The sequence below is a fragment of the Falco cherrug genome (genome assembly GCF_023634085.1).
Source record: "Falco cherrug isolate bFalChe1 chromosome W unlocalized genomic scaffold, bFalChe1.pri SUPER_W_unloc_1, whole genome shotgun sequence".
NCBI classification, from domain to species: domain Eukaryota; kingdom Metazoa; phylum Chordata; class Aves; order Falconiformes; family Falconidae; genus Falco; species Falco cherrug.
In genome coordinates this window covers 3,969,443-4,111,910 of record NW_026599288.1, presented here as the reverse complement: position 1 = coordinate 4,111,910, position 142,468 = coordinate 3,969,443, and the positions used below count along the sequence as shown (strand labels likewise).

The following is a 142,468-nucleotide window of genomic DNA, read 5'->3' as shown; positions in this document are numbered from 1 at the left end:
TACAACTGTATGTTATATTCCCTTTTTGCTCTAACAATAGACAGCAGCAAAATGCATTTAAATAGCTTTGGCTTTCCATGCATGCTCAACATCATCTGAAGGGGTCCTTCAAAAACATCTTCCATACAAAGGAAAGTTCTTCCCTGATGGTGCATTTCAGATGGTGCTGATGTTCTGTCAAAAATGCATGATGGAAATGTGTTATTGAAAAATGAACTTTGCCACCATGTTAATTTGGAATATACAGGCACTGCAGTCTGTCATAATGGCGAGTTACCTGGGTAACAAGCACAGCCTAGCCATGACAGCACATAGCAAAGCATGAGCTAATCAACCTGTCTTCTCAGCAGAATAGGCTTGCCTGAGAAAGTAAGTCTCAAAGTTCCATTCTCAAATGTACTTGGAAACAGCTTAACCATCTCTGCATTGCACTAGATGGTGCATTATACAGACATTCATTTACTTTGTCTTTTTATCAGAAACCACTTCTTTCTGTGTGACTGCAGATTTTTATTTTTTTTTAGCAGCAGATTTAGTTATTTTCATTATCATATGTTATCCTAATCAATTGCCTTTTAAAAAAAATCTGATTTTCCTTTGCAGGATCAATTAGTGGAGACAATTTACATGGATGCAAGAGCATTCTTCTTAGTCATAAGGGAAGCTATGCAGTTCGCATGTAAATTTGTTTTCTAACTTACAAAGAATCACTTAACTGAATTTTTGGTTTGTTCAACAGAGAAGCAGGCATCAACTTGATGTGTTCTATGGATGGTGATAGTGTGTCCCATGATTGCTCCAAGTTTGTCTTCTATTTGGAAGTGTAAAGTTATGATTGGAGAAAACCTTGAAATTAAATGTAAAAGTGTCATGATAGTTGCCAGAGTTGGCAAATTCCAAAACAGATGAAAGGTGTTACTGTCCAATTTGTATCAGTGATATGTAAAGTGAAATGTTCATGGACCATATTTAAACATTAATATTACTGTTTTGTTGACCATCAAAGTAAGAGGAAAACCAGAATTGTATTGTGTGATTCTCCATTATCTAGTAGCTGGGATGTTTATTCTTGCTTAACGTTGGTGGATCTGTCAGAGTGCTAGAGTTATTTTGTTCCCTAGACAAGAAATGACTGAGAAAAAGAAACCTAGCAAAAATGAGAAAACTGAGAGAACATTGCTGTCCTAAAAAGGGAAAGGAAGGATGGCAGGACAGATGTCTCAGCACTATCAAAACTAGCCAGCTGCAACAAGGCTTTCACCATCACATACCAGGTTAACTCCAATAAGTAGTTCCCACACCTCGCCCTGGAACAGCCACCAAACCCCCACAAGGTTTCAAAAGCTCATCTACTGTCCGTGCTGTTTCTTCAGCCTCTTCAGGCCAGTCCTGAAGTAGAGAGCCTGGACGAGGGCCAAGATAAACCTGCCTCAGTCATCCAGGTGGCCCCTCCTTTTCCCTGTGAGCAGTCAGTTAGTGCTTGGTTTACTGATGCTTCTGCCAAAAGAGAAGGAAATGTGTGGAAATACCAAGCAGTAGCGCTCCATACCTCTTCCGATGAGCAAATTATAACAGAGGGAGAGGGTAGTGCACAAGTTGGTGAATTAATTGCAGTATGGAGCTTTTTTCAACATGAAGCACAAACTACTTCTCCTGTTTACATTTATACTGATTCTTATGCTGTGTTTAAGGGATGCACCGAATGGCTTCCTTTCTGGGAGCAAAATGAATGGCAGGTTAATAGGATTCCAGTGTGGCAAAAGGAAAAATGGCAAGACATCTTAAGTATTGCTAGCCGAGGGAACTTTGCTGTAGGTTGGGTAGCTTCCCATCAGATAGATGGGGGGTCAGCGGGAGAATGGAATAACTGGGCTGATGAGTTAGCAAGGCTAGCTCCTGTACGGGAGGGCCAGATTTCAGAAGACTGGGAACGCCTGTTAGAATGGTTGCATGTAAAATGAAAACACACAGGAGCTAAAGATCTGTACCATGAAGCCCTTGCCCGAGGCTGGCCCATCACCAGAGAAATGTGTAAAACCTGTATATCAGCCTGTGAACAATGTCGAGGACGACTTGAAAGGCACCCTTTAGAGGATGACCCTTTGCATTTGAGGGAGGGCAAAGGCTTGTGGGATGCCTGGCAGGTGGATTATATTGTCCCCTTTAAGAGATCGGGAGGAAAACATTTTGTGCTGGTGGGAGTGGAAATAACATCAGGACTTGTCCAAGCAGAAGCCTTTAACAGGGCTACGGGGGAGAACACTGTGAAAGCGCTGCATGAATGGTTTGGAACTTTTCCAAAGCCACGAGAAATACAATCTGATAATGGTTCCCACTTTACCGCCAGAATTGCACAGGATTGGGCATGAAGTGAAGGGATTAAATGGGTTTTTCAAACCCCATATTATCCGCAAGCTAATGGAATTGTAGAAAGGACCAATGGTCTCTTAAAACGACTTTTGAAACCTCATGAGGGAAATTGGGATGTCTGCTTGTGGGAAGCTGTTAAAGGTGTAAATGATAGATGGGGGGTAAACGGATGCCCCAAAATAACTGCTTTTTGCCCAACAGCTCCTTCCTTGACTCCCTCATTAAAGGGACCAAATGATTTAAAGAACCCAGCTCACTTCCCAGGACAACCCATTCTGGTGGCACTTCCTACTGTGGGAAACGTACCACTGGTACTGAAAACCCCACTGAATGCATGTGCTTGGGAAGCCTCTGATGCCCTGGGAAAGGAACATATGATAAATACCCGCTGGATAATCCCATCATTTTAACTCTTTTTGCCTCAGGGAGGCAAGCTCTGTTGTTTTATTTTTACAGGAGAACTCCGAGGGACACTGAGAACATGAGCTATAAATAGATGAAAATTCATAGCCCTAAATTTTTAAATGATAATAGTAAAATTGGACTGGTACTACTTTTTTGTATTTTCCCACTTACGCATAACCAAAAGGGTGCTGAATGGCCTTGGTCTAAAGCTATTGTCGGGTATACCAGTTTTACTGGGCAGTATCCCAAGAATCTCTTTCCAAATTTGGCCACTGTAGTACTGCATGATGATAAGGCCTATTCCCCACTTGAATGGGAGTGGGATAGGAAAGATTGGATCAGAACCTTGACTGGAATAATTGGAGAAAAGATTAAGGTAGGATGCAGAAAAGTGGAAGGACTTCTCTATGAAAAGGCCTCTTTAATTACCGTCTCTGGGAATCTTTTGGATCCAAATTTAACAACCAGAATTCACCCCAGTATTTCAGCAAAACTTTGTCATACTGCTGAGTGGGAATGTGATAAGCAAGAATCCCTTATTGTTACCGAAATCTCGGAATGAAGAACTTATCGACGCCAATGTGATGTAGATAAGCAGACACTTCTTTATTAACGGCCGGGTGCATGAGTGAGTCCTCTCACGATCAACGCACACCAAGTTTCAAAATCATACACCATATATAAAACTTATTCATGCATATTCATTAAGTATTCATGCATGATCATGCTATTTCCCCAAAATCATTAACATATTCTCCTCCCATATCCAATTCTGCACAGTAAAGGTTAGAAAGGTCTAGAAATGGGTCTGGGGTACGATTTGGGTAGGTGGTATATGAGTCGGTGATCGCGATCTCCCCCTGACGGAATTACCTTTTACTAAAGTTCACAATTTCTTGGCAGGTAACTACAAGCTGTTCCAGTCGACTCTTCCCAGTTCCCATTAATCCTATATTCTGACATTTCAATACACTTTCTACATACGGAAGACTAGTTAACTACAAAAAAACCTTTCAAACCCTAAATTTATTACCTAAGTTTTAACACTGATTCTAGCCCATTCTTCTGGCCTTGGTACGGGACTATACAAAGGATTTCATAACAGCTTTTACATATCATTTGTTTCAGCATATTTTGGTGGTGGACTATGTCTTGATGGAATAGTTGGTACTTCTCTCATACGATTGACTGAAATTCTATTGGTAAACTGTTTCTTCAAACATGCATATACTAGCATGATCATCAAAAAGACAATTAATAACAGAAACAAAGTTTTGATTATGGATTGTATCCAAGAGCTCAAATTCCATCCCAGTTTGTTAAAAATTTTCCCCAGCCAATCTTCTGACATATCTTCTTGAATTGATTCTGTATCTTTTCTCAATTTCACCTAATAGGTCCAGATCATGTTCCACATCTTGAGAGACATTTGGAATGTGAATGCAACTGTGGTCCATTCTATCCTTAAGATATCCACATACTCCATGTTCTTTAAGTAGGAGCATATCTAATGCCTTACTATTTTGTAAAGTCATCCTGGAAGTCGCCTGTAATGTATGTTCAATTCCTTAAACCTCTTTTTGGTGACATTTGTTATTTTTTTACTTGACCTGTTAACTGATAAAGCCATTCTCTATTTCTATATGATGCTATAGGATTCAAAAGTGATTCAAGTGCCCAGCCAATTTTCACTCCTGTTGAGGGTTCATTCCAAGTATCATCATTTGTCTCAGATCTCTTTGTTTCAATTTTAAATTCTCTAGGGATCCTCTAAATGGTGATTTCTTCCAAATTGGACACAATGTTGGCATGCCTAAAGTAATTTGTTTCACCTTACCATCTAATGGTAAATGTGTTGTCCAGGTTCCATTACTCAATGCCCAAATTAAATGTCATGGACTTTGAATAGTAGATTTTCTGCAACTAAACAGAATTCCTTTCCCGAGTGTAAAAGTACTGGTTAAATTGAGAGTATTCTTAAGACCTCGACAGAAGCAACCATATTTCAAAACAGCAGCCAAAAGAAGAATTCTTTGAATTATTAAGTCTGCATTGCTGCAGTCATACACTTTTTCACATTTCCACCATGGTACTATTTTATTTTCCTTTTCTCTCAATAAAGTTGTTTTATCGTTAACTAAGGGTAACACTGCAAAAACTTTTCCATCCCAGGTGAAACACCAAGGAGTTCTGGCCATGTACTGAAATTGGGAAAATATGGACGTAGACCATATAGAGTCCCATTGCTCTACTAATTGTGTACCTTGGCCAGTTTTGTTACACTTCCATTCCATGATATTTTTGCTTACATTGGTTTTAAGTTGTTCATCATAGGAACACCATCCCACAGTCTTAAATCTTCCTATTTTGGTAAAAACATAATTTAACAATTTTTCACAATCCGCCAGACGACCTGGAGATTTCCACTGTTTTCTAATGATTTTCACTTGTTCATACCATTGAGTCACTGGCCTTTGTTCACAATAGGTGGTTTCATTTTTATGTTCCAGATTGTTCAAATTCATAGTTAAAATTCCCCATGGAATAGGTTCACCTACTGCCCTCGGTATTGGCAAACAAACAGTGATCTGCATGACATTTTGTAAATTGGCAAATCCTTTAATCAATCCTACCATCAAATTTTCCTCAGCCATTTGTTTGGGAATGTCAATCACTTGTTCTGTTTCTACTTGTCTTTTGTTCCTGTCCACCAAGTCAGCCCATGATCCCACCAACACTACTGACCAAAATAAAATCCAATGTGAGAAATTAGACATGTTTCGGTGTCAATTTTAAAGTCTCTGGGTCACGATTGACAATCTTCCAAGGAGTAGGTGTTTTCTTCACTCGAGTATAATGTATCCAAACATCTGATTCTGCAATCTTGATAGCTATAAAAGTGGTTAACAGTATCTGGAAAGGTCTTCTCCAACGTTCCTATAAATGTTCGGAGGTCCAAGTCTTCACATAGACATAGTCTCCCAGTTGGAAATCATGCTCTGAATTCTCCCAGGGGTAAAGGTCTATTCCAAATTACTGCACTCCGAATTGCAGCCAAAGTTTTCCCTAGAGAAAGCAAATAGTTATACACATCTTGTTTTCCTTTTACATGTATGTTTAGATTTGGTTCTGGAGACTCATATGTTTTTCCATATAATAATTCATAAGGACTGGCTGAGGTTCTGCTCTTTGGCTGTACCCTGATTCATAATAATGCCAATGGAAGTGCCTGAGGCCACTTTAGACTGGTTTCTTGACAAATTTTACTTACTTGTCTTTTCAAAGTTTGATTCATCCTTTCCACTTTCCCACTAGACTGTGGTCTCCAAGAGGCATGTAAATCCCAATTAATACCCAATACTTTGCTAACACTTTGGACTACTTCAGCAACAAAGTGTGGACCTCTGTCAGAAGAAATTCCAATAGGTACTCCAAATCTCGGAATTATTTCTTCTAATAACCACTTCACTTCTTCTTTTGCTTGTGTGGTGCGACAGGGAAGGGCTTCTGGCCATCCTGTAAAAGTATCAACCCCTACCAGGATGTACTGATACCCATTTTGTCTAGGTAACTCTGAAAAATCTACTTGCTAATAATCTCCAGGTTCTGTACCAGATTTTAACCTACCCATTTGAACCTTTTCCTTAATTACTGGGTTATTTTTCAAACATACTTCACACTTTGCAGTTACCATTTTAGCTATTCCCAACATATTAACTGATATTACTTGTTTTTGTAAATAAGTTACTAAAGCTTCTGCTCCCCAGTGACATTCCTGATGTTTTGAATTATCTCTCTCACCAAAAGAGGTGGAATTACTACTTGTCCATTAGGAGTTATCCACCACCCAGCTAGGTTTTTCTTAGCATTTAATAACTGACCCAATTTGTCATCTTCTTCTGAATATTTGGTTTTTCCCCGGGAAGGGTTACTGTTTTAAAAAAGAATTATTGCCATCTGTAATGCTTGTTTCTTTGCTACCTTTCTTGCCATTTTATCAGCCAAATTATTTCCAGCTATTATTTTTGTATTCCCAATTTGATGTGCCTTACAGTGCATGATTGCTACTTGATCTGGCTTTTTAACTGCTTGCAATAATTGTATCACTGGATGTGACTTCTCCTATTTAACCCCAGTCACATCTCACCAGGTCTTGAAATCTAATTATACACTGATTCACAAATTGCAGCCTGTACCCATTGGGATGAATCTCACCTTGGTAAAACGGCTGTTACAGCATCAAGACTTGATCAAGATTCTGGAAAAGGTTAGAGAAAATGGACAGAAAACCTTGATAACTGTCCATCACAATGTGGAAGAAATACACCGTGTCTTGAGAAGAGTGAGAAAAGATGCAGAACGTGGATGGTGGCACACACTTTTCGGATGGTCACCGACTGCTACTGGCATCTTGAACAAGTTGTGTCACCCTATTGTTGTCCTTTTGATATTGGTCTTGATTGGTCTTGTTTTGTCAATGATATTGTATGTCTTAAATTGGAGAATGGTAAAGCAATTGACATATCTGACATCTGTAATCAATGCACATAACTTGCTGAATATCCCCTCCAATGTGGACATCCCTAAATCTACTGACACAAGGAAAATTGTATAAAACCTAAACAGATTTCTGTTTAGTCATTTTTATGAATACCATTTGATTATTGTAAATTGTTTGAGATAAAGATGATTATTTCCCCCTTCTTTTCCTGTCTGTCATTTTCCTTTCCCCTTTTACTTTCCCTATCCTCTTTTACCCCTCTTAGAGGATTATATCGCTGCCACGTGGTCCTGATAACAATGTTGAGCCACGGGGTGGTATGAGAGTTGGTCTAAAGAGAACAATATTGTCTCAACATTGCCAACAGAGACCTGGAGATGGAATGTGGTCCTCATGGACACCAAGACACAAAGACTCTGGGAAAGAGGACTGCACGGTACGAGGAGTACTATGCCGCTCCCTGCCACCTGGGATTGAAAGGAACAACTACAATAAGGCCGCATAACAGCTGTCCAGAAGATGGATCACAACCGTGGTCATAACAACGAACCATAAACAATACAAAACCATGCCTCCTGGTCTGAAGCTACCCGCCTCTAAGGCAAACCACGCCTCGGGCACTTTTCTTTGGACATGCATGATAACCTGGCTCGAGAAGGTGGAGACTGGCAACAATCCATGGACCAGAGGAGGATCAAGGTGTGTTGCTTGGCATAAAAAGATGTCTTCTTAGCAACTGAACTTTGGAGATCTTCCCCACCAAGGATCGCGACGATCGGAAGGACCGGCGGGACGCTGCCTGGACCTGGGACCATAGGGACGCCTTGGACCCGTGGTGGTAGCTATAATCCTCTTTCCTTTTCTTTTTACTTTACCTTTTATTCACTTTCTGTCTTTCTACCTATTGCACGCTGCTTTACGGGCAAACAATAAAATTGTGCTGTTTAATTGAAGCATAACCCCTTGGCGTGGTCGCCTTGATTTTTGCGCTTTGAGATCATAGTTAACAAACCATCACGAGTCCACTGAGTGGACCGTGACAATTGGTAGCTAGAAAGGTGGTGATAACACACCAGTGTTTTGGCTACTGCTGAACATCGCTCCCACAGCATCAAGGCTGTCTCTCCATCCTTCCCCCCACCTCACCAAGCAGGCTGGGGGTTGGCAAGACCTTGGGAGGGGACATAGCCAGGACAGCTGCCCCAAAGTGACCAATGGGATATTCCATACCATATGATGTCTTCTCAGCAATAAAAGCTAAGAGAAAGGAGGAGGAGGGGGTGCATTTGTCATTAAGACTTTTGTTTTCCAAAGTACTGAGGCCCTACTTCCCAGAAAGTGGCTGGACATCACCTGCTGATGGGAAGTAGAGAATAAATATTTTTTGTTTTCCTTTGTTTCCACGCATGCAACTTTTGCTATTGCTTCATTAAACTGCCTTTAGCTTGACCCACAAGGTTTTATTCATCTTATTTTCTCCCCTCCTATTCTGCTGAGAAGGGGAGTGATAGAGGAGCTTGGTGGGCACCTGGCATCCAGCCAAGGTCAATCCACCACAAAGCTAAAACAAACTAAATATACAACATTAAGGATATAGTTTCACTGTGCAGGTTGAAGGTCAGGAATGATAAAAGGTGGTATGTTAAATAAATGGACAGGGAAAAGGTGTGAAGCAGGCCATCAACATGTAAACCAAGACTGGTGGCAGTTGCAGACATAATAATAAACAATTTCATCATCTGTCCAGGTACTGGTTTTAACAGAAAATTTTTCATAAACCTTTCCCATCATTTTCATATTGTTCTTGGTTGGCCAGCCAAGTTTCAATAGAACACTGGATCCTGTTGGATTCCTGTTTCATAAAGCCACTGGTTGCCTACCAGCAAAAATTTATTATGCAGGAATGACAAAATTTACAAAAAGTAGGGTAGAGACACAAGGCTGAGACCCCTTCTGTCTTTACAGTGAGTGAAGGCAACAGCAGCAAAGGAGTTTTGAAAACTCCTCTTCTTGTTTTTCAGGAGCAGTGCTAGTGACTACATTAACCAGAGAAGCAACTGCTGAAGGTCTGTATGTAGGTTATCTCCCAGATAGCAGTGCGGGAGGAAATCAAAATAAAAGAAATACTGTGAGAAGTTAGAGACTGGGTGACTTGAGAAAGATAAAAAAATCCTGGTGAAGAAGAACTATAGAAAGAAAATGTACTAGAAAAAAAAGAGAAGGGTTATAAAAGAGAGAAAAAAACATAGTGGAGACATCAGGTAGATCCAAGATATAGAAGCTGTGGAACTGGGAATAAAAAGGACTCAGAGAAAAGAAAGAAAGAAAAGGAGGACTGTCAGTTTTCTCCTCTTCCTTTTAACTTTGTTCTTTCTTAGAATAAATTTTCTTTGTTGCTCCTTGGTTTCAATTATTATAAAATGCTATATCCTAAAGCACCAACTTCTTAATAGTGAGGTGTAAACCCAGGTGAGATGCAGAGCATACCTGGTGAAGCTGTCTTGGCCCTGAAGAAGCAGCCAGGGTGTCACTGTGCAGTGCTCCTGGGACTAGTGTGCTGGGGAGTCAGGTCAGAGCTGGCTGCAATGCTGATGCGGGGTCTTGCCTGCCTGGTGAGCCCGGTTGGGTGAGAGTCCTGCCAGCACCAGCACCAGCACCAGCACCAGCGCCAGCACCAGCACCAGCAGCACAGCTGTCAGGGCAAGGGAGAGGTGGTGACAGGTCTGGGAGGCTGAGCACAGTGATTTGTGGAATACCACTAATTTTTCAGAGTTTTTTAAGCTAAAAAGACTTTGGGAAAGGCTGCATAGAATTTTCAGAGGTTATTATTGGTTTGTGCGATAGCTGGAGGTCTCAAACACAAAGAATGCACTGTCTGTTGGGTCTGGAGTGATTACCAAGTCCTTTAAAAAGAGATCAGGAAGGGGGTCTGGATACAAAGGAGATCCAAGGACACACCTGTATGCGCCCCAGAATGTTCTGATAAAAATACACATTGCAGTATTCTGCCCACATTACAGAATTATTTTTCTTTCTCACAGCTCTGTTCAAAGAGATGACAATGCTCCTCATGTAGGGAATGAAAAAACACCAAATTCTATTTGTAATCAGGTTGGCTAGATTTATACTAATTTTGACACAGCTGTGATTTCTGTGTGCCCTCTTATACTCTATTGTTAAGAAGAAATACAATTACTGATGCATTAGCATACACGGTCCCAAAGTGCTCAGCCATGATGACATAAAAATAGAGAAACTGATTACTTACATTCCAGCAAGTCATATTTGTAAATAGCTCAATACTAAAAGCCGAAACGATGACATGACAAATGTAAATTGCACAAAGTATAACAACTATATTATGAAACATCTCAGTATTACAAATGAGATTAGGTTGCTTTTCTCCTGTTTTTAATCTTTTTGTTATGCTTACAGATTTAAAAAAAGTTGCATGTGTTTTACAATTACAGCTTAAAATATATAACAACATCCAAGTTATATTCAGGTCTAGATAGCCAGGAAAGATGTATAGTAAATATAAAGCTATGACATCATCCCTAACTAACTCTGGCGTCATCAAAAGCACTGGCAACATTCCCACATTTTATATGGTGCTAGGATTTCACTTATTGCCCAGTGGAGAGCAAAAGGCACCAACTTAATTAATAAGGGAATATCCAATTAGATATAATCATGAGCTCAAATATTTAGTAAAATGCTTATGCTTAACTTCAACAAATTATTCCAGAGGAACTCTAGGTGATTACAGTACTGCTGTGACAGCTACCTTTGAAAAATCTAATAGCTTCTCTTGAGCAAGGCATCATCAGTATAATTGAAAAAGCATCACACTTCTCTCCAATAAAAATGGCTATTGAACACAGCAAATTTGAAGCTGATTTCAAAACAGAAAATAGAATGATGAACATGTTAGGCATGAGAGAAAAAATATATTCTCTCTCCCCCCAAAAGAAAGAATGAGTAATTGGACTTGTGTTTACTTACATCAGGGGTCCTCAAACTTTTTAACCAAGGGGCCGGCGCACGAATGAAGTGGCTGGAAGTCATCTGCGGCTGCTTGGTTTCCCCCCCCAACCCCCGGCGGGGTGTGTGTGTGTGTGTTCTGTAAATACCAGGGGCTGGGTTGAGGACCCTGGGGGGCTGTATCTGGCCCGTGGGCCGTAGTTTGAGGACCCCTGACTTACATATTGCAAATTTATCAAAGGACAAATGCCCCTGGAAAGTGTTCCAGTACGGACTGTAAACATTTTTGGTATGGAAACATGTTTGTTTAGAAAGACATTAATTGACCTTTCCTGGACAAAATATCCCCCTGAACTTCTTTAAGAAGTGTAAATAGAGATAAGCTTGAAAAATCCTCACAGTTCAAAACTTAATTAATTTACAGCATTTGAGGCACTGAGTTTGGCTGAATTGCAGCAGAGCTCTTGCTTTGGCACATATTTCTTCATTATCCCCAGAGGCATTCTGACTGCTGGCCAGAATCATCCTGGAGATTTTTAAAGGCATTTATTGCACAACCTTTCTTACACTCTCTGTTGAAGTTTGAAAGCAATAATAATTTCACTGCTTGGGACCAAATTGTGTCTGATCTTATTGCAGATGTAAAAGGAGGAATGGAGACTACATGATGTCTTATTCCTTTTGTGTATCTTTGGGCGTGGAAAATTGTTAGTTCTCACCTCCATCTCAAAGGTGGAGGAGTGGGGAGGATGTGGTAGCTGTGGTCCTCTCCCTTCTATATCTGCAAGCCTGGGCATTGGGAAGGATACATCTAGAAAGGCACACAGAGGCTCTCAGAGAGGTACTTTGTGCTGCACCAGGCACACTTCCCTTGGAGATGTGGGAGCTGAGAAAAGGAATATGCCCCGTAAAGGATGGAAGTCAGTTGTTCATTTCTTTCAATTTTAACAGCACTGTCTTATTAGATAATGTTTTCAATCACAAAGAGAAAGTCTATACTCTGAATCTATTTCTGTACAATGCCTGTGGCGCTCTTTCATTGGCCTACAATAAAAAGCTCCCATCGTCTTCATCCAGTGCTATTTTCTAGTGTTGGTTGTTGAAAGGAAAAACAAACAGCCACAGTGGGCAGAATTTTATAGTTCTGGAACATATTTTTTTAATAAAAAAATAACACAAGCAAGAAAAGCTTAGACATGGAAATGTCTAGTTTCACTTCTTTCAAGGCTGTGAAACCCTATTTCTCTTCTCCAAGTTCTTAACAGATAGTCTACAGTCTCAAGAGGTTCTACATGGAGAAATTCTTCACGTCCCCCCATGCCCTGTCATATTCAGATTGTGTGTTAGTTTATATATTGAATATGACTTTGGAGCTTATTACTAATTTTGCAGACCTCAGAGTTTATATCAATTTCCTGGCATTACTGCAAACTCTTTTTCCCACAGCCTTTTGAATTAACAGACTTCTGCCAACACTCAAACTTTCTTGCAGCCTGTTTTGTACAGTTCAACATTAAATTTTTAAACACAACAGTTTGTTTTTTGATGTTTTACATTGCTCCCTATATGTCTATGACCAATTATCATGACCACATGGATCATCGGTGGTTTCAGTTTGGAAATCGTTTCCCTCAGCTAGTAGCAGAGCTTGAGAGCCAACATGCCTATTCTGTAAGAAATGTTGCTTATCAGTGAACATAGTTTTTTTCCAACTGTATTGGGTTTTGGTGGTGGTGGTGGCACAGCAGCTGGGAGAGAGGAGTGAGAATATGTGAGAGAAACAACTCTGCAGACACCAAGGTCGGGGAAGAAGGAGGGGGAGGAGGTGCTCCAGGTGCTGGAGCAGAGATTCCCCTGCAGGCCATGGTGAAGACCATGGTGAGGCAGGCTGTGCCCCTGCAGCCCATGGAGGTCCATGGTGGAGCAGATACCCACCTGCAGCCCAGGGAGGGCCCCACAGTGGAACAGGTGGATGTGCCCTGAAGGAAGCTGTGACCCTGTGGAGACCCCATGCCGGAGCAGGTTTGCTGGCAGAACTTGTGATCCTGTGGGGGACCCACACTGGAGCAGTCTGTTTCTGAGGGGCTGCACCCTGTGGAAGGGACCCATGCTGGAGCAGGGGAAGAGTGTGAGGAGGAAGGAGCAGCAGAGACAACATGTGATGAACTGACTGTAACCCCCATTCCCCGTCCCCCTGCGCCACTTGGGGGGAGGAGGGAGAGAATTCAGGAGTGAATTTGAGCCTGGGAAGAAGGGAGGGGTGGGGGGAAGGTGTTTTTAAGATTTATTCATATTTCTCATTATCCTACTGTGTTTTGACCATCAATAAATTAAATCAGTTTTCCCAAGCTGAGTCTGTTTTGCCCATGATGGTAATTGGTAAGTGATCTCCCTGTTCTTATCTCAAACCACAAGCTTTTTATTGTATGATCTTCCCCTCATCCTGTTGAGGAGGGAGAACGATAGAGCAGTTTGGTGGGAACCTGGCAGCCAGCCAAAGTCAACCTACCACACCAACTCTGCACAAAGAGAAGAGCATTCTTTCTGCCTGTCATCTTTAAATAACATTTATATTGATTAAAAATTTTCACTTCCCTTGCAATTAAAAAAGAAATAATTTTGGAAGTCTCTTCCTGCAAAAGAAAGTTACACATTACTTTCTGATTATTTTACTGCCCAATTGGAAAATAATTTCTTTTTGTTTCTTTAAGAGCTATGCTATTGATTTCTTTATAGATATAATTCTTCAAGATTGATTTACTATGTTTGTCACTGTGCTATATCCCTTCTGAAAAATTAAAAGAATGACATATAAATTAGAAAAAAAATATTTTATGAACCAGAAAATTTGTTTAGGTCAATTTAATATTTGTTTTGTTCATTCCTTTGGTATGCTGAATTTTAGAACCGATGGACAGATCATTTGCTATCAATGGAAGTTCTAGGTGAGAAAAGTAATTTCTGAATGCATAATAGAATATAATTCCATATAAACTTCAGAAATTGCTTTATTTCAACATGGAGATCTGTCATCATTTAATCCCAGCTGGCAACTAAGCACCACACAGCCACTCACTCCCTCTCCCCGTGTCAGGATGGGGGAGAGAATTGGAAAAGTGAGAAAAATTGTATGTTGAGATAAAGACAGTTTAATAGGGAAAGCAAAAGCTGCACATGCAAGCAAAGCAAACCAAGGAATTTATTCACTGCTGCCCATTGGCAGGCAGGTGTTCTGTTCAGCCATCTCCAGGAAAGCAGGACTCAACATGTGTAACAGTTACTGAAAAAGACAAATGCCATCACTCCAAATGTCCCTCTTTTCCTCCTTTTTCCCCAGGTTTGTATGCTGAGCATGACATTTTATGTATGGAATATCCTTTTGGCTAGTTTAGGTCACCTGTCCTGGCTGTGCCCCCTCCTAATTCCTTGTGCCCCTCCAGCCTTCCTGCTGGCAGGGCCTGAGAAACTGAAAACTCCTTGACTTAGTATAAACATTACTTAGCAACAACTAAAAACATCAGTGTGTTATCAATATTATTCTCATGCTAAATCCAAAACACAGCACTGTACCAGCTACTAGGAAGAAAATGAACTCTCTCTCAGCAGAAACCAGGACAAGATATTTTTTTTTTCAAATCATGCTATATGGCATACACATAATGGCTGGGGTTGGAAGGGACCTCTGGAGGTCATCTGGTCCAACTCCCCTGCTCAATCAGGACCACCTAGAGCTGGATGCCCAGGACCACGTCCAGACATCTTTTGAAGATCTCCAGGGATGGGGACTCCACCACCTCTCTGGGAAATCTGTTCCAGTGCTCAGTCACTCTCAATGTAAAAATAGTGTTTCCTGATGTTCAGGAGGATCCTCCTGCGTTTCAGTTTGTGCCCATTGCCTCTGGTCCTGTCACTGGGCACCACAGAAAAAAGCCTGGCTCGGTCTTCTTCGCACTCTCCCTTCATGTTTTTATATACATTAATGAGAACCCCCCGAGCCTTCTCTTCTCTAGGCTGAACAGTCTCAGCTCTCTCAGCCTTTCCTCATAGGTGAGATGCTCCAGTCTCTTCATCATCTTGGTGGCCCTTCTCTGGACTGTTTCTACTATGTCTATGTCTCTCTCATACTGGAGAGCACAGAACTGGCCACAGTACTCCAGATGTAGCCTCACCAGTGCTGGACAGAGGGGAAGGAACACCTCCCTTTACCTGTTGGCAGCACTCCTCCTAATGCAGCCCAGGATACCATTATCTTCTTTTGCTGAAAGGGCACATTGCTGGCTCTACATGACCAATTGCTTTCTTGCATTATTTTTATTATTGATCTGTTTGTAGAAAAATAACTTTTTTTCAACATTTAAGATATTCCTTTTGCTGTTCCTGTGATTTTTTTCAGTGACAATGTGATGGGAATAATTATTTTTTTTTAAAATAATTACCTTTCTAAAATCAACCATAACAGGATTTACTTCATTATTTAACCTGAAGTACATAATTTAATATAATTTCCAAATAATATTCCACCTCTAGTGCATCAGTTTTGTAGTTCAGCACAACTAGTAATTTCCCAGAATAGAATCCATAAATGAATGACCATTGACATGCACATTGTAATGTTGCCTTAATGCTCATACAGTGTTTTGGAAATCTGTGCCATGGTAAAACATGTTACGTCACCCATGTAAGGGGGTCAAAGAAAACAGAAATGGAACTCATGGAGTAGTATGCTCTTGGGTGTTCATATGGGTAGTGGATTTTTAAGGGCTCAGTCTTGAATATTCTCACTCCTGTGGGTGATTTTTACAAATGCAAGTTGTTCTTTTAGTTGCAATTCTATCAATTAGGACTGCCTGTGGCAGTCGGATTAGAAATTGGCACAGAAAGTGAAGAGATTGCATGACCATAGTAGACCAAGAGGAGCATCAGTTCTCTGTGCTTTTCATCCATCACCCTCTATGGTGAAGTTGCAAGAAGGGAGGAGTGCAGGAGTGAAATCATGGACTCAACAACATATCAATATGATCCTAGTTGAAGACACTTTACCTAAGTTTCTGCAAGCTTATATACAATTTTCATATTTGTACACACGTCACATCTTAATTCTATTGGTTACATACACTGTTCACACGCTGCTATACAGATACTAAAAAGGTTAAAAGCATACAAGTGGTTAGTCGCATCTTTAAAATTGTTGACATTCCTGCGGTCATCAGCTCCCAACTCAGCTCCTGTTTTTCTGCCTGCTTAACTACTAAAGATCCTGTTTTCTTTATTCTCGGTGTCTTTCTCACAACCTTGCGGCCTTGCTGAGCAGGCAAAGCTTTTAATCATATCAAGCTGCTAAAGCAAGAGCAACTTTTGATAGGCCACGTGTCCCTTTTCTTCCAAATACATTGCCACAGAGGAGAGGTTACAAAGGAAGGATGGCCACCAAAATCTGTCTGGGGTTTTAATAAATGTTTCTAAGGCAGGCAGGCAATATAAGGTGAGATGGTGCAGATCAAGTAGAATAATGCTACAGTAAGAGAAGATGAAGACGGTCCCAGTAATGTCTGATGACTCATGTTTGTTAACCTAAAGCTGCATTCATTTTGCAGGTGGGGAACCTCAAGTAATAGGGATTCTACTTGATGCCCATTTAATTGGACCTTTAATGCATTAGAGACTACCTGTTTTGGGAGCCTTATTTGAGTGGATTAGAGCAAGATATTCTGAGCTGCTGATCACTTCTATCTCCTGTTTGTTTCAAGCTTGTCTAAATGAAGAATTTTGAAAATAGATGCCTTGGTGACTTGGCAGCATCACTCAGGAAGTCTTTGGGAGAGCTACCAACCTCACTTAAATCTATCGGTTCTGAGCCCTGCACTTTATAACCACAAAATTTAGGACTTCTCATTCTTATCTGTCACCAGTGTTCAGCCTTTGTCTTTTCTTGTTCCAGTGCTGTCCATTATTTAATAAACACCTTGCAGATGCTATTTGTGTTTACATTTTTGTTCTTCCCTCTCATCACTGAGAGCAGTAAGAGCCATAACACTTGCATGCCATTATTCCTTCAATGAAGGCAGTTGATGTACATTCTTCCCCCACATAAAGAGCAGTTTAATGAGATTTGAGTGCTGTTTTTGGTAAGAGGCCAGTGGATGATTAGTGAACTAGCAGTATACTGACCTCTTCCTCTAACCTCCTTTTCACTACATGTTGACATGTGTAAAGCTTAGACCCAAATATTTAATGATGTTTCCATGGTTCTGCACCCAAATTTTCACTCACAAGTATCTTTATGCATACAGCAGGCTTACCAAATGTTATTTGATTTCCACAGTTCATCACTGAAACTGAATATGTAGACATAGATGCACAGCTGTGTACAGGTCCTATGCCTCACCTTGTAGAACAGGGCTCATCAAACTTTTTAAACAGGGGGCCGGTTCACTGTTCCTCAGACACTTTCGGGGCCGGATTATAGTTTGGAAAAAAATGAACGAATTCCTATGCACACTGCACATATCTTATTTGTAGTAGTGCACAAAAACCAGGAAAAAGAATGCAATATTTAAAATGAAGAACAATTGTAATCAACAAAAACAAATAATATTTCAATGTGAACTATGGGCCTGCTTTTGGCTAATGAGATGGTCATTGTTAGGTTCCATATTTGTCACTGCCAGTCGTAGCAAGTGATGCAAGTGTTCATCAGTTAGTCTGGATCTGATTGGAGATTTCAGATGTTTCATTTGGGAAAAAGTCTGCTCACAGACATAGGTGCTGCCAAAGATGGTTGCAATTTGGAGTGCATGGTTCCTGAGATTATGATATGTCTCTGAGGGGAGAGATGCATAGAAATTAGTAAGGCTGCTTGATTTGAATGCATCTTTCAGCGAGTCACAAGTCTTTAGTTCGGCCAATTCCATTTGGTAAATTGGATCAACAGTTTCAATGTCAACAGAAAATGGGTTCCGGAAAAAGCTGTATGTCCTGTTCATGGAGACAAAGCTCTTTAAATCTAATTTGAAACTCCTTTTGCAACATTTCTAGTACATCCATACATGTTTTGTTCGGGAATGCAACTGCTGGTTTTTCTGCAGACAGGTTTTGAGTTGTGGGGAGATGGCAGAAGTTTTCCTCCTTTACTTGATTAATGAGCAGGTCTAATTTGACTTGAAATGCTTTCACATGTGAATATGTATCACAGATGAGCTTCCCCTTTCCTTGAAACTGGACGTTGAAATTGTTGAGTAGCTCTGTTACATCTGTCAGAAACGCAATGTGCCATTTCCTTTCTGCATCTTTGAGCTCTGGTACTTCTTTGCTTTTAGAAAGCACAAAATCATAAACCTGTGGAAGTCAGTCGTAAAATCGTTTTAAAACTGTCCCTCGACTCAGCCAACGGACTTCTGTGTGGTACAGAATATCTTCATAGGCAACATTTAGCTCAGACAGAAATTCCTGACACTGTCTGTGGTTTAGTGCACGAGCTCTAATGAAGTTAACACAAGAAACCACAATTTTCATGACAGAGTCCAGCTTCAGTGATTTACAACACAGGGCTTGTTGGTGGATGATGCGGTGTATGGCTATTGGATGTGAATGGTTGTGTTTGTCCATCTCTTTGTTAATGTGTGCAACCACTCCTTTCACGGACCCCACCATGCTAGGAGCACCATCAGTTGTCACACTGAATAGTTTAACCCAGTCCATCTCCAAATCGTTCATAGTTTGGCAAACTTTCTCATAGATATCCTCTCCTGTAGTTGTTCCTTTGATGCTTTTCAGTGCAGCAAGCTCCTCTATGACTTCAAAAGAATCATTTGTCCACTAATGAAAATTAGAAGTTGTGCAGAATCACGAACATCATTGCTTTCGTTGAGTGCCAATGAGAAATAGCAAAGGGTTTTTTTTTCAGGAGTTTTGCAACTGCCGATTCAAATTTTCCCCCATTTCTTCAATCCTTCGTGTAATTGTAGGTCCTGAAAGGCTCACTGTACTAAATAAATCCGCTTTCTCTGGACACATCTCTTTGGCCGCAGAAAGAAGGCATTCTTTAACAAATTCTCCCTCTGTGAATGCTCTGCCAGTGCGCGCTATGAGCTTGGCAACTTGATAGCTTGCTCGAAGTGATGATATATTGAGCTGCTTTTGCTTCACAGAAGTATTTTGCTGAGTTGCCAATCCATGTTTCAGTCTTAATATTTTATCTTTTCTCACTTGTCCAACCAAAGAATCATATTTATGTTGAGTTTCGTAGTGTCGACACAAATTGTATTCCTTGAACACAGACACTGAATTCTGGCATATCAGACAAACAGCTCCTTCTTTGTACTCCATGAAAAAATAATCAGAAGTCCATTTTTCTTGGAATACCCCGCACTCGGAGTCAATTGTTCTTTTTTTTGACATGATGGTGCGTGCGCTTCCCACTGGTGCTGGCTTGCTTGTCCTGCCTGGGAGCTGGAGGGAGGGAGAGACCCCTCCACCGCCCCCCCCTCAGCCCTGCCGTGCAGTCCGGACAGGGTGGCCAGAAGGGATGCATGGATGAAGTGGCAGGCAGTCATCTGCGGCTGCTTGGTTTCCCCCACCAACCCCCAGCGGGGGGTGGGGGGGTGGGGGTTGGGGTGGCAGGGGGGTTCTGTAAATACCGGGGGCCGGATTGAGGACCTTGGGGGGGGGCATAGTTTGAGGACTCCTGAGTAAGATCTTAAATACAGAGTTATTCTGGTGGGTTTGTAATGCAGTGGCATTCAGGGTTTGCATTGAGCAAATACAGAAAGTTAATAAGGTACCTATTAATGCATCAGTATTAAAAATTATTCTGAGCTTCCAACTGGTTAGATAGGACTGAAATTGTTTACTTTTTGCATTTGCAGTTATCTTATTTTTAATAAAAGTGGATCTGGCTTCCTCAAACCTATTTTGCTAGTTATTAGGTCTTAATTGCATTTCTAATGCACAAAGTGTTTAAAAAAAGTGTTTGTATAGCCTCGTATTTGTTATTAACTACTTCAAACAGTTTATTGAACTGTTGTGATTAGACTTGTACTTGACTATATTTTAAAAAAACCCAAACATTTCCTACTATTTGGTGGTTTTATCCTTTTATTTTTCAAACATAAAAGCCATGCTCTGTAAATAGTCCTTTTAAAGTTTGCTGTATTTTGGTATATTCAACTTAGTTCTGCCCGTACTTTTTACAGACCTTCCTGTAATTGCACTTATGTTAAACTGATCTGCATTTTGATGAACTTTTTCAGGTTACAGCTTACTGCAGTCTTAGGAACAGTCATTTTATAGGTGTCTGACTTTTTGTTTGTTTGGGTTTTTTTTCCCTGATGCTTGGAAGAAGTAAAGCAAATCTTAGTGCACTTAATGCTTCACAGAAGTGGGCCTACTACTGTGGCTACTGTGAGGTTCCTCCATCCACCTGTGGCTTCTTCCACTTAAGTTGGCAGATCCCTGCCTGCTGTCTCCTCCTTGCTCCCATCTCTTTTGATGAGCAATACAGCTGTTCATGTACTCACAGTGATCTAGATTACTGATCTTTATTTTTATTTGCTAGCTTTATTTTTCAGTTGTGTAATTTCCCTGATTTGGTATGCCTTACAAACCTGTACAAACATTTTTGCAGAACAAAAAGGACAGAAATGGTTGGAGTGGTGTCTGACCAAATCCTCAGGCTTCTTTCACTGCAGATGTAGAGCTGCTGTTGTGAAAAGTCCAGGATTCTGCTTCCCACCCCTCTTTCCCTTCCAACATGAACATGCATGTGATTTTCCTGAGGGCGTGCTTCTGTGTCTTTAGTAGCGGCAGCGTTATGCATCTGAAGCTTTTGGAAGGCAGGAGAATGGATAGTTTGACAGGAAAACTCTTATTGTAGCAGTGAGTGTTGTTACACTATGCCTTGCCTCACCTTCCTTTCATTTATTGTTGCTTTTCTCCTGTTTGGTGGAAGTTCACCATGGTGCCACAGGTGATAAGCCTGCTGAGTTTATTAATCAGTTTTTAGGGCACTGTTTCAGTTTTAATGGTGAGATATACCTTACTGAAAAGGGTTGTTAAGCATTGGAACAGGCTGCCCAGGGGAGTGGTGGAGTCACCATCCCTGGAGGTATTTAAAAAAATGCATAGATTTGGTGCTTAGGGACATGGTTTAGTGGTGGGCTTGGCAGTCCTGAGTTAATGGTTGGACTTGTTCTCAAAGGTCTTTTCCAACCTAAATGATTCTATGATTCTAAGTTTTAAAACTAAAGAATAAACAAAGGGGAGTTAATGATTTATACAAATTTTACAAAAAACAGCTATCAATGAAGTATGAAGAACTGGGGAGGTGGAATATGCAGTGATCCCAAAGTATGAATTTTAGTTCATGGGAAATGAAGGAATGCAGTATGAAGCATGTGTAAAATGGGAAGTGAAAGAATACAAGACCTGTAGAAATCTAGAAAATAAATGGCTTTAAAAATATGTAATAGAAGAGTTGTCATTCAAAGGGTAATAGTGGCTGCTGAGGTGATTTTAGGTTTTGCATATAAGGGATTGAAGGGATCTAATAGCAACTGGTAAAAAGCTGAAGCATTAGAAATCATTCACTTAATGAAACTTGATCAGTTATTAAAATGCATAGGTTCTATACTTTGTTCTGTAATTGGTTTAGCATGTTGTTTCATAGTTCTTTATTATTAATCTCTAGAGGGAAAGGAACAACGGCTTTGATGTCCTCTATCACAACATGAAACATGGGCATTTGTCAACAAAAGACTTAACAGACTTTACAAGAGAAAGGTAAGTATTCATCCTTACTAATCCTGGCTCTTAAATGAAACCCAGAAATAGTATATTAAAGTTTGTGTTACAGTAAAATGCAAAATACATAAAAATCAACAAGCATTTTAAAATATACCTCATATTCTACAAGAACGTTTAGGCTCACCCCAATTACCTAGAACTGAATACTGACTCTTAAGCATTAATAACAAGATTCTAATTTTTAGGTTTGAATTAAAAAAACAAGAGTAAAAAGCTAGAAATGTCACATTAGATGTCTACCAGTTTATTTAAATTAATTTCAATTTTTTGTTATGTTTGGAAGAAAAGCAATAACTTAAGTAGCAAAAATTACCAGTTTTTCAAAGCTTTTGGCCATAGATGTAGATTTAGGGTATCAGCAAGTTCTAGTATGATCTTAAATTATACTTTTAGATTACAATGTTGAGAAACTAGGTTGGTTAAAGAAAAGGGAATTATAAGTATGGACAAGAAAATAATATGCAGAAAATAACCTGGGTTGTTGTTTATGGGATGGACGGTGTTGTCCCAGAACTGAAATCTACAAATGTGACAACTTCCTAAACAGGTGTTCCGAAGAGGGTCCCCCGTGGAGAGTCGACCAAGTCACGACAATCACACCAATATGGCTACATGCCGTGCTCCCTTTATTAAACAAACAGGTCATATTTATAACAAACCGACCGCTCACACGACTTTACACACAGGTGACTGGATAAAAGTTTCTGGTCACGTGGGCGTCCCTGTCGCTGATTGGTGAGCATGCTGCAGGCGCCTGATCAGAGTGTGCCGATGAGAGTGTTGATTTCGTGGTTCCCAGGACTTGCTCTGCACCTGGCTTCTTGTTTGGGCATAGCTTGTTTTCTTTCTCCCACTGCTTGTTCCCAGGACAATTTAAAGCTGCACTGCAGCTTCAACTAACAGGCCTGGGTTGTCCAACCCAGACAATGGTAACATATGTCCTCGGTCCTTTAAAAATCCCTCTACATATCCCCCTTTATCTTTTTGGACAACCCATGTGTGTTTCACAATAGATGTTAAACGTTTCTTCACACAAGAAAACAAACAGCTAAAACCTAAAAACATTACAACAATGAATATAACAAAGCATATTCCTTCCATCAATAACGTCTTTAACCAACCTGTTATCCCCAATCCTCTCAACCATTCATCAAAGGGATTATCATCAGCAAGAATATGCTTCATGTTTCCCTGCAGTTGTGACAACTTCTTGTGCATCGATATGGAATGATCGGAAAGGTTCATACAACACATCCCTTCAAAATCCTCACAACTGTGTCCATGTGCTAATAGAAAAAATCTATTGCAGCTCTCTTTTGTAACATAGCATGCCTAACACTATGTACATCAAGCAATAACAAACTTAAAATCTGTGATGTAAGATTAAATTATTTCTCTCCCCAGCCCGCTAACCTTCGTATATTCTTAGCATTTAATGCTGCCATTGCCCCGTGATAAATATGGAGGCTAGGACATTTGCTGTTACGGAATGTAGATTGACTCGGTCATTACATATTTCATCAAAGGTGCACAGTGCCCTCCGTGATCTGTGACACTGTTGAGTCATTTTCAATAAGTCTTTCATATGTGGAGCAAACAAAGTCAAACGCCCTAAATAACATGGTCCACCGACAGGGTACAAAGGAATCCCTGGCCACGCTCTGTCCCCACATATCAAAAAGACTCCCGGTGGACACTGATACATCTATATGGAAACCCCCGGTTTTCAATTCACCCCAAATAGGTGAACCGGTTAGATTTTGAAACCCTGTATAAAACCCCCATTCACCTTGATGTGTTAGCCATAACTGCCACGGGTCACCAAACCAAATTACTCCAATGCCATTCACAGCTTGAAGTGGTGATGACATGTGGGTACAGTCTGCCATACCAGTTGCAGTAACATTAACATATTCAACAGGTACAATGCTAGCCAATAGGTCTAACTCCTGCAAAGGTAAATGATGTGGCTGATTTAAATTCTCAATAACCGTCTTCTGCCACTCTGCATTACGCATAGAAGGCCAAACATATTGCCCATTGGGACTCATAAATGTACCATTCTGATTGGAAGTCAGACCCACTGTTTTAACATTCCAAAAACCATCAAAAATTGTTTCATTCTCTTGCAGGGGAATACCAATTAAACAAATTCTAAAAGGGGTTGTCTGCTTGTTGCAGACAAACAAAAGTCTGTTACTCCCGTGATATTTGCCCATGTCACCCATATGTTTGTCCTAGGCAAGATGTCAAAAATATTTTGGCCAATGGGAAAAAAATTCATCAAGACCGTAAACCAAGTCCACCACTCAAACATGTTTACTCTTGCAATTTCCACAATTTTTTCTCTCTCTCTTTTTTTTTTTTTTTTTTTTTTTACATTCCACCCCACAAATCTGTGCTTTCACAGATTCTGATGATGTATACTGTCTCCAATCAGCATGGTATTACACTAGTCGTATGCTTTCTCTTGCTTCATGCCCGGTTACTAATCAAACACATACACTCTTTACACCATTTACATTTAAGCTTTGGCTTACAGAACCGTTTTACCCCACATAGCATACATTGGCATAATACCCGCGGGTTACATCCCTTACAACATAGACAGTTTATTCTGTCTGCTCGCTCTGAGTCTTCTCTTCCGTCTTCTGATCTTGACATACAGGTCGCACAAACTTGCTAGGGACCCATATAGGTCCTTTATCTGTGGAGATACAAAAATAGCCTCTACCAATAAAGAACACCGGATTAGGTCCTTCCCATACACCTGAAGCCATATTTTTATACAGAACATTCAAACCAGGAACTGTAATTGTTTGGTTCCCTTGCGCTGTTTGGTGATGTATAACAACAGGTGGTCCCTCTCTATCCTCCGTAAGGGAAAGATAGTTTAAGGTAAACAACACCTTAGTCAACCCTTTAGTTACATCTATGTCCTGCGATACTTTCTGTCTCTGAAGATAATCCTTCAGGGTACGGTTTGCCCTTTCAACAACTGCTTGCCCCGTTGGGGAGTGAGGAATCCCTTTAACGTTTTTAATTCCCCAAGTTGTCATAGACCTAGCGACTCGTTGATTACTATACGCTGGACCATTGTCTGTTTTTATTTCTACAGGTACTCCCATGACAGCAAAACAAGACATTAAGTGTCTCTTCACATGTAATGCCTTTTCACCGGTTTGTGCAGTGGCCCATATAAAATGAGAATAGGTGTCAATTGTGACATGCACATACTTAAGCTTCCCAAAGTCAGGTACATGTGTTACATCCATTTGCCAAACCTGAAGTACCTTCAGACCTTTTGGGTTAGTGCCCACCCCTAAACCAGGTCCATGATGACTACATTGAGGACAGGAGCGGACAATACCCTTTGCATCTGCTATAGGTATTTGATACTGTTAATGTAAAGACTTTACATTCTGATGAAACGTCTCATGGCTGTTACGAGCTTCTTCAAACTTATTTGTTGGAGGAGTTATTGCCAGACAGCTGACTGCTTCACCAGCTCTAGCATTACCTTCGCCAAAACCAATGGTCCACTGATGACTTCTAATATGCAATAATACAAAATTCATGTTTTCTCTATCGAAGAGTACTATGCAGTCGTATAAACATTTCACCAAGATGTTGGTTCTTTGTCTCTCTCAACAAGGCATCTTCAATGTGCTGTACTACACCAACTACGTACAATGAGTCTGATACTATGTTTACAGGTGTATTGTTCCAGCTTCCCAATGCCCAACACACTGCTTTCAGTTCTAAGGTTTGAAGGTTGTCCCGTGGTTCACCGGTGATCACGTGTTTCTGCCACTGATTATCGGATTGCCAAACACACGCAGCCTTCTTTTTCTTTTGCCCTGCATCTGTAAACACCGTTGGCCCGTCAACTGGTCTTTTTGAGTATAACGGTCTCGCAATCCACTGATAATGTTCTAACATCTTCCAGAGAGGTCCTTTCGGCCAGTTGTTGTGTACAACACCTGTATAGCCCATCAAGGCTTCCTGTATGGCTGTTGAATGTCTCAGAAGACATTCATAATCATCACCACGGACTGGAATACTGATATCTGCCGGTTCAGTCCCATCAATTTCAACAGTCCTGTCTCTTCCTTTTCTCACCAAGGCCGCTATTGCTTCAGATCAACTTAAAATACGATGTCTGGGTTGCAATGGCAAAAACAACCACTCTAAAATGATTGCCGTATTTTCCCCCTTTTTCTTTTGCCGTTGCAAAATAAGGGCAAAAGGTGAAGTGGCAACATCACAAACCAAAAAAGATAACAGATGATTTGCCATTCGGCGACCACACCAGCCAGTCTGAATCTTGCGGGACACAACTTCCAGGGCAGCCCACTGTTCTGGTGAATAAGTTAGAGGACTGTTGGCTTCGGTGCCATGCAACCAGTATCGGAACGGTTGTAAATCATCATTAGTGAGGCTCTTTGTGTGTCATCAAGGTGTAAGGGAATCGTGAAAAAGACAGAACAGTCTTACAAGTCCATCACAACAATTTGACAAATCTGAAGGATCATCATAAAAGGTGGAAGAGCAGGTTGCAACACTCCCATCGCTAAAATCTGATCGTTAACCTTCCATAAATCATGTCCCAGTTATGTGCATCAAGATTATTAATCAGTACTGGACAAGCTAATGAGCTGGTCACCTGCCAATCACCCTCCAAAACAGCATCACGAATAACACCAGACCAACGCTGTAGAATTGGATCTTTTCTTGAGTTCAGCATTGGAGGGGTAGTTGGGCTAACTGGAGGAACTGCAGGTATTTAAGTAATAGGCAGGTTCATTTCAACTCACTTTTCCATTTTTCTTAATTTACCTATTACCTCCTGTAAGGATTTCTCTGTATTGTTATCACAAAGTTTCTCCCCACCTTCTTCCTTAAATTCATCCGATGATGTTTCAGGAAGAGGAGGATATGACATCAGACGTTGCTTTTGCCCCGCCCTGACGTGATCTACGAGCTGTAGCCACCCTCCGTTTTGGTTTTGCTCCACCCACAGCTCCGATTGGTGCAGCAGGACTCGCTGCCCCGCCCTCCTGGGGAGGCTCAGCCGCCTTTTCCGGGTTCGGGTCAGTTACCGCAGGCTCCCGAGGAGTAATTTCCGGTTTGTCCGCTGTCTTATCGAAAAGCTCCTGCGCTATTGAACACGCAGGGGCGGACATACCCTTCATAGGACGAGTATGCCCAACTCCGAAAAGTGTAGCCAAGAGAGAAGGCTTAGGTGAATCACCCTTCTGCTCTATTGGCTTTTCTACCACATTTCTCCCCAACGCTTCTATGGCCGCTGCCGCTACATTTTTTTTCGCCTTCATAGTTTCCAGAGTGTTAACTATTGACCGCCACGTAGCTCCTAACACTTTAGCTTCTTTTCCTTCTTTGCCTCCCTCGACCGTAGTATCCCAAAGGCAATTTCCCACTTCTCTCCATTCCGCAATACTAAACAATAACGCAGTCTTGGGGATCTTATTCCTTTTTTCATGCCCAGCAAACTAAGGCCTCCACTTCTGTCTCTTTAAGGCCCCCCCCCTCTTAAGGAGGATGCTAGTTAACAGTTTAATTGCCGCGTCTAATTCCATCGCGGTCTTCTCAGAGCTCTCCCCTCTCACACACAGAAAGGGTATCAGCGGAGAAGCCCCGCCGCACTCGTTGCAGCCTTCCGTAGTGCCCCCCCCCCCCCCCCCCGAGGAAATCAGCGGGGAGCCCCGCCGCGATTTACTCTCCGCGGTTTTACCACTGGCGGGGGTGCGATCTGCAGCTCTACACCGAACTCCGGACTCCGCTTTTCGCCTTCCAGGCTACCTCCAGCTCCGATCTCCAGCTCCCTAATCAGATAGCTTCCCTTCGGGTCCGATGCACGGGGACTTTAGCATTTAAGCGAACAGCATTTAAGCTAAACCGCGTTTAAGTGAAGAAATGGGTCCCTGTTTAGGTACCAGATGAGGAGGGTCCCCCTTGGAGAATCGGCCAAGTCACGACAATCACACCAATATGGCTACATGCCGTGCTCCCTTTATTAAACAAACAGGTCATATTTATAACTTAAACCGACCGCTCACACGACTTTACACACAGGTGATTGGATAAAAGTCTCTGGGCCACATGGGTGTCCCTGTCGCTGATTGGTGGGCATGCTGCAGGTGCCTGATCAGAGTGTGCCGATGAGAGTGTTGATTTCGTGGTTCCCAGGACTTGCTCTGCACCTGGCTTCTTGTTTGGGCATAGCTTGTTTTCTTTCTCCCACCGCTTGTTCCCAGGACAATTTAAAGCTGCACTGCAGCTTCAACTAACAGGCCTGGGTTGTCCAACCCAGACAATGGTAACATATGTCTTCGGTCCTTTAAAAATCCCTCTACAGTGTTCTTTATAAAAGAAGACTGCTGCTGCTACTTTGAACATAAGAATTTCCATTCTGGATGAACTTAGTGATATGTCTGCTTCAGAAATTTGTCTTATTTGATTACTGACGTCATATAATGTATCGGAAAGATACTTGTAAGAAGCTAATTGAGGACCTGTTTCAGGGAAAGTTTCTTGCAGTAAAAGCTGTCTAAAAAACCCAGCCTTTGTTTTTTGGAATTTTTTTTATCAGAATTTCAGGTTTGGCCTGAAATAGATCTCAACAACGAATTTTTTTAATAATTTACACAAATTTCATTATGGATCTGGCAGGTTCTCAGTAATACTGACATTTACAGAGTTTCAAAATGAGTTGAAGTGGAGAAAATGACACAAATCTTTCTAATAAGTGAAACAGGTGAATTCCAGAGCCCATGTGTGATGGGCAGTCTTCTGTTGGAAGGACTGCACAAAGCAATGAATGTTGTGTTTCAAGAATCCCTTATTCCAGAAGACATATTATGAAGTCAGACAGAGTTCCAGATTTAGTGGATGGATATCACACTGTTGATGTTTAGTATGAAATGTTTAGGGCTTCACAAGCTGCTAAAAAACTATTTTTTTAAAAATTTCAAAACTGCTTAACTGCTTTTAATATTGACTTATAAAAATTTGCATTCTTGTGAGTGCCTGGATCTTTCCTTTGAAACCTGCTTTAATTCTTAGAATCAGTCTTTTTTTTTATAGTAGTAAGTCATAGAATTAAGTGGTACTTCACCTGGACACACATTTAATTTTATTAGTTTTACATATGTTGTGTTTTGATTTATCGCCATACTTAGATAAGAAGCAGAGTGAGTGAGCAAGCTTCTGATCTTCTCTATGTTGTGTTCTTTGGGCATACTCCGTTTTATTCATACTGATGATCCTAAGGTGTGAATGGGTAAAAATAATTTGATGCTATATCTGTCTTGGATTCTTTTCTTTATTATGGTGACATAAATAAAACTTGACAGTTCATTCTACACAAAATTACTGGTAAAAATAATGTGGTGGTCTAGTTTTTTTCACTCTGTCAGCTCCCTCAAATGAGATTTTAAATGCGGTGTGCCTTTGCAATCAATAAATAAAATACTTGGACCTTTATCCACATTAAAAGTGTTTTAGCTGAAGTTTCTCCTAATTAATGTAGTGATTTGGCAAGGAGGCAGCAATAATTTTTTCCCCCAAGTAAACAAGCTTAAGTAATATTTAAGACTAAAGATTAATGACCATCTAGGAACACATGAGGATCCATGTGGGCACTTTATCCTCAATGAGAGATCAAGAAATGTAGTTTCTCTTCTTGTGAATAGACCAGGGCGTACCAAAGAGATGTGTAGCCATCTTATCTACAGCATTTTGGTAAATTATATGAAAAATTTCAGTTCTAGTTAACATACTGAGATTCACTAGAATCTTAGCACTGCATTTTAATTTATTTGACAAGGCTTCAGTATACTTCCTTGAGAACAACTTGCTCTGAGATTGGAAAATATCTGTCAGTGATGTAGACCAGCAGCAATAAGTTCAGTCTTTTCCAGTGATCTTTTCCCTGTCAGATATTAAACCTGGTATCCTATCTGTTCCATTGTGTTTTCTTTAGCTCTGCTTTATTGATCCATCTTGGTATGTCAGGCTGCCATTTAAAAAAAAAAAAAAAGTTGAATGCCAAATAGATGCTTCTTTTCAAGTCAAGGGTGCATCTCTAATCAATCAGTCTAAGCTAGTAGTAGTTTGTGGCATATAGTTTGTAATGTCAAAGACATAGATGGACTTTAAATATTTGGTGTCCTCACTTTAGTAAAAATGTTTGAGTGTGTCAGTCTATTTCCCATGAAATAAATACGGTTCAGTAGCACACATTTTTCTCATGTGAATCAAATTCTTGATCTCAAAAGAAATTGTATTGGGCAGTACTTCAACAGTATTTTACAACAGTCTGATTGTCTTGACCATATCCTATTTTGCATCTTTATTGCAAATAAATTAAGATGTTGCACACAATTATTTGTTCCCTTCCTGTAGTCTGAATATTATTTTGTAGTGCTCTTTTTTTTGCTAGAAATATGTAAATGGATGAGCAAGATTCATTGAGTCTCCTAGGTCTAGTGTTTTTATGCCCTATTTACACCTGATTTTCTCAGCAGTTTCCTATGAAAACTAAACTTACGTATATTTACAATTTCTTCACATCTGCTGTTCCATTCCTTCTGAATGTATTGGCCAGTTTTATTCAGATGTGGAGATATAGGAGAGTGAAAACTGAAAATTGCTGGCTAGGTAGAGGAGGCACATCTGAGTTGGTGATATTACTTACAAGAAGTTAGAGTACTTTACTGTCAAACAGTACATACAGTTGACAGCTAATCAGACAGTATTGCTGGAGTCTCCAGACTAGCCAGAATATTTGCTTTTTTATGGGAGTGGCATAAAAAGAGAAAAGATGGTTGAGTGTGGATGTACAGACTGCTTAGGGCACAAAGGACATGTCTGTATGAAGTCAGTCTCCATTAGTTGTGCTGTTCAGAATAGTGTTTTGGTCATGTACAGCTTTATCAGGGAAGAGTGTTGTTCCCTTTTCTCCAGCCTTAGAAACAGTAATAATTAAAAAAGAAAATTTGTCTAGGACATGGAAAAATGTTGGTTTTATTATAGTCAGCTTAAGCATTTTAATGAAAATCTTTCTTTCAAAATTTCTGTAAGAACCTTCTGAAATTTCAAAGTTTCCTCTGAAAAAATGAAACTGAATATCCCTAGAAGGAGCCAGAAGGTTTCCCCTTTGACTGTGTTCAATTAGTCAATACCAATTAAACTTTCAACTGTGGTGTTTCACTTTTTTATTTTTGAGTATTTGTTAATGGTCAAGTACTAAAAGAACTGAGGCTGTTGGATCTATGGTTCTTTATTGCCTTTTGTCCAGATATTCTGCTACTGTGAATGGGAAAGACTTGTTCAGTCAGTAGCTGTTACTTTCTGGGAGGTTCAGATAAATCTCCTGAAAGAGTGAATTTTGTGACAGGCAATCTGTTTGATATTAGTAAATCTTGGGTGTGAGACAGGATATCTATTTGCTGAAAGATAGGTATATTAGTTCTATTCTTGATAAAGCATGTAGAAGTTATGTTTTTTAATTATGGTTTTGTGTGTTTTGTCTTTAAATACTAGGAAGATTTTTTGTAGGTGAACTGTCTTGTGTTGGCGTGCATTTTAACACCTAAAATCTTTACATGTAAAACCACTGTGGTCAGCTAGGAACTGAATAGGTATTGTTGGCTTTTCTCCAGAAGTCTTTCAAACACTTTTCTGCACTGGTTGTCTGTAAGTGTCATAAAAAAGAAACTCCTTGATCAGAAGAAACTGGCAATGCACACATTACTGTTTCAGTTTAAATATTTAACAGATTCTAATCAAAGACAGATTTTTAAATCAGTGAAAATTAATTTACTCAGGTGTTCATAGTGTGCTACAGTACATCAGAATGCTCTGTGAAGTCAGTTGATAAAACAAATATAGATATACATGCACAACTGATCACCAACAGCATATTTCAGTTGTTGGTGTTCATAACTATTGTATGTTGATATGTAGTAACTTGGAGAATTCCAGTTTTGTGGAGATTGCTCATCTAAGTATTTTGTAAATTGCTGCAGGGAGAGGTGTGGGTTTTGGTCAGAAATCTTGTGTTTAAAAAAAAAAAAAAAGCATTGACCTCTCAAATCTAGAAAACTTTGATAAAAGCTACTGATAATTAATCAAAATACATTGTTCATCATGGTAATTAAAAAAAAAATAATCAGTGTCTCTTCTCTGTGTCTGTATGTATGTGCTTGTTGCTGGGCAGTGAGCAAGAATTCCAAACCTTGAGTCTTAAACTTTTTCAGATCATCAGGAATACTTGTATATGGGGAAGGAGGAGAAAATTTTGAATTTATTTATTTCATGATGAATAACTAGTTGCTTGTAGGTGAGATTTAAAATGTAATTGAATTACTGCATTTTACAACTTAATCCCCTTCTCCAAATGTATTGTCTGGATTGTTATTTTGAAGTTCAGTAGGTTTAAATACATGTTCCTCTGTCAAAGTTCCAGGTGACTGCTACTACTTTATTTCATATTTTCATAAGAAAATGCTTTTTGCTTGGAACGTGTTGCTGTAAAGGAGGAATAAAAACATCTGCCTCAGCAATAAGTGGTTATAGTAATAGTAACTTAAGAGAACAGTGAATTTGTTATCTCCCTTTTTCCCTCTTCTGCCCCTGAATAAAGGCATTACAAAGAAGAAAAGAAATTGCTTCAAGCTTTTGGATTTTCAAGAAAGATAATTACATTATTTTCTCAAATCCAGGATGTTTCTAAATCTAAGTTGATGCTACATATTGAGTATTGATTTAGGGTGGAAAATTAGTGTGTATCTTAACCTTAATAATAGGAGGGTGAGGAAGACTGATGAGGGAAGGACTTCCAGGGGAGTCACTGCCATGATATTTTGTGTGTGACTGCTGTTCCATGCCAATTGCCCCAGCATGGGTTCTAAGGAGGAAATCTGTGTGGACCCTTGGATTTTGATTCTCCAAAAGACAAATAAATATGTGGGTTTGAATGCAGGAAAACATAACAAAACTTTATGTAGGTAAGAATTTATCCAAAAGAAATCAGAATGTATTGAGGGAAACTTTTAAAAATATAATTACAAGCAGTAGAACACATTTCATTATACATGATTTAACTGTGTTTTCCAAACTCAAACATCACTATGCAAATGTTACCGAAATCTCGGAATAAAGAATTTATCAACACCAATGTGATGCAGATAAGCAGACACTTCTTTATTAACGGCCGGGTGTGCGAGTGAGTCCTCTCACGATCAACGCACACCAAGCTTCAAAATCATACACCATATATAGAACTTATTCATACATATTCATTAAGTATTCATGCATAAACATAGTATTTCCCGAAAATCATTAACATACTCTTCTCCCATATCCGATTCTGTGCAGTAAAGGTTAGAAAGGTCTAGAAATGGGTGTGGGGTACTATTTGGGTAGGTGGTACATTGGTCGGTGGTCGTGATACCCCCTGCCAGAATTACCTTTTACCTACATTCACTGTTTCTTGGCAGGTAACTATGATTTGCTTCATTCAACTCTCCCCAGTTCCCATTAATTCTACATTCTGACATCTCAATACATTCTCCTAGGCTACACGTAAACACTGTATCCAATCATGCATTCAATCGTGAAACTGTTATCTAAGTTCTAAACATTCCTACTAGGTGATTCTGACCCTTGGTATGGGCTGTACAGAGGATTTCATAGTAGCTGTCGGTTGCTATGCAAACACAAATTCCACTAAAATATTTCTTATAACTCTATATTCCTAATCAAATGTGGTTAATTAATTCTAACTAATAGCAGATATGTAACACAAAGAACTTTTTTTTTTTTAAAAAAAATATTACTAGACAGGACCCCACTTTAATGTGAACAAATGTGATTCCTCAGTAAGCAATCACTTTGGGTTTTTTTAATGTTTTAATTGCAAATATATTTGATCTCTGTTATTTAGACAGTTAGGTGTGTGATTGTGTCATTAAAGAATGTTAAAGGCAGAGGGGAACAGCAGAGAGTATAGGAAGGAATAGTCTTTTGCAAGTCTTGAGCCCTTATGTTTTATTTGTTTCTATTCCCTGCAACATTCTGTCACAGCATTATTAGATTGTTTTTTTAATATACTTCTGTGTTTTTGCATATAGTTTTTGAGGGGCCATTAAAACAGAGATATTTTCTGTTAAAGTAAAAAGTCCTGTGCTTTGTGCTTTTAGAATGCATATTCATTTGTCTTCAAATATCTTCAAAATTTTGATTACACTTTTGATTGCTTTCTTTGACAGGGCTATGATAGAAGAGACTTATTCAAGGTCAATGACAAAACTAGCCAAATCAGCTAGTAATTACACACAACTTGGGTAAGTGTGAATGAGAGAATTAACTGCATACATGTTAAGAATCAAGTTAGATTCTGAGTATTTTATTGATGATGTTGAAGGTAGCATAACTTTGCCACTTTATAAAAATGATTGATAGTTCTTCAGTTACCATGCAGCTATAACAAAAACAAGATAGTTGTCATGGTTTAACTCCAGCCAGCAACCAAGCACCACGCAGCTGCTGGCTTGCTCCCCCCACCCAGAGGGATGGGGAGGAGTATCAGAAAGGAATGTAAACCTCGAGGGTTGAGATAAGAACAGTTTAATAGGTAAAGCAAAAGCCATGCATGCAAGCAAAGCAAAGGAAAGGAAGGGATTCATTCACTACTTCCCATGGGCAGGCAGGTGTTCAGCCATCCCCAGGAAAACAGGGCTCCATCACGTGTAACGGTTACTCGGGAAGACAAACACCATAATGCCAAATATCCCCCCCTTCCTTCTTCTTCCCCCAGTTTATATACTCAGCATGACGTCATATGGTATGGAATACCTCTTTGGCTAGTTTGGGTCACCTGTCCTGGCTGTGTCCCCTCCCAATTTCCTGTGCTGCTCCAGCCCTCTCACTGGCAGGGCCCAAGGAACTGAAAAGTCCTTGACTTAGTATAAACATTACCCAGCAACAACTAAAACCATCAGTGCCTTATCAACATTGTTTTTACACCAAATCCAAAACACAGCAACTGCACCAGCTACTAATAAGAAAATTAACTCTATCTCAGCCGAAACCAGGACAATAGTACAGTTCTTTATTCACAGTTTTAAGAAAACACACCAACAAAGCATCCAACCCCCCCAAACCAACAGCAAAACCTCTGTGTTTAAGGTTGAGTTCTTTTCAGACACAATAAAGAATGTGACTTTATATTTTGTGCTCCCAAGCCTATGATAATTATTTTGAAGAGAGAGCATATGGCCTGCAAATGTGGCAGTGAATTTTTTATTTTTACTTTCTCAAGTGTTATCTCTGTCTTCTGACATGTTAAGAATGAGACTTCAATAGATTTATTCCATAGTTTATTTAAAACTTTATACATGGGATATATTTTAAAAAATTGAATTAGTAATGGATGGTGTTTTCATTAGAAACATTATGCCAACAACTCAGATTTCTTAGATGGGCTAAAGGTTATTTTTATTTGTAGTAATTACAGCTGGTAATATGGAGAGCTTTCATCAGCGGATAATTTGTTACCAGTTGCTGCTCTTCAAAGGTTATGTATCTGCATGTTAGTTTGAACATCAGTGTTCAAGGGGTATGCATGGTATTGATTTTTCAGCAGCATTGACCTGGAAACTGAGGTGGGAGTGTATTTTTAATATAGCTGGAGAAATCCTTTCAGTATAGAAATCTGAATCTGAGGAATGACTTGTCTCCCACTTTACCATATGGTTAATCTTGTGACTGTAATGATGTAAGACAACTGAAAACTTAACTAGCCAGGTAATTTATGGTTTCTTTTCACTATTCAAGTATGCACATAAAAATACTTGTACACATTAATTTTTTTTAACTGCTCTTGCATCATCTTTAGGAATATCTTTTGTCATTATTATGTGTTGATGATGGAGAAGAATAATTTTGCTGCATTTTACTCATTAGAGTCAATACAAGTAAAACATAAACCACAGAAAAGTTAGGTAGGATTCCAAGTATACTTGAAATGTTTAATAAGAACATAATTTATAGCAGTTGTTGAGGTTTTTGTTTGCTTCAGTTTTAGGAATGGAGCTGAAATTCTGTAAGCATGTCAGTTATACTTCAGCACTATTTAAAAAAAAATGTAGTCAACTGAAAGGAAAAACTACAGGTGAGCATTATTTTTTATTTTTATTTTCCCCTCAATCTAGGACATTTGCACCAGTTTGGGATGTTTTCAAAACCTTGACAGAAAAACTAGCAAACTGTCACTTGGATCTTGTGCAGAGATTACAAGAGCTAATAAAAGAAGTTCACAAGTATGGAGATGAACAAATCAAAACTTATAAAAAGGTTATTAACTTTTTTCTTATGTGAGACCAATGATTTGTTAATGTTAAAAGTAAAATGGTTTCGTTTTGACAACTATGTGATATTTGGCAGACTAAAGAAGATGTTTCAGGAACATTGGAAGCAGTGCAAAATATTCAAAGTATCACTCAGGCCTTACAGAAATCAAAGGAAAACTATAATGCAAAGTGTGCCGAACAAGAACGTCTGAAAAAGGAAGGAGCAAAACACAGAGAAGTTGATAAGGTAGTTCTATGACATCTTACAGATCAACAGCACAGTGCATTTAACACATTCGCCTTGCATTAGTAAGTGAAATGCTCAAAAAGGGCTGAAAGTATTGTGGCTATTTGATAACGTGCATGATACTTTGTCTAGTTATGTTTTGTTTATACCTCTTTATCTGGTCTAACTGCACAGCACTTCTAATTCTTTATTATGTAATTACCTGCATCATGATAATTTTGTTCAGTGGCTTTTACAGAAGTTGCATATAATCATTTCAGCTTCTATTATGGTTTTGGATGAATTTTCTTAAGTAAATATGCAAACACTCAAAGCCTTTGTAATTGAATTGAGGAGTAGGAAGTTTTGTATTGTCCCCTCAAGTGAGACAAAGTAGCTAATTATAGGAGTATTTGCAGTCTATTCCATTGAGATAAAAAGCAATTAACATTACTTTCAATGCTAATTCCAATAACATGGACCAAAATCCCAAGGAATGAGTAATTTGATGTTGCATTTAGTACTGTCCTTGGGTCATGGGGGAGTTTGATCCATTCACAGACTCTACAGATGGCACATTGGCAGGGACCTCTGGTCCTTGCTCAGGAAGGATCACCTAGAGCCAGTTGCCCTGGACTGTGACCAGATGGCTTTTGAAGATCTTCAGGGGTAGAGATTCCACAATCTCTCTGGACAGCCTGTTCTAGTGCTTGGTCACCCTCACAGTAAAAATGTTTCCTGATGTTCAGAGGGAACCTCCTGCGTCTGAGTCTGTTGCTTCTGGTTGTGTCACCAGGCACAACTGGAAAGAGCCTGGCTCAGTCTTCTTTGCAACATCCCTTCAGGTATTTACATGCATTGACAAGTGTTGCAGAATGGCTGTGTGATCATGGCCATGACTCCCTTAAAGATCTTTGTGAAACAAAGTTAGCGTAAGTTAGCTGAAGCAGGCCTTGCAGCTATGCTGAGGCATGCTGATAAGGAAGCTGAGAAAAACACTGACCTTGTGCCTAATGTTGTAAATAACTTAGAGGAATTCGCGTAGACAAGAGAGGAAAAAAAATATGTAGCTAGCTATCCGCAGAAACCGCAAGTAGGAGGACGTATGAAAATGTAACCCTTTAGAGCTTAGCCAATCAGCAGATGACTAGTAGGCATAATTAACTGGAACTGTATATAAGACATAATCGCGCCGTAATAAATCGAAGCTTGCTTTATCACTCACATTGAGTTGGCTGCTTGCTTTCCCTCGCTCGTCAAAGTGGCGCCCGAACAAGGGACCCCTAACCTTGTTCTTCACCGGACAGCGAGGACGGAGAAGCACTGGTAGCAGCGACCAGAGAGCAGAAGATCGGCTGATGCTGGCATCGTACCCGATCCGTGCTTGAGCCCAGGATAATTCAAGAAGGGGTTCGCCGTCCGTGAGCTGCTACCCAAGGGAAAAGGCTGCAACAAAGAGGACTTTAACGAGTGCACAATGGAAAAAGAGGTAGCGCTAGCACTTTTACAATGCTTTTTAGAAAAGCGGGGAGTAGGCCCTTTAAAAGATCTGTCCGGATTAATTACTATGGGTAAAGCAAAAGGATATTTTGCAGATCCTGAGCATATGTTTGAAGTAGAAGAATGGCGTAATTATGGGGATTGTTTATGGGATTTAGTAATAGATGATGATAAGGCAGCAAAAAAATTGATGAAATCATGGCATGAAGTAACTAATTGTATAAAAAGATATCAAGCAGAAAAGCGCCTTGCTGCAGCAGTAACAAGCCGACTTGCAAGCGCAGATCCTAATGCAGGAAAAATTATGCCATGTGAAAATTACATTCCAATACCCCCTTTATCACAAACAGTGCCCTCTGTACCACCTATAGAGCCCACTGCACCACCTCCAGACCCTTCGTGTCCTCTGCCACCCCCTCCGGCAAAGTAGCCTCGGGGGGGCCAGAGGGTGGGGACACATCTGATGAAAGTGCTGCTGAGGAAGAAAATAGCAGTGGGCAGTCAATACAAAATTCAAAAAAAAAAAAAAAAAAAAAAAGAACAAAAAATACAGTAAACAAACTGGTGTGTTCTACGTGCATTAATTGGCAAAAAATAGCACAAGAAGCAGCTGCTCAGGGAATATTTGATATTGCTGAGCAAGTCAACCCCCCACAAGCTTTCCCTGTAACGTATCAGATAAATGCCGCTAACCAAAGACAGGGAACCTGGGAGGCTTTGATTGGAAAATATTGTCAGTTACATAGTACAGTGAATGAGTCAGGCCTCCACAGTGAGCCCATCAGATATACCTAACTTTATGAAAGGGCCGTTATTGTGCCAGTGTATTCTGGAGAATAGTAACAGTTACACCAAAGGCATTTTAGTAACCCTGCCCTTAGATTCTTCTGTAGAAACAATGCTAGAGCGAATGAGTTGGGTGCCAGTAGGTCAGCAAGCCTTGCTAGTGGAAGCAATCCAAGCAGTAGGGAGAGATTTAGTGCAAGCCCAAAGTCAGGCTTTTGCAGCGCTTGCGCCTCTGCGCCCCCCTGGGGCTACCGCGCCCCCAAAGCCAGCGACCACCACACACCGAGACTTCCCCTGCTATCGATGCGGGAAGCCAGGACATACCCATGACCGATGTCGACAACGTCAAGTGTGGTGCCAAAATTGTCAGCGAGGGACCCACAGCACCAACGTCTGTCGGCAGACGGGAAACGAGAAACCGAGCGCGAGGAGCCGCAGTGCGTCGACCCCAATCGCGACTCCTGTCACCTTCACGACACCCCCTCCAGGAGACATGACCAACTCTTATCGGCAGACACCGTGTTACAACCCGCCACCCGAAGGAGCCTCGGCCTGGACCTGGCAACAGCAGTAGATACAACATTAATTGACAACCGACCACAAAAAATCGCAACTCGTGTCCGAGGACCTCTGATAATTAATGGACAAAGTTATGGTGCTCTATTATTAGGGCGGTCTTCTGGTAGTTTGAAAGGGCTGTTGTAAAGTGTGTTGCTTATAGTAATAATTGTTATCATTGCACTCGTATGTTTAAGCTGTGCTCTCTCTTGTATTCAAAAATTACTCGAGCATGTAACTGCACAAGTTTTGCTTGCGCAAAGAGAAAAAGGGGGAAATGTTGCAGAATGGCTGTGTGATCATGGCCATGACTCCCTTAAAGATCTTTGTGAAACAAAGTTAGCGTAAGTTAGCTGAAGCAGGCCTTGCAGCTATGCTGAGGCATGCTGATAAGGAAGCTGAGAAAAACACTGACCTTGTGCCTAATGTTGTAAATAACTTAGAGGAATTCGCGTAGACAAGAGAGGAAAAAAAATATGTAGCTAGCTATCCGCAGAAACCGCAAGTAGGAGGACGTATGAAAATGTAACCCTTTAGAGCTTAGCCAATCAGCAGATGACTAGTAGGCATAATTAACTGGAACTGTATATAAGACATAATCGCGCCGTAATAAATCGAAGCTTGCTTTATCACTCACATTGAGTTGGCTGCTTGCTTTCCCTCGCTCGTCGCAGACAAGATCTCCCCTAAGCCTTTAATTCAGGCTGAACAGTCCCAGCATTCTCAGCCTTTCCTCCTAGGATAGATGCTCCAGTCCCTTCGTCTTTGTGGCCTGTTGCTGGACACTCTCTAGTATGTTCGTACATTAATAGCAAGAGGAGGTCCAAGGAAAACATTGGACCAATACTTGTTGAAGATGGTCATCTGACTAATAGGGATGAAGAAAGAGCAGAGGCATTCAGTGGTTTTTTTGACTCTGTCTTTAATATTGATAGGGAGATAGGCAGCCCAAGGTACGAGTTGGAGGACCATGAGTGTGGGAACAGTGACTTTCCATTTGTGGACACTGAAATTGTAAAGGATTGGCTGTATCAGCTGAACGTTCACAAGTCCATGGGGCCTGATGGGAGTCAGGAGCTGAAGGATACTGAGGGAGCTAGCAGATGTTATAGTAAGACCCCTCTTGATCATCTACCAAAGGTCTTGGGAGTCTGAGGAGGTCCCCACTGACTGGAAGCCAGCCAACGTTATTCCAATCTACAAGAAGGGCGTGCAGGAAGACCCAGGAAACTACAGACCTGTTAGTCTAACCTCTGTACCTGGAGAAATTATGGAAAATGTTATAATGGGTGCTATTGAAAAGCATTTAAAGAACAATGCAATCATCAGGCACAGTCAACATGGGTTCACAAAGGGAAAGTCCTGTTTAGCTAATTTGATATCCTTCTACAATCAGGTCACCTGCCTGGTGGATGAGGTTTTGCTGGATTTAGTAAGGCTTTTGATACTGTCCCTCACAGCATCCTTCTGGACAAGTTGTCCAACTGTGGGATGAGCAGGTACATGCTGTGCTGGGTGGAAAACTGGCCAAACAGCAGGGCTCAAAGGGTTGTAGTGAATGGGGCTACACCTGGCTGGTGACAGGTTACCAGCAGAGTTCCTCAGGGCTCAATTCTAGGGCCAGTCCTGTTCAATATACTTCTCAATGATTTGGATGCAGGAGTTGAATGCACCTTTAGTAAATTTGCTGATGATACCAAACTGGGAGGTGCTATTGACTCATGGGATGAGAGGCCTTGCAGAGAGATCTAGATAGATTTGAGCATTGGGCAATCAATAATGGCATGAAATGTAACAAGAACAAATGCTGGATTCTGCACCTGTGACAGAGTAATGCTGGGCACAAGTCTAAATTGGGAGAGGAGTGGCTGGAGAGCAGCCCTGCACAAAGGGATCTGGGGTGCTGGTTGGCAGCAGGCTCAAAGTAGTAGAGAAAAGAGGTTATGTTTCCTTGTCTCTACTGATGTTGTCTCTTTTTAGATCTTGATAACTGAAATGGAAATAGGCAGAGATATCTGTGTAGGGTTCTTGTTAGAATGGCCTTAGTGCCTGTTGTACTGCTGGCTTGGTGGAGCAGATAAAAGTTGGTTATTATCTTGTCACTGATGACAAAAGTGATCCTGTTGACTGTGTTCTGATTGTTTTATCATTAATATAAATTTAGCTTTTTTCCTAGCTTCTGCCTGGACAGTCAGTGTTGGGTTCTAGACACGAATTGGAAATGTGTGGGATGGCAGATGTTTTCCTGCAAGTTTATTAAAAATACAGTTTTTCTGAATTCTTGTAAATAGATTGAAATTTTTCAGTACGAAAAGTTGACTTGATGGAAGGCTTGCTTTTAAGATGTAACTTTGCAGTCCCTTGTCTAGTTGGAAAGAAAAAAATGTTCAGTTTGACTAATGTTTAGATGGAGAAGGGAGAAAGAAAAATGGCCTTTAGCCTGTACTGCTTTACTGTTTTATGCATCTTTCCTAGGTAATTTTTGTTTGAACAATTAGGACATAGTTTAATGCTTAGCTAATGCTTCAAAAATGTTTCCAGTAGGAGCCGGCAACTGTGACTTGTCACATCTCTTCAGTCATGTTTTTATTCAAATTTACATTTGTAATTTCAGAAACATAGTGACAAATATTATGTTAATTTAATTTTCCTTTGGCAGAGAATAGGTTTATTACTTCTAGCATAACATGAAAAAGGTTTTTTTTATCAAAATCTGAATAGTTGCTTTATCAGAAAGCAGGGGATTTGCATCAATATGTTAAGAACCAAATATTTGGCGAAATACTTTATTGAAAAATTTGAGGAGGTATCTGAGAGCTTACAGCTTTCATTGCAGCTGAAAGTTAGTGTAATTTCCTGTGTTTCTCTGATATGTTAACTTCTCTATAATGACTTCACAAAAAACCCCTGTTGATTGATATTTATTCTTTCAGTTACTGTAAAACTTGCTAAATAGAGTTCTAACAATTACTGCACCTGAGAATAGACATATAGTGTTTTCAGAAGAGATTACTAGTTAATCATACAGTGTTAGTGTGCTTTATCATTTTGTCTTGCTCAGGAGTTTTTTGTAGATGTTTCAGCATGTAACAGTTCTGCTCATGGTTAAACATGATTACAAGAGACAACGTTTTGTTTGTGTCAAAATCCCATGTGTATGGGGTTTAATTACATAATGCTTTACAAAAAGACTCATTTTTTATGTCTTTTAACTTGGTGTTTCCTTCCTTTTCAATAATTGTTTGCTTTGCAATAAGATGATTCCAAACTTAATTCTTTTTAAACAATTCTTTTTAAAACCAGGTGTTAGTCGAGTACCTTTTACTTTTGGTAAATGGTGTTTGGGAATCAAGATAGGACTGTGTTTTTCTTGGGAACTCCCCTATGTGAATGTGCAAGAGTGAGAATAGTGAAGTGAAATTCAGAGCAAGTAGCTGATGGGTTTGATACATCCTGTCATGCCATCCTTAATGCCTGAAGGATCCATATTCTTAATACAGTGAAGTATTTTTCAGGCTCTGTTATGCTGGGTTTAGAGGACTACATGAGCAAGATCTGCTTAAGCTTTTTCTGTAACTGGAAAAATGGAACTATAGCTTTGGTTCTTCTTCCTTTGAAGTCCTGGTTGATGTTTCCCCCAGGTGGACAAGTGCTAACACTATACTGTTACTCATGATTTTCAGTTATTTTTCTCTTGGAAATCATAGAATATAACTATTTTTCCAGAGGGCATCTTTATATTAATTCATCTGAAAGTTGTAAAGCTGACCACTATCTATTAGTTGCTGCAAGTGAGAAATAGTTGCTGTTTTTACTGTGGGACAGATGACATTCTTTTGAAAGAGGGGAGGAAAGCTATTTGGAACTAGAAAAAATAGTAAATATACAACTGTCTTTACTGATGTCATTAATTCAGAAATCTCAATGGGATAAAGTAGGCAGGTTGAACACAAGCTAGAAAAAAGCTGAATTTCAAGGCAGGTCACTTATTTTAATTGTCTTTTAACTTGGAAATAGAATCAGTTTTGAAAAACTTAATCTCATGTTTGTCATGCTGTAAACTTTGAAAATAATTTTTTCATTACCAAAACAAATCGCCTAATTCAGTTTTTTTTTTGTCCATGTAATATTAGGATTATCCTTTATTTCTTTTTGTCTTTTAAGAATATTAAGCTCGCAAAGAATGTTTTGGTTTATTAGCAACAATTAATGAAACAAATCAATAAATTATAAAGCCAAAAAGGACTATTATAAACAACTGAGCTGCATTAATCTTGCCATCAGTATGTTCTGCATTAACTTCACTTTTAGATATCTCTTAATCTTAATTTCCATTGATGTGCCACCTCTAATTTTGAATGTCTTTTCCTTTATATTTCTTCCTTCACTTCTAACAGAACTGTGCCACCTTGTGGTTTTTACCATTAACTCTTTCAGAATTTCACTAACTCATCTTTGCTCTGTATTCTAACTCTGCTTTCTTCCTGCTTTCTCTTGCAGGTCTAAATATTTGACGTGAGCTAATTAGTAAACTTCAGCAATACAATTTTTGAAATATTTATTTCAAAACAAGTATAATTTAGTCATTGCTGATAAGGGGAAGGGATTTAAATGAGGTAATTGCTTTCTTACCTTTTTCTGTGGTCTATGTATAGCTTTAAATAGAAATATTTAATGGCTTGAATCAGAGTTGTTTGGTGGTGAAATTTTGTTATGACAATTCACTGTTTTGATAGGCCGCTGAATATTTTTATAGGTCATCCTAGGGTTTCTTTTATTAGTGACTTTAAAAGCCTTGGATCAGATTGGATGTGTGACATTTAACACTTTTTTTGTATTAATTATAGGCAGCAGTGAAATTGAAAAAAGCTACAGATACCTATAAACTATATGTGGAGAAATATGCTGTGGTTAAATCTGTTTTTGAACAGAAAATGACAGAAACTGCACAGGTAAGTGTTATATTAACAGTTAACTTTAAAATAAGTGAATATGTTCTATTTTACCTCTGTGAAGATATCTGAAATCAAAGCTTTTGAAAAATTGGTTCAAGATAGAATGATCTCCATTGAAAATTGATATGAATGGTAATGTCAGATGTAGTATGTTTGAAGGGCAAACGTTGGCTATGTATGTTGTGATGTCAGTGTCCTTGAATGACACAGTTGAACACTAGTACTCTAGAAAGACTTTTAGAAGAAATTTTTAGGAAGAAAACAAGACGAACTTTTGGAAGTATTGTAGATGCATTGTGATCATGTGGGAAATACTATGAATTGCTGGTGAGCCAGAATTCATTCATAGGAGGTTTAAAACTGGGATCCATCTTCTTTTATTATCATTTTGGCAAAACACTTCAGTAATAGCTTGTTAAATTCTTTACAGGGTTTATTTTAGGTTGTCAAAAGCCCCTACATATATTAAAATTTTTGGGTTTTTTTAAGCTGTTTTAATCTGTATTTCAGAGGATATCAAGTTATCTGTATGATTTCATATTCTGCTGCTTGTTATGTTTTAAAGTTTCTTTTTCAAATTTGTTGACAGCAGACTTCTTTCTGCTCTCAGTTCTCAAAAAGCAAACCTTACTGTTTCTGCTTTTAGTAGTAATATTTAGTTGAGGACTAGTTGCCATATGTATTTGTATATGTTTCTTGGTTTAATAAAGCTTTTACAAGATAAAAATATTTTTTTTAGTTGAAGATTCTTTGTTCTCTTTGTTAGTTTCAAAGATTAGTTTTTAGGCATAGATGGAATTATTAGAGAGATTCAGTCATACATTCCACATAGAAGTGGAAAAGTGTTAGGGTTTTCCTTAACTCCTTGGAAATTACGATTTTGCTGTATGGGGATTATGTAGGCTGACATGTAAAAAGCTGCCCTGTCCTAAACTATAAACTGCTTTCCTACTTTAAAAACTTCATTAGAACTTTATCTACTTCATCTCTGGATAGATACTCAACACAGCTGTTACAGAAAGGGTATCAAATACATCATGTACCAGAAGTCTTCCCTCCCACCAACACCTCCAGTTCAGGCACTTGTGACAAAGTGCTCAAGCATGTTACTGCAAAATTCTGCCTTTGTGACTGTTACATTAAGAGTCTTAACATCCTTTCATTGAAGAATGTGCGGTAAGCATCTTTTTGTGCAGTATCCTAACTAGGTTCTGGTTGGAAGAGTTGTACTCCCTATGCTTTTCTTTTCAGTTTGGGTTAAATTTGGTTAAGTACATTATTTTTTTCTAATTTTAAAAATATATGTGACTCAAACTTTTTTATTGTGTAGTGTAAGACAGTGATGATTGCTGTTATTCAGTGGTATAAAAAAAGCTTTATTTAAAAAAAAATCGCCAAGAAAATTAATGGGTACCATGGTCTGGGTTATAAGGGCTGCTGTACTTCTCTGCTATGTGAAGCTGTGTTTTAAATTGGTATTGTCAAAACTAGAAGTTGTCCTCTTTCCATGCGTCTTCCTTTGTCAAGTGTTTGTGCAAGGTATTACCTTGTAGAATTAATTCAACTAAAACTAATGTATTAAGTCTGGCTTTAACCCAGAAGAGACATGAGGTATGGTTTGTTGAGAGATCACACAAGCATTTGTGTTGGCGCAAAGGAAGATGTAATGTGGTACTAAGGGTAGAGACTTGAATCTTTAAGATGGCTTAATCCAGGCCATGTGGCACACTTACTTGAATGTATGTCCACCTTAACATTTATGTCTGTTGCCTTAGCGTTTTGTCTAACTTAAAATATTTATGTATCAGTTACCTCTAGGCAGTTTGATTGGGATTAGCATTGGCATGTGTGATTCCAATCACTTGAGAATTTTGGGACTAGGCAACATTTTTAAATTTAAATGTATCTGTCCTGTTTCTGGCTTGGATAGAGTTAATTTTCTTCCTAGTAGCTGGTGCAGTGCTGTGTTTTGGATTTGGTGTGAGAACAATGTTGATAGCACACTGATGTTTTTAGTTGTTGCTGGGTGATGTTTATACTAAATCAAGGACTTTCCAGTTTCTTGGGCCCTGCCAGTGAGAGGGCTGGAGGGGCATGGGAAATTGGGAGGGGGCACAGCCAGGACAGGTGACCCAAACTGGCCAAAGGGATAATCCAGACCGTAGAATGTCATGCTCCGTATATAAATGGGGGGCAGGGCAGGGCAATTGCTGCTCAGGGACTGGCTGGGCATCAGTCAGTGGGTGGTGAGCAATTGTATTGTACATCACTTGGTTTTTTGAGGTTGGGGTTTTTTTCCCCTTGAGTTTTAATTCCCTCTTTGTTATCTCCCTTTAATTACTATTATTATTATGTTTTACTTCAATTATTAAACTGTTCTTATATCAATCTGCTTGTTTTACCTTTTTTTTGGTTCTCCTTCCCATCCCTCGTGGGGGTGGGGGGTGATGAGCAAGCAGCTGCATGGTACTTGGTTTAACCCCAGTCAGCAACTATGACAGTATCTTAAAACAATTCCTAGAAATGAGCATAATATAATATTAACAAAAGAATCTTTACCATTGAAGTGTAACATTGCTCCTGGAGAGCTTCCACAAATAAGGTGGAAGCAAATTGACATGTGAACACATACTCCTGTTACTCAATATAGTAACTTTTTGCAGTGTTCCTGTTAATGTCACTATTGTAGTTGTTCAGTAAGTGTTCCAGTAATTCCATTATTATGTGGTATGGATAAATTGTAGTGCAGCCTGACTCTTGCCGCAGACCCTGCCTTTGATACAAAGAAATCAAGTAATACCAGAAAAACACTGAACTCTTCCACATATTTGTTTCAACCTGTATACAAGCGTGGCTCTTCTGGATCTATCTAGAATAACTGAAGAAGTTCCTGCCCTGTTTGTTATTTACTTTGCTCTGGAAGTTACTGAACCCCTACTGAAATAGATCCTGTGAATGCTTCTGATCCACTTAAGAGCAAGTTGTCAGGTTGCTTTAAATCTTTAGTTTTACAAAAGCTGTCTGCTGTTTATTCCTTACCTTACAAGAGACTGTGTTTATAGCAGTTGACTTAATGCTCTCTGAAACAACATTACGAAAAAAAAATAACAAATATTAGTTTAATAAACTGACCTTGCTAAAACTATACTGCAAACTTTTCTCCAACAAGCAAGAAAGCTGTGAGTAATGAAAAGGAGTTCTTGTTTAGAACTCACAGAAGATAAACATGAAGAGTAATTGAAATGGACTTTATTGTCAGTGAATTAGTGAAGGAAAACATAGGGGCTTTCAGCAAGCAAATTAGCTGGGCTTTTCATAATGTCTTAAAAATTCATTTGAACAATTCACTACCACAAAAGAATGAAAAAAGGTAACAGCTTATTTTGTATCTAGAGACAGAATATGAAGATGCTTTTTGTTCAACTTTGTGTTATTAGGTAGGCATTAGGTATTTAAGCTGAGATGTAGAGAGAGGAAAAAAAAATCATCTTTTTACTATACCAGGTGTTATGACTGGGAAAATGTGACCATACTTTTTGGGCTATTTTTGTTTTGCAATACAAAACTGATACAAAGTTATCTCTCTCTACAAACCACACTTGTGTAAATAACCTTGGTTCCTTAACTGCAACAACTCTTTTACTCAAAATTTAAATTTTCACTTAATGGACACCCTGAAACTCTTAATATCTTCCATAGCTATCCATATTGGAAATGAAAATTGTAATTCTGCCAGTATAAGTCCTATCAGTGTAATTTGTTTGACATATAATGGTGTAGCTGCATCTACAGTTTGATTGGGGGGGGCTACTTTAGAGATGATGCAGTAGGAAAAATAACACTTGTGAATATGTGGAAGTCCACTTCTGATTCAGTCACACCTTATATTATCATCATTTGGAGTACATTTCACTTGAAATATACTAATTCTGGGAAAAAATAAACGAACAGCCTTAATATTCTCAGCTGTTTCAGTGCAAAAACAGTTGGCTTGGCTTAAATCTGTCTTAGGCTGTTCAGATAAAATTTTTCTCAGGATGTGAACACCTTGAATTGCTGTGACTTTATTCTAGGTAATCATGTAATAATGCCCTCACTTAACTGTCCTCTTAGTTAAACTCCACCAGTCCTGTTGCATAAATTTTACATATTTTTCCATTTTTGTCATTTATTGTCTTACCTGCAATTATCAAGTGATGTGGCTTGTGATATGTGATTTTGAGAGGTTGGATTTAAAAACATTATCTTCCAAATCTTCAATTGCAAATCGTGTTTTGGGTGGTTTTTTTCTGCAATAAACATGGAAGGGTTTTTTGTGATTAAAGATGTAGGAAAATATAATTCACTTTGTTGTGTAGATATTGGATTTGGCGGAAATTCTTCATGTTGAAAGATTTTTGAGTGAGACTATAGTTGTATTATACAATTGCTATGCACTTGTTAAGAAAAGACATCTCATTTACCAGTTATTCCACCTTCTTGGAAGCTTTTTTTATAATCACATAGCACTGTTATTGGAACGGATTAAATAGCTGAAAGTGCCAAGTTATTTGAAAGTCAGTCCTGTCTTAACGAGAAGTGCAGTTGACTGGATAACTTTGCTGTTGAGCAGTCTGCATATAAGTAAAGTTCAAGAATGAGTAATAATTCTTCACATTTTAAAACTTACAGGAAAATGTACATATCTATAGAAAGGAATAATACTTATTTAAACTGTGTATACAGAGTTAGATAGATAAAGATTCTGTTGATGATTTTCCGTTTTTATTGTAGCTTAAAATGCTAAGAATTGACTTGCATTTATTGGGTCATTAATATTACAGATTCATTTCAGTATGTATTTTCAAAATGGACTGATCTTTCAAACGTGAAAGTAAACAATTTGGTTGATGATTATATCTACGATATGAATGATGTGGTTGTATTATAGTACCTAGATAGCTTTAGTCTGATCTTTGTGTTATGTACTGTACAAGGTCAAGGTGGCTTTACTTCTAAGACTGAATCTTAAGTATAAAACAACAAGAAATAAGGAAACAAGAGAAGGGGGTTGCTGTCCACTGACATAAGGCAAAAAATAATTTAAAAAAATCTCTGAATGGCCAACTGTTTTGATATGCATTATAGAGAAGAGTTTAAAGGAGAATGTTTTGCGGAGTTTTATGGGGAGCTCAAACCAAACACAAAGGAAGTGGCATTGGCATAAGCTCAAAAGTTGACTTTGAGTTTAGGTAAAAATTAGGTAGTGAAAACAGGCTGGTAGAAGAACTTGTTGTGTACAGGTGTTGATACCCTGATAGTGATTGAGAGCAGGTATTATAGAGATGGACCATAGACTGCTTTGAAAGCAAATTAATATAGTTTCTGTAATCAGGTAGTCAGTAAAAGAAGTAATGTCATAGAATAGGCTACAGAGGATGACCATCTCCCCTGTAATTAAGAGGAAGGCTGCTTGAGAACAAAATCATTTAATCTGCTTGATTGATTGGCTAGAGAGGCATACAAGTATGGCAAAAGAAAGATTGACAGTTTAGAAGTTGAGATATTTGACTTGTCTGTATGGAGTTGTACTTGTTTGTGAATCAGAGTACCAGGAGGTGTGAAATGTGGAGAGATGGTCTTCAAAGAACCCTGGAAAAAATTGGAGAGAGGATTAAGTGGTGCTCCAAAGTTTGGACAGTTACAGAAGTCAGAAGAGAACTAGGACAGAGCAGTTGTAACCACAGATTTCAAGATTATTATGGTTGACTATTGGGAGGGTGGGGATAGTTTTACTTCTGATCTTTGGCTAGAAAGGGGTCATTAGAGATGTTGGAAAGGGTTTTAAAATGGATAATGGGTGTCAGGTGGAAGCCTGGGTAAGATGGAACAGGAGCACAAATTCCAGACTGCAAAGCTTTTATACAGTGAGTTTAAAGATAAAACAAATTAATCTCATTTAAAGAAGCAAAGGATATAGATTTAACTGAAGAAAGAGAAAGCATGTGTATATTGTGAGCAGGAAGAGAGGGTGATAAGGAGGAGGTGCAAAACAGATCCAGAAATAGGATTTCTGGGGTTAGATGAAACAGAGACTCTTCAGTTATGGAAAATTTATTTTTTAAAAAACATCCTCAAACCCTATTTTCTTTTGGTAGAAATAGGTCAGGCTTGTTAGAAAAAACCAAACCAAACCAAAACCCAAAAACCCCACCATCAAGACAGATGAAGGTTTAAAGAGTAAGTAAAAAAAGTTGGATAATGGTTCTAAAAAGGTAAAGTACATTATTTATAACTGTGAATTATGCACCTTCCTTTCTTAAAAATTGTAATTACCATGATCAAGATCTGAAAAAAAATATTGCTTTTCTGCTTAGTATATTTAATTATTAAAATTTAAGATTTAGTGTTTCAAGAATTATTTTGATTATGAATAATTGCTTGTGTTGGTTTACAGAAATTTCAAGACATTGAAGAAACACACCTTCTTCATATGAAAAAGATTATAGAATCATTGTCAAATACCATAAATAAATTAATTTATAAATAGGAGAGGTAACTTTTATATTATTATTTGGATCATGCTACATATTTTCTTAACTATTAAATGAAGCATTTCTTACTATGTTTGTGGTAATTAAAGATCACATCTTTCAAATAATGATAACTTTAAACCCATGTGAGTAGGAGGAGATAAACAGAAATGATCCACAGAATTCAAAAGATATTCAAGCAGATGTGGGTTTTTTTTGCCACAGGTTTCAAACATTATGTGAGTACTGCACTTGTTTGAGATGTTTGAAGGAGATTTGAACATCTAATTAATTGCTGATTTGGTCTTTTGTGATGTCTCTATATGTGTATTCTCTTTTGTTATTCAAGCCTCTGAAAATTTTTTTATTAAATGGATCATCCTCTAATTTTTTTCATTGTATTAGAAATCTTTTTAATATTTAAATTCTACATAAGCTGAATTCTTTACTGCTTCCTTCCTGGTTTATTTATAAGTTCAGTATCACAAATTTTACAGAATAAGGCTGAATAATCGTTAAATTTTTTGTTAACCAAAACCAAAATATTTTGACAGTTCGGAGAATTGTTAGTGTATTTCAAAGCTCTGTTCCCTAGATATTAATTAGCATGTTTCACACATTCCAGGATACTTGTGCTTTTCTTTAACTAAAACTTGAAATTATATCAGTCTGAAAAGCTTCCAAATTTTTGATACACTAGTTTTTGAGCAAAAGACCTTCAGTAAGTCTTGAAAGAAGCTTTTATAGTATCTTTTCTTTAGATGCTAGTTGGTTTAATAACCCTTACAAGTAGTCCTTAATTTTTTATGTTCTAAAATGTAATTTTATTTATATACACTTCATTTGAGTCACTGTTTTTCTCCAGTTTTGAGGTTTTCTGCTAACGAATGGTGGTAAACAAGGGTCATGCTATTTGTTTCTAAAGTGTATACATACTGCCTTGTTGGAAAAAACTTATTAACAATATGTGGTTGTTCCTTTGTCAGACCAAAAAATATTACAATAGTGTTTTTACACAAGCATTTGGGAACTATGATAATACAGTGGTAACAGTTCACACCCTTAACCTGGTGCTGGCTTAAAAGACTCTTCCTGATATTATAGTGGGATATGTTACTGAAAAATTCAGAAAATTATGGATTACAAAAAGTAGTTTAGATGGAAGAAATAGAAGTAAATCCTAGACCCATCATCAAGCTGTATTCTTTCATTCCTCATTTGCATCTATCGTACACACACTTGCTAATACTGAAGCAAAAAGATTTCCTTGGTGAAACGCCTATTGATTTTTTTGGAAGCACTGTATTATATTTTAGAGGCAAGTATTTTGAACCTTAACTAGAGAAAAACACTTTTTAAAGCTAATAACATTATTTCAATTACTGGTTTTAAAAATTCCTTTTGTGTGGTGTGATTGTGGTATTTTTGTGTTTGGGTTTTTTTTTTGAAGGTGCATGAAGAGTTTATTAATAACATGACAAATACTACAGTTGAGAGTGTAATACAGAAATTTGCTGAGTCAAAAGGAACTGGCAAGGAAAGACCTGATAAGAGATTAAAAATAACAGAGTAGGAAATGTTAATTTTAAAACTGTATATTTCCCCTCCTGATAAAAGGTCAAACCCTATTTGTTAATGTGTTATAGAGGTAATGTACTTAAAATTTCAAATTCTCAGAATCCATTAGCTTTGATATTAAATTATTCATAGAAATTTAACAACACAGTTTATTATGTAAGTGTAGTATTTGTGGTCGCAAAGCATAGAATTTTATAGCTCTGAGTCCCTCTATGTAGACCTTTGAGGAAGCTCTTAAACTACACTCCTTCTTGGTTACATCAGTGAAATTCATCAAGAAACTGAAGTTCCTTGTAAAAACTTACCGCTGCTATGTGCTTCTGTGTAAATTATATTTCCAAAGTTTATTTAATATAATTATGGATATATTCAGAACAAATGTCTATAAAGCTGCTTACAGAACTGTTGGAATAGTTGCATCAGTTTATTTGATAGCTTACAAAATTATCCATTTTAATAGATTAAAGGAAGCAATCTACATATAATAAGCAGCAGATTGAATAGTATTTTCTGCAAGTACTGCTTGTTGGGTATGGTATATAAGACTTACCTGGACTGGCATAAAAAGACAGACTGACAGTACTGTGTATCTAACATTATAGGAAAAATATAGAGTTCACTTTATTTGGGCTTGAGTACATGGTCACTAGGGGTGTGAGTACAGAAATTCAGTAGTACTGTTTTTCTCTGAGAATTAGGAGTCCTGGCTAGCATCTCTGCTACAGAAGCACAAAGGTGGGGTTTTTTTTCAGATCAAGGATGTACATAGTAGAGTAGATCTTGATAATTTATATTAAATTGCTAAATATGGTTACTAGGTGTCTTACAATGCCTCTGTGAGGTGTTTTTAACATAATGTTGTTTCATATTCTCTTTGTGATCCGCTAATGCTGATACCAGAGTGGGCTGAGATAAGATTGTATATGGAACAATTTTCAAATGTTTCCTGTTGTCATGGTTTAACCACAGCCAGCAACCAAGCACCACGCAGCCGCTTGCTCACTCCCCCTCACCCAGAGGGATGGGGAGGAGAATCTGAAAGCAATGTAAAACTCAAGGGTTGAGATAAGAACTATTTAATAGGTAAAGCAAAAGCCACGCATGCAAGCAAAGCAAAAAAGGAATTCATTCACTACTTCCCATGGGCAGGCAGGTGTTCGGCCATCCCCAGGAAAGCAGGGCTCCATCATGCATAATGGTTACTCGGGAAAACAAATGCCATAATGCAGGAGCGGTCTGGAAACTAGGACCATGCGTGGCAATCAGTTAGCTGAGGGGAATGTACTCGAGCTTGTCTAGACAACAATTAACATGATGAGACATGTTTACAGAGCACAGGGGAGTGGGAGACGGATGGCGCCAAGGATGGCGCCAAGGAAAGGTAACACCTTGCTGTTAATTGCTGGTAGTTAACCACCAATCAGGGATTGCCTAGTATGCAATGCTTAGCTTCAAGAACCAATCTGTTTAAAACGCACAGCTTCTGAAAGTGTATAAAAACGCGTGCTTCTGAACAATAAATTGACATTTGCTTGCATCAAGCTGCGTCCCGTCTCTTCATTCGCCGCACCATAATGCCAAATGTCCCCACCTTCCTCCTCCTTCCCCCAGTTTATATACTCAGCATGACATCCCATGGTATGGAATACCTCTTTGGCTAGTTTGGGTCACCTGTCCTGGCTGTGTCCACTCCCAATTTTCCCATGCCCCTCCAAGCACTCTTGTTGGCATGGCCCAAGGAACTGAAAAGTCCTTGACTTAGTATAAGCATCACCCAGCAATAACTAAATCCGTCAGTGCCTTATCAACATTGTTCTCACACCAAATCCCAAACACAGCGCTGCACCAGCTACTAAGAAGAAAATTTACCCTATCCCAGCTGAAACCAGGACACCTGCATATTCTACAATTTTTCAATAAAGAGTAAAAAAGGAAAAGTATCAACTTAGGGGTTCAAGTTCAGTTGATCTGAAGTTGGGTAAAGGCATGTGAAAATTAAGTGTTCAGACTTCTTTGATTAGCTGTTGCTGAGATGTCATGGCTAGGGATCTCCATCTTGCATTCAGGATCCTGATTCCCTGGGTTACAAAGACCCTCGCTAATATATCCTAGAGTAGTGTGCACTTCAGGTCATCTACATTATTAGTGTGGGGTTTTTTGCTAGACAACATAGTATTCATAAGAAAAATAACACTTTTTAATTTAGTGGGAGAAGTTATATACACTGTGTATTTATTTGCTGCTTTACAGCGTTCTTCAAATATCATTTGCGTTCTCTGGGGTCAAATAAATGCTTTTGCAATACTAAATTTCATTTATTCAATCCTACAACTATTTTAACAGCAAAATATTTTAAGGAAAGTTTGTGGTCTTAGTATGGAAGTATATGCATCTTGAATTTTATTTTACAGAGTGAAATTACTGTATTGATATCAACTTTTGTAAAGCAGTCATGGTGCAGAGAAGCAGACAAATTGAGCAGCAAAAGAATACAAATTCACAAGAAGTGTCGAAGATAGGAGATTAGAAACAGACTGTTAGTGATGTTAATTATGGTTACTTCTTCTATTATATTCATTTTATTAACTTTAAATCATATACCTTTGACAATTACAAAGATTTGGAAGGCCAAGTGAAATGTCAGTCTTCTAAGAATGAAATGGAAACATCCCGTGTGGGAGGGGAAAAAATACTTTTCTGCAATTGAAAACTGTTCTTGATAGAAATGTATTTTAACTAAGGGAGCAAATGTGAGAAGTCTGTGGTATGAATTTAGTAAATGGAGTGGAGAAGGAAATGGCTTCTTGGATAAATCTAAGTATTCAGCATATAAAAATTATAATGACTTAGTGTACAAGACTGTCATGGTTTAACCTTGGCTGGTAATTAAGTACCATGCAGCTGCTTGCTCACTCCCCCCTCACCCAGAGAGATGGGGAGGAGAGTTGGAAAAGAATGTAAAACTCAAGGGTTGAGATAAGAAAAAATTAATAAATGAAATAGAATAAAAATGAACGAACAATAATAACAGTGATGATAATAACAGAATGAAAAGTGGAAGGGAAAGAATAAAATCCAGAGAGAAAGGAAGAAAGGAACACATGGTGCACAATGCAACTGCTCACCACCTGCCCCACCAATGCCCAGCCAGTCCCCCAGAAACTATATGCCCACCCCGGCCACCCCCCCAGGTAGATATACCAGGCACGAATGCCCATGGTATGGAATACCTTTTTGGCTGGTTCAGGTCAGCTGACCTGGCTGTATCCCCTCCCAGCTCCTTGTGCCCCTCCAGCCTTTTTGCTAGCAAGGCCTGAAGAACTGCAAAGTTTCACATCAAAGCCAAAACACAGCACCACACTAGCCCCTAAGAAGGTAATTAACTCCATCCCAGCTGAAACCAGGACAAAGACAAATGTAGAATGAATGTTGTGCAGCTGCCACTGTTGCTTAAGATTCCAGTCCTAAATCTATTTGAAGAAAATACTTTAAAAATCTCCAGGACCATATAGGCCTTCTTCCTCTCATATAATTCGTGGGCTAATCTATTGAATTAGTTGGTGGGTTGCATTCTGGAATATTGAATTCTGAGAACAAAATAAACTAATAATAATGCATAACAAAGTATTTTAGATTATTTCAGTATATTCTAGCTATAGTTATAGTACTTCATAGTGGAGTTTACTTTTATTTAATCTGTAAAAATAAGAACAAATCTGAAAGGAAGTACTGAGAAAGGCTGTCTTATTGCATAAATTATAAGTAATTTACTGTAAAGGTTTCTAGATATAGGTTATTAATCTCTCATCTACATGTCTGCAAATTCTTTGTATCTGTGATGTCATTTATACCAGATTGTACGGGCTCCCTCTGGTGGCTAATTTGTCATCTGAAGTCTTAATATACAGGGGCTTCTCGAGTTTAACACACTGTTTTTGTAGTACAAATAATATGTCTTTCAATCAGTAATGCTTTGTGAGTTTAACTTCATTTATTGACTTCCTTACAATGGCTTTTTTAACTGTTACCTAAATAACTTTAGTCAGCTTTAGCACTTAATTCTTAGTGAATTTACTTTATTTTGAATGTTTAGTATTAATACAATATTTGAAGAAGCTTTATTCATTATTTTTTTCTATTCAGCATAAAAAAAATAGCCACATTCAGTTGCAAATCTTTTAATTTTAACTGGGGGGAAAATCACTTAAATGTAAAACACTGAAAAACAGAAAGAGAGGTGGCATGGCATACAATAACCAGTCAGGCTTCAGGTCAGAATTTAATTTGTTCTCTGAACTGTTTTCTAAAGCTTACATGTTCCTGTTACTAGGTTTAATAGCAGGTGTAATACCATCAATTGGAAGATGCTTCTGTCACTCATGGTCCTGCAGTGTTGATCAAAACTATTGTTGTCCACTTCTGATGAATCAATTTTCTGTTTCTGATAGGCTTCTGCTCCATGTTCCCTGGAAAATTCATTTATAGCATGGCAGAAAAGGTCTACTTTTTACCCAAAGTATATGTTAAATCAGTAGTGGAGATGATATGTATTCCAGTTCAGTGACATATCAATGACTTCTAGCTTTATTTACTTAATCTAATAATAATCTATAAACAAATATTGGTTTGTTCCAGTATGAAAAGTTGATGCCACATGAAATAGAAACTGCTAGGAAGTATGAGCTCATGTTCTTCTAAGATCTTATGTCTGAAATTGGCAGGATAATATATAATATGTTTAAAGATATTTGTGAATGTCTATATAGTTGTAGTTGGTCATGAATGATTTTCCATTTTTAGCTACTGAATTACCGTGCCCTCTTCTTGTATGTGGGAAACTGTGTTTGTCCCTGTATTAGGTTTTTTCCACTACACAGTTTACCCAGAAAAGGTACCTTTGAAGGCCAAATGAGAAGACTCAGCTGCATTTTCAAAAAAATCAGGAGCAAAAGTAAAATTTAATTATTTATTTTCATTAACTTGTTCTGGTGTTATTGTTAGTGGTTGTTGGTAATGCTGTGCCATTATTCAGTGTGAAAGGGGTGTTGGGTCATCTTTTAACTATAATAAATATTTCTTCATTGCTTTTGCACTAGCTTGATCCATCTTTCACAATTGGAATCAGCCAGAATGTGATTTACACTGCAACCCTGTATTCTTAACCACACAAGTAGGCAGAGAAAATCTGGCAAAGAGGAGTAGTCACATGCAAATTGTCCAAGTGTATCAGTAAAAGCATCTAGACTTTGGGCTGTGAAAAACACAAGCCCATAAAAATGCTTCTTGTATTCACTATCCATCCAATAAACTTGAACTTTATGGAGGGGCTAGAAGTTTGCATTTGTTAAAATATCATAAAATTAGTCAAGCAGGACCTGCCCTTCATAAACCCATGCTGGCTGGGCCTGATCCCCCGGTTGCCCTGCACATGCTGCATGATGGCACTCAGGGTGATCTGCTCCATAACCTTTCCTGGCACTGTGGTCAGGCTGACAGGCCTGTAGTTCCCTGGATCCTCCTCCTGGCCCTTCTTGTAGATGGGCGTCACACTGGCTAACCTCCAGTCTTCTGGGACCTCTCCAGTTTGCCAGGACTGCTGATAAATGATGGAGAACAGCTTGGCGAGCTCCTCCACCAGCTCCCTCGGTGCCCTCAGGTGTATCCCATCCGGCCCCATAGACTTGTGTGTTTCTAAGTGGGGCAGCAGGTCACTGACAGTTTCCTCCTGGACCGTGGGGACTTCATTCCGTTCCTCATCCCTGTCTTCCAGTTTGGGGGCTGAGTACCCAGAGGGAAGCTGGTCTTTCTATTACAGACTGAGGCAATGAAAGCATTAAGTCCCTCAGCCTATTTATTCCTCATCCTTTGCAACAGCGTTCCCTGACACATCTAATAAAGGATGATTATCCTTGGCCCTCCTTTTGTCATTAATGTATTTGTAAAAACATTTTTTGTTATCTTTTATGGCAGTGGTCAGCTTGAGCTCTAGCTAGGCTTTTGCCTCTCTAATCTTCTCCCTGCATAACCCTGTAACATCCTTATAGTCCTCCATTTAGGTATGGCATTCCTAGTAAAAGCAATGTGGCATTTTCACAGGCTGCAAAATTGTTAATAAACAATTGTTTGCCATCCAAATAGTAATCAGAACTGTTTAATCTGAATTCTATACAAGGTCATTAATGCTGCCAGCATTGCCTGAATCCTTGATGCTTTATGGTTCTGATAACATATGGTTCGATGTGGCTGGCTGTTGGTGGCAACAGGGAGTTAATGCAAAGTTCAGTCTAAATTTGACATGCCATCAGGTCTTTTCTAATTGTTTTTATATGCATTTTAGTCCTAAATGCCTATGGGGCACTGCTTATGCATTGGGTTTGTTTTGGGTTCCCCCCCCCAAAGCAAATGCAAGAGCACTGATGCAAGCTGCACCACTACTAGGAAGCTAGTGCAAAGTAACTAGCATACTGTAAATGCACAGTTGTGCTCACTCCATGTTAATATTCCTTTTTACATTAGCATGTTGTGTTAAACTACATGTTTTCTATCTAATGAAGAAACATGCAAGATTAACAAGATCAAGTAGATGAAAAAGGGTTTAAGGACACCTGCATTCCTCCAAGAAATTTTAGCAACAAGTTAGTTCTTCCCCAGAGATTGAGATGCAAAGCAAGGGCCACGGAATACTGAAACTTGCTTTGATTAAAGCTACTAGTTTTTTTTTTAATGCACTTGAATAATAAACTCTGCTTTGAGAGAAAGACTTAAGATAGTGCTGCATATGGCTCTTTTTTTTTTCCTCCATGGGTTGGTTAGATAACATAATTTGTCATAGCACTATCAAAACTAGCCAGCTGCAACAAGGCTTTTACTATCCCATACCAGATTAACTTCAATAGGTAGCTCCCACACCTTGCCCCAGCACAGCCACCAACCCCCCACAAGGTTTCAACAGTTCATCTACTGTCCACACTGTTTCTTCAGCCTCTTCAGGCCAGTCCACCCTGCTGCTTGCCTCCACTGCATCCAGAATCTTTCTTCTCCATACTCTTCTTCCAGCCAGCCTCCCCTCATACAGGCCTTTCTCTTCTCTCAGGGCCTCTCCTACATTCAAAGACTCCAAGTCCCTCTTCATCCAGCTTCATGTGGTCCTTAGAGCTATTTAACTACTTAGCAGGAACCAGCCACAGCTGCACATCATCCACATCAGCCAACTCACCACCCCTGAATCCAGCCCACAGCTGTATATTATCAATGTTAATTAACCTGCCTTCATTCCTTTACAATTTGTCTACAATAATTCATAGAATTGATATAAATGCTTTTCTAGGAAGCTAAACAGCAACAAAATAGATGGCAATAAACAATAAAAATGGTTAATACTTTTTTTTTTAACAGCTCTGCATATCTTAGAGTTCCTTTTCTACAAAGAAGTATAACAAAGCAAGCGTTTATGTTCTTATAAATTATTTTCTTTATATTTTCTGTAAATATTATGAATATTTTAATGTGGTCAACACTTGTGACTAGATGCATAAATAGCCAGAAGTGTTTCAGTTTCTCAAAGCCTGTGCCCATACATAATTCTACACAGATGGTTGACCAAGGAATGAGTTTAGTTCAATACTGACAGTGCCCAAGAGATTCAGTAAAGTATCCTTTGTAAAAGAAGGCAGTCCATTGCTATATTTCAGAAGATAATGGGAGAAATTAAGTGTGGATATTTTTGAGGATTTTTATAAAAAGCTGGGCTTGAGGCAAATCTTTAAGGGTGCTGTGCTGTTACAGCTCTGTTTTCAAAGAGGAGATGTAAGCTCAAGATCTGTACCAACAAATATGTCTTGGTTCCTGTCCTAGATATATATTTGATTTTGCCTGCAAAAGTTGAGTTCCTTCAAAGACAAGAAACCTGCCAAAGCTGGTGTAGGCTTTAGGAAGTTTCATTTACCAGCATAGATTTAAAAAAAATAAAAAATTACATATACCTAATTTGAAAACTTGTTTTAATTTACAAGTTATTTATTTTTAATTGTCTGGAAAATTAGAACTGTACAGGTTTTGCTCTAAAAGTCTCTTAATCCAAGTGGAAAACTGATAGTATTGCATTGCCAATATTAGCTGAATATACCAACCAACTAGGAATTTAACATTATTTGGCAGGCAGGACTACTGTTTTGCTGATTGACTGGATACCAAGCAAAAATGGACTCCAAATCAAATATAAGAATAAATGCAGTTTATTATATTACACTATAATAAATAAAAAAATATCATGCAATATGATAAAAGGAAACAGTACTAGTTATTATGCACAATATGATAAAAGAGCAATAGGAGCAAAGCATCAAATTATTACTGCAAAGCATTACAGAGACTAAGAAAAGGATACATCACCAATTACCACCTTAACATCATCCAGGCCCACCCTTTGGCTGGGAAGCCCCGTTGCAGCCAGTGCCAGGAGTCTCTCGGTAACTGGGAAAATTCTTATGTGGTGCATCCACCCGTAGGTGAGGCTTCTGGCCCAGTCCCGAAGCCTGCCCACCTTTATACTTGGTGAAAAACAAAAATAGTTTACACAGCGTATGCAAACTATTAAGTTTAGGCTAAGTGCAGGCGTGCACTATCTCATGATTCATAAGGTTCACACATGCCAGGGTCATTGGCCAGACACCCGAGCATGTTGGGGTTACTGTCATGACACAGCTGCACACAATATTGATTGTCTGGATGGTCCTGCTCATATCTTGCTTGTTCAGGGGGCTCAGGACAAAGACCACCTGCTCATTAAAGTTGTCCTTGAGCTCCCTGAGCTCCCTGTCCAAGTTAAGCAATCCCTAATTAAAGACAAAGGCTTTTTCATAAGCAGTAATCAATTAATTAAATTTTCACCACAGCTACAGATGTGATTCTCTGAGGAAGCCAGTTAAGCTTTTCCTTTTAGTGTGATTGTATTTTAAGCAGTAGCAAGAAAAATTCATATTGAATACAAAAGTTATTTTTGCTGTAGCATCTTCATTGAATATATAGTGTTGGAAAGGAAGTTCTTGACATGTATGTATACATACACACACACAAATCCACACCTGAACTTGAAAGCTTGGTGATCTTTTCCTAGTGTGTGAAAAAATGTTCGGACTCATATTTGAGAAAGAAGAGCTGTCATGAATGAGTGGTTTAGGTTGCTTAAAGAATCACCATCAAAGGTATGAACAAAATAGTTTTAATAGGAATTTGTGGGAGTGCAACTTCACAAAGTTTGATGGCAAGGTTCATTCTATTGCTTATTGCATGCATGAAACACACAAAGGAAAAATCAAGTTAAAATCAAGCTAGAATGATTTACATGGAGACCAAAGATGCAGAGGGGTAAGGGAGACCCTCCTGTTGAGTTGCAAGGTTTAGAGTGGGCGCCCTTGCTTTCTAAACTCCTGATGGAGCTTAGGTGTGGCTAGTCTCAGACTTGGTCAATGGTTTATGTCTAAATGTTGTCTAAGATTTATTCACAGTTTTAAGGTGGATCACAAGATCTTGGAAGCACTTCAATTACAACAGTGATTTAACTACAGATCAAAAATGGTAACACATACTATACTTGCTATGAGGTCCCTAAATCAATTCACACACACATGCACATAGACACAAAGAAATAGATGTATAGATATATATATAAATGTACAAAGGTATACCTTTTAAAAGTTCCCCTTGAGTTCAGTGAAATATGTCGAATGCCTTTGCATTTCTCAACGGGCGAAGCTTTGAGCCTTGAGGAGCAGGGTTATCAACCCAGGCCCCATCATCAGCTTTTGACAATGGTTTTCATAACTTTGTAAACTTGGGAGTTCGCAACCTCTGAGTGGTGTCCCGCTCAGAGGGAGATGCTGGTCACAGCCCCCTGCAATCCAGGAGAGCAAAAAGGGTCTCGCTTAGGACCACTGTTTGTAATGTTGCGAGATTATTTACTTTAGTAATCTGTAAATTTTCATCCCGGCCTAACCTGAGCCAGTAATTTTTCAAAATTCCAAGAACAAGGGTACCGTTCCACTCAGGCTACAATTTGAGTTGGGACTGTTCCAGGGCTGTCAGGGGATGACTGATTATCCCCCCTCTCATTCCCTACCTTGGCCAGGCAACAGGAGTTCCTGGTAAGACAGTGCCGTTCCCCACATCAGCCATGCAAGAGTTTCTGGTACAGTCAAGGGGCACTTAACTGCCCAACTCATTACACAAATGCCAAGGCCTAATGGGGATTCCTGAGGTCATAGAGCAACCCAGAGAAGGGGGCAAAGTGCACCACCACGAGAGCCCATCCAATTCACAGAATGAATTGGATGAACATCCACTTCCCCTGAAGTACTCTGAGAAATCAAAAGCGGTCTGTGATGTCTAGCAAGAATTTTTTTAAAATTACAATCCCAAACTCAACTGCATTCAACTGTTCAACAAAAGGAGATAACAGCAAAAAAGAAAATAGTGTATGTTGTTGATGTGTAAAAAAAAATATCAATAAAAGGTCACATCAACATAATATTTAAGAATGCTTTTGCCATGCCTTCTGGGAACATACAGTTGTTACAGTTTTTTTGGACTTTGTTATGATTCTGCAGTATATTGGTATGATTTCTTCCACAGAGCTAGCTAAAACACTAAAGTAAGAGTATAAATATATTCAGCAGCAAGTGAGAGATGGGGCAAAAATGGAAAAATAATAAAAAAAACCCTTTAGAGATTTGTAGATGCAACAGGGCAAAAGCTGGGTTTTGTGTGATTTTTGGACTCAAATGAAGTACTGTCAGGTTCTCTTGAATTTTCCTGCTTACAAAAGAAACAGTTGCAGCCTGAGGCAAATAATCTTTCTGGGCTGTGGGAGCAAAGAAATATTCATTTCAATAACTTAAGTAGTAAAAAGATATTAATTAAATGATAGTCATCAGAAAATGCAGTAGTATGTAGGATGGGTACTACTATGATAATAAAATTGTGGATGAATAGCTTTTAAACATCTGAGAATAGAAATAACGTCCTGAGACATGTTTTATGCTAATACAATAAATAAGACCTATAGTTTACTTTTATAAAATGGCATAACCTTATATGGAATTAATATTGAGGGGAAAGGGGTTTTGGTTAGGTTTTTTTATTTGTTGGAGGCATATTTTATTTTAAGACAGAAAACATTCTTTGGACAGAATAAATGTTAACTAAATGGCCTTCTCAAACATGAAATTGTCACAGGAAGCATACATAGCAAAATTGGAAGGAAGAAGTGTATTTTTTTTCTTCTTTCAGAAGATAAAGCATAAAAAATGAAACTTTCTGAAGTCTGAAAATATTTGGAAACCTGTTTATAAACATCTGTACTGTAGTTCATTTTTAGTAGACTGCAATGTTAGAGAAGAGCAATGGCTTGAATATTGTAACAAGCTTATTGAGGAAAAGTGTGGTTTTAAACTAGGGAAAGCAAAACAGAAAACTAAAGTTTGACTTAAAAACAGACTCAAAACCTTCTATCTTGTTGCATATTCTGCTTTTCTAATAAAATTGAAATACATCCTAACCTGCATATATAGTATTCTTACATTGATCCCTAAGTTGTGCTGCACAGGGTCCCATTTCTAATTAACTCATAATTTCATTGGCCATAATACTGTAGTGTGGTAGTACTTTATACCAGGGCAAACTACTATTGGACAACTTCTGCACTGAATTGACTGTCTGGGTCAACTGGGTCTGTATGTCATACTCTTTCTTGAACAAGAATATTTACTTCAGCATTTGAAAATGAATTCTCACTTGACTTACATTGGACTTGGTGTGTCCATAATAGTTCTCAGGAACTGCAGGATCTTGTCTGCTTTTTCTTCAATGTGTTTTTATTGTTGTCTTAGTTGTCATAGATCACCTGGATGGCCTTCTGCGTCAGATATTCCGTTTTAAATGATGGATATCAATTTGTATGCATTTTGACAATGGAAGGTACAGTGGAGTACCCCTTGACCTGTTGCCTAAATAGTATGGGTGCAGGAAAAGAGGAAAATGTCAAAGCACTAGCTAATTGAGCTAGCTACACAGACATTTTCCATCTTGTTTAGCTATCAATCTAACTTCATATGTGTGAAATTGTTCAATATTAACAAAAAGCCTAAAATGGAAAATTCTTGATGCTTTCTTACAGGTATGTGTTTAACACATACACTTGCCTATCTGGCAATTGGCTTAAATGATTCTTAGACTTGCATTCTTTGTACCTAAGCCCAAGTTTAACCATAACAATAAAATTTCAAATTCCTATCTTTTATTAATAGAGCCTGTAATTTAAATGCTTTCTGTGTAATGTTGAAATGGATTTGTTTTGAAGAATTTGTCTCTATTGGTTGCCCTTTTTGAGGGAAGGAGGGGTTTCTACAAAAACAGTATAAGAAATACTGTTACTAGCATTAAACTTCTTCCTAAGCCTTGGGAGTTTAATTCACAGAGTGCCTCTCTGTTTTACTGTCATAGCTGATATAAACCAAAGGATGGTGTAGTTCTATATCATTTTTGATAGTGTGGTTCAGAAAGATCAAACAGGAGTGGAAAATTGGGGTCGTCACCTATGTTTGACCTTTTTGCAACTATTGACTTGGATACTGGCACATTTACCTGATGTTGCTTAGATGTTTTTAATGTCAAATACTAGGATCAAAAAATTAATATTATGCATATTTTGTGTCTTAAATGGTGAGACATTTTTCAGGGTCAAACTTATACTGCCTTGGACTCCAAGTAGCTGTGTGATGTCACTGAAGATGACCTGCTCTATAACTTTCCCCAGCACCGAGGTCAGACTGACAGTCCTATAGTTCCCCAGATCCTCCTTCTGGCCCTTCTTGCAGATGGGTATCACATTTGCCCCAGTTAACCAGGACTGCTGATATATGATGGAAAGTGGCTTGGTGAGCTCTTCCGCCAGCTCCTTTAGTACCCTCAGGTGGATCCCATTTGACCCCAGAGACTTGTGTGTCTGAGTCACTAACCATGTCCCCTTGGATTATGGGGTCTTCATTCTGCTCCCCATCCCTGTCTGTAGCAGCTCAGGGGGCTGGGTACCCAGAGAACAACTAGTTTTACTATTAAAGAGTGAGGCAAAGAAGGCATTAAGTACCTCAGCCTTTTCCTCATCCTTTGTCACTATGTTTCCCCCTGCATGCAATAAAGGGTGGAGATTCTTCTTCATTCTCCTTTAGTTGTTAATGTATTTATAGAAACATTTTTTATTTTCTTTTACGGCAGTAGCCAGGTTAAGTTCTAGTTGGGCTTTGGCCCTTCTAATTTTTTCCCTGCATAACCTCATGACATTGACATTCTTGTAGTAGTCCTCCTGAGTTGCCTGCCCCTTCTTCCAAAGGTCATAAACTCTCTTCCCCTCCCCAGTTCCAGGCAAAGCTCTCTGTTCAGCCAGGTCGGTCATCTTCCTTGCCAGCTTGTCTTTTGGCACATGTGGATGGCAAGAATTGAAAATTCTATCATTTCATGATATTTGTGCCCAAGATGGCCTCCAACTATCGCATCACCCACCAATCCTTCCCTGTTTGCAAACAAGAGGTCTAGCACGGCTCCTTCCCTTGTTGGCTCCCTCACCAGCTGTGGCAGGAAGGTCTCTTCCACACACTCCAGGAACCTCCTAGACTGTTTCCCCTCTGCTGTATTGTATTTCCAGCAGTCATCTGGTAAGTTGAAGTCCCCCATGAGAACAAGGGCTAGCAATCATGAGACTTCTCCCAGCTGCTTATAGAATATTTCATCTGTGTCTTCATCCTGGTTGGGTGGTCTGTAACAGACTCCCACCATGATATCTGCCTTGTTGGCCTTTCCCCTGATTCTTACCCATAAACACTGAACCCTTTCATCATCATCATCAAGCTCTAGGCAGTAAAAACACTCCCTCGCATACAGGGCTACCCCACTGCCTCTCCTTTCTTGCCCATCCCTTCTGAAGAGTTTGTAGCTATCCACTGCAGCACTGCAGTTGTGTGTCATCCCACTAGGTTTCTGTGATGGCCACTATATCATAGTTTTCCTGCTGCACAACAGCTTCCAGCTCCTCCTGTTTGTTGCCCATGCTGCAGGCATTGGTGTAGATGCACTTCAGTTGGGCTATTCATCCTGTCACCTTTTTGGGGGGGAGAAGCCCTAATTCCTATGTGACTGTTCTCAGGTGCTTCTGTGGTTTCTAACTCATCAACAACCCTTGTGTCTTTGCTGCCGCGTGGATCTCCATCCCCTACCCCCACTGATATGGCAGACTGAAGGACCTCACTGGCACACTGTCCCTCAAACACTGGCATGCCATGCCCAGGCTTATCTCTAGTGGGCCTGGCTTTATCCCTTTCTCCCTTCAAATGTAGTTTAAAGCTCTTTTGATGAGCCCTGCTAACTCCTGCGCAAAGATCCTTTTCCCTCTTTGAGACAGGTGTACCCCATCTGTTGCCAGCAGGCCTGGTGGTGTGTAGACCGACCCATGATCAAAAAACCCAAAATTCTGCCGGTGACACCAGGCTCGGAGCCAGGTATTGATCTGCTGGCTCTTTCTGTTTCTTCCCTCATCATTCCCTGCAACTGGAAGGACAGAGTAGAATACTACCTGTGCTCCTGATCCTTTAACCAGTCGTTCCAAGGCCCTGAAGTCTCTCTTGATTGCCCTTGAACTTCTTATTGCAACTTTATTCTCCTACATGAAAAAGCAATAATGGATAATAATCCTTGGGCCGTACCAGGGTAGAAAGTTTTCTTGTCACATCTTTAACCCAGGCCCCAGGGAAACAGCATACTTCCCTAAGAAGTGGGTCTGGTCAGTATGTTGGACCTCTGTTCCCCTCAGGAGAGTCTCCTATTACAGTGACCCATCTTTTTTTTCTTTATGGAAGCATTTTTTCTTGCAACAATTTGTTGTAAGAGAATGCTGTTTTCATGGTTGATATTTATCTTTCTTGTAGTAAAGCAGCTAGTAGATGCAAGGGAAGGAGAGAGAGTGTGTGGGGAGAAGGGATTTTTCTATTAACACTAATAAGGTATTAGGTATCATTAAGAAGGAAGAGTATTTAAAATTTCCAAGTTAACTTCATAGTGAAAAGTAGAACCTTCTTACTGAATTTTTTTGTGCAGCTTCCATCTCATTACTATCTATGCCAATTCTTCAGTAACTGAGTTTTTCAGATTGTGTTTTAGTCTTCCCTATGAGAAAAGAATACATTGTTGCCAGAGCAAGATAAATTTTGGGGGGATAAGTCGGCTTCTGTTAAATGAAATTAAAAATACTAATCTGATCATCATATCTGTTTATGTTTCAGCTAAGCGTGAGTGTTTGTCTCTTATCAAGCTGTAAAAAAAACACCCTCAAAGACAAGTGTTAGGCAAGTGTAATGGACAAAATACAGAAACTTTGAGTTGTTAACAAAAATCTTTGCTTTCTGCTTGTGGTAGAAGTGATGGTTAAAGATACTGATCTGAAATAAGGATGAGTTTTACTTGAGCCTTGAATTTTTATATATTTTATTCATTAGTGTAAAAGTCTTAAAAAGTCTGGGGATCAGTCATAATAGCTGGGAAGGGTAAAGAAAAAGATGCTATTCTGAAAAAGCTTAAGTTTTGTTTTTCTCTTAAAATATGTTTAAATCTCTGTTGTTTACAGGTTTTTCCTTCTGTTTTTATTTTGGGGATGAGTATGTTTACTTTGGTTTTTGTTTTTCTCCTGGCCAAATGGGAATATGTGTGGAAGTAAGAAACTGGAGTAGCTGAATCCTTAGCAAACTGATGAAAAATGTATTGTCTGAAGTGTAGTGCTGAACAAGTAATTGATTTGTTCTTCAGCTTCTATGTTTTATGGTATTTTTCTTAGTTTTTAGAGTTTAAATACTTAAAATGTTGATTAAATCAGTGTGAGGATGTTGAGATCTACAGTTCCCTGAATCAGGTTTTCTGGTGGGTTTTTTTTAATTATTTTGTAAGACACCCAGTTTTGCTGACTTGTGGAGAACACTGACTTTATTTTACTGTGAATTTAATGGAGAGCAAAGAAGAAGGGATTGGAAGAGCAGCTTATAATATCCATCTATTTACAATGTGTAGTAGTAGAATGGGAGCGCTGTTAGGAATTTGTATTTCATCTTGTCATATTGAATAATTAGACTTGCATTTGAAGTTATTTAATAATTGAAACTTAAAAGTGCATTTAAGACTGCCATTTGAGATTAGCCTTTTGATATTCTGTTCTCAAGAGCTTCATTTGGAAGCCAAACAATTACATTATACAGAAATGAGATATTGATGGGTTCTATTTCCAGATTCTCATCCTGCTGTTGGTTTTACAAGCACCCAGGGTTTTTTTAATGGCAGGGAAAGTTTTGCAGACTCAGTCTTAATTACAGTAATATAAATCATTACCTTGAGCACACCTTTAAAAAAATATCATTAGATCTCTGCAAATTTTCAAAGAAAATATTTGGTACATTTTATCTAATGACTAAAATAAAGTTGTTTAACATCAGTGAGTATCAAGTTACATTGTGAGATTCTCAATTGTCTTTCTATTTGACATAAGCATAATTTTTTTCATTTGCAGTTTGAGAAATGCTATCAAAATGTAGTGTTTATACTGAATGAAACATATTTACACTGCAAGATTTAAATATACATTTTGAGGGTTACATTACAAATAGAACCATTTGAGGTACTTAATTTGTATTTGATTCATGTAGTTAATCCCAGTTGTGTAATTCGCAATGCTAATTCACAGCTAAATTATTTTTTACTTTCATTGTGGTATCTCTAATTGCAGCACAATGATTTGCTGTGTTGTACTATTTAAAAATAAACTGAAGCTTGTAGTCTCCATTTTTCTTGTATCTAAGATCTGTTTATATCAGCGACTTATTTTAAGACATTCATTTTGAAAAGAATACAAGTGAAAAAACTGGAAAATGCTTGCAAGTACAGCTTTTATTTTACGTGAAAACACCCTGAAAATTGCACAGCTTTTGAGTTTATGGTAGATGCTCTACAATAATTGTAATTTCATAATAAAGATAAATAAATCAGAGTACTTACTAACACGTGTGTTTTGGGGCAGGAGTGAAAGTAGTTTCTGTATTTGAGGTTTCCACAATCTATTTACTTCCAGTTGTTTGTAATTGAAGTTTTCAAGATTTCAGTCTCTCACTTGAAGTAGTTGCATAAGGTGCAAAGGGAGGGGAAGTTTGACTACATTAGAGTATAGAATTGGGAACAGTTTTGTGGGGTTTTTTTCCTCTGTCTTATCTGTAATGTGTATACTCCATCAAAATGATTACAGAAAGAAAAGTAATAACCCCTGTGTCACAGTGCTAAAATGATAAACTTTGGTTTTACTTTTGTTGGTTCAGTTGTAAGTTACCGTTTCAAATACGGGCCAAGGGGCTAATTCTTAGTAGGGGCTGAAAGTAATGGTGCCAGTTTGCATGTGCTCTCTGCTTTCTTTGCACTTGCATAAGTGCTGGCGTGATTCTGCCATTTTAACTCCCTGAACAAGGTCTTATGGAAAATCACTGTTTTTTCTGCAAGTTTGCTCCCTGAAGTGGCTCATAGTAGGGTTAAATAGTCAGATTGAAAGAATGAGGGTTAGGACTGCCCTTTGCAATGGCTGTTACCTTGTGTCAACTTGTTGTGAATGCTGAATTAGGATCCTGCTGACTATGCCAATTTGTCACGAATGGGTGATTTAGACCACTTAACCACTGTCAAAGGTATCAACAAAAGTGGTTTTATTGAAATATGATGATGTAAAAGTGTGATATAACAAAGTTTGATGACAAGGTTCACTCTATTACTGTACTGCACAAAGGATATAGCAATGATTCAAAGTTACCAAGACAGAATCAAAGTTACCAAGACAAAACCTTAGTGCACTATAATGCAAGGTTATTGCATGATATTGGCCACTTACCAAAGATCTGTTGTTGGTAAAAGGTCTCTCTGCCTTGAGGAGCAACCTTGAGGGGCATCCCAGCTCAAGAGGAGATCACCACCATGCAGCCACGCTGCCTAGCAGGGAGAGCTCAAAGGTGGCTCACTCAGGCTGCCACATTTGTAGGATAAAGTGGTGTAGTCAAATTGCATACAATAGGAAAAGTATGCATGAGACTTCTTGTACCCGCAACTTTCTTTGTTCCTTGATAAATGAGTCTTGGAAAAACCACCCACTATTCATGTGTTAATCTCATGATCGGTGTTCCAAGCTTATATGTATCAATGCTCACTGTGTCACTGTTCCTTTGTGGGGTTCCTGGAGGAGTTCTTGGCCCAGCTATGGCTCAGGCCTTTACCTCCTTTGGAGCCTGTACCAAACTACTGCTAGTTTGGTTAAGGGGTTAAGTGCATCTGTCACAATTATAAAGGGAAGCCACAATACTGAATTTATTTAGATATGGCACTTAACCAGTGCTCTCTATTTTTTTGTCCTGTTTAGTCTTAATGATTTTTTTAAAACTTTTTTATCTTCTTTATTGCTATGTTTAAGATTCTGCACATCACTTTTAACTGTCCAGGTAACTGACTATGAAGTCAGAGGAACTAACAATGCAGAGTTAGAAAAAGTGTGAATATAAAAATTAGTGCTATAGCTATGTTTTTTTCCTTTTTGATTTTTCTTTACATAGATCTTGTTCATTAAAAGAAGATAAATTGAAAGCCTTACACTATATTATAGATGCAATTTTGAACGAGAAGAGGAAACAAATTAGAAACGTTTCATGTGCTTTTAATAACATAGGCAATTCAATTTTATTTAGACAGTGTGCACTAGTATTTTAATTTTTCAGTATGAAAGAGTGAAAAAAATGATTTGCTGTACATGTATGATTTTGCAATCTGTTTGACCATTGGCAGAGTAATTGTGGTTTTTCATTACCACCTACATTTGTAATTGAATTATTTAGTATTTTCAGGAAATATTAATAGTTGTTAAAATATCTTAGGATTTGACCTTCATTTGAGGTTAAACTTAACCTAACATTTATCTTCATTGTCATTTCTTTAAGGCCCTATTGAATTTGAAGAATGTAACACATCCAGTGCAGTTGAAGGTGAGCTGTAGCATAATTATTTGCCTAACAGTCTTGTTGATAGGGCCTGAAGCTGAGGAGAGAAGGATATTCACATGTGAATATGTATAACTTTAACGTATTTCAGTAGACCAGAAACCTGTTTTTCTCTTGAGAAACAAACTTCTATGAAAATGAGACCTACAATACTTTATAAGCCTAATGCACAATGGTTAAAGAATTTTAATATTTCTTGGGCCTTGTCAGCCAGAGGGCTGGAGGGACACAGGAAACTGGGAGGGGACACAGCCAGGTCAGTTGACCTGAACCAGACAAAGAGGTATTCCATACCATGGGATGTCATGCTTGGTATATAAACTGGGGTGGAGGGGGTTGGCCAGGGCTGGAAGATAGTTTCTCAAGGACTGGCTGGGCATCAGTCAGCAGGTGGTGAGCAGTTGTACTGTGCATCACTAGTTTTCTTTTCTTCCTTCCCTTTCGATTTCATTCTTCTCCCCTTCTCCCTCCTTTTCATTATAACTGTTATTGTTATCATTACTATTGTTATTTTGTTTTTATTTTATTTCAATTATTAAATTGTTCTTATATACTTATCAAGATGTAAATTCTTTTCCGATTTTCCTCCCCATGCCTCTGGGTGAGGGGGGAGTGAGCAAGCGGCTGCGTGGTACTTAATTACCAGCTGGGGTTAAACCACGACAACCAGTGTTTGACATTGCTAAATATATACTCATCTCTTTGATACTCATCTCTTTGATCTTTAAATGAAAAGTGTTTGTTTCATAGGGATAAAACCACGGAAGAGGAAGCCTTTTGGTTTATCAGGAATAATGAAAAAAGAAAAAGATACTGAGCTTGTGTAAGTATATTTCTAACTTAAAGCCTTGTCTTGTGTGAAAACTAGTAAATGTATAGAGATAAACATTAGCTGATGTTTAACAACAAATGGTTTTATAACAAGTTTAGAGGAATGCTATGAATATGAAAACATCACAGCTATTTAAGATTTTTGTAACTAAGGATTTTAGGGAAATAATATAAATGTATTCAGAGTAGTCTACTCATGCTTCATTCTTTCCTTGGCATGGGTAACTAGTTCTCCCTTTTTCTATATTTAAACATTGTAGATAGCATGATTCTCATGTGTACTCCTAATGAAATAGTAGCTCTGTTATGTGGAAAAAGTACTGTATGTCTGTGTTTGCAGAACTGAAGCTTCACTTATTCTTTTGTTAGAAAAACTTTTGTGTACTGTATAGAACAGAAAAAAAAAAATTTTTTTTCCAGTAAATCATGTGCACATTCATTTCTGAAAGACCATTATTCTAACTCATGATTGATGTCCCAGTGTGGTGGGTTGACCTTGGAAGGACACCAGGTGCCCACCAAAGCCATTCTATCGCTCCCCTACTCAACTGGACAGAGGAGAGAAAATATAACGAAAGGCTCGTGGGTCAAGATAAGGACAGGGAGATCACTTAGCAATTACCATCACAGGCAAAACAGACTCAGCTTGGGGAAATTAGTTTAATTTATTGCCAATCAAATCGCAGTAGGGTAATGAGAAATAAAAACAAATCTTAAACACCTTCCCCCCCACCCCTCCCTTCTTCCCAGGCTCAACTTTACTCCCAATTTCTCTACCTCCTCCTTCCCAGTGGTGCAGGGGGATGGGGAATGGGGGATGTGGTCAGTTCATCACACCTTGTCTCTGCCGCTCCTTCCTCTTCAGGCGGAGGGCTCCTCACACTCTGCCCCTGCTCCAGTGTGGGTCCCTTCCAGGGGGTGCAGTCCTTCAGGAACAGACTGCTTCAACGTGGGTCCCCCGTGGGGTCACAAGTCCTGCCAGCAGCCTGCTCCAGTGCAGGTTTCCCACAGGGGCACAGCCTCCTTCAGGTCACATCCCTGTGTGGCCTAGGGTCCTCCACAGGCTGCAGGTGGGTATCTGCTCCACTGTGGACCTCCATGGGCTGCAGGGGCACAGCCTGCATCACCATGGTCTTCACCATGGGCTGCAGGGGAATCTCTGCTCCAGTGCCTGGAGCACCTCCTCCCCCTCCTTCTTCCCTGACCTGGGTGACTGCAGAGTTGTTGCTCTCACATATTCTCACTCCTCTCTCCTACTGGCACAGATTTTGTTTTTTTCCCCCTTCTTAATATGCTATCCCAGAGGTACTACCAGCATCACTGATGGGCTTGGCCTTGGCCAGCAGCAGGTCCATCTTGAAGCTTGCTGGCATGGGCTCTATCAGGCATAGGGGCAGCTTCTGGCATCTTCTCACAGAAGCCACCTCTGTAGCCGCCGCCGCCGCCGCCCCCCCCCCCCCCCAACCTTGCCACATAAACCTGTTACACCTATTTATACCCTTTGTCACATTTACTGCACGCTCTCTGTCTTAGATGGATTGGTAGCATTCTATATATTAGTAATTATGGTTACTATATTTCATTGTATTTTGTTCATAATTTCTAAATGTGTTTTCTCAGTGGAAGTATTTTGATTTAACAGAAAATAGCTTTCAATTTAACAGAAACTTAGAAATATAGATATATATAGATATATTATCTGGCAACATATGTATACATTCTTTTTTTTTTCTTTAACCAGCTTTGTTGTTTTAATATTGTGCTGAAAAATTAATGACCTAAGAACTGCAGATGCTAGTTATTTGCACATACAAAGTGTCATAGCTATTTTTCTTTTGGTGTTTGTTTTTAATAGTGATATGCTTCTAAACAATACTTTTTCTTCTCTCTGTCATGATGTCATTAGTGCTCCAAGGTGTTCAGTTTTTTTTTAAGCCATTCCTCTCTATTTCTGTTTTTTCTGTGATTTAATCTTTCCTCCACCCTCTCTTCATTACTTTTTTATGTTGTAGTGTGATTTTGGTGAGCAGTAATCTGAGAATACTGCTCTGTTACACAGAATTATTTTTTCTGATTATTTAGTTTAAAATATTTAAATTAAAATGTTATAAATATTTGATTATATTAATATTTTAAATAATTTTAGTCCCCTTTTAAAAGTAATCCATTACCTTTGGAAAGTTATGTACTACACTTTCTTTTTTTTGTGATGCAAAACTGTTGCAGTATCAAATAGCTGCAAAAAAGTATGTTCAATCATTTGCCTTTTGTTTCTTGCATTTACATAATTGCAAAGTGGTGATTTTGATAGTATTGAGTACTGTTGTTTGATTGAGTTCTGTAGCTGTTGGCTTTTCTTGTCCAACAAAAATTATTTTGCCACCACATGAACTATTACTCAAGCTAATCTCATGTAATGCTATTAGCCTGCTTGCAAAACAGGCATCTCCTTCCATCCATTATTTGGCAGATGATCTGGCCCCAGCAAAGTTAGAGGGCTCTTAATAGTAGCTTTCTGGAGACAGCAAAGGCAGGAAGCTCCAAATTAACTCTTCTTGGGTATATCACTCAATGTATCATTAATCAGAGATCATGTTTTTCCTTGACCTGTCACAGAAAGAAAATTTTCTCGGGCACTGAGGGCTTAAAACTGGCTTCTGTACTGTGTGAAACACTTTATACCTTTGTATGCTTGTCCATTGGATCTGAATACTTTTCTAAATGCTATCTTTTCCCAAAGATATTTTATTTAATGTTGAAAGATAATATGGATATCTCTTTCTAAGAGAAATTCTGTTTTTCATGGCACAGTGATGCCATCAGAAAATATAAATCAATGCAGCCACTCTGAAATGTTAAAATAATTTCACTTGCTTTCAATAAATTGGACTGAAAGTTGATTTATATTACATTATTTATTTCTATATTTATACACAGTACAAAAATGAATAGATGCTAAGGTCAGAAAGAATGAAGTATGACTGCATGCTATTGACCTTCTATGTAATACATGCTATAGGCTTTTACAGAGATTCTTGCATTAATCCAAATTAATCTAAATTAACTAAAACATCACATTTTAATGTAGGATTTTCAAATGATACAGGGTCCATTATGTCCTTAAGTAAAATATTGTAAGTTATTTATGACCTCTTTTAAAAATGTTATTGTTAGTCTAAATTTTTTCTGATTTCATCTTCAGCTAATGATCTTGTTATAGGCTGTACATGATAGAACTCCATATCATAGAATCATAAAATCATTTAGTTTGGGAAAAACCTTTGAGATCATCAGATCCAACCGTTAACCCAGGACTGCCAAGTCCAGCACTAAACCATGTCCCTAAGCACCACATCTACATGTCTTTTAAACACCTCCAGAGATGGGGATTCAGCCACCTCCCTGGGCAGCCCGTTCTAATGCTTGACCACCCTTTCAGTGAAGACATTATTCCTAATATCCAATCTAAACCTCCCCTGTCACAATTTGAGGCCTTTTCCTCTTGTCCTCTCACTAGTTATCTGGAAGAAGAGACCTACCCCCACCTGCCTACAACCTCCTGTCAGGTAGTTGGAGAGAGCGATAAGGTCCCCCAAGTCCTTTTCTTCAGACTAAACAATCCCAGTTCCCTCAGACACTCCTCAGAAGACCTGTGCTCCAGACCCTTCACCAGCATCGTTGCCATTCTCTACACACGCTCCAGCACCTCAACGCCTTTCTTGTAGTGAGGGGCCCAAACCTGAACACAGCATTCTAGGTGCAGCCCCACCAGTACCGAGTACGGGGGGATAATCACTTCCCTAGTCCTGCTGGCCACACTATTTCTGATACAAGCCAGGATGCTCTTGGCCTTCTTGGCCACATGGGCACACTGCTGGCTCATGTTCAGCCTGCTGTCAACCAGCACCCCCAAGTCCTTTTCTGCAAGGCAGCTTTCCAGACACCCTTCCCCAAGCCTGTATTGTTGCATGGGGTTGTTGTGACCCAAGTGCAGGACCCAGCACTGAGCCTTGTTGAACCTCATACACTTGGCTTCAGCCCATCAATCCAGCCTGTCCAGATCCCTCTGCAGAACCTTCCTACCTTCAAGCAGATCAACACTCTCCCTCCCAACGTGGTGTCATCTGCAAACTTACTGAAGGTGCATTCGATCTCCTCATCCGGATCATGATTAAAGATATTAAAACTGGCCTCTGAAAACAGAACTAGCCCCAAAGTTTGATCAGAAGTTTCATCAGAAAGTTCTCTCCACTTAAAGGTCAAGTTTTTTCTTAATATCCTGTTAAATTAGGCTGTAAGCTCGTTTAGTTTGTGTAGGGCAGGCTTTCCACACCTAGAAAAACTCATGTTCAGTAGGCTTTTCAGTTTATCAATACAGGGTTTTAATGTGTTGACATCTAAACTGGATATTGTGTCTAGTAATGGTTATACACAGGGAAATACCATGCACAATGTATTCTATTGCATATTGTTATACAGGTTCAGTCAGGGATTTAACTTCTTTTTCTAATCACTGCTTTGCATGATCTGTTTGGTTTAGTTTTTAGCTACAATCCTTAAATTCCCTTACAGAGTCCTCATTTGCTGAAATATGTTACCTTATAGTAGAAGCATGACCTAGTTCTTTAATCTTAGAAAGATCATGCATCTAGCAATGTAAAAGCATATCCATCTAAAACCTGATGTCCTCATTTTCCATTTCACCAGCATTTGCAGACTATTGAGTTTTGCTTTATATCATGAGAATGAATCCTGTGAGGTGTTGTCAATCCTCTGAATGATACTAGATCTGCCATTAGTTTTTTAGATGTATTAGCTTTCTAATTTTGAAAATCTTCATTATGAGCTGAATTGCTTTCATTGTAGTTTGCCTCACATCTTTCACTTTTCTTACCTTTTATGGACTTCAGGCTGTCTTGTTTGAGTACAGATGCTTTTTAAAAGAAGATGTCATAACAACTGTTTGTTATACCTTTTGAGAGAAATCTAATACATTGTCCCTTTGCTCTGTAAAATAGCTTTTAAAGTAGCTGTTTCTATTGCTGTGAATTCAGCTTAGCTAGCAGAGGGAGATAAGTCAATAAGAAACTTGGTCACGTGTGGTTTTTTTGTGTGGGGCCTTTCAGAGGAGATGGGATCCTTCATCTCACTGTCAATTTAACAGCCTGTACTGAATTCTACATTAATGCCTCCATGTTAGCAAGTTTTCATATCTGTTTTTAAAGTCACTGTAGTTTTTACATTTAACCCATTTAGCATTTCAGAAAATATGGTTTAGTTTGCTACAAATTTGATTTTTTTCTCTTTTTTTAATAAGCACACATTTAAGATGTTCAGTTTGACTATATAAAACCACTGTTCAGTTACACTGGTACTTATGGCTTTATTTGGCAGGGTGCAGATTAGAGAGGACCTGTATGCTACTCAAGTAATTCCACATGCTGTAAATATAATTGTTTCTGCTTTTTGCATAAATCAGTGAGAGAGATTCAGCGTCGATAAATTTTTAAAATAATACTGCTTAAATTCAAGCAGAAAGATATAATACTTGTGAATAATGTGCTTGCAATCACTGCCTTTCTGCTGACAACTTTTTTTTTTTTAAAAAAAGTGTTTCTTAAGAGGTTATTCTATTATTTTTTCCAGCATCTTCTGGTGCTTGACTACAACTGTGCTTGACAAACTCAAACTAAGAATGAAATTCCAAAAGACAGAAGCTCTGAATTCCTTTAAGAATAGTCTTAATTGCTTTAAGAACTAGTTATTGTCCAAAATGTTTTGCAATTGCATGTGGACTATTTCATTAGGATTGGTGACTTTTATTTATTATGCACATCATCCATAGAGACCTGACTCTTAAAGTATATTCATCCAAAATACAGCATGGTACTCTGGACTTCCCTTGATTTTTTTAATTTTTTTTTTTGCACTATGATGTGAGTTTGGTTTTTCAGCATTTACTCTGAATATTTCTTCTGCAGTGTTTTTAGCATAAACTTTCAGTTTCTTTTATTTAAATCTCATTCAGTTGAATGTGGATTATTTATAATGAAAATTTTAACACAGTTTGAAAGAGAAATGGGTCAAGTGCAATGTTTCAAATTAATTGAAAATATTAAAGGAAGTACCAGAACTGTGTGAATAAAATCATTTGTGCATTTTATAATTGTATAATTTTTTTCTTTACTTTTTTATAGGGAGTGTCCAGATACAGACTCAGTTGTAAGTAGACTTATTTCCAACACAAATGCATATGCTAACATTGTCAAGCACTACAATTTGATGAAACTTAAATATTATTTATGTGATAAAGGATTTAATATTTTGATAACATAGTTGAAGTGTTAATTTTGCTCAGAACATAATCTTAATGCATCATGGTCATAATGTGTCAGTAATACATTTATATTTCCTAACAATCTTAGGTGTTAAACAAGGTGGGTTTACTGCAATTATTTGCTACTTTGTTTTGCAAGTTAATAATTTAAATTGCTTGACTAATACATTCTAACTAAGAAAAAGGTTCAGAGGACATCATCATGTTCCTCTGCTTACTACTGTTTCTTTGGAGAACCTTTCTAATAATAATAGTGTTCTGCATGTTCACTGACAGCAGTGTGTAGGAATATACCTTTTAAAATATGGCTTTAAATGCAGTATCTTGATGTACTTTTTATTTAAGCATGTATGTTGTCTTGAATTATATGTAACAGAGATTGCAGCTCCCTATAGCTATAGTAGGGAATGACTTACAGAATGATTTAAGTGACTTTCTGTAGACTGATTTGCTTTTCAGTTCATTTATTTAGAAGGCAACTATATTAAACAATTTAAGTTTCCAAGCTCACTTTTGTGGATTTTCTTCTTTACATTTAATATCTGGGAGTTTTAGTACCTAATATTAAAACTTATTTTGAGAAACATGGTTTAAAAAATTGAGTAGAACTTCTAAATAAGGAAAATTAAGTTTTGCAACATAATAGAACTATATATGCATGAACAGCCTTATAAGCATCATTTGAGACAGTTATTTTATCCTGTACAAAGTCATCTTGATTTAGAGCACATTTCTTGGGTACATTAAAATAAAGTAACTTTAGAATCATCCCTGTAATTATCAGGCTTTTCATGGAAATAATGTCTTTTGACTGTTCAGGTTGAGTCACTGGAGTAAAACACAACTGGGTTTGACATGCAGTGTTTATTTTCTTACTTGCTTATTTTGGTCTCTACATTAAAAAAAAAATCAACAAATTCAACGGTAAATGTGTCTGACATTCTTTATGGCTGCATGAAGCACACCATATGATCATTTAATTGTTCTGTCTAGATGTAATTTATATATGATTTTTAAAAAAAGACCTAACTTTCATAGTGTTCAACAACAAAACTAATACTTTTGTTGCATTCTCTTTTTTTATGCCCAACATTTTATGAATGCATTTGGAATTTAAATTGCGGTCTGTCATTTCTTCCTGCTTTTCACAAACAACAGTATTATTCCAAATGGTAGAATGCTTTAATAGCAGAAGCTATTACTGTCCTTCTCATGAAAAATGATACAGCATACCATAGATGAGATTAATTTCATCCCTTACAAACAAGCACCCCAGAGTGCTTTTACATTTTAAGGCTGGTATTCTCTTCTAGAAGGTCACATTTCAAATGGTTTTAATTTTTCTTGTCTTTTACTTTAAGACTTCCTGTTTCATTTTTCAAATTTGATCTAAATAGTTATAGCCATCTATATTGTTATCTCTATGAGGGTTTATTTTCTATGCATCTTTGCAATAAATTACACATTTCAAGAAATTGAACTCTGAAAAGTATTATTGAAAAAAAATTAAAACAGCTATCATTTTTGTTTGATTGCTAGAAAATACCAAGGACCAGCCCTCAGAAAATTCAGCTTATTTAAGGTGTCCCATTATGATTTTGGTGAGCTTTGGTCACTCACAAAAAATCTCTATGTCTGGCTTTTATATTATTGACATAATCTTTTTAAAAAATGTACCTTTTGTTTATTTATCAAGTATTTTAATTGTTATCTTGTGTGAAAGGAATGTAAAAGAAAACCACTCTACAATCTTTTATGGCTATAAGCACTGAGGTAAAGATATTGACATTTTAGAAATTAAGGATCTGGTAAGAACTGAATTCAATACTTTATCTACCAGTTCTATGTGATATTGTGGATCTTTCAACATACAGTATGTAGCCAATACCATTAGGGCCTTCTCACTAGTCTAAAATGTATAATGCAGCGTGTTCTAACTTGTATTCTCTGTTTTCAGAAAACAAAGCAGTGAGATGGTCCTAAGAAATGTCTTTTGTACCAAAATGGAAGTTCTCAAATTTATCTTTGGCAAGCTATCTGCTTATGCTCATCCTTTTTTTGCAGCCACCAGATTATATATATTGGAAAATATAGTTTTAATGCATATGAAGAAATTGCTGTTTCCTGTCAAGAATTTTTTTTAACTGCTATAAGGAGGTTTTATGTGATCATGAGTAGGAAGGCAGCTGTGAACTGAGAACTGATATTTGTTAAAAAGGTTGACCGCTTCAATAAGCAGTCTGTGTTTAAATATAGATTACAGTGTCGTGAGATTCAAAATTCCTGTGCTGTTATGTCTATCTACACATGTAACTACCATTAAGTTAAGCCTTGAAAATTAAGAAAAATAGAAAGTTAACTGTGTGTACATTAGAAAGAGACAGAAAATGGAATTTGGCTGTGTATGTGTTTATTACCTAGCAAGTTGATCTATGGGCAGAACTAATTGTCTTGTTTCCCATGGATTTGCAATATCTCTAGGGATGGTCTATAGCAGGGGCCTCAAACTTTTTAACCAGGGGGCCGGCGCGCAGATGAAGTGGCAGGCATTCATCTGCGGCTGCTTGGTTTCCCCCCAAACCCCGGCGGGGGGGGGGGGGGGCGCGGGGGGTTCTGTAAATACCGGTGACGTGCGGAAAGCAGACTCCACAATCTGTAAGATTGTAAAGTAGGTATGTTTATTCAGCGCTGGGCAGCACGGGGGGTAGTCCTGCCGAAAACCGTGCGCGCCTGACGCGAAAACTTGCTCTATTTTATAAGGCAACTCATTACATATTCATAATATGTTGCAATACGCCTATACATATGCATTACCTATCCCCGCTTCGTATTAAAATTAGTTCTGCAAGTCATTTCCATATTTTTCTCTCGACTGAGTTTGCGCAGTGTCTCCTGGTGGTGGTCGTCAGGGATCCTGAGGATGAAGGCAGGCGAGTCTTCCTCGTGACCGCTAGTTGCCCCCACATCTGGCGCAGGCTCAGTAACGTCCTGGTCTTTGTCCAAACCGCAGAACCGGCTTTGGCTTGTTCTTGCAAGGTTGTAATTGTTCTTTGGACTTATATGGTCATAAAGCTGGACTTATATGGTCATAAAGCTCTCTACTCCCGTATACCTTATCACAGCACCCAAGCAAACCATGTAAGATTTGGCAAACAGCTAAGCAGACTATCATAATTGTTAAACTTTACCCTATCTCTTAACCCCCCTCTCTCTCAGTCCCCCCTTTTCAAAGAAATTAGTAAATTCTTTTACTCAGACTCGAAGTACTGATTAGATTCTAATTTTTGTCGCAGTTGATTTCTCTTCCATTCGCTATAGGAATTTCCAGTTCCCTTAAGACACCAAAATCCACAATGGATAGCTATACTAATAATTAAAAATAGAAAGACAATTACAATGATCATTACAAATAGTTGTTTTAACCATGTTAGATTGGGCAACCAGGATGTCAATTTCTCCCATAATTCAGAAAAGCCCCAAGAAGTGTTATCTTGTGTCACTTTATGTAGAATATTTACTTGTTTCCTAATTTCTTGGAGGTCCTTGGTGATTCGCCCGCTCTGATCTGCATACATGCAACAATCTACATTGATCACAGTGCATACCCCCCCTTGGGAGGCTAATAGCAAATCTAAAGCCATACGATTCTGTGATACTATTTTCGATAAGTCAGTAACTTCCTCCTGGAGTGCCAGGAGGGCATCAACTGTCCTATTTTCCACTGTTTCTATTACAGCTGAGATGTTTATTATTGCCTTTTCCAACTCACTAACCCCTAAAAACGGAATGAACCATCGTGCAAAACTGTGGAAACTCGTTGGTCTGTTTATGAGGGGGTTATTTACGACGTTCCGTTTTTTCCTTATGGGGGGTCGCGTTAACCCGTCAATGATAGTAATATTGGGGACCAGACCTCCCAGAGTGCATGCTCCTTGCCATCCTATGGGCAAGACTTTATGAGCCGTTGTGCCACACAACCAATACCACCCTGTCCCTTGTGGGGTCGGGAGACCGGTATAGTTCAATTTTAAAAATCCCAAGTCTCTACCTGTCATATTTAATGTACGACTTCTGTTACAATTTGGGTGTTCTCCCATAAACAGCCCTTTTCCCGAACTTACCAGGCAGTTATCCCCTAATGTGCTGGTCTCTTCAACAGTTATTTTTAATTCTCGTCCCCACATTAACCTGAGGGTCTGTGCTCCAGATTGTATTTCCCCAAAAGGAGCCGTCTTGGCGGTTCGTCAGGGAAACTGGCAGTGGGATGCCTATTAACAGTATCTCATAACCAGAGTGTCTTGGCATTTGGGTACAGATCCAACAATCTGTTTTATTTAAAATTTTGGTGATGTTTTGAATCGCCTGAACATACCAGTTCTCTCGCCAGGCCGCTGTGTCTATCACCTGTGAAATTATCAGAATCATGTTAAATTTAACCCACATCCTATCTTTTTAGCTTGAGCTTTAACGGCCCTTGAATTTCTGATGTCCAAAGCTTTTGTGGCGACTTCTTCACACGGGTATGATGAATCCAGGCATTCTGTTCTTTAATTTTGATTGCTGTGAAGGAGGTGAGGAGTACTTGGTATGGTCCTTCCCACTGTGGTTTCAAGGTTTTCTCTGCAAGAGACTTTACATATACATAATCTCCAGGTTGGATGTCATGTACAGGCCCATCCAGACCCCTTCCTCGGGTCCCAATTACATGTTTTCCAATTTTATTGAGCTGCTTACTCAATGCCACCATATAGGAAGTCATAATTTCATCCCCAATTTGCATTGATGTCCCCTTTTGTATTCCATAGGGGCGTCCATACAGAATTTCAAAAGGGCTCAGTCCTTCCCTCGCCCTCGGTCTTGTCCGTATACGCAAAAGGGCTAAAGGGAGAGACTGAGGCCATGGCAAGTTTGCTTCTTGTCCCAACTTTACAATTTGCTCTTTGATTAAGTGGTTCATTTTCTCCACTTGGCCACTCGACTGAGGGCGATATGGGGTGTGAAGTTGCCAATCTATACCTAAATGGTGGCTGGTTTGTTGCACTATTTTTGAAACAAAGTGTGGTCCTCTGTCAGAGGATATGGTTGCTGGAACCCCAAAACGCGGTATTATTTCTTGTATTAGTATTTTAGTTACCTCCCGAGCCTTGGCAGTTCTGGTTGGGAACGCTTCTGGCCAACCTGAAAAGGCATCAGTTAATACCAGCAAATATCGGTACCCCCCTTTTCTTGGAAGTTCCGTGAAATCAACCTGCCATTGTTGTCCAGGCCCATTACCCTTTCCAATCTGGCCCATTTCTAGTTTGGGAGTATTCTTTGGATTAGTCTGGAGGCAAAGGTCACACTGTTGAGTCACCTGTCTCACTGTGGTATATAAGTTTCTAGCCACAATATCTTTTATCAGATGCTTATACAGAGCCTCCATTCCCCAATGTCTCTTCCTATGTTCTTCCCGTATTAAGTGCCACAGTAAATATGAGGGGACAATTAATCTTCCCTGTGGGGTATAAGCCCATCCCTCTTCATTATATGACCCTTCTAAGTCTGAAATAAGTTTCTGGTCTTCCCTAGTGTATTTTGGTTTATCTTGTAGGGAAATATGCCTATCGGGGATTAAAGCCCCTGCTACTTTTATTTTCGTTTTGGCCACTTGTTTTGCCTCTCTGTCCGCCAGTTCATTCCCTTTTTCCAAATCTGAGCTCACTTTCTGGTGTGCCTTAATATGCATAATTGCCACTTTCTCAGGGAGTTGGACAGCTTCTAGTAACTTCAGAATTTCTTCTGCATGTTTGATATTTTTCCCTTGGGAGTTCAATAAACCTCTTTCTTTCCAAATTGCTCCATGTGCGTGTACAACTCCAAAGGCATATTTTGAGTCTGTGTAAATGTTTACAGTTTTGCTCTGAGCCAACTCCAGGGCTCGAGTTAGGGCAATTATTTCTGCCTTTTGTGCGGAGGTGTTCATGGGCAAAGGTCCTGACTCTATTACCTCTTGACTGGTGGTGATGGCGTATCCTGCGTGTCGATTGCCATTCAGGACATAGCTGCTCCCGTCTGTGAACCAGTTTTCTCCGTTTTCTATGGGGCTATCCTTTAAAACTGGGCGACTTGCGTATGTCGCTTCAATAGTTTCTAAGCAGTCATGATGCACTGGTTCTCCTGTGTTTCCGCTGAGAAAAGAAGCTGGGTTGACAATGTTAGTAACTACGATTTCCACATCATCCTGTTCCACTATTACAGCTTGGTATCGCAGGAATCTTTGTGGAGATAGCCAGTGTCCACCCTTTGCTTCCAATACTGCCGACACTGCATGGGATACAAAAACAGTCATTTTCTGGCCCAGTGTGAATTTTTGAGCTTCCTGTATATTTAGTATCACAGCCGCAACTGCCCTTAGGCATCCAGGCCAGCCCTTTGCAGTCGCGTCTAACTGTTTAGAGAGGTAGCCAACTGCCCGACGGTATGGACCTAGCTCCTGTGCCAATATTCCTAGGGCAATGCCCTGTTTCTCGTGAGAAAAAAGGAGAAACGGCTTACCCACATCCGGGAGTCCTAAGGCCGGGGCTGACATCAGGGCCTTCTTTAGTTGTTCAAAAGCTTGTTCAGCCTCTTTATTCCATTCGAGGTGTTTCTGCTCAGTCGCTGTCAGCGCATATAATGGTTTAACAAGCAGTCCATAATTGTAGATCCACAATCGACACCACCCTGTCATTCCCAGAAAGGTTCGCAATTCCTTTACCGTCTGGGGTTTTTTAGTTTGGCATATCACCTCTTTGCGGGCCTGCCCCAAAGTTCTCTGTCCCGCGCTGATCTCATAGCCCAAATAATTCACTTTACGCTGCATTACCTGGGCCTTCTTCTTGGACACCCTATATCCTTGAAGCCCTAAGAAATTCAACAGACTCACCGTCCACGCCATACAATCTTCCTCTGTGTTGGTAGCGATCAGGATGTCATCCACGTACTGTAACAATTTTCCTTTCTCGGACGGGGCTTCCCAGGATTCCAGGTCTCTCGCAAGCTGATTGCCGAAAATGGTAGGACTATTCTTAAACCCTTGCGGCAACACCGTCCAAGTGAGCTGGGTCCTTCGACCACTTTTAGGATTTTCCCACTCGAATGCAAACAACTTTTGACTGGCTTCGTGGAGAGGGAGGCAAAAGAAAGCATCCTTTAAATCTAGAACAGTAAACCAGATTAATTCAGGTGCCAATACAGTCAGTAGGGTATACGGGTTTGCCACGACTGGGTAGAGATCCTCAGTAATCCTGTTCACTGCGCGCAAGTCTTGAACCACCCTATATGACCCATCGGACTTCCGAATAGGTAATATAGGAGTGTTGAATTCAGACTCACATTCCTTTAATAGTCCTAGCTGCAAAAATTTTTCTATCACCGGTCGGATTCCTTCCCTGTCCTCTTTCTTTAGAGGATATTGTTTAATTCTCACCGGTCGTTGACCTTCCTTTATCTTAACTTCAACAGGTGGAGCATTTTTCGCTCTTCCAGGCACATCAGTAGCCCAGACTCCTGGATACACTTGGTTCAGAATTTCCTCATCAATTTTCCCTTCTGAGGGGAGACTAGTTAGGACTAGACTTAATGCCTGTGTATATTGCCGATCCTTTACCTCCAGAGTAATTTCCCCTTTTTCAAACGTGATCTTTGCTCCTAATTGTTCCAACAGATCTCTCCCCAAAAGTGCCTTTGGGGAGTTGGGCATATATAAGAACTTGTGGATACCCCATTGTTTTCCCAATTTATACTTTAAAGGTTCGCAAAAATACGCCTTTTCACTTTGGCCAGTTGCTCCCTGTACTACAACGTAATCATCTCCTAAAGGCATTAAGGCTTGATTCAAAACCGAATATGTCGCTCCTGTATCTATCAAAAACTCCACTTGTTGCTGCTTTTCCCCTAGCTTAATTATAACCAGTGGATCCGCTAGGGTAGATTCCCCAGGTTCCCGTCAGTCTTCTATTACATTGGCTATCTTCACGTTCGCCGAGGTTTTCCGACCCCCTTCCCTGTTTCTAGGACATTCCCTTTTCCAATGACCAAAGCCCCTGCATATAGCGCACTGATCCCTTTCCAATCGAGACGAATCTCGCCTACCGCCTCTCCGTTCCCCTTTTTCTTGAATGGCAGCTATCAATTTCCTTTGTCCCCGCCGATATTCTTCTCTATTACTAAACACCCTCCACGCTTCATCCAACAATATTTCCAAGTTTCTACCTTCTGTAGAACGCAGCTTTTGAAGTTTTCGCCTTATGTCCCCTGTAGATTGACCCAGGAATAAAGAAACTAATTGCTGGATCCCTACCTCAGACCCAGGGTCCAGCGGCGTGTTACGGTGCATCACATCCCTCAGCCGATCCAGGAACTCAGACGGGGACTCAGAAGGAGTTTGCTTAACTGCATATAAAGCTGACCAGTTTATAGTTTTGGGAATTGCTCTCTCCATTCCCTTCGAAATCCATTCCTGATATTCCTGTAATCTTTGCATATGTGCCGATCTATTAGCATCCCACTTTGGGTCTTGGAGGGGGAAATGTTCCTTAACATCCCCTCCTGTAATTTTATAATAGTCTTCGGCCAGATTTCCTGCTGTTTTCAAAACTAGCTGTTTTTCAGTTTCAGTCAAATATTCCAATAATAATTGTATATCATTCCAATCGGGATTGTGTTGTTTCACGATAAATTGGAACTGCCTGGTTACACTTATCGGGTCTCTTCTATAATCCTTTGCAATCTTTCTCCACTCTCCCAAATCAGCAGTGGAGAAAGGCACTTTAATTAGCATTGTTCCACCATCTGGCCCCACCGCCTCTTGGAGGGGTGCTTGTAAAATAGTCAGGGCAGACTTCTGCCGAGTGCGGGAAGATACAGGGCTATCAGGAGGATTTGAGGCTCCTTCCGAGTCCGCATCCTGGTCCCGTGCCCGGGGGGGAGGTTTAAACAAGTCATTTAAGTCCTGTTCTGGGGCTTGGTGAACTTTGTCTGCCTTTGTACACCTCTGCCCAATGCTGCAGGAAGAACAGCATCTTTTCAGTTTACTTCTACCCTCTTTATTTTCCCGCTCGAATGCGAGTACCATAGGGTCCTGTGGGGGTATTATCCCACAGTCCCTTTGCCACTCCAGATGGTTTCGCAGAGTGAAAAACATATCTGCATATGACACTTCATCCCATTTCCCTTCTCTTCTCAAGAACAGCATAAGCTGTAACAAAGTATTATAATCCAATGTTCCATTAAACGGCCACTTAACTTCGCCCTCTAACTTATACAATGGCCACCACTGATTACAATATTTAATGAGGGTCTTTTTACTTTCTGTGCTTCCCTTCCCAACAATATCCTTCCAATGGGCGAGTATACAACCCAGAGGACTCTTTTTTAGTATCCCTCCTTGGGTGTTACCCATTTTCAATATACTCTTAAGGAATTTAAACTGACTTTTAAATTCTCTTTTTACGCCTGTCAGCCACACTCTCACTTATTCTCACTCAATTCCACTCTCACGGACGGACGTCCATGCACTCAGAGAAAATCACACACACATCACTTCACACAAACACTATGGTTCGACAAATTCAAATCGGTAGTCTATTCCAAATGCCTTATTGCCATAACCAAAATCAATACCAAGAGAAATTTAACACAGCATCGCTCCAGTTAACAACCTTTTAGCAGCTGCAAATATCTTGTGAATTACAAGAGGCCCGCTTACCCCTCTCCTGCTTCTCCTGGCTCCCAACAACGGGATACAGCGGTTACCTCAAACTCAGTCGATCTATCCCCGAGATCGCTACCGGCCGCTCTATCGGCCAGCGAGTTTCCCAATTGCAGTCCCAAACCCAATAGGTACCCAACCAACGGGCACTATGCTGCACGCCAGACGTCTCTGCGTGATTTATCAGCAGTCCCGAATGTGCGTACGCTCAAGTCCCTTCGTTAAACATACCGTTAAATCCGCAGCTTCAAGAGGCTGTTGTCCACTCCCGCGGTGATCGGCCGGCAGCGGAGACTCCTCCGAGTAAAATGCTCGGGGCGCGCCTAGGAGCGTCCGCTCCGCAGTCGGTCCCGCAGCCGAGTGGAGATCCTCCTGGCTGGCTCGCCAAAAACTGATGTGCGGAAAGCAGACTCCACAATCTGTAAGATTGTAAAGTAGGTATGTTTATTCAGCGCTGGGCAGCACGGGGGGTAGTCCCGCCGAAAACCGTGCGCGCCTGACGCGAAAACTTGCTCTATTTTATAAGGCAACTCATTACATATTCATAATATGTTGCAATACGCCTATACATATGCATTACCTATCCCCGCTTCGTATTAAAATTAGTTCTGCAAGTCATTTCCATATTTTTCTCTCGACTGAGTTTGCGCAGTGTCTCCTGGTGGTGGTCGTCAGGGGTCCTGAGGATGAAGGCAGGCGAGTCTTCCTCGTGACCGCTAGTTGCCCCCACATCTGGCGCAGGCTCAGTAACGTCCTGGTCTTTGTCCAAACCGCAGAACCGGCTTTGGCTTGTTCTTGCAAGGTTGTAATTGTTCTTTGGACTTATATGGTCATAAAGCTGGACTTATATGGTCATAAAGCTCTCTACTCCCGTATACCTTATCACAGCACCCAAGCAAACCATGTAAGATTTGGCAAACAGCTAAGCAGACTATCATAATCGTTAAACTTTACCCTAAACAGCTAAGCAGACTATCATAATTGTTAAACTTTACCCTATTTCTTAACCCCCCTCTCTCTCACCGGGGGCCGGATTGAGGACCCTGGGGAGCCGTATCCGGCCCGTGGGCCGTAGTTTGAGGACACCTGGTCTATAGGAAGATATGAGCTCTAGTAGAAACTTTTCTTCTGGGGAAGCATTTACAAGGTTCCACTTGTGTCCATTAAGATCTGAGTTTGGATTGCAGTCCTTCCCTTGGTTGGGATACCTGCAGATCTCTCTTCTACTTGACTGCCTATTTTCATGAAGACTGTAGTAATGTTATCTCCGAGTCCTCTGTTCTGTCTGTCAAATCCATTTGATTTGTCCATAATTTCAAAAGTAATTAAGAAGGGAGCCACAGATGCATAGAAAATAATGCCAAACCTTTTTTCATAGGAAACTAGAATGCAAACAAATATATCAAGGCATCCAAAACTTTTCATTAACCTCTTTACATATGAGTGTAGCATAATTAAGTTTATATAGAATTATATACCATTTTTATTGTTAGGGACTGATTTGAATTTTTAACTTTCAAACTCTAATTTGTGGAACACAAGTGTAACATTAGTGAAATTAAATATTTTTTTTATTTGCATTTTGTAATGTTTAGTTCTGACATATCTTGAATAGCTTCTGTTGATACAGGGTACAAGGCTTTGTAGTCAGTCACAATACAAGACAGAAGCACTTTGAATACCTGATTTTCTTTCTGCATCTCTGACAATGGAAGAAAATGACTGGCTGCTCTTTGGTTTTGTGTGTTTTGGGTTAATAAGCACCCTAAGGAATGAAAGCTGAGAATATGTTATACCTCTGTCTTAACCTAATGGTACACTTGAGTCAAATTTACATCTCAAATATGTTGAAAGTGAAGAGGCTCTTTTTTTCTCCTGTTAAGATTATGAGCTTCATCTGCTTGCTTTGAGTTTGCTTTGGTCCTCATCTGGATGTACAGGAAAGGAAGTCAGTCCAGTTCAGTAAAATGGTAGAAAGTTCATCTGGCAAAAAGAGTGAACTGTTCAGCTCAGCAGTATCTTGAAGCATACTCCGAGGAAAACTTGATAAGGAGCTCTCATAACCACTGTAGATATCTCCAGGAGAAGAGAAAACAGGCAGAAATCAAACTGAAGTTCAGTTAAGGTTCTTTGCTTCTTGACCTGCTGACCAACCTGTGAGCAGTGTTAACATTGCTGAGGAAGAGCTAAATGAAGTAGCTAAACTGCAGTATGCTCCACATGTTCCTCTCTTGTCCTTTATATGTGCCTCAGAGGAACCAATGACATGGTTATGGTGTGGCTTCTTCCATTGCTTGTTGGATGCCAGATGGGACAGAGCAAGGAAACTGAGTCAAAGTATTGACTGAAACTCTAAAAATAAGTTTTGGGAATAAAATTCTCAGTCCTCGTGCTTTCTGAATAGGCAGTTTACTTTATTATGTCCTTATGTTTTATTTCTTTAAAAAATTATTCACCCCAGAAAGTTTGTAGAACATACTAATGCAAAGGTAGAGTTATAAATCCTACATATTTAATGTATATTTTAAACTATATAATACCTTAATCAATAATGTGTTGTGAACACAGGGGAAGCCGTGGGTTTTTTTTGTTATATCTTTTACTGCTTGATAGAACCTCTGAGAATGTGAAACTTTCTTCCAAGGAAGTCCACCTTTCCAGTGACTTCCAGAGAGTTCAAGTCACATCCATATTGAGCTTATTTTTATTGCAAATGCTACAAATAACATTTTTGGGTAAGAGGCTAGAGCAGGGGTCCTCAAACTACAGCCCGCAGGCCGGATACGGCCCCCCCGGGTCCTCAATCCGGCCCCCGGTATTTGCAGAACCCCCACCCCCCCACCCCCCCCCCCACCGGGATTTGGGGGGGAAACCAAGCAGCCGCAGATGACTGCCTGCCACTTCATCCGCACGCCGGCCCCCTGGTTAAAAAGTTTGAGGACCCCTGGGCTAGAACTTCGTTCCCAATCATATTAATAACTACTTCTTATGGAAACAAAATTTGCCCGGATCTTCTTCCTCTGTGTTGAAGTTCAAAAATGGCATGTGTATACAGGAAGGTTGTGGGGTTTTCCTCCGTTCAGTGTGGTAGGCAAATCAGGTCTTGTCTGCATTGTATGCCTGGTATTTAAATGATGCACTGTGATCCACCACATAACATATAGTTCTGTCTGTGTAGGAGTGTGGAGAAGGGAGTAAGAATTAGTCAAGTAAATGTAAATGCCTTCATTAACGAGATTTGTGATTATTTATCTCACCCAAAGGGCTGTGTCTTCTGCCACTGTTACAAAATGTAGATTAGTAAATAAAATTCTGATGTTTCAAAAAGCAGAACTGTCTAACTGTTCAAAATATTGAAAACAATATTTTGAGATTACTACTGAACTTGTGTAGAGGAATTATAGAGGAATGAAGGCAGGTTAATTAACATTGATAATATACAGCTGTGGGCTTGCATGGCCAGATGTGGCAGCAGCCCATGGCAGTGGTGGGTCCAGAGCAGGTCCGGCTAGACAGCGGTGATGGCTGTGCCGGGGGAAGGCTCGGAAGCAGTGCGGTGCCATGGGCGGCTCCTGCTGCTGCTATTGTTCAGCCTGGCAGTATTCTTGCTGGTGTTTATGTGCTTGTTGAAGGTGTCTCCACTCGTAGAAGAAATCGGTGACCACAAGGATGTTAAGAAACTTTTCAGGACATGGAACGATGTGTTAGTGCTGTATTCTAGATCTGCTGCTGAAAGCTCACTCAGGTTACTGTTCGGTGTGACCCAGGAGGTGAAAGGACAAGGTACTATAAGCTCATCAGAACCCCCCTCTGAAGAAAACAAAATCCCAGATGTCAAGAAAGCAGATGAGAAGAAAGGTGATCAGCCCCCAGAAGCTGAAAAGCCCAAGATAAAAGTGAAGAATGTGGAAGAAGCAGAGAGAGAGAGAGAGAGAGTGAGTGAGTGAGTGAGAGAGAGAGTGAGTGAGTGAGTGAGTGAGTGAGTGAGTGCACCCTGGATGAAGGAGAGGCCCTGGGAGAAGAAAGAGGCCTGTATGAGGAGAGGCTGGCTGGAAGAGGAGCACGGAGAAGAAAGAATCTGGATGCAGTGGAGGCAAGAAGCAGGGTGGACTGGCCTGAAGAGGCTGAAGAAACAGTGTGGACAATAGATGAACTGTTGAAACCTTGTGGGGGGTTGGTGGCTGTGCTGGGGCAAGGTGTGGGAGCTACCTATTGAAGTAAACCTGGTATGGGATGGTAAAAGCCTTGTTTCAGCTGGCTAGTTTTGATAGTGCTGTGACAAACTTGTAAGTAAGGTTTCTGAGGTACCATTTTGCTTGTATGGGATGCAATTTTTCTTTGTCAATACAAAGGTATATTAAGTATCTCTTCCACCCTTTGTAATTTTTATAAGAAGTTTATAACTGGTGAAATATTGAAAACATCTGGGTTGTGTTTTTTGTAGTAAGCTTGCTGTAGCATCTCAGCAGTTCACATAGACTAATTATGCATGCAAAGACACAAGTGAGATTTTTTGAATGGGAAAATCATCTGTGTATCCAAGTCTATCCCTTTATATACAATATATGTGAGTGGTTTTTTGCACATTTTTAAAACTTAGATTACAATATTAGAGACTTGTTTATCTCTCTCCCAAAGCATTTTATGAAATGAAGTGCTTGGGTAAGAATTCTAATTAATTAATAATGATAAGCTATGAAATAATGGAGTTGATTCCCATAGAAAATTTGGGTTCTCTGTTTTACACTAATAGGATAGGTAAAGCATTAAAAGAAATATGTTGAGAAACACAGTGAAATTTATTGGGGAATGAAATTAAGAACTCTTCTATTTACAGTCTTTTTTTTCATCTTTTTAAAAACACTTTCTATCTCTGTAATATTTTTGTGATCTCTTGTGTTTAGCCTAGGCCATTCAGCCCTTCATTGACCTCTAACTCAAGTCCACCACCTGCAGCTCCCTTGGCACATGCAGAGAGTATTTTCTCAATATCCTCTTCTGCTTCCCTCAGTGCAGCAAACATACCTACAGTTGGTAAGTTAAATTAACCATTTTAACTCATTTTAGAAATGGTGTAATTCTGCCACTGAGTTCCACCTGGCAGGAGAACCATTCCTTGAAGTTGTTCCATATGTGAGTCTAGTCTAGGTACTTCAAGCATCCTTTGCAATACCTGCTTCTAAATGACATTGAGAAACAGGACAGTGGATTTGACTAGATTAGACCATAGATCCAATTATGGCATGTTCTTTAGTGACATATTTTTCAAAATTAAAATATTCCATGAATTTATATTTAGTGTACTTGTATATCTATTCATCAAGCACAACATTATCACATATTTTTTCAGATGATGTTATTGTATATGTACAGAAATATTTTGGGATGCTGATAAATTTGAATTAATATAAATGTTCACAAAATTTAGTTCTCTTTATGTTATTTTTATTGTTTGTTATCCTGTAATTGCAGTTTGCAAAAAAAAAGAAACTTTTTCAAGTTAATGAAGTATATAAGCTAAACAGAGGTGTTTAGTAAAAGCAAAACAACCAACCGACCAATAAATATGAAGATGAAAAGCAAATCAGTCTTTCTGTGCTGCCACTAATTTCAGAAGGTTTTCTTGTGTTTTTAAAGTCCTTCCTTTATGATATTTGATTATAACAAATAACAAGGAGACTTGTGGGAGGAGGGGGAGGGGGTATTTGTGAGGCTTTTTTAAAGACATTTTATTTCTGTAGCAGAATTGATGTATTTCATTCCTGAACACTATTAACACTTTAGTCCCAATTTAAATCAGACTCTTGAGTTAATACTCAGTTATCTATGAATGTTACTGATGCCAGGGATTCCTCACCCAGGTTCAGCACCTCAGAAGAGCATCTGCACAGCTTCTAGCAGGAGTTCTGCATTGAAAGCAATGCAACTGTTTCCACCCTGTGCAAGACCAAAGCTTGTAGGGTCTGCCTAGCCTTAGCTGCTGCAGTGCTGGCACAGTTCACTGTCCACCAGTTTCCCAAATTCTGAGGAGCATCATAGAAAGATAACTGATATTTTGGTTGCCAGAGTCCATCCATCAGGCCTTAGCACTGGTGCCAAGGAACCAGAAGTTGGTGACAGCAGCAGCATCAGTAGCCCCAGGGGGTGGTGGGGGGGTGGGGTGTTGACTGTAATTATCTTGTTCCAAGTAAACTTGTAGGCATGCATAATTGAATTTCTTTTATGCTTTAGCCTTGTTTTAATTTGAAAAGTATTTTTTATATATTAAATTGTTTAACATCCATTTTTGCTTGAAATATTTTTTCTTGCAATGTTTTGTTTCATTTAAATGTAATGGAGGACGATCATTTGAACAGAACACTTCCTACAATTGAAAAGCTTTGTGAGACACCACCAGGTGTTGTACTAGAAGCAGATTTACATGTTAACTAATCATCCTAATTGACTACAGCTAATAACATCATATTTCTTTTGAAACAAATTTCTCCAGCTATTTCTGATGTCTGGCAGATACAAGTAGCTTGAAAACTCAACTACTTAACAAGTTATATGTTGCTGAAGTCACCAAAACTTGATATAACCACTTTTATACAACATAGTTTTCCATCTATTCCCCCCCAAAAGAAGCTGAAAATTGGTCTTGTTTCTTCAGTTTATCATTACTACTTTCTCGGAAGAAAAGGGAATGTATTTTTAGTGTGACAATCCTTATTCTCATAAGACAAATAAAACCATTTCTATATTTCTGAATAACACAAAGCTTTGAAGATACAGATAATAAAGATAACAATTTCTTACTACATTTTATTTTTACAACAGCAGCTTAGCCAATATTAAAATTACCTGAATTGTTGTTCTTAAACTGAACTAAACCCATTTGATCAGATTGATTTATTTGCCCTTTTTATGGCCAACAATGCAGTCTTTTATTCTGCAGTTTGGCGTGGTTGTGTCATTAGCTCTTGAGTCAGCACAGCTGAAGGGCTGTTAGTGGTTGGGGCTGAGGCAGGTGGCAGGGCACCAAAGCCAGATGTGCTGGTGCTGCCAAAGGTCCTAGAACTGGACTCATGAGCTGTACTGCAGCCTGAGTGAGATACGGTGAGTCTGTCTTGACACAGCTGTGACATCCCATCCCTCTGAGAGCTCACAGCAGGCATGTGATACAAGCTGTTTCAGCAGTGGTACAAAAAATTAGTAAGATGCTCTCCACTATGCTACTGCACTAATAAAAAGATAGAACTTTCAGTATTCTGTTTTATGTTCAGTACACATATAAAACACTACTGAAAAGTAAAATCCCATGACAACCAGTTTTGTCAATTATACACATACATTTCAAAAAACCTTAGCTGAGGTCTGAGTTGATTTTTATAGCTATGCATTAGAACTTTGTTGTGTAGACACAGGCATCTGTGAAGGCTGATGTAGGCCTAGTAATTATTTTTCTTGTAAACTGCTATGTATTTCCAGGTACCTCCAAGGTACTCCAAGAATCTTTACTACATAAACATTAGAAAACTTTGCAAAATACTTCTCCAGCAATTTCTACTTGGGAATTTTAATCTTTTTTGGCTGAAATAGTTAAAAGAATGTTCAACAGTTTGCTTATGTGGGGTAATATTAATGTATGTGCATTTATTTTCATATATACCATTACTGAATTATTTGCATTTCTGTTACTATTTTATCATACTCTAAGTATACAATATCCATACTCTAAGTATATGATAGGGGCATTTTTTTAAAGTACTGTAGTTAACATCTAATTTCCTTTGGATCTGTTGACTTCAGTTTCATCAGTAGCCATTTTAATGCAGTGTTCCTCTGTCTCATATGTATTCCCTTGTGTCTGTCCATTTACAAAATATCATACTGATAGTCCTGTTTTTTCAGACTGCTAAGCAGTGTTTTGATGGTGTGATTGTACTGTACTATGTTTATATTTTTCTACGTGCTTTTCAGGTAATGCTTCAGACTGCTGTGATCTTGATAGTAGTAACCTCTTGTAAAAATGACATATGTAGTCAACTATTCTGACATCTATTGCTAAGCTTTTCGAAAATTAAACCTGTACACTGTATGTATTCTAGGTGTTTCATGTGGTCCCGGCCCTGTCAGATTTGGAAACCAGGACACCTTGCCTGTTGCAGTAGCCCTTACTGAATCTGTTAACGCCTATTTTAAAGCAGCAGATCCCACAAAGTTAGTTTAATAGTTACTTGTTTTGAATGTAATAAGTTACAATAAGAAAACACACTGGTTTTACTTTTAATATTTTGGGGGAAAATGTATATACATTAGAAGGGGGATTTACAGGGGGGTTTCCCCTGATATAAGTGTCAGCAGTGGCTTATCACACTCTATTGGCCTGCATCCTGCTAAGAGTTCATATATCCCTGCTTTACAAAAATGTGTTCAATGAGAACACTGAAAATGAGAAGTCAGGTAGGTGCTACATGTAAATTTGGGCAGCTTAAAAGCACCTCATTCCCTCTGTCACATTGCTTGCTATGCTACTTAGGTCTTGCCTAAGCATAGTTGTGCCATTTTTCAAAACCTGAAAAATATCCACCCATACCTCTGTATGCTTAACCAGCTAAACTTTTTTTCTTATTTCATCTGAAATCCAAGTTAAAAGTGATAGTACATTGTCATAGTGCCACATTACTCTCATTTGAAATTGATTTTCTGTTTTGAATTCAGCTCAGAATTCAGATTGTACAAGTACAATGATTGCTTTAAAATTAGTATTAACACTAGGCAGTTAATGAGTTGCAATAAAACTGATGTTTTCATTCTCTTCTAGATGTATTGTGAAGATCACTGGTGATATGACAGTATCATTCCCAAGTGGGATTATTAAAGTCTTCACCAGCAACCCATCTCCAGCTGTGCTCTGCTTCAGGGTAAAAAAACACAAGTAAACTAGAGCAGATTCTTCCAAATGCACGACTTGTGTACAGGTTTTGTATTTTATTTTTTTTGTAATATAATAGTAAACTGCATTATTTTTAAAATGTGAATTGTTGTATATGTAAATCAGAATTCTCTATAGTTTTGTTGATTTGCTTATACATAATTTAATTTCCTGAACTAATCTTGTTTAGCTCAGTTTTGTTCCAATGCCACCATTAAAAATTTCAGTGATTGAAACTTATGCTGAATATAATAGAAGCCATAAAAAGTAGTTTGCAAATGTAGCTGTGTTTTGTACACACATTTTATAAATAAAATGGTTTAATAAACTATTTTTTAAAGAAAAAAACAAAACATTTTTTCTAAACAAATTACATGAACAATATAACTAATTACAGATACAGAGAAAAATTATATGTCAAAAATAGGATGCTCTTATATTGTCATATGTATTTCTTTATACAGTAGTAACAATGGTAAGATTAAATTATGAAACAGTAGTCTTAAATAGGAAACAAGCAGTAGGAGCTACACCTAATCTCATTTGTCAGTTATTAGTGTATTCTTAAGCTGTGTCATTTTTATGGTAGAACAGATCCATTACATAACTGTATCTCTCAACTGTATAGCAACATACTTAGGAGAATTTTTAAGAAAAAAAAAAAGCTGCTGGTTGAGTAGGATAATTGTTGAAATCACAGCATTTGGACACCTTTAAAAAAAAAGAAAACAGTTGTAAAAGCAGATATCTTTTTTAGCTGAGCAGTTTCTATTTCATTTATTGGATAAATTATTTGAAAACCAGTTAAAAGCTTCTAGATGCTACATTTTTTAAATTACTGAAATAACTTGAAACAATGAAACCACATGCATCCATTCTTTTGTATTTAATTTGATTTTGATCCTTCATACTTAATGTAATAAATGATTCATACAAAATTAGATTTATCATTCTTTGACATGACAGTTTATAACTGAAATGTTAGCAGAGCCATATCTGACTGAGTTATACTGAAAAAATATATTTTGGAAAAAAGTGAAAATGTCTAGTATTGTTGTCTGAGTGCTGTAATACTTCACCTGTAATTAGAAAGGATTGATGTACTGGATATTCATGAAGTTAAACCTCTATGGTAATAATTTGACCTTTTATCATATACTGCAACGACTATCATTTGCTTAGTATTTATAGAGATGGAACTTTTTAACGTGAGTGATATTTATTGAGACATCAGAATTTCTGTTTTGAATTACACTTGGTTGTGTAGCAAGAGAAGGATTTTACTACTGGTTTCATTTGTTTAAATTTTGGAAGGCCTCTGTGATAAGTATTTATCTATATATTTTACTGAAAATGGAAATTGCATGAATGATACACTGTATTGAGAACCAAATTCTAAGTAAATTGGACAGGCTACTGGTATGTAAGTGACTGTTCTAGGACATTCAACCCATTGCAGTCATATTTACTATGTTCCAGGTGCTTGTTTTCAGCTTTCACTCTGCACACACACTGCATTCCTCCTTAGGGATGGATGCAGTTTCTCTCTATGTATCCACAGATGATCCGTCAAACATTTTGATTCTTAAGTGATTTGAATTTTGTTTCTGAATCAGTTTTCTTAAAAGCTTCATCCTTATTAAAAAATAAACCTGATGCAACCGGAGCTGAAAATATTCTTGATCTGCAAAACACCTTTTTGTGCTCCAGTAGCTTCCAACCAGGATTTTGCTTCTGCAGTCATGTGCTCTCTTACCTACATATAGAAATGATATAATAAATTGTTAAGAAATTATATAATAAATTGTTACTAAGATTGAATATGACTATAAGTATCTGAGAAAAAATTGTTTATAATAATTTGAAAATCACTTTTAATTGAAAAAATTTTGAAAGCCTACGTTATAAATATGTTAAAGTGTGGTAACACATACAGCACAAATCTTAATTCAGTGCATTAGTGAAGCTATGTCATAACGAAAACTAATTATGATTTTACGATTTATTTCAAACTGGATAGCATTCCTTTTCAAAGGCCACTTTCATCCCACCTCCCACACATTCTCATGGCAACTGTTTGTATTAAAATTGTGTTTTATAAAATGTAAAATCCAAATTTGGCATTAACTCCATCTTGTGATGCAGATCATCAGTGGAGGAAACTCACTGCTCCATAACCTGGAAGGAGACTTTTTACCAGACACAACAAGCAGTTAATTTTTCTTAATATTTAGGAAGTTACAATTATGTTATAAAGCATTAGAACAAATTCTTGCTTGAAATAGTGAAGGGGAAAGATCTAGTCTTAATTTTTAGACATCCAAAATAATACAACTCAGTGTTGCCTTTTGATGCCTACCTTTCTTTTTCTTTTCTTTGTAGTGATCAGTCACAAAGTGACTCCAGTACTTGCATTGTGCCAAAAAGCATTACATTTCAAGTCTTGCATGTTTGAGAAAAGCTTAAGATCAGCATCTTAATATCTGTGTACCTTTTGTTTTCTTGGAATTGCTAGATAATTGGTTTCCATTTCAGTTGTCATGAAAGGGCAATTTTACTTTAGAGCATGCAAAAAAACCCAGGAATTCCTTCAAGGATAGAGTAAGCTAAAAACAGTTCAAGGTACTAAAGCAGCAAATAGCATATTTACTGTGCAGTGCCCTTTATTGGACTGATTACCAGGCCTCTTAATTGAAAACTCTCTGTTTATCTTCAACTCTGCATATTATTGCACTACTGAGTATTCCTTCTCAACTCAGTTTGACCTCCATGTTTACTGACATATTGATTTTTAAATTCTCATTTAGTTAACTCAATACCATTAGAAAGCATACAGTCTTTAAAGAGTAAAATAATCTTAGAAACACAAGAGGCCTATTCTGGATTGCTTATTAAACATTTAATACTCAAATTCTGCATTTTCTATAGCTGCTTTCACTTCATTTGGGATCCATTCTTTGTTTTTAAATCTGGGATAGCTATTTTAATTATTGTTTATAATATTTATAATTGTTATAATTATTAATTGCATAATAATTATTATATTAAACAGAAGGTGATGAGCCACTACAGCTATTCTCTTGCCTTTTGCAAAATAATTAAGGAGACCCTCAACCTTCTCCATAGCTGAAGTTGATATCTTCAGTACACTGTGGGAGAGCCTGCAGGATGTCTTCCCTTGTAAGAATTCCTGCTTTGTCCATGTAGCTATGAGCTAGGGCTTAACATTACTGCATTTGGTGCTGACTGAGTGTGGGGGTCATAGTTCACCTAAGCATCCTTCTTTGCTTCCAGGCAATAACGAGTTTCCTAGAGGGAGAAGTGGGGAACCTCTACCCCTGTTTCCCCGAGCTATAATATTTCTGGATTGCTCAAGGTGGCAGGTCTTTTGCCAGCTGATCCCCAAGCGATGCCACAAAAACATAAATTAGAATGCAGAGGGGTTTTTGGCAAATGGCTCCTTCTAGCCTTTCTTCTAAGGGATCATCCAACTTAAAACAGTCCTACAATAACCTGGTTTTGGTCAAAAAGAGTAAAACCATGATTTGTGTTTCAGGAAGCAGTTCATCCACTGTGTAAGCAGCAACAGTGCAGTTTCCTACTTTTCATGATACTGAGGGTTAAGAAAAGCCAATAGTTGTCACAAGTTGAGAAGTACTTTCAAAAAATATCACATCTTTCTTAAATTGGTGACTGTTACCCTGACACCAGTTTTTAAGCAAAAACCATGCTGAGTTTTACCCTTGAGTCATTCCCAGCCCAGGGGAACACAGACTCAGCTATATTCCTATTCAAGTCATCAATAAAGGTAAATGTGTTTGTACCAACACACAGCAAGAGTAATATCCAGCAGGCATGTTTCACTATTTCAACTATTCACAACAGTCTATGAGCTGTTATTTCAGCATCTGGATCTTAAGACCTTGTTCCTATGTCCAGCAGTACCAGTAACCAGCTATGTCCTCTTCACAGAAGCTGTGAAGTATGCACAGCATACTGTGCTATATACAATGCAGTTTGAAAGCAAGACAGATTTCTACATTGACCCTGTAAAAGTTAACTGGTAACAATTTGGAATCTCCTGCTACTATATTTGAAATCCCATGATGCCTTCTATTGTTTTTCTGGAATTAAGAAAACAGTAGAATATTTTTAAGAACTTTGTTAGTGTTCATAGTGGACAACAATATCTGCCATCACTCATCTGTCCAGTCCAATGACAGATTATCCAACCACATTAAAATTCTTGTTAAGGCTCTACTGGACATTTTTCTTTAGTTAAAGGACCTTCTAGTCTCTTAGACTTGTTAAAGTATTCTGTACTTGCCTCTGTATCTGCACTGTGAATGTTTAGTGAAGCCTTCTTCACCTCTCTTCCAGCAAGGCAGGAGGGTTTTTATTGTTATTGTTGCCATTAGCTATAAAGACAGACATGAAGTGTATGTTTACAATGGATACACAAGTAGATCTAACCAGATTTGCAAATAATGATTCAAATTAATGTTAGACCAAATCAGGTACATCTTTCAGTGTTCTTCCCAAACTTCACTGGCTCTACAGAGAATACTCTCAGCATCTCGTATGCACTCCACTGTCATCTCTGTAACCCAACTATAGTAATTGTAGCAATTGGATTGAGGCAAGGAATATGTTAAAAGTAATGTGGGAATATTTATGTAGTGAATAAACTAGTGCCATCTTTCCAGAATAAAGCAAAATGCATTAAGATTCAAGAGACCTCCTTGCTATACTCAAGCAAGTATATACTATACTTTTAAATCAGAAACACACAGGGCTGCTTGTAAGGACTGTATTGCAACTACTTACACCTTTACTTAGAGAGCTACTGTTAGCATTCAAGTGATCTGCTCTTGGCCAAAGCTTATCTTGGAGATTCCCTTTGGCCTGTCACTTTCCTGAGTTAAGAAATACTGTGCTCTAATAAGTTTGTATAGCAGCTGCTTTCCTCTAGGAGGGGCTTAAACTCTGCAGAAGCCCCCACACCTACTGACTGTGAGCAGATTATGGGCAATTCATTTATAGTGCTACAAATTGGGCTCTGAACTGGAGGTTGGAATATAGAGGTTGTGCAAAAGAAATAAACATTAATGAAATGCTTTCTGATGTGGTCATCAAACAAAAAATTCATAAATTATACCTCATCTAAAGCTATTTGGCTGGATTGCACAACCAAATATTAGTGATAACCAAGTCAACATTACTTGATTAGATTTATTGTTTATAAACAAATTCAAACTAATAGTTGGGGCAGATGGTACTTCAAAAGGTCAGCTTTTAGATTTTTCTAGATGCTCATAAAGCAATAATCCCATGATTGAGAAAAACACCCAAACTGGCTTAAGCTACAGCTACATGATGGGTCAGTTGACCAGCCCAATATTGCCAAAAGACATAGGCCGCACTCTTCCTCTTCACCCACCTGTACTGATTTTGGCTGGGATGGAGTTAATTTTCTTCACAGTAGCTAGTATGGGGTTATGTTTTGTATTTGTGCTGGAAACAGTGTTGATAACACAGGGATGTTTCAGTTACTGCTGAGCAGTGCTTACACACAGTCAAGGCCTTTTCTGCTTCTCACCCCATCCCACCAGTGAGTAGGCTGGGGGTGCAAAAGAAGTTGGGAGGGGACACAGCCGGGATAGATGACCCCAACTGACCAAAGGGATATTCCAGACCATAGATCATCATGTTCAGCATATAAATTGGGGGGAAGAAGAGGAAGGGGGGACGTTTGGACTGATGGCATTTGTCTTCCCAAGTCACCGTTACGCATGATGGAGCCCTGCTTTCCTGGCAATGGCTGAACACCTGCCTGCCCATGGGGAGCGGTGAATTAATTCCTTGGTTTTGCTTTGCTTGCACATGTGGCTTTTGCTTTCCCTATTAAACTGTCTTTATGTCAATCCATGAGTTTTCTCACTTTTACTCTTCTGATCCTCTTCCCCAACCCACTGTGGGGTAGTGAGCGAGTGGCTGTGTCAGGCTTAGCTGCCTACTGGTGTTAAACCACAACAGTCCTTTTTGGCAGCCAACATGGGGCTCAAAGGGTTTGAGATAACAACAGATTTAACCAGAAAGTATTAGAAGGAATTTATAATTTTTCTAGCTGTTTAACAGTTGCTGATTATGATATTGACTTATTGGTTCTTGACATTAGGTTCTATTTTTTGCTGTACGTTTTAAAGACTGATTTTGGCTTTTTTGGTTTGCTGTACTCTTATTGGTATTTTGCCTGGGAAATTTCTTATTAAAACACTGACCTTGAGCTTAATGTGGTATTTGGACTCTGCACTGGTATCATTACTATGCTTTGAGAACCATCTCATGGAAACAATTAACAATTACACTTTTTCCTCTGAGAGGTTTTTGGTGGTAGAAATACAGAATGGCACCTTCACCACCTTATTCTGTGATGCTTTCTCCCTCATTACAATAACTCTTCAGTATCCTGAACATCCTTGGGTAACCAAAATACTCCTATTGGTACTTCTTAGGAATGTTGTTTCAGCTTTTTCTAAGGTTAACCAGCTATTTAGGTTATCACTCAGGCCCCAAAGAAGTGTAGTTGTATTGGGTCTGGCTAGGATGGAGTCCATTTTCCCCATAGCAGCCCTCACAGTGCTGTGCTTTATATTGGTAGCTAGAAAGGTGGTGATAACACACCAGTGCTTTGGCTACTGCTGAGCATCGCTCCCTCAGCATCAAGGCTGTCTCTCCAACCTTTCCCCCACCTCACCAGTAGGCTGGGGGTGGGCAAGATCTTGGGAGGGGACGTAGCCAGGACAGCTGACCCAAAGTGACCAATGGAATCCAATGGGATATTCCATACCATATGATGTCATGCTCAGCAATAAAAGCGGGGGGTGGGGGGGTGGGGGGCATTTGTTATTAAAGCATTTGTCTTCCAGAGCAACTGCTACGAGTACCAAGGCCCTACTTCCCAGGAAGTAGCTGGACATTGCTTGCTGATGGGAAAGAGAGAATAAATATTTTTTGTTTCCTTTTTTGCCATGTGAGGCCTTTGCTTTTCTTTACTAAACTGACTTTAACTCAACCCATGATTTTTTTTCATCTTATTTTATGCCTACTGTCCTGCTGAGGAGGGGGAGTGATAGAGTGACTTGGTGGGAACCTGGTGTCTAGCCAAGGTCAACCCACCACAGTGGTTATGTATGGAAATGCATTGTGGGAGAATATGGACAGGTATCTAGAAAGGTTGTCACCTCTGATGGTCTGAGACTTCACTCCCAACCAAGTGCAGGATCCTGATGAAGTGATAGAATGTTTGAAAAAAGTATGTCCTAGCTATTCCAAAGAGGCACAACTTATTGCACTGTGCTGGAGACTGGCCTATGCCTACCAAGTACTGTTCAGCACTATTTAGCACCCTCAAGGAGAAGAGAGGGTCTCTGAATCTGAAGACATACAAGCAGACACAGGCTAAACCAGAGACCCACCCCTCAACTCTATCAGTTGCCCCTATAGTCACAAAGAAACAATGGAAGCAGAGGTCAGCTTCTCCTAAAAGGGAGCAGGAGGGAGAATCAGAAGAGGCAGCTTGTTCTGCAGCAGAGCAGTCACAAGAGCAGGAGGGGGAAGGGACTGAAATAATGAATGAGCCAGAAACCACATGATCCCTATCCCTAACTGAACTGTGAGATATGTGAAAAGATTTCAGCTGTCATCCAGGTGAGCTGGTTGCTCTGATGCTGGGATATTGGGTCCAGATCATTACTCAGGGACTGGCTGGGCATCAGTCAGTTGGTGGTGATCAGCTGTATTATGCATCACTTGTTTTCTTTCCTCCTTTCCCTTTGGATTTCATTCCTTCACACACACATACCACCTTTTCATTATAACTCTTAGTGTTATTATTATTATTATTGTTCTTCCATTTTTATTCTATTTCAATTATTAAATTGTTCTTATCTCAACTCTCGAGTTTTACATTCCTTTCCGATTCTCCTCCCCATCCCTCTGGGTGAGGAGGGAATGAGCAAGCGGCTGTGTGGTACTTAATTGCCATCTGGGGTTAAACCATGACAGCTGCATCAAAAGTAGTATGGCCAGCAGATCTAGGGAGGGGATTCTCCCCCTCTACTCCACCTGCAGTACTGCATCGAGCTCTGAGGCCCCCAACATAAGAAGGCCATGGATCTGTTGGAGAGGGTCCAGAGGAGGCCATGAAGATGATCAGAGGGCTGGAGCACCTCTCCTATGAGGACAGCCTGAGAGAATTGGAGTTGTTCAGCCTGGAGAAGAGAAGGTTCTGGGGAGACCTTATTGTGGCTTTCCAGTACCTAGAGGCCAACAGGAAAGCTGGAGAGGGACTCTTTATCAGCGAGTGTAGTGATAGGATGCTTGGTAACGTTTTTAAACTGAAAGAGGGTAGATTTAGATTAGATATTAGGAAGAAATTCTTCACTATGAGAGTGGTGAGGCACTGGCACAGGTTGCCCAGAGAAGTTGTGGATACCCTATCCCTGGAAGTATTCAAAGCCAGGTTGAATGGGGCTTTGAGAAATCTGGTCTAGCAGAAGGTGTCCCTTCCCATGGCAGGGGGGTTGGAACTAGATGATCTTTAAGGTCCCTTCCAACCCAAACCATTCTATGATTCTATGAAATAAATAAGGACAAAATGACCTTTCACTTTGGGATAACCAAGGACTCTTCTAAACTATTTTTAAAAGTCAACCAGTTTAACACACCTTGTCTCTGCTGCTCCTTCCTCCTCGGGGGAGGGCTCCTCACACTCTGCCCCTGCTCCAGCATGGGGTCCCTCCCATAGGAGACAGTCCTCCACAAACTTCTCCAACGTGAGTCCTTCCCATGGGCTGCAGTTCTTTACAAACTGCTCCAGCATGGGTCCATTCCATGGGAGACAGTCCTTCAGGAATGGACTGCTCCAGCGTAGGTCCCTCACAGGGTCACAAGCCCTGCCAGCAAACCTGCTCCAGCCTGGTCTTGTCTCCATGGGGCCTCAGGTCCCACCAGGAGCCAGCTCCAGTGCAGGTTTCCCATGGGCTCACAGCTTCCTTTGGGCATCCACCTGCTCCTGTGTGGGGTCCTCCCTGGTCTGCAGGTGGGTATCATCTGCTCTACCATGGACCTCCATGGGCCGCAGGGGCACAGCCTGCATCACGATGGTCTTCACCACAGGCTGCAGGGGAATCTCTGCTTCAGCACCTGGAGCATCTCCTCCCTCTCCTTCTGCACTGACCTTGGTGTCTGCGGAGTTGTTTTTCTCACATATTCTCACTCCTCTCTCTGGATGTAATTTGTTGTGTGAGTTTCCCCCCCCCCCCTTCTTAAATATGTTATCACAGAGGTGCTGCCACCATCACTAATGGGCTTGATGTTGGCCAGTGGCGGGTCCATCTTGGAGCCGGCTGGCATTGGCTCTATTGGACATAGAGGCAGCTTCTGACATTTTCTCACAGAAGCCACCACTGTAGCTCCCCCCCCCAAAAAAAAAACAACAAACACCCAAACAACCCACAACCAAAACCACCTTGCCAAGCAAACGCAATATACACATGCTATACTTCTGGCAGCATCTAAATATTTTATCTGAATTACCTGGCTGTTATGATTGCTAGGCACCTAAATGGCACTTCAACTGTGGGGAGAGTGCAGGGGGTACAACTTCAACAGCAACAACAACCTGAATACCTTGCCTAACCACAGTTCAATGTTAGCCAGTTTCATCTTTTCCAATATATACAAGTCCCAGTCTTCAAGAGAAGTCAAACCAAATTCAAAGAGAATTCCCCCCCACCATATGAATGAAACTATCAAAATAAAGCTAAGTATCACCTAGGATGCTCAGAACACAAAAGTTGCTTAGAAAGTGAAAGAACTGATTAGACACTGAAATAATGAGAATCTAGATGGAAAATGTTCAAGCAACAATGGTAAAAGTAATAAAAGCTGATGATCTAATAGCCTGGTAACTTCCATCTAAAAAGAAATTAGATTTCATTAAATATTAAGAAAAAAAGACTGCTGAACTAATCACAATTCATTGACTTGTTATTCCCCCCTCTCCCCCCGGAAAATATTTTTACATTCCGAGAAGCTTGTCTTTCCTCAAGTTGCAGTATCACAACATCAAATTAAATGAACTAATTTTTTGTGTCCAATAGACGATTTATTCTTAGCTAGAGAAATGCATCAGATATGCAGAAAGCCTCCAATACATTATAAACAATGTCCTGCACTTTTCATACCACAACACAAAATTTTACCTTTGCAAATGGATTTCCAGCCAGATAGCTGTACAGGTATATGTTACAGAAGCAATTTTACCTAGTCAAAAGGTATAATTTCAGTGCTCTGACAGAAGAAGAAACAAAGTACAATATGACCAGCTATGCATCACCACTTGAATGTTTGAATGCAAAAAGTATTTTCCAAAGCTACCCAGAAATTAAGTTTGGTTAATATTAACCAAGTGTTGTGGTTTAACCAAGCACCACGCAGCCGCTCGCTCACTGCCCCTCACTCAGAGGGATGAGGAGGAGAATCGGAAAGGAATGTAAAACTCAAGGGTTGAGATAAGAACAATGTAATAATTTAAACAGAATAAAGAGGTAAGAACAACAATAATAACAGCAACAATAACAATAGTAATAATAATAACAAAATGGAAAGGTGGGGGAAAAGGGTAAAGCAAAAGCTGCACATGCAAGCAAAGCAAAGCAAGGAATTCATTCACTACTTCCCATGGGCAGGCAGGTGTTCAGCCATCCCCAGGAAAACAGGGCTCCATCATGTGTAACGGTTTCTTAGGAAGACAAATGCCATAATGCCAGATGTCCCCCCATTCCTTCTTCTTCCCCCAGTTTATATACTCAGCATGACGTCATATGGTATGGAATACCCCTTTGGCTAGCTTGGGTCACCTGTCTTGGCTGTGTCCCCTCCCAATTTCCTGTGCCCTTCCAGCTCTTTCTCTGGCAGGGCCCAAGGAACTGAAAAGTCCTTGGTTTAGTATAAACATTACCCAGCAACAACTAAAAACATCAGTGTCCTATCAACATTGTTCTCACATCATAACCAAAACACAGCACTGTACTAGCTACTAAGAAGAAAATCAACTCCATCCCAGCTGAAACCAGGACACCAAGGAAGATTAAAGGAGTGCTCAAAATATTTACCAAGCCAATATTTGGTGCATAACCTGGTAAAGTTTTTCTATATAACCTTAAAAGAGATGTAATTTCCCATTCAATGTGTTGATCCAAAAGGGCTAAGTATAGGATCCTTAGCTCTGATATCACACACTGATGATACAGTGTCACCATCTCTCTTGTATAAATATTGATCCCTTAACTAAGATAAATGTCAAACACCACATTCTGACCACCCAACTCAATTAGACTTTTTGGCAGTTCAAACCTCAAAATGGCAGATCTCATTGTATACTTCTAAATGCATCCTCATCTGCAAATAACTTCCCAGCTGGAACCTGTCCTCAGTCTGAAAAGTTCAAGGTTTCTCTTCTACTCAAACTCTGCTGTAATTCAGGTGAATACAAAACCAGCACCTACAGCTCTGTAGAATATAATAGGATAGAAGAACCAAACCACATGGATGCAGACCTCTGGCAAACCAAAATACAAGAATTCCAGGTCACAGAAAGCAAGCAGTCTGGCCTTGTAGCCTAGAAATGAACACTCAGCCCTTGGAGTCCTTTCTCCTGGACTGGAGCCACTTACTCATTTACATTTAAAAGTTAATTGAACTCAGTCAATGACACACCTTCAATGTGCATTTTCTCCTACCTACTGGCCTTGTGTTCTTTTTAAATAAGGGCATTGATGATGAACTCCTAAACAGAAAATTACAGGTCTTTTAAGACTGCTTTAGAAATGTGCAGCTTACATGAGGAAAGGTCTCTGTGTGCAATGGATGAGAAGAAATGGAAGATCATGCATGAGTGCTGTGCCGTAGACCCAGTCAGCTACTATTTTGGGAGGAGGATGTCAACGTCTAGCTCACCCTCCCTTCCAGTATAGCCATCGTGATACTCTTTTCTGTGGTCCTTTTGTAGCTATCTGCCAAACTGCAAAAGAACTATTTCAGGGTTGTCATAGTTTCAGCTGGGATAGAGTTAATTTTCTTCCCAGTAGCTGGTACAGTGCTGTGTTTTGGATTTAGGATGAGAACAACGTTGATAACACAGTGATGTTTTAGTTATTGCTAAGCAGTGGTCAAGGACTCTTCAACTTCTCATAGTGCCCTGCCAGTGAATAGGCTGGGGGGCTGTCACAAATGGAGTGGTTAGCTCGGGTTGCTTAAAGATTTATCACCAAAGAGTTCAAGTGAAATAGGTTTAATATGAATTTGTGGAAATGCAACTGCACAAGATTCAATGGCAAGGTTCACTCTATTACTTATTACATGGAGTAAATGCACAGAGATAAGTCAAGTTGATATCAAGTCAGAATAGAGTTGGAAACAGTTTATAAAGATCAAAGATATAAAAGGGTAAAGGAGATCCTCCCATTGAGTCATGAGGTTTAGAGTAGACCCCCTTGTTTTCTAAACTCTCACAGAGTTTAGGTGTGGCGGGATCCAAACTTAGTCTCAGACTTGGTCAGTGGTTTATATCTAAAGGGAAAGATATAGAAAGTGGGATAAAGAATAAGGGAGAGCCTTCCACTGAGTCACGAGGTTCAGAATAGACCTCCTTGCTTTCTAAACTCTCATAGAGTTTAGGTGCGGCCGGATCTATTCCTAGTCTCAGACTTGGACAACAGATTAGATCTAAAGGGTAGAAAGAAAAAAAAAAAAGAGAAAGTTTGTTCACAATTCAAGATTATTCATAAGATTTTAGCAGCAAAGCAAATCAATAAAATTTGTTTTAAATCACAAACATAATTAACCTACTTCAAGCTTATAATATATATTACAGTAAAGGTATACCTACTAAAAGTTCCCCTCCAGTTCAGTGAAATATTCACGTCTAATGCCTTTGCATTCCTCAACAGGTGAAAGGTTGAGCCTCAAGGAGCAAGGATATCAGCCCAGGCCCCATTGTCAACTTTCCACAACAGTCCCCCTAGTATTGCAAACTTAGTGGTTTGCAAGCTCTGAGCTGTGTCCTGCTTAGAGGAAGATGCTGGTTGCAGCCTGCTGCAGTCCAGGAAAGCTCAGAAGGGTCTTACTTTAGGACCACTGTTTATAAGGCTGTGAAATGATTGGCTTTAGTCATAAGCAAATTTCCATTCCGACTGCAACCCGAGTTGGTAATTTCTCAAAAATTCCAAGAACAATGTATTGTTCCACTCAGTTACCACTCGGGCTATGGTCCAGCAGGAACATTCTGGGATTGTCAGGGAGTATCTGTTTCCATTCTTCTTCCCTGTTCTGACCAGTCAACAGGAGTTCCAGTATGGACAATGCCATTCTCTGCCTTAGCCGAGTAAGTTATTGGTACAGTCAAGGGGTGCTTAACCGCCCAACTCATTACTCAAAGCACCAAAGCCTAGCCAGCAGCTCCCGAGGTTGTAGAACACCACCACAGGAGCACAAGAAGCTGGGAAGAGACACAGCCAGAACAGACATCCCAAATTGTCCAAAGGGATATTCCATACCATATGACATCATGCCCAGCATATAAAATAGGGAGAAAGCCAGCTGGGGGCCACTGCTCGGGAACTGGGTAGGTATCAATCGTTGGGTGGTGAACAATTGCATTGTCCATCACTTGTTTTGTATATTTTAATTCTTGTATTGTAGTTGTTGTTAATATTATTATCATCATTATTATTATTATCATCATTATTATTATTATTTCCCCTTCCTTTTCTGTCCTATCAAACAGTCTTTATCTCAAATCATGAATTTTACTTTTTTTTCCTTCTTTCTTTTTTTTTCTTCCCAATCTTTTTTTTCTTCCCAGTTCTCTCCCCCATCCTACTGGGGTGGGTGGGGAGTGAGCTAAATGGCTGTGTGGTGTTTAACTGCCTGCTGGGTTAAACCATGACAAAGGTTAATTAAGTTTGGTTCAAAAGCTTACCAACTGTTGGCACCAATGCTTTTGTCATTTCTGAGCCTATGAATTGACAATTCTAATAAAACAAATATTTTTATATCCTCATATTTCTAAGTATAGATCTTTTGGGCCTGCCAGAACTTAAATAAAATGAAACACAGTTCTTAGCTATTCAACTGAGCTTTGCATTTACTATGCACACCAACTGCTTGCTGTGACTTGGCTTTATAGAACTCAATGGGAGTTGGAGAACTGGGTCAATTTTGACTTCTGTGTCATCATATCATTTGGTCTGCACCATCACAGCAAGCAAATTACAATTTATAAAGTAAAATTTACTATGTGTTACCTCCAAACATTCTTCAGCAGCTCTTGCTTCAAAGCATACTAATAAAAGATCATCTCTTACCGAAACAAAGCAAGTAGCATGAGCCTTGATTCAAGGATCTTGTATGAATCCAGAAAAACAAACTGAAAATCTTCCAGGTGTGCTGTGAATTATAAACACTAGATGTTTCTCTAGTGGCTACATTCTTGTTAGGACAAATTGGGACAGCCTGGATTCTCTCATTGTGTTTTAAAACACCTAAAGAGGTTCTGCAGATCATATTTAGTGTTTTGAACTGAAGCACAATCTCAGCATATCCAGCATTTCACATTTCTAATCTAAAAAGAGAAAAAAATACTCCAACAGCTGTGATTTTATTTACTAGTTTCATATTGCCCATAACAGATTAACATCTCTTCTGCACAGTGGAATGTTATTCTAGAAGTGACCAGCTTTTGGTCTACTGGAGATGAAGTTGTCTTGCTTACTGCATTTGTGCCGTCATCTCTAGAGACCATCATCATTAAGCAAACAGTCCAAACCACATAAATGGTTTTCCCATTTATAAGAATGTTTGATAATTAAAACAAAAACAAAAAAAACACAACAAAAAACACCCCAACCAAACGCATAGTAATTTTTATGTTTCATCAGATTATTGCTTTAATAGTAGCCTCCATCACAACAGCCTTGACTAATTTCCAACCAAAAAAATATCAACAACTATATTTCTCTGCTCATCATTCCAAATGGCAACATGTCTTGTCAGTGTCTTCACAGTCTTATTGACTGTGAAACCAGAAATAATTTCAAGAGCAGTGACTTTCTGGTAGTTCTGAGTTCTCTGTCATGCTCCAGCTACAAATGCACTGTAGCTTTCCATAGCTCTAGGACCGCTTTCTATGCCAGTCCAAAATACTTTATTTTCTCCATTAGCATCAACATCCAAAAACATTGTCTTATGACTATATCCAGACGTAACACAAACAACTCTTTCAGTACTTTCCTGTATGGGGAAAACCACTTCAGCTCAATTTTTGCCAAATATTACCACTTAGGGTCTGGAATTAAAATATGCATAACTCATAGTTAAACAGTTATTATGTTAAAAGTTTTTTTTAAAAGAATCTTATCTTTAAATCACAAGATAGGGCTCAAGACTACAGCTTTATGACTGTAGTGTGGTGGATTGACCTTGACTGGATGCCAGGTGCCCACCAAGCTGCTCTCTCACTCCCTATCCTCAACAGGACAGGGGGAGAAAATATGATGAAAGGCTTGTGGGTCGAGATAAGGACAGAGAAATCACTCAGCAATTACCATCATGGTACTGGAACAGGCTACCCAGAGAGGCTGTGGAGTCTCCTTCCCTGGAGACATTAATAACCTGCCTGTATGCAATGCTGTGCAATCTGCTCTAGGTAAACCTGCTTTATCAGGGGGTTGGACTAAATCTCCAGAACTCCCTTCTAACCCCAACTATACTGTGATTCTGTAATGGGCAAAGCAGAATCAACTTGGAGAAATTAATTTATTGCCAATCAAATCGGAGTAAGATAATGAGAAATAAGAACAAATCTAAAAACACCTTCCCCCCACCCTTCCCTTCTGCTCAGGCTCAACTTCACTCCCAACTTCTCTGCCTCCTCTCCTCAAGCTGCACAGAGTGACAGGAAATGGGGGTTGCGGTTAGTTCCTAATGCTTTGTCTCTGCTGCTCCTTCCTCCTCACACTCTGCCCCTGCTCCAGCATGGGGTCCCTCCCATGGGAGACAGTCCTCCACAAACTGCCCCAATGCAGGTCCTTCTCATGGGCTGCAGCTCATGAAGTGCTCCAGCATGGGTCCTTCCCACAGGGAACAGACAGCTCCAGCGTGGGTCCCCCGCAGGGTCACAAGCCCTGCCAGCAAACCTGCTCCAGCCTGGTCTTGTCTCCATGGGGCTACAGGTCCCACCAGGAGCCAGCTCCAGTGCAGGTTTCCCATGGGCTTCACAGCCTCCTTTGGGCATCCACCTGCTCCTGTGTGGGGTCCTCCCTGGTCTGCAGGTGGGTATCATCTGCTCCACCATGGACTTCCATGGGCTGCAGGAGGACAGCCTGCATCACGATGGTCTTCACCAAAGGCTGCAGGGGAATCTCTGCTTCAGCACCTGGAGCATCTCCTCCCTCTCCTTCTGCACTGACCTTGGTGTCTGCGGAGTTGTTTTTCTCACATATTCTCACTCCTCTCTCCCTGCTGCTGTTGTGCAGCAGTTTCTTTGCGCCCTTCTTAAATATCACAGAGGCACTACCGCCATTGCTGACGGGCTCGGCCTTGGCCAGCAGCAGGTCCATCTTGGAGCCGGCTGGCATTGGTTCTATTGGACACAGAGGCAGCTTCTGGTAGCTTCTCACAGAAGTCACCCCTGTAGCCCCCCTGCTACCAAAACCTTGCCACATAAACGTATGATAGGAATCAACATCCACTTAATGCACTGAAAACTCAAATCAGATTGAGTCGGAATCTCACAAACTGAAGAATGATATTCCTGCAATCCTTTCTTCCATCATTAGTGTCAAATCCTGATGCTCAACAATACAAGAAACTCAAGTGGTATATGGAGAGGAAAAGCTAATGACAAGCTTTGGAGAGACAAATCATTTGTATGTAGAGGCTAACCAACAAATTTGTTAACTTTTATCAAGAAGACTGACTTTTTTTTTTTAATTAAAGAAAAAAAAGTGACATTATTCTATGTGTTAAATTTTGTGCAAGAAGTATTTGTATAAAAAGAAAAGGCATTTACATAACAGGAAAAGAGAGAGAATATATGGAATCATGGAAGGGACCCATAAGGATTATCAAGTCCAACTCCCTGCTCCTCACAGGACTATCTAACACTAAACCATATGGCTAAGACCATCATCCAGATGCTCCTTTGTAGAGGAATTTTTAAAGGACTGAGGACATATGTTACCATTGTCCTGGTTGGACAACCCAGGCCTGTTAGTTGAAGCTGCAGAGCAGTTTTAAATTGTCCTGGGAACAAGCAGGGTGAGAAAGAAAACAAGCTATGCACAAAAAAGTCCTGGGAACTGTGAAATCAACACACTCTTATTGGCACACTCTGATCAGGCGCCCGCAGCATGCTCAGCAATCAGCAACACGGATGCCTGCGTGGCCAGAGACTTTTATCCAATCACCTGTGTGTAAAGTCATGTGAGCGGTCGGTTTAAGTTATAAATATGACCTGTTTGTTTAATAAAGTGAGCACGGCATGTAGCCATATTGGTGTGATTGTCGTGACTTGGCCGACTCTCCACGGGGGACCTTCTTCGCTCCTTGAACTCTGACAGGCTAGGTGCCATAACCACTTCCCTGGGGAGCCTGTTCCAGTTACCAACCACCCTCTCAGTGAAGAACCTTTTCCTAATGTCCAGTCTGTCACGGTTTAAGTCTGACCAGCAACTAAGCCCCACACGACCTCTCGCTCACTCCCCTCCAATGCACTGGGGGAGAGAATCAGAAGAGTAAAAGTGAGAAAACTCATGGGTCAAAATAAAGTCAGTTTAACAGGGAAAGAAAAAGCCATGCATGCAAGCAAAGCAAACCAAGGAATTCATTCACCACTTCCCAACAGCAGGCAGGTGTTCAGCCGTTGCCAGGAAAGCAGGGCTCCATCATGCGTAACGGTGACTTGGGAAGACAAATGCCATTAGTTCAAACGTCCCCCCTTCCTTCTTCTTCCCCCAGCATTATATGCTGAGCATGACGTTCTATAGTCTGGAATATCCCTTTGGTCATTTGGGGTCATCTATCCCGGCTGTGTCCCCTCCCAACTTCTTGTGCATCCCCAGCCTACTCACTAGTAGTGTGTGGTGAGGATCAGAAAAGGCCTTGACTGTGTGTAAGCACTGCTCAGCAGTAACTGAAACATCCCTGTGTTATCAACGCTGTTTCCAGCACAAATACAAAACATAATCTCATACCAGCTACTGTGAAGAAAATTAACTCTATCCCAGCCAAAACCAGCATACCAATCTGAACTTCCCCTAATGCAGTTTCATTCCATTTCCTTGTGTCCTGTCACTGCTCACCAGAGAGAGATCAGCACCTCCCCTTCTGCTGTCCTCTTGAGGAAGTTGTAGACTGCAATGAGGTTACCTCTAAGTCTTCTGTTCTCCAAGCTGAACAAGCCAAGTGACCTCAGCCACTTGTCCTAGGTCTTGCCCTCAAGACCTTTCACCATCTTGGTCACCTTCCTCTGGATACACTCTAGTAGTTTGATGTCCTTCATATATTAAGGTGCCCAAGACTGCACACAGTACTCAAGGTGGGGCCACACCAGTGCAGTGTAGAGTGGGACAATCGCCTCCCTTGCCCGGCTAGCTATGCTGTGCTTGATTCACCCCAGGACACAGTTGGCCCTTTTGGCTGCCAGGGCACACAGTTGACTCATATGCAACTTGCCATCATCCCAAACCCCCAGAGCACTTTCCGCCGGGCTGCTCTCCAGCCTCTCATGCCCCAACTTGTACATATATCAAGGATTACCCCATCCCAGGTGCAGAATCCAGCACTTGTTCTTGTTAAATTTCATACTGTTGGTGACTGCCCAGCTCTCTAGTCTATCCAGATCTCTCTGTAAGGCCTCTCTACCCTCAAGGGACTCCACAGCTCCTCCTAGTTTAGTATCATCAGCAAACTTCCTTAATGTACATTCAGTTCCTGCTTCCAGATCATTTGTAAAAACATTAAAGATCACTGGCCCTAGAATTGAGCCATGGGGAACCCTACTGGTGACTGGTCACCAGCCTGTTGTAACCCCATTTACTACAACTCTTTGAGCCGATTGGTCACCCAATGTATTATGGACTTGTCTAACTGTGTGCTGGACCTCTTGTCCGGAAGGATACTGTGAAAGACAGTATCAAAAGCTTTGCTAAAATCCCAAACCCCCTACATCTACTGGCTTCCCTTGGCCAACTAGATGGGTGACCTTGTCACAAAAGGAAATTAAGTTGGTCAAGCAGGACTTTCCCCTTGTGAACCCATGCTGGCTATGACCAATGACTGCATTGTCTCTTGAGTATTTTTCAATAACTCCCAGGATAACCTTCTCCCTAATTTTACCAGGCATTGAAGTGGGACTGACAGGCCCATAATTACCAGGGTCTTCCTTCTTACCCTTCTTGAAAATTGGGACAGCATTTGCCAGCTTTCAGTCTACTGGGACTTCTCCAGACTCCCATGATCATTGAAAAATAATGGAGAGAGGTCCCATGATAACATCAGCCAGCTCTTTCAGTACCCTTTATATTCTGATAACTTTCTAGCTCTCAGAAAAAATTGAATCAAACATAGTACTGCAAGACCAGTCAGTAATGCACAACTTTCACCCTTCTGTCTGTCAAACCAATGTACAGACCTGTAACTTGGTGATCCTCAGAAAAGTTGAAGGTTTAATGTCAGTTTTCTAGTGGCCAGGATAAATCAAAGGGGCATAGAAAGGAATTCAGATTGTTATTACGCCAACCAGGCCTCAACCTTCAGCCTTTCAGTTTTATTCTTCCTGACAGAAGTATAAAAGGAATCCACTCATTTTGTTTTCTTGCCTTTAAAGACATTCTGGCACAGTGGTGACTCAGCTAGATAACACCCCTGCCTCACTCAACATCTCTAATGCTCCCTGACCTGTTCCTGCACCCAAGTTGCAAAGGAAAAAAAGTGCCAGGCAGCAGTGAATGTTAATATAAATTATGCAAGCCCAGTGACTGATATGAACTTTCATTAAAAAAAACCCAAACCCTCCTCAAGCACAAAATTTAAATTGGCAGATATGCTACATAGTACATTTAATAGTGAATTGTGTATCAATAGTTTTGTGGTGCTAATGTTAGTGGTGTGTCTTTAGCTGTGAGTAATTTGGTAGGGAAACTATCAAGACACTCAAAATCAACATGAATTGGTAATCAGAACCATTAATGACTTGAATACTTTTGTTCTAGCACTGAAATAGACGCAGACAAACTTAAAAAAAACCTATTTTAAATATGTGAGGAAAAGTAAATACTTGCTTACCCTTAAAGTGAGCCAACAGTAACTGTGCTTTGCGCTTCCAGTTTCTGAAGACAGTCAACAGTGAAGTTTGTGTCTCTTAGCTAGATGGAATGTTATACCACCACCCCCGCCTTGATGTATTTTCTAATATTCCATTTATGAATATGCCACATCTTTATTTGGGGTAATTTTGGGTTTGAATGTTTCTCCAATGTACTCTTGCAGCCCAGAATATAACAGTTCTGTACGTGGAATCATTGCATTTTATCTTAAAAGGTAGACAAGTACAAATACTATAATTCCAAAGACAATAAATATTCTAGGATACAGTTAGAATAAACAGTGATACTCAGTTCTTCAGAGGTAGTAACTGGTGGGTTTTTTTCCTAGGTGATGCTGTAATGGCATTCCCACCTCCACCACCTCCTTATTTTGCTGACCCCTTGTCACCAACTGTGACATATTGTCTTATGATATCAGTACTCCATTGGCATGATAACCACACTGTCAGATTTTAGGAAGCTTCTGTAGTGCAGAACCAATGCAGTGGACCCTTTGTGACACCTATCCACAGGCCCTGTGACACAGGGAGTGTCCTGTTCTCCCTTATCTCACTGTCTTAAGGAAGTGAGACCTGCCTTGCTGATCTACCCTGTTCTTTATGTGGCAGTATGTCAAGATAAAAGGATACCTTGATACTGTGGAAGAAGAGCAGGAGGCTCCAGAGAGCTTAAAAGGGAGGTTGCAATGTGTCGCAGCACTCTCCAAACTAGCCGGCTGCAACAAGATCTTTTACCATCACATACCAACATACTCTTCATGCCAGTCCCTCTGCTGCCTTCTCCTAATCTCTCCTCATCCAGGGCACTCTCTCTCTCTTCTCTTGCTTCTTCCCCCTCTCTCTTCCTTGGCTGCTCTCTCTTCAGTGGCTGCCCATCCACTTCTAGAAGGCAGCCTTGTAGTCACTCGTAGATTAGTCCTAGTATAAGTAAAATAATGATTAAGAGGGCTCAGGTTAAGGTAGTAGTAAGGGACCGTAATTGGGTGGCTCATGGTAGGGGAAGGAGGAATGCGATTTCTAGGTTGAATAGAAGGAATAGGATTGCTACTGAGGAAGAATTGGATGGAGAATGGTAGTCGAGCTGACCCTAGGGGGTCAAATCTGCATTCATATGGGGATAATTTTTCTGGGGTTATTTGAGCGAGTCAAAAGTTTAGAGTGAGAGGAAGGAGGATCCGATGATTACTTGGAGGCCGTGGAATCCTGTGGCAATGAAGAAGGTTGAGCCGTATACGCTGTTGGTGATTGAGAATGGGGCTTCATAGTATTCTATGGCTTGGAGGGCTGTGAAGTAGGCTCCTAGGAGAACGGTTAGGCTGAGGGCTTGAATTGCTTGTTTGCGGTTTCCTTCAGTGATACTGTGGTGGGCTCATGTGATGGTAAATCCGGTTGCTAAGAGAATGGCTGTGTTAAGTAGGGGTACTTCTATGGGGTTTATGGGTTTGATTACTGTTGGGGGTCATTGTCCTCCTAGTTCTGGTGTAGGGGCAAGGCTGGAGTGGAAGAAGGCTCAGAAGAAGCCTAAGAAGAAGAATACTTCTGATGTGATGAATAGGATTATTCCGTATCATAGACCTTTTTGTACTGTGAGTGTGTGGTGGCCTTGGAATGTGCTTTCTTGAATGATGTCTCATCATCATTGTAGTATGAAGAGGATTATGGAGAGTAGTCCTAGGGCTAGGAGTTGGAAGGAATTGTAATGGAATCATATGGCTAGTCCTGAGGTGGTGAGGAGAGCGGCGGCAGCTCTGGAGATTGGTCATGGGCTAGGATCTACTATGTGAAAGGAGTGTGCTTGGTGGGCCATTAGATGTTTTCTTGTAAGTATAGGCTTAGTAGGAGGACAAAGATGTATGCTTGGATTATGGCTATTGCTACTTCTAATATGGTGAGTAGTAGTAGGATTAGTGCAGTTAAGATGGAGATTGTTGGCATGATGGGGAGTAGAGTGGTGGTGGCTGTAGAGATGAGTTGGATAAGTAGATGTCCTGCTGTGAGGTTTGCTGTGAGGCGGACTCCAAGGGCTAGTGGGCAGATGAGTAGGCTTGTAGTTTTGATTATAATTAGAGCAGGGATTAGTGGAGTGGGGGTGCCTTCGGGCAGTAGATGTCCTAGGGAGATTGTGGGTTGATTTCTTAGTCTTGTGAGGAGAGTAGCAAGTCAGAGTGGGAAGGCTAGTGCTATGTTTGTGGATAGTTGGGTGGTAGGGGTGAATGTGTATGGTAGTAGGCCTAGTAGGTTGACTGTAAGAAGTAGCATTATTAGGGATGTGAGGATTAGTGCTCATTTATGGCCTTTTTTGTTTAGAGGTATTGTTACTTGTTTTGTGATTAGGTGAATGAGTCATGATTGAAGGGTAGAGAAGAGGTTGTTGACTCATCAGGTGTTATGAGAGGGGAATAGAAGGGTGGGGAAGAGTATAGAGAGAAGGGCTAGTGGTATGCCTATGAGGTAGGGGCTTGAGAATTGATCAAAAAAGCTTAGGTTCATGGTCAGGATCAAGGGGTAGATTTGTCAAGGGTTTTGGTTTTGTTGAGGGGATGGTTGGTGGGGGTAAATGGTAGGAGTTTAGGTTGGATGATTAGTGAGAAGATTATTCAGGTAGTTAGCATTGTTAAGAGTCATGGGTTTGGGTTGAGTTGGGGCATATCATTAAGGAGGAGTGGGCCTTCCTCTTTCTCTAGCTTAAAAGGCTAGTGCTGATGCATAGCTTCTTAATGATTAGGATGATAGGAGTGAAGATCAGTGCTCGAAATGGGTTAGGGGAATAGATTCTACTACGATTGGTATGTAGCTGTGGTTAGCTCTGCAGATTTCTGAGCACTGGCCATAGAAGATACCTGGTCGGGTTGTGATGAAGGATGTTTGGTTAAGTTGTCCTGGGATTGCGTCAGTTTTTACTCCTAGGGATGGGACAGCTCATGAATGGAGTACGTCGTTGGCAGTGATGATGATGAGGATAGGGGATTCTATGGGGAATACAACGCGATGGTCGACTTCTAGTAGTCGAAAGTGTCCTGGTGGGAGTTCTGTTGTTGGGATTATGTAAGAGTCAAATGTTAGGTCTTTGAAGTCTGTGTATTCATAGGCTCAATATCATTGGTGTCCGATGGCTTTTAGGGTCAGGTCAGGTTCATCAATTTCATCTATTATGTAGAGGATTTGTAGGGATGGTAGGGCAAGTAGGATGAGGACAATAGCAGGTAGGATTGTTCAGATGAGTTCTACTTCTTGTGTGTCTACAGTGTTGGAAGATAATTTTTCTGCTAATATGAGTGCTAATAGATAGAGGACTAGGCTGCAGATTGTGAGTGCGACCATTAGGGCGTGGTCGTGAAATTCTACAAGTTCTTCTATAATTGGTGAGGAGGCGCCTTGGAATCTGAATTGGGATTGGTTGGCCATGGTGGAGGGGTGTACAGGGGTTTCACCTGTGATTTAGCTTTGAAAAAGCTGCGTAATGGGTTTACTAACATCCCATAAGAAAGAAGCATAAGTGGTTTGACGCAGTTAGCTTGAAACCAGCGTGTGAGGGTTCGACTCCTTCCTTTCTTGTACTTGGACAAAGGTTGGTTCTTTGAAAGTGTGGTAGGGGGCTGGGCAGCTGTGGATTCACTTGATGTTAGTGGTGGTTAGTTCTGGTTGTAGGACTTTTCGTTTTGCTGCAAATGCCTCTCAAATAATGAATATTAGTATGATTACGGCTGTTATTGAGATTAGAGAGCCGATAGAGTATAAGATGTTTCATAGGGTGTAAGCATCAGGGTAATCTGAGTAGCGTTGTGGCACGCCAGCTAAACCTAAGAAGTGTTGGGGGAAGAATGTTAGGTTTACACCTGTGAATATGACTCCGAAGTGGGCTTTTGCTCATGTGGGGTGTAGAGTGTACCCGGTGAACAGGGGGAATCAAGGGGTAAATCCAGCTAGGATGGCATATACGGCTCCTATTGAGAGGACGTAGTGGAAGTGGGCAACTATGTAGTATGTGTCGTGTAGGGCAATGTCTAGTGAACAGTTTGCTAGTACGATTACTGTTAGGCCTCCAATTGTGAAGAGGAAAATAAAGCCTAGGGCTCATAGTATTGGTGGGTTTCACTTGATGGTGCCTCTGTGTAGTGTGGCTAATCAGCTGAAGACTTTGGTGCCAGTTGGGATGGCAATGATTATGGTGGCGGAGGTGAAGTATGCTCGGGTGTCTATGTCTATTCCTACTGTGAATATGTGATGGGCTCATACGATGAAGCCTAGGAATCCAATTGAGAGCATGGCTCAGACTATTCCTATGTAACTGAACAGTTCCTTTTTACCCGCATAATATGCTACTACATGCAAGATGATTCCAAAGCCGGGGAGGATTAGGATGTAAACTTCTGGGTGGCCAAAGAATCAGAAGAGGTGTTGGTAGAGAATGGGATCTCCTCCTCCAGCAGGGTCGAAGAGTGTGGTATTTAGGTTTCAGTCGGTTAGTAGCATGGTAATGCCAGCGGCAAGAACTGGGAGTGAAAGTAGAAGGAGGACGGCGGTGATAAGGACGGATCATACGAATAGGGGAGTTTGGTATTGTGACAGGGCTGGAGGTTTTATGTTAATGGCTGTTGTGATAAAGTTGATGGCCCCTAAGATAGAGGATACACCTGCCAAGTGGAGGGAGAAGATGGCCAGGTCTACTGAGGCGCCAGCATGTGCTAGGTTGCCTGCTAAAGGGGGGTACACGGTCCATCCTGTGCCAGCTCCGGCTTCTACTGTGGAGGAGGCTAGTAGTAGGAGGAAGGATGGGGGCAGTAGTCAGAAGCTTATGTTGTTTATGTGGGGGAATGCTATGTCTGGGGCCCTGATTATAAGGGGAACTAGTCAGTTTCCGAATCCACCAATCATGATAGGTATAACTATAAAGAAAATTATTAAGAAGGCATGGGCGGTGACGATTACGTTGTAGATTTGGTCATCTCCTAGGAGAGTTCCCGGCTGGCCAAGTTCTGTGCAAATGAGAAGGTACAGGGTGCCAATGTCTTTATGGTTTGCTGAGAATAATCATCGGTTGATGAACGTCACAAGTAAGATGGCTGAGTGTTTAGGTGTTAGGCTGTAGTCCTTTTTACAGAGGTTTGATACCTCTTCTTATTGGCTCTGTGGTGAAGTTCATGTTGAGTTGCAAGCTCATTGATGTACACTATAATGTGTACAGGAGTCTGGTAGACAGAAGCTTGTTGGTTTAAGCGCCTAGCTGTTAATCAGGAGTTTATGGGATTGAGGCCCATCTGTCTAGGTTTTTGGAGAAGGCCCTAGCTTAATTAGAGCATCTGGGTTGCATTCAGAGGGTGCAGGTTTATGTCCTGCTGGTCTTAGTAGCATGGGCAAAAACTAAGAGAGTTTAACTCTTATTTATGGCTTTGAAGGCCTTCGGTTTAAAGTTGGTTATCCTAAGTTTCTAGGCTATGGTTGAAATTATGGGGGATAGGGGGAGAAGGAGGGTTGATAGGGAAGTTAGGGTGGCAATTGGTGTGCTTGTGGGTTTGTTAGTATACCATTGTTTTATGTAGTTTATAGTGTTTGGTGGGAGTGTAATTGTAGAACAGTATGTGAGGTGTAGATAGAAGAATAGGCCCAGTAGAGAGAGTATAGCGATGATTACAGCTGTAGTGGATATTTCTTGTTTAGTTAGTTCCTGGATAATAAGTCATTTAGGTAAGAAACAAGTTAGTGGAGGTAAGCCATCTAAGGATAATAATGCTAGCATTAGGGATGCGTTTAGTGTTGGTATTTTTGTTCAAGAGGTTATTATTGTGGATAGTTTTGATGAATTGGTTGTGTTGAAGGTGAAAAAGATGGTAGTAGTTATTAGGGAGTAAAGGTAGAAGGTCATTATTGTTAGTTTGGGGTTATATATGAGAATGGTGGTTATTCAGCCTAAGTGAGCAATTGATGAGGCTAGGATTTTTCGGACTTGCGTTTGATTGAGTCCTATTCATCCTCCAACAGCAGCAGATGCGATAGCTATGGTTGTTAATAAGGTTGGGTTTAATGAGGGAGCAGTTAGGAAGAGAATGGTGATGGGGGGGAGTTTTATTGCTGTAGAGAGGAGTAGGGCGGTGGTTATGGGTGAGCCTTGTAGGACTTCTGGGAATCAGAAGTGGAAGGGTACTAGGCCTAGTTTTATTGTGATTGCTGTTGTTAGTAGTAGACAAGCTACTGGGTGGGTTAGTTGAGTGATGTCTCACTGTCCAGTGAATTATGCATTGATTGTGCTTGAAAAAAGGACTAGTGTGGAGGCGGTTGCTTGGACTAGGAAATATTTGATTGTAGCCTCAATGGCTCGAGGGTGGTGTGATTTTGAGATGAAGGAGATTATGGTGAGGGTATTGATTTCTAGTCTGGTTCAGGCTATTACTCAATGGTTGCTTGAGATTGTGATGGTTGTCCCTAGTAGGAGACTTAAGGAGGAGATTAGTTTTGTGAGGGGCCTCATTTAGTAGGAGAAGGGGTTAAACCATCATTTTTAGGGTATGGGCCCAATAGCTTTTGCTTAGCTGACCCTACTAGGAAGTAATATAAAGGGAGTATGAAAGGTTTTGATCTCTTTTGTGTAGGTTCGATTCCTACTTTCCTAAAATTTTCAGGAAATGACAGAGTTGGTGCACTTCTATGTTCACTTTATCATAGTGACCCTTGGGTGTTCAGGCACATTTCCTTATGTTTGGGTGTGTTTTTAGGCAGGAGGGAGGCCTGCGTAGCAGATTGGTATGCTGGTGTGTCAAAGACATAGTGCTAGTGTTAGTGGTAGGAAGTTTTTTCAGAGAAGGTGTATAAGTTGTTCGTAGCAAAATCGTGGATATGAGGCACGAACTCATAGGAAGCCTGAGGAGAGTAGTAGGGTCTTTGTGGCGAGGATTATTGGGAATAGCTCTGAGGATGGGTTGAGGGAGCTAGGGTTAATGAATAAGATGGCAGTAAGTGTATTTATTAGTATAATGTTTGCGTATTCAGCTAGGAAAAATAAGGCAAATGGACCTGCGGCGTGTTCTACATTGAAGCCTGATATTAATTCGGATTATCCTTCTGCATGGTCAAATGGGGCGCGGTTAGTTTCAGCAAGAGTGGAGATGTACCATATTATTGTAAGGGGTCAGGTGGAGAAGATTAAGTATAGTGGCTCTTGGGTGGTGGCAAGGGTGTTAAGCGTGTAATTCCCACTTAGTACGATTAAAAGAGGAGGATGATGGCTAGTGTTACTTCATATGAGATGGTTTGTGCAACTGCTCATAGTGCGCCAATTAGGGCATATTTTAAGTTTGAGGTTCAGCCCGATCATAGGATTGAATATACTGCTAGGCTAGATATGGCTAGGAGGAATAGTAGGCCTAGGTTTAAATCTGTAAGGGAGGAGGGTAGGGGAAGGGGGATTCAAATAGAGATTGCAAGAAGAAGGGCTAATACTGGGGTCAGGGTGAAGAGTAGTGGGGAAGAAGTAGATGGTCGTATGGGTTCTTTGGTGAATAATTTTATTCCATCTGCTACGGGCTGTAGAAGTCCGAAGGGGCCTACAATGTTTGGACCTTTACGGGCTTGTATGTAGCTTAGAACCTTTTGTTCCACTAGTGTTAGGAAGGCTATGGCAATTAGGATTGGAAGAGCATAGGCTAAGAATATGGTGAGGTAGACTGGGAGTAGAGGTTGAGTCATGGTTGGGCGGGGAAAGCTAGGGAGAGGATTTGAACCTCTGATTAAAGGGCTTAAGCCTTTTGCATTTGCCAGGCTCTGCTATGCTAGCGACCCTTTTTTAGGGGTTAAAGGTGGGTGGCTACTTAGGCAATTTAGTTGAGGTCATTGCTTGAGGGGAGAGGCGTACTTGAAGCATTGGCCTCACTTTCCCGGTCCTTTCGTACTGGGGAGGGTCCATCATAGATAGAAACCGACCTGGATTGCTCCGGTCTGAACTCAGATCACGTAGGACTGTTAATTGTTGAGCAAACGAACCCTTAATAGCGGCTGCACCATTAGGATGTCCTGATCCAACATCGAGGTTATAAACCTCTCTGTCAATGGGGGCTCTTGGGAGAGATTGTGCTGTTATCCCTGGGGTAGTTTGGTCCATTGTTCACTTATATTGGGTCTGGTTGCTGTTTGCATGTGGATGGGTGGTTCTTGGTTAAGAGGGGTGGTCTTATTTTTGGAGGGTGCTTTTTACTCCAAGGTTGCCCCAACCAAAAAATTATAGGCCAGCGTTGTGGATGTGGTGTGCCTAGTAGGCTTGGATTTAGTGTGCAGTGGCTACTGTTTTTTAAGTTCCACAGGGTCTTCTCGTCTTATGGGTTTATTCCTGCTTTTGCACAAGAAGGTCAATTTCACTGATTATCTGTAAGAGACAGTTAAGACCTCGTTTAGCCATTCATACAAGTCTCGATTTATGGGACAATTGATTGCGCTACCTTTGCACGGTTAGGATACCACGGCCGTTGAACATGGTGTCACTAGGCAGGCATCACCTTCAATACTTGTTAGGCTGAAGGCTATGTTTTTGGTAAACAGTCGGGCCTTGTGCCTGCTAAGTTCCTTTTACAGATTTAAATCTTTCTAGTGGGTGCACCTGGGTTGGCTTAAGAGGGTATATTGGAATGTTTAGTCTTGTTGGAGTTGGGACATTAGTTTATCTCTTAATAATATTTAATGGTAAGTTTGTGCTTGAGAGGGAGTGGGCTACCTAGTTACTCATTTTAGCATTAATTCTTCTGTTGTTGGTAGATTAACCTGCTAGGCTGAAAGGGAATTGTGTTGGGTTTAGATTTTTTTGCACGGAGCTTTGACGCATTCTTTGTTGGTGGCTGCTTGAAGGCCTACAATATTGTAGGGGAAATTGAATTATCCACTAATGAAGGTTGTATCCTTTGTTAAAGGAGCTGTACCTCCTTTAAATTACTCTTAACTCACTTCATGTGGGTTGTTGTGAGTCCTTGAAGGAGAATTAAGGGCGAACTTAAATTCGTTTCACAGGTAACCAGCTATCACCCAGCTCGATTGGCTTTTCACCTCTACTAACAAGTCGTCCCACTCTTTTGCAACAGAGACGGGTTCGCTTGGGGGCAGCTGCTTGCAAGTAGCTCACTTGGGTTTCGGGGAGGCAAGCTAAAGCTCGCTTTGCTTGGTTGTTCTTGCTAAACCATGATGCAAGAGGTATAAGGGCATATCTTTGATATTCATTGCTTGGGGTTTCATTGTTATTTCGTCTTTCCCTTATGGTACAGAGCTCTATTGCACCAGTGGGTCTTTTCTATTGCCTATACTAAGTTGGAAAATGTTCTAGAGGCTGGCTCTCAAACAAAAAATTATCTTGTACATATCACCTAGGGAAGAAGACACTGGTTCTCACTGACTGAGGTCCAGCTTGAGGTTGATGATTTGTGCTAAGGGATGCAATGCTTAGTAAACTCTGACTAAAAACATATTTCATTCAGTCTGCTGGTTTTCCACTGAAATTGTTCCAGAGAGTGTAGTCTTTGTACAAAGCTGATGGAAATCTGATTATTCAGTTCCCTACAGATCTGCCAGTTCAGGGTAGATGTGGGGATGAGAGGATGTCAGGGTTGATCAAGCAAAAGTCCTTTCTAGAGGGCAGTAGTTCTCATGTCCAGGTGCAAATTGTTGTATGAAGAAACACTGTGTTTTATTAAGTATAAAAGTCTTTGCCTGTTCTCAGATTGCAAGTGAAATATATCAGATCTCAGAGTTATAGTACTACAATCGCAGGACACCCAGAACAAGCAGGAGAGAAAATAAACTCCTGCTGCCAAAAGAAGGAAATTACATAAAGTCTCTGTCTTCCTATTGGGCTGGGTCAAGGTGTCCACATCTGGAAGGTGTTTCTTACTAGCTGCTGCTGGTCCTGGAGTTAGGCACCACAGTGAGTCTGTCTGTGCTGCAACTCCAGTGTGCACTGTGCTCCCTTCTGGCATGTATATCCCAGATGTATGTATAAAGCAAATGGATTATGTGTGGAGGAATGACTTGCCCTGGGTGTGAAGCTGGATCTCTGGTGTCCCTTAATGTCATGGTTTAACCCCAACCAGAAACTAAGTACCACGCAGCCAGTTGCTCACTTCCCCCATCACCCATCCCACCCCTGAGGGAAGGGGAGGAAAATTGTAAAGGAATGTAAAACTTGAGGGTTGAGATACGAACAATTACATAATTAAAATAAAATAGGAGGAAGAAAAACAAATCAATAATAATAACAATTATAATGAAAAGGAGGGAGAAGGGGAGAGGAATAAAATCCAAATGGAAGGGATAAAAAGAAGTGATGTACAATATAACTGCTCACCACCCACTGACCGATGTCCAGCCAGTCCCTGAGCAGTGATCAACAGGCCCCAGCCAACTCCCCCCAGTTTATATACTCAGCATGATGTCCCATGGTATGGAATATCCCTTCGGCTAGTTCCAGTCAGCTGACCTGGCTGTGTCCCCTCCCAGTTTCCTGTGTCCCTCCAGCCCTCTGGCTGGCAAAGCTCAAGAAACTGAAAAGTCCTTGACTTAGTATAAACATCACCCAGCAACAACCAAAACCATCAGTGTGCTATCAACATTGTTCTCACACCAAATCCAAAACCCAGCACTGCACCAGCTGCTAAGAAGAAAATTAACTCTATCCCAGTTGAAACCAGGACACTGAGATAGCCAATTCAAGTATGGTCCAAGGGAACCCTCAAAAAACATTTCAGATTAAATACATTTAGAAGACCAGGCTGGTGTAGATCACTGGGGAAATAAGGGATCATACATGAAAGCTGTATTCTGTTGTAGCCTTACAAACAGCTGGGAGACAGAGTGCCTCTTGAATTGTACTTCTGCACACAGATGGTACAAAAAACTGAGGGCCACACGTTTTCTCTTCTCTATAATTTCAGGCCCTGAATTCAGATGTGTCCCGTGCTTGGTAAAATGCATTATCAAAGGCTGTGAAAGAATGCAAGCAGTACATTCTGCACTGAAAAAGGGAAAACAAAGGTGGTGGGGTGGCCAAAAAGCTAATTCCTCAGACTTCCTGTGGGGTCTCCCTGCTGGTGCCCATACCAGGTAGCCCCTCCTTCTTTCATCTGTTCTATAAAATCCCCTGCCTCAATCCACAAACAACCAATTCTGGTGCTCAGAACTTTGTGTGTGACCTCATTAACTCAATCACTGTTGATTGCCTGTCTGGACTTCTCTGTCCTATGAGCACATGTACCCAAAGAGGCAGTTTTCAGCCCAGCTTTTGGGGGGAATTTCTAGTGGGTTAGAAGTGGAATGGACAAAACACATTGACCTTGGATGCAGAAACCTTGGTCCTCCTGCTTTGGTGTTCTGCGGTGGGGGTTCTCCAGCTATCACCCTTTCCTGCTCCCCAGGCAGCTCACAGATCTTGTGAGCTGATACCACCTCCAGGAGTCTCACTTGATCATATTCCCATGGCTCAGCACTTGATAGCAGCTATGGCATCTTGAGTGCTGCAAGTTGGTTCCCTAGTTCTTTCTTGGAGAAGCAGCAGTGGCCTTGTTCCTCCTAACATAGTGCCATGGTTGAAGATCCCAGAGCTGGAAGGGAATATGAATTTCAAGTTGCCTTTCATGTAAGATCTCAAACTGCTAAGGACTGTGATTTTAGCAATGCAATTCTAAGTCTAGTAACTGTCTTTCATAAGAGAAGGGGAGAATATGGATGTGAAAGACTAGAAAAAGGAAGATACATTAGGAGCAAAGGATCAGAATATTTAATAAGATTGTGAGATAGTCCTGTCAGAAGCAGCTAATACCCATATGCCAGGCTATGACTGGTGATGTGAAAGGTTAGAAGGGAACTTGTTTGCCCTTCCCTTCTGAAGTAATAGAAATTTCATGAGAGTTATAATGTAGCCCATAGTATGAAATCCTAATGCTTATGCAAGTTCTTTGCTTCGAGCATTTTCAGGGAGTGTATGGAATTTCACTCACTATAGATAAATGAATTATTCTAATACGTAGGTTTGTGTTTTATAGAGCACAGCTTGCAGATGATGAAAGAATGATTGCTGTTAGAGATTATGAAATCATATATACAATTTCTGGAAGGAGCTTACCTTCAGATATTTTACTAATGCTGTATCTCTCATCTGAATCACCTCCAAAATATGAAGGAAAAGCATCAATAACAAATTATGAATATTCTCCATCTTCTTCATCCATTTCCTTAGCCATAATCTGACACCAGCTCATAGAGGAATGTCAGCTAGACTGCATTTTTAAATGAAATTTTACACTCAGATTTACAATTTTTTAATTTATGTACATTTTGTAATAAAAACAGTAATGATGACTGTGTCTAATTTTTCACCAGAAAGCATAAATAATGAATTTGGGTTTCAAGAAATATTAGAGAATGCTGGGCTTCTGAGCAAATAGTTTGAAGGGATTCAGTTAACTGTAAGAACATTAAATGTTCATCTTGTTCTGTTACAGCTTCAGTTTCTATTCTTAGTTGTTTATATAATGGAGATGTTAAGTAGAGACCAACTTTTTTGCTTATTTTAGTTAAATCTGTTTGGAGCTTCAAAAAAGAAATAAATAGGAAGTGGTTTTATTTCTATTTTTGTAGGACTTGTGGAAGATACTTGTTTGCAAAGTTATTGACTTTATATGTACTCTGAGAACATCACAAATAGGGTCTTTAAATGGGAAGCAAATGTTATGGAGAACTTAAATGGTTGCTTTTTTATCTGCCTGGTAACAAACACTCCATAGCTTAATTTAGACCCTCTCTTGTCCTTATGTAAGTATAAACCACATGAAAACCAGTTTTAGCCAGCAGTTGAGCTCTAAGGCAATGCTGAGGATAGTTAATAGGCTAACAGTTTAACTGTAGTAATGACTGATTTCAGGAGAATTATACTATTATATATCATCATTCATGGTTTATACAAGCAGTATTTATTCTGTGAGATTGAGCTCCACTTAACAACAGTATTTTCCAGGAGCAGACATTATTTATCAACAAATGCAAGAGAGGCAATTTCATGGAAACACATACAACAGATGTTTTTAACTGACACAGCACTTCCCAGACCTTTCAGAAATACAGCCCTCTTATCTCAGTGCAGCCCCCTAAGTGGTAGCTGCCTTCCTTCAGGATGGAGCGGCAACAGGTTCTAGTTCCATTTTGCGAAAGTTTGCATCTGATTTAAAGAATCACTTTACCAATATACAAGCGAGCAGAGGTTATCTTTATTCGGCATCGCTGGGTGCATGGGAGATCGCTCCACCAAAGTCATGCACACCTAGGGAACCTTTCAGCACCCTCTTTATACAAGTCACCCGTGTCTATTCATTAACTTTCCGGGAACTCATTAACATACCTTGTGCCTGGACAATTAGCACACTCCCTATGTCACCCATTTAAGGATTTAGTACATCCTCAAGTTAACAATAAGGGTCTCCTCAGACAAACATGAGCACATTGTTCTTTAAATAAATCGTATATGACCCATTATTCACATCCATTCCTGAATTGATGGATTTGCTTGTAGCGTAGTAGATAATTATCAGGAGATGAGTTGCTGCTGACCTTTGCCGCTTTACAATTTGCCTGAACCCTGTTGCAACCTCCCAATTTGAGAAAAACAGACCTGATTCAGTGCCCAGAAACAGAAGTTGGCAGAGCTACTGTTTGGGCTTGGTACAGTTTGGTGAATTTACCAGCATTAAAACGTCCTGCAAGAGCAATCTCTGTCTTGTTCAACTGAGTCTCTGAACACTTGCATGCTCTGGGACCTCAACTACAGAAGGACTTGTCTTCTGCCATGCTGTTTCAGTGAACCTGACTGTAAAAATTTTACATATCTGATATTAGTTAGAATTTATTAACCATATTTCATTAGGAATATAGAGTTATAAGAAATATTTTAGTGGAGTTTGAGTTTGCATAGCAACCGACAGCTACTATGAAATCCTTTGTACAGCCCTGTACCAAGGACGAAAGAATAGGTCAGAATCACCTAGTAGAAATGATTAGAACTTAGATAACAGACTTAAGATTCAAGATGATTGGAGACAGTTTTTACGTGTAGACTAGGAGAATGCATTGAGATGTCAGAATGTAGAATTAACGGGAACTGGGGAGAGTAGACTGGAACAACCCGTAGATACCTGCCAAGAAACAGTTACCTTAAGTAAAAGGTAATTCTGGCAGGGGGAGATCGCGACCACCGACTCATGGACCACCTACCCAAATAGTACCCCAGACCCATTTCTAGATCTTTCTAATCTTTACTGTGCAGAATCGGATATGGGAGGAGAGTATGTTAATGATTTTCGAGAAATATTATGTTTATGCATGAATACTTAATTAATATGTATGAACAAGTTCTATATATGGTGTATGATTTTGAAGCTTGGTGTGCGTTGATTGTGATAGGACTCACTCATGCACCCGGCCATCAATAAAGAAGTGTCTGCTTATCTGCATCACATTGGTGTCAATAAGTTCTTCATTCTGAGATTTTTGTAACAACAATTCTAAACTTTGAATTAAGCACTCAAGTTCCCTCCTGTTCCAAGGCAAAGGTGATTGCCTTGTGTTACCTTTCTATGAATATGCATCTCACTAGCAGAGTTCTTTAGAGATATGTTCAGGAGCTCCTGCATTTGTTCATTTCCACCTCTGTGTTTTTCCCTCGGTCATGCTAGGACAGTTTGTTGTGTGGCCACATGAAAACAAACCAGCTAGTTAGGAAGGTATATTTAGCCAGCAATATTGGTGAGGGGCTTATTCATGCAAAGTAATAAGCAAACACCGCACAGAGTGGGATTTAGTATGTGGGAGCTGAAACTGGCATGACTCATCCATGGGAAATGTCTATGTGATGAAAGGGGTTCCACAAAAGCCATCAGGTTTTTTTCCTTTTTTTCCCCCTCAAGTTGTTTTTTTTTTTTAACTAGTGAGTTTTTAAAGATGCTGTTCCTTGAATGTCTTCTGTAATACAAGCTATAGTTTACCATTATATATTTTTAAAGCTTGTGTTTCTAACCTGATTTTTAACAGTGATGCTCACTGCCCTGTATGACTCATGCATACAAAGCCTTGCACATGTCAAAGGAGCTTCTCTCTCTCTGGATCTGTCATGCTATTATTGAAACAGAACAAGGTCTTAAAAAAAAAGATTAGTCAGGATGAGTTTGGTACAATGCTCTGGGTGATGCTCTGTTTGTGTTGAGAAAGGAATGTACTCTGAATAATTAGAAAAGATAAGGTGGGCACCTGAAGGAGATAAGGAGACCATCAAGTCAGGAAATCATTGAACAAAGTAAATTGAAAAGTCTACTCCACCTAGATCCCACCTATCCTGAATGGAATGATTAGGTGTCAAAATCAAATGAGTATGTATGTAAAGATGTGCAACCTCTCACAAAAACCGTATAAAATTGTCGCGACGGAGGGAAGACACAGTCACTCAATATGAGTGATCAGCAGACTTCATTTATTGTATCTTACAGTCATCTTTTATGCCTTGTTATAATTAGCTCATACATATTACAAAAGTTAAGCTCATTATTGGTTAGTTGCCTAAATATCAAGCCCGCCCCTAGTTTCTCTTCTGTAGTTACCTGTTCCCTCCTGCAACATTCTTTACCGACCGCAATCTTCCTGTTATTGTGTAACAAAGACGGCCAAGGACAGTGTATTTTTGCTTTACTTCAGATAAGCTGAGTGCGATGTGCATTTTTGTCCAGCCAGCTGGACTATGTCTATGTGACCTTTTTCAGCTAGCCAGTTATCCACATAAAATACCTAAATTTTCACTGAAAACTTTGGAGCTAGTTTGTCCAGTGCGAATCGGCTAGCTCCCCAACGTTGCACGAAATAAATACCTTTGCTGCTTAAAGACAAAATTCGTCTCTGAGCAGTAACTCTGTGCCATTTTGGCATCATTATATAGTGAGTAGAGAAGCTGAAGTATTTTACCTTAAAGATCCCATGCAAACAAAGACCTGTGTTAGCTTTGTTTTGTCGTTCAAATGACAAATGAACACTCATTTGCTGAAAAGGTTAAAAATAAAAGAGCACTCAAATCTAAATATAAATAAATCTTTAAATATGCCACCATCTTTTTTTTTCATTAAAAAAACCCAAACCAACAAACAAAACAGTCGCATCAGATTGCTAACTGTAAAGGTGTAGGAGTAAACATGTTTGAGCTGTGGACTTCGTTTACAGTCTTGAATTTTTTACCCATTGGCCAAAGTATTTTTGACACCTTGCCTAGGACAAATATATGGGTGATATGGGCAAATTTCACGGGAGTAACAGACTTTTGTTTATGTCTCCAACAGGCAGACAACCCTTTTAGAACTTGTTTAATTGGTATTCCCCTGCAAGAGAATGAAACAAATTTTGATGGTTTTTGGAATGTTAAAGCAGTGAATCTGACTTCCAATCAGAATGGTACATGTATGAGTCCAAATGGCAGCATTAAATGCTAAGAATATACAAAGGTTAATGTGTTGGGGAGAGACACAATTTAATCTTACATCACAGATTTTAAGTTTGTTATTGCTTGATGTAGATAGTGTTAGGCATGCTACATTACAAAATAGAGCTGCAATAGATTTTTTGTTATTAGCACATAGACACGGTTGTGAGGATTTTGAAGGGATGTGTTGTGTGAACCTTTCTGATCATTCCATACCTATCCACAAGAAGTTGTCACAACTGCAGAGAAACATGAAGCATATTCTTGCTGATGATAATCCCTTAGATGAATGGTTGAGAGGATTTGGGATAACAGGTTGGTTAAAGACGTTATTGATGGAAGGAATACTCTTTGTTATAATCATTGTTGTAATGTTTTTAATTTTTGGCTTTTTATTTTCTTGTTTGTGATTTGAAGATCCAGTCACCAATATTCGAGTGAGCGGAGGTTACCTTTATTTGGCAGCGCTGGGGGCCTGGGGGATCGCTCCTCCAAAGTCATGCACACCAAGAGAGCCTTTCAGCCCCCTCTTTAATACAAGTCACTCGTTTATTCATTAACTTTCTGGGAACTCATTAACATATCTTGCACCTGGACGATTAGCCCATTCCCATTCAAAGATTTAGTATATCTTCAAGTTAACAATATTAACATATCTTGTTCCTGGACGATTAGCACACTCCCTATGTCACCCATTTGAGTATTTAGTGCATCAAGTTAACAATAAGGGTCTCCTCAGATAAACATGAGCACACTGTTCTTTAAATAAATCATATATGGCTCCTTATTAATTTGCAGAAAGGTTTAACATCTATTGTTGTTTAATTCCGTATGTCATTGTGAAACAGACATGGGTTGTCCAAGAAGAAAAAGGGGGATATGTAGAGGGATTTTTAAAGGACCAAGGACATATGTTACTATTGTCCATATCAAACCCAGGCCTGTTAGTTGAAGCTGCAGAGCAGTTTTAAATTGTCCTGGGAACAAGCAGGGTGAGAAAGAAAACAAGCTATGCACAAACAAGAAGCCAGGTGCAGAGCAAGTCCTGGGAACCGTGAAATCAACACACTCTTATTGGCACACTCTGATAAGGTGCCTGCAGCATGCTCACCAATCAGTGACACGGACGCCCGCCCGCGTGACCAGAAACTTTTATCCAATCACCTGTGTGTAAAGTCGTGTGAGCGGTCGGTTTAAGTTATAAATATGACCTGTTTGTTTAATAAAGTGAGCACGGCATGTAGCCATATGATATGGAGAAATAGTGTGAAATGGGGACAATGGACATCGATTGTGATTGTATAGGTCTGCTCAAGGAATGTGGGTATGGTGACTGGTCATGGGTGTAGTGTATGGTCACATAGGCACACAGCTTTGAGGAGACACGTACCCTTCTTCCTCTAACAAAGGGGATATTTATAAAAAGGATGAGAAAAGGATGAGAGACATTCCAATATTATCTAGAGGAAGGGAGTGCTAAGTCTTCTTGCTGGAGAAGATCAGATGGTCACAAGGACATGAATCACCTACAAACCTGCAAGACCACCACATTCCAGGCAAAGGACTGATAAGCTAATTAACATACGAAGCGAGAGTAAGTGGGTTTAGGTAAGGAATATGTATAGGCATTAATTGAATATTCATTTGTTTTATTGTATAAATGTGAGATGGTTCGTCACTTTGGGCATGCATGCTTGTGGAGGAGCGATCCCCCGTGCATCTGCGTGCAATAAACATGCCTACTTTAGAACTTTCGAGTTATAGAGTCTAATTCCGCACATCACATATTGGTGTGATTGTCGTGACTTGGCTGACTCTCCACGGGGGACCCTCTTCGTAAAGGTATTAACTTTTTGTGCTGCCTGCCATTTGCTCAGTTGTTCCCAAGATGTACCCAAGAAACCATACAAATAAGAGTAAAACATTGACTGAGTCCTCAGAAACTGAAACATGTTCTTACTATTTTTCTTCAAGGTTATTGTGTTTTGATCTTCTACTTCAGAGTCTCCAGAGTGGATCACTATTTCTAAAAAAGCTGCCTTTATGGAAAGCATGATTAGAAAATTGTTAGCCTGACTCTTTGTAGTCAGCTGAATTCACCTGAATTTACTTACCTCTGAAAACAAGGATTGAAAACAAAATTTCTCTCTGTATCTTTTTGAGAAGATGCTTAGGAAATAGATCGATATACAGCTGTGTTAGCATCTTCTATTTTTAACTTGAAAAATCATTCTTTTAAAACTCAGTGGGTCTGCTGGGTGCATCTCCATAACCTGCTCAACACTGAGAGAGCTAACATACCCAGGGCAACAGTATTTTCTTGTTGTGTTGTCAAAATCTATTTCGGATTCATGAATAAGAGGCTGGAAGATCTGCCTCCACCATTGAAGGCTACCACTGGGTGAACAGCATTAGTAGGAGGACTTTTTTATGTGGGGAGTAGGGGTGAAATGTCCACATTAGGAAGCAACACCTTGTAAAACTATAAAAGTAGCTTAAAATAATACCAAATAGCATTTTTATTGAGGAAGTGACATATTTTACTATCACACTAATGGTGCTATAACCCCCTTTCTGCGTTAAGGTTAGCTTAACCTAGGGGTCCTCAAACTTTTTAAACAGGGGGCTGGCACGCGGATGAAGTGGCAGGCAGTCATCTGCGACTGCTTGGTTTCCCCCCCCAACCCCCGACGCGGGGTGGTGGTGGTGTGTGTGTGTGTGTCTGTAAATACTGGGGGCCAGATAGAGGACCCTGGGGGGCCGTATCCAGCCCACGGGCCGTAGTTTGAGGACCCCTGGCTTAAGTGCTTGAAATACAAATGCTAAAGAGCAAATCAAGTTGGTTACTGATTCACATTTAAACTGGTGAAATGGGATTTAAGGACTGCTTATCCTCTGTAAGTGAAGTTAAGGTCTCTCTTCCTTGCTGCCTGCACTGACATTGCTTTGCTTCTAACTGCAACACTTCAATCATTCAGATATGAGAAGGATTTGTGAAAATATAAATGGATGTCTTTTGTCTAGAAGTCTTTCTTCCTGCATCACCAGCAGCTAGAAAATTTGAAAACTCACTCATCTGAAAAACTGAAATTGCACAGATCTCTGCAACAATGCTATGTTTTTAGGATAAGTGCACTTGCTGGATTGCATCCATTCCTTCCTTGTCCTTTGTGGTTGGTAGCACTGTATACCTTTACCCCTTTTCCATCCTAGCTCTTCAGAGTCATGGTTCGTGGGGCATTTCTGTGTCCAGGCAGACATTTCTGCCAATACCTCCATGTTTCTGCAGTGAATGTGTCAACCTTTGTCTAGGTCTGTGCTCCTTCCTCTATCACACATGCACATATCTGGACGGTTAGGTATGGAAATACCCTCAATTTGGTGTGCCTACTGACAAGGCAACATTCCCTTTGAGCATATAAAACCACCTTGCAGTTAGATACAGTTGTGGGCAGCTGTCTGAACCTGCTTCTCTCAGCATATTTATGCTTTGAGGCTGGCATTGGATTAGTACAGGGCCCCATGGTGTGAGGCCCACTCATGGTTGTTCTTTAGGTATTGGTCTAACACACATAATTCATATTTTTCACTAAAGATGCCAAGTACAGTTGCCTTTCTCTAGGAAAAAGTCTCTCTTAGTCAAATCATTGGTTCCTGAATCTCCCTACAATTAAATATCTCATTATGGAATTATATTTTGCACCTGCTCTTTTAAAAGCTGTTCATTGTGCAGTACCATGGCATAATTTACTTTTATTTTATATGACATCTTTTGAATGTTCTATGACTAAGTCCCTGACTATATTACAGGCATGTAAGAAAATAAAGCCTTACTATGATGGGCTGATAATGTGAAAAATGATGTAAAAATCAATAGCAGAAGGAGAGGAGAAAAGAAGGATTAAGTGAAGGCCTGTCAGTATTTACTAGGATGACTCTTGAAACAGGTTAGAGAGTTGAGGAGGTGCAGAGCACTGCAGAAAACCTACTTCCAGAAGTAAGCACTGCAGGGGAAGTCTGCGTTGGTGATAGAAAATTATGCAGAGGAACAGAAAGCAAAGCAGTGTTTGAGTTCAGGGGTAAGGTCCCTGAAGCAAACTGGAAGAAAACTGTAGTGAGATCTGAAAACATCACCCATTCTGAAAAAGGATCCTGTAATGAACTTAGGAATCACTTGAAGATAATGGGAATGTAGTTTCCTATTTGTGTGACAAAAGTGATAGTACTGATATGGAGAAATAGTGTGAAATGGGGACAATGGACATCGATTGTGATTGTATATGTCTGCCCAGGAATGTGGGTATGGTGACTAGTCATGGGTGCGATGTCTGGTCACATAGGCACACAGCTTTGAGGAGATGCCTACAGTTTTGAGTAGACGCCTGCCCTTCTTCCTCTAACAAAGGGGCTATTTAAAAAAGAATGAGAAAAGGATAAGAGATATTCCAATGCTATCTAGAGGGAGGGAGTGCTAAGTCTCCTTGCTGGAGAAGATCAGATGGTCACAAGAACATGAATCACCTACAAACCTGCAAGACCACCACATTCCAGGCAAAGGACTGATAAGCTAATTAACATATGAAGCGAGAGTAAGCGGGTTTAGGTAACGAATATGTATAGGCATTAATTGAATATTCATTTGTTTTATTGTATAAATGTGAGATGGTTCGTCACTTTGGGCATGCATGCTTGTGGAGGAGCGATCCCCCCGTGCATCTGCGCGCAATAAACATACCTACTTTATAACTTTCGAGTTATAGAGTCTAATTCCGCACGTCAGTACCATTCTGTATTACACTGTACTGTAACTAAATCAGAAAGATTTTAGAAACCTTACTGACCAATTCCTTAGATTTCACAAAACTGTTTTAATTTGTTTAACAGTTATTCCAGGTAAAAGAGATGCATTTAGTAAATCAGCATCTTTAAGTGAGTTCCCATAATATCCACTTACTTGACAAAGGAAAGTATTTGCCTTAAAAAATCAATGTGATCTGGTAATCTCTTAAAACCTTGATGGCTGCCTGAATGCAGCATTGCCACTGTCTGGGGAAATAATGGGAGAAATGTGGAGAGGCTTAGAGTAAATTATATCTTACAGACAAAGAGGAGGCAGTCTACAGGGAAAGGTGTAAATTTAATTTAGATCCTACTGCACCAAACAGTAAGTGTTTTCGATCCCATTTTCAAAGTTCAAGTGACAAGTGGTCTTGGAAGAAACCAACTGTACTCTCCAGCTCTACTGTGCACTTATTCAACAGACCATAAGCCATGTCCTAGGCCAGAGGGAAAGAATGTCAGCCATGGGATGATGTAACACCTTACTTGGAAAACTGACTCCAGCCAACATCTAAGGGCCATTGCATAGGACTGAGGAACTGCTCCAGCACAATCCTGTTACATATAGTGTTTGCAGAGTTCTTGAATGAAAGAGTAGGAAGGTGACACTACATCTGCATATGCCATTAGTTAGCTATTATGATATAATACTGCTTTAAAAAGGATGTTGGAAAGCCTGGAAGATTCAGTGAACAGGCACAAGAACGATTCATAGTATGGAAAAACCTGACTTGCAGAGAGTAGTAACAGAAGTTCATTCCATTGAGTTTACCAAATATTTACCAAAGGTTAAAGGTGACTTAGGTTTTGGCTATAATTGCCAGTATGAGGACAGCTTATCTAATATTTCAGCACTTCCTAATTTAGTTGTTGTCATATTGTTACCAAAAATTGTAACCAGGAAAACTCTCCAAACCAAATGATAGCTTAGAAAGCCGACATTGGTTTATTGCAGGGCTGGGTGTGTGTGGGATCTTTCCTTCTAACATGCACACCAAGCTACTTGAGGGTTACACATTATATACAGTAGAATACTTGCATATTCATAGTACATTACATATTAATTTTCATTCATGCACAGGATTGGTTACAAGTTTCTCGCTTCTAATGCAAATTAGTGTGCATCCTCAGATAGGCTACTGAAGTTTTTACCAACTCCGCATGCTCCCCAAGCAGGGATTTGCCCTCTTTCTGGGGTGGGAGGGGGGGGGCTATTTGAGTTGGAGGTTCTGATCTCCCACTGGTGCAATTACCTTTGTCCTACTTTCATCTAATTTTCTGTGGGTTGCAAACCTTATCAGCTTGTCTCCTCTTGCAGTCAGAACTTTCTGACTTGGAGTCTTCTTTCTGCATAATTTAGATAACAGTGTTCTTTTCCCCCATCTGTTCTTTGTTTCCCAAGGCTGACTCCCTTGATTAGAAGCCCTTTCATTCATCAGTTTTGATGACTTCAGAGGGTGGGTCAGCTTGACCTAAACTTTGTGCATACTTGTTTAACATATAGTTAATTTGGGAGTTTAGGCAACAATTCCCCCCTTTGGGGCTTGTTTGTATATATTCATACATCAAATAAGTCTCACTCTCTCTGAACTTCTCTTAATTGCAACAATACAACCCTTCACCATACAGTGTAATATAACGTACAAGCATACAAATATAACAATAATGAGTACAATAATTACAATTAACATTTTAATCCATAAGTGTAAATCAGGAAACCAGGACGCTAGCTAATTCCAAACTTCTTGAAATCCATAAGAGGTGTCATCTTTCTGGATCTCATGCAAAATTTTAGTATGTTTCCAAATCTCTTCTAAATTGGTAGAAATTCTCCCACTTTGATCCACATGCACACAACAACCTGTATTAACAATAGTACAAACTCTGCCTTTGTGATAAACGCAGTCATGATTCATGTCAAAAATAGAATGTACTGTGATAAGTGTAATTGTTGTACCCTGTGTAAATCTGGGACCTGTATCGCAGTTGTGGTGAGTGGGCACGTGTGGTTCTCCTTTAAGACAATGTGATGGCTTCCCCTTCCCCTGAGGCAATCGCTGCTTGGAAAAGCCCCCCAAAGGAGATAAGGAAAGCGAAACCACGGAAGGAGACAAAGACCTTGAGATTTGAGAAAGCGCACCAAAGGAGAGCCAATAGGAGGAGAAGGTGTACCCTAACGACCCAATGGGGAAAGAGTGGGACAAACATCCGGTGAGAAGAAATTGGTCAAGATCCGGGCATAAAAGACGCTGCTTTTAGGACTCAGGTGTGCGTGTGGTGGAACTAATTGAGTTCTCCGCACACCCAGCGCTGTTTTTGCTTATTGTTTCTCAACCTAAATTGATTGAACCCCTCAAAAAATTGTTTTAATTGTTATCGTTTATAACAATTTGGTGACCCCGACGTGATCTCGCTGTGCTTTCCTGAACTGTGACTTTTCAAGGGGCGCCCCACAGACTGGGGCTCGAGAGTAGCAATCTAGGTCAGTCTCCGGAGATCAACGAACAAAAGAGAAACAATAACCAAAAGGGATTGGAGCTCCTAGGGAAAAACTGCAGTATAAAGGACCCGTAATTCTGGTGCACGAAGATCTGAACGAAGACAACGGAGTCATGAGTATAAGGGAAACTGTTCGGTTGGGTGGGTATCAGTTACTTGTGTGTAAGAGTGTGATTGAGACGGAATCTAATTCTGGAAACGGACTCTAGGTTCGGAGCCAGGATTTGAATTCCGAAGCGAGTGTGGAGGTCTTCTAACCGCGGTTCCAAACTCCTGCGAGGGACTTGGCCGGTGAAGGACCGAAGCGGTTCCTATAGGATTCGTGGGTGGGATATTGACTCCTATAGGGTATGTGGGTGGGTGAAGGGTTCAGCCCTCTGCAGGACACTCTTACCGGTAACTAAGGGCGATAGGAAGCCACTGTAAAATTCCTAGGATTCGCGGGTGGGTGATAGGTCCAAAACCCCCTGTTGACATTGGTATCGGCAACCAAGGGTGTAATATTCCCAGATATCGTGGGGGGGCGTCAGATTTGAGACAGAACCCCTGCAAGACACTTTTTGGTTGCTAAGGGCTATAGGAATTGCCGCAAATTTCCTAATACAATGGGCCAACAGGAGTCAAGATTTGAAGAGGAAACAAAGGAAGAAAAGGAATACCCACAAATTATTCCCCTGAATAGGGCTTTAGGAATAATGCTCAGGCACTGGGGCCACTGGCCATCTCA

At 39.8% G+C, this 142,468-nt stretch overlaps 1 long non-coding RNA gene and 2 pseudogenes across 1 annotated transcript; 1 reads left to right on the top strand and 2 right to left on the bottom strand.

Moving 5' to 3' along the window:
* The first annotated feature begins 21,212 nt into the window (after positions 1-21,212).
* LOC129734136 (F-BAR domain only protein 2-like) lies at positions 21,213-99,932 on the top strand (annotated as a pseudogene).
* On the bottom strand, positions 22,670-27,879 carry LOC129734885 (uncharacterized). Its single transcript, XR_008730430.1, has 2 exons — positions 27,816-27,879; positions 22,670-24,767 (listed from the first exon to the last, which is right to left on the bottom strand). It is a non-coding gene; the product is annotated as an uncharacterized LOC129734885 (long non-coding RNA).
* Positions 99,933-123,357: 23,425 nt separating the features above from the next.
* On the bottom strand, positions 123,358-124,395 carry LOC129734869 (NADH-ubiquinone oxidoreductase chain 2-like; annotated as a pseudogene).
* Between the last annotated feature and the right edge of the window lie 18,073 nt (positions 124,396-142,468).